This window comes from Oenanthe melanoleuca, chromosome 4 (assembly GCF_029582105.1).
Source record: "Oenanthe melanoleuca isolate GR-GAL-2019-014 chromosome 4, OMel1.0, whole genome shotgun sequence".
Taxonomy (NCBI): Eukaryota; Metazoa; Chordata; class Aves; order Passeriformes; family Muscicapidae; genus Oenanthe; species Oenanthe melanoleuca.
Window position 1 is genome coordinate 25678462 of NC_079337.1, and position 142773 is coordinate 25821234.

Genomic DNA, 142773 nt, shown 5'->3' on the forward strand with positions numbered 1-142773 from the left:
GTCAGCTCCATACCTAGCCTAGGACTAAACATTCTCTTGAACATGTAAATTTTCTGCATTGGTCCTTCCCACAATTTCTGATTTGTTCTTAATTATACCAAAGAAGGAAATAAACTCTGCATCCTTGCAAAATTTTCATGGCTCTTCTTATTTGGGGTGTTGCAGGGTGTAGCTAATGCTCTGAAAAGGCTTCGGGATTCCTGGATGAAAGGTGTGATGAAAGAAGTGTATTGTTATTGTTTTAGGGGAGGAATCATGCTACTGGGTAAGCCTCTGTCACTGAGACTTGCTGGACTTGTTTGTTCTGACTTGCCTATGACTCCTTTCTTTCTTAATTCAGGAGATAAAGCCTCAAGTCTATGCTGAGATGCTGCACAGTGTGTTGTGGTGTTTGGGACGGTGGATCTCCCAGAGACAAGAGCTTCTTGCTGACCTCTCAGAAGTACCCAGAGGTGAGTGCCACAAGTTTCTGGGCTGCTTCTTGGTATTTTGGGCAGCATGGCCACATCGTGTGTAGATTTATAGGGCAGTTTGAGCTTTGACCAAGGGTGTGGGGAGAATGGCACTAGTTCTGAGCTTGTTTGCAATTTGATCTACCTTTCGTGCATCAGTAATCCTTCTGATATTTCAGCCTTTCTCCTCACCCAAAATGCATGTTTTCTGAGAATTCTCCAGCTCATCTATAGCACAGTATGGCAGATCAAGGTGGCCTATATGGAGAGCAGGTGACAGTCATCTCACACTGCCCTGACTGACCTACTGTTCATGCTAATGCAGCTAGAATGTGTTCCAGACACAGCTGCTGAACTAGAGGATGAGTGGAGTACAGTTGGTAAAAGTAGCTTCTTGTGCTTTTGATTATTTTCATGGACTTTGTATGCAGCCAGTGAAGTGTTAATCTGTGCAGAATCAGCTTGGAAATGCACCAAATCTGGCACCTGACCATTTTGCCCGCCCTGCTTTGGAATGAAAATCAAACTGAAAACCTACAGAGACTATAACTGCTTGTGTGGTGTCTTGCTTTTGGAGTAGATTTCAAGAAATCAAAGAAGGACAAAAGGAGGCAGGCAGAGCTATTTTTGAGGGCTGGAAAGCAGAGATCTACTGCTATCATCTGTGACTGCCAAACTAAAAGAACAAGATACTTTTCTATGACCAACACAGCTGGAAGGGGAAATCTGAGAGATAAAGACGAGAGGTAAAAGTTACAGAAATTTACCCTAAACTGATTGCAGTCAGTGGCCATGTACTTAACATTTTCTTTACACTGAGATGGCCTCACAGTGTTCATGTAGACTGTAAGTCTTTATGTAGTGAGTAGTCCTCCTACTTCTGCTAAAACTTGTTTCAGAACATGAGAGTCTTTCTCAATACGTTGTCTGTGGCAGTCAACTGTAGAAAGACAAATAAGTGATAAAGGATATCTTAGTCCTTGGCATTACAGTTACTGCCCACAGACTGTTGTAGTGGTATGGGAGGCTACATCTATCCCAACAATTAAAGAGCTCAAAACTTCCAAACAGTCAAGTGCAAAATGGATGAGAGAGGAAGGAACAGCAAACCTTTTGTGCTGATTGCAGAGGTGATTGGATAACAAGGGAAGCCTGTATGAGCAGCACTTTGGCATCATGGATATAGTTGCTGTGAAGCTCTGAGTTAAGACATCCTGAAGACTGAATGCCACCCTTGAATCTTGAAGCAAATGACAAGAGCCGTGTTTGGAGTGGTTGTCTTTACTCAGCTGAAGTGTGCTATGGGGAAGCAGCAAGACCGTGGTAAAATTGGATGGTTAAGGGGAGGAGCTCAATTAGTAAGTGGCAAATACATTACTGATGCTTTATCTGACTGCAGAGGGGTGGCATGCAGCACCTACTGTTTTTGTGGGCTGTTCAAGGGTGTGGGGAGATCAAGCTGATTCAGTATGACGCATAGAAAAACGCGCACTTCGTTTCCCTTAGAAGATCCCTTCAATGTTTGGAAGTCTTTCATTGTATCAGAATGCTTTAGGAGATACCAAACACTGAGTAATTGAGGCTGGTAGGTAACTGACCTCAACCAAAGAAGGATCTGGCAGTACATAGGCAGGAATTAGCTTTTGCTTCAGTTCTCAAATTAGCAGAGGTTGTTGTCCCATTCTTTTAGAAGTGCATGTTCTGAGTATGCCACAAGAGCACAGGAGAAGTGCAGGTTGGTGTGGTTATTTGTGGTAAAGGTGGGAGTGAAATTAGCAAGTCTTGCTTGTGGTCCTGTGCTTTTTCCATAGGCCTCCTGGACTAAGCCAGATGTATCTCATTTGCTGACATTCCCAACCACCTTGCCAAGGTAGATAGCTCCAGGGACCTAGTCTGGATTTTCAAATCACACTCACCAGGCCAGCAGATTAGTCTGTTTAGTTGTCTTGTGAAAGGTCCTATTTCTAGGAAGAGTGGTTGTAGGCATGTACCTGAATCCATCAACTGGGAAAACTGGTCATAACTATAAATGTGGAGAGATTCTCCTCATCATGTGCCACTCAAACTCTGCCACTGGGTCTTCAGAGAATACTGGATTGTCAGTTGCCAGGAGTACAATAAATGCATAATAGGAAGACAGCAGCAGATCACATAGAAGAGGTTGCATGTTTTTTTTCTATATGGAACATGGCAAAGCACTTTCAGTAAAGAGCTGGCATGAAAAAACCTGATTTGGATTAATCTAAAAGCAAATCTAGTTTGGGATGCTATGAGGTCTTAGCTTAAGAAGTAAAAAAATACCAAGGCCAGATCTGTAAAGCAGAACAGGGTAGCTGTTCCCTGCTTATCTGGCATATCAGTGACCAGGGCCACATGATGAAGTTACACTTTCTTTTCTTGTCTGAACATATGTTTTCTGATCAGTTGGCTGGTATTTCTCTTGCTGAGGCTTTTGATAACATACAGCAACTCAGCCAAAAGAGATGGATAATCTCAATGTAGTGAATCAAACCCTGTCAGGCAGAGGTGAGAGCTGAACTTGCCTCACTTGCATAATGAACGAGTATAGTAACCTTTTAGGGAGTTTGGTACAGGATGAGAGAGGAAAAACAGCTTGTCACCTGTATATTTTGCTTGTCTATCGCTTCTGGGTAAATGTTCCAAATTCAAGGGTAAAGAATTCATTTGGGGCTGATCAGAAGTCCAACCTGAAATCCTATGTGCTTTCTCATTGGTTTCACAAGGAAGACCAATTTTAGCTCTGTAAAATTTCAGTACAACTCTTCTTCGTAATTTGCCAATAACTATTAATGTAGCTTTATTTCTTGCTGTATTTCACTTATTAAATATCTTGTATCAAGGTTTGATTTAATATATCTCTTTCTAAGCACAACTTTAGTGGATTTTAATTATATGAAAACATATCTATTTTCAAAATAATTTGTTTGGATTTTTTTTTTTTTCAGTGCAGAATAACTTTTTAGTGGTCACAGTCTTTGTCTCAGAGACAAGGTGTATAAACTAGGAGATTTCATAGTTTGTGCTTCCCAACCCAAATTAGCTGTGATATTGACTGGATAAATGCTGCTTTCTCCATGGCTTATCTTGGGCCCCTTAGGGCCCCAATGCATATTTTAAATGAGAACACGGATTGCTGGAGGAAGTTTAATGTTCACCAGTAGTATTGCTAAGATAAACAGGTCTGTACTGAACTAAAGGATTTTGGGTTTGAAACTTCTCACCAGTTCACTGCAAACTGAAAGCTGCCAGATATAGACCATGAGGACGTGGTTTTAAGAGCAGAGAGGACTTGGCCTTTGAGATCTCCCAGTGGAGTCTGGGTTTGATCTCTTGTTAGGGTTTGCTACTGTGAAATTTGAGTTATCGAGGTTGAATGCATTGGAGTTATCTGAATTCTCCTGTCAGCCCCGCTAAGAGTTAATTTGCAGCTTGCTGGAGTTTGGGCAGTAAAAAAAGCCAAAGCCTGTGATATAAGGAAGCAAGAAATGTGAGGCTGTACAAAACACCAGACTCTAGAAAGCATCACACAGACAGCTGTGGTGTTCAAGGTCTTCTGAGGAGAATGCCAGCGTCTCTTTGCCACAGGAGGAAAGAAAGGATGCATCCATGTTGGAAGGCTTTCATCAGCACTGCAGAGGATCAGTGTTTCTCTGGCCACTGAGCATTGCTGGGTGGAGCAGAATTGGGTTACTGGAGTGCAGAGAAGACCATGTCTAATTCCTAAACAGGGGGATCCACCTGCCACTAAATTATATAACTATGGAGCTGTATGTCCCAAGGACAGGAATCTCTGTCAAGGTGGTTATTCAGTCCTGCCTTCTGGGGCACCACAGCAAAAAAGGCTAGGGGAGTGAAGAGCTGGTTGTAGATATAATGTGTACTCAAAATGAAATAATTGAGTGGATATAACCTGAACTGTCTTTCAGTAACCATCCTAGCCTCTGTCTCAGCAGAGCTTGGCATACCTAGTTGTGAGATAAAATAGAGATAAAATGGGGAAAAAAAACCCCAAATCAACAAAATTTTGGGGCTACTGAGCTGGGTCCCACACACAGACATTACAGTTGAAGGATGTTGGTAACTGTACACAGATGAGTCTTGGTCCTTCCATTGCAAAAGTTTTGAGGTTTTTTTTTCCTATTTTTTACTTAGCAAGATGGAAGTCAAAAACATCCTGCTAAAGGGAGGAAACTGTTTTGGTTTTGAAGAGATATTTCCACTTTAATTTGTATATCCTATTACAAATTAATTACCTGCATGTGGATGTTGGTGGACACCTTGGGGGTGTTGGTGGATAAGAAGCTGAGCATGACCCAGCAATGTGCATTCACAGCCCAGACCTGGGCTGCATCAAAAGAATTGTGGCCAGCAGTTTGAGGAGGGGGATTCTACTCTGCTCTTGCACAGTACTGGAGTACTCATCCAGCTGTGGATAGCCCAGCATAAGAAGGACATGGACCTTTTGGAGCATGGCCAGAGAAGGGTTGTGAAGATAATCAGAGTGCTGGAACAACTCTCCTGTGAAGACAGACTGAGAGAATTATGCTGTTCAGCCTGGAGAAGAGGAAGCTCCTGGGAGACACTATGAACAATTCTTCACTGTGAAGGTGGTGAGGCACCTGAACAGGTTTCCCAGAAAAGTTGTGGATGCCCCATCCCTGGCTGGAAGTGTTCAGGGCCACACTGGGTGGGGCTCTGAGCAACCTCGTCAAGTGCAAGGTGTCCCTGCCTATGGCAAGGATGTTTGAATTAGATGATTTTTAAGATCATTCCAACCCAAACCATTCCATGATATGAATGCTTTAAACCTTTTTCTTAAAAAAAATGTTGAGTGAAATCAGTATCAAAAGTGGCATAAGGTTTTATTCCTTATCTCCCACATTTCCATTTCCCTTGGCACTACAGCACTTCCTAAGGTTTCTGTTTCCCTTTTCAAGTCTGTGTGACTTGTGGAGAATGAGCAGTTCTGAAGTGTTGGAGGAGAAGGGGGTCTGTGCTGCCAGTGTTTGTGGCTGTAGCTGGTATTTGCACTGAAAGGAAATAGAGATATGGCTGGAAGGACAGTGCTGCCTGTGAGAGCATGAGTCTCACTGGCAAGGAGATGCTCAGTTTTTTTAATCTTAAACTTTGTGGCTTTAGCATAAGGCCATGTTTTGAGGAAATCTGTCTGGATACAGTTCACAAAATGCAGCAGTTATGATCCAAGAGTACAGTTGCCTCAATATCTGCAGAGTCAGCCACAGACTTCCAGGGCTGTGCTGCGTGTTCTCTGTGCAGAGACAGTGGACAGATGGTGCTCCAATTGCCATTCAGTGGAGGCCCTTTGGAGTGGGGACAGCTGCAAGACAGGGAGCCTGTCTGATTGAGATGGATGGGAGGGGCTCACTCAGGCTGGAAGCAAAATCTCTCTAGTGAGGAGAGCAAAGTGAGATGCAAAAGCTGCCTCTTTCAAGTATGAAATGTGACTATTAAGGAGGGGCAGAGGCTTGTTGCCATAGTGGACTGTTCAGATTAGCCAAGAGGCTTGCCCTCAAGGGTAATAATTGACTGCCCATGAGGTATGTTGCAATTCCCAGGGACTGGGGAAGGTTGTGAGATGGGTATGGGAGTGTTCCATGAAAGACTGCAGCGTATTGAAGAAACTGAGGCAGAACTCGTTTTAGGTTTTTATCTGAATCCCCTTTTCTGCTAAACCCTTAGAACTGATAGATAGTGTATACAGGTCTAGATGGTGAGAATTCAAGGCCTTAGTGGAGCCAGTTGAGTTCTAGTGGGTGTTATTTATGTGCTTATTGCAACTTGCAGTTTACAAAGAAGTGATCTTGGCCAGCCTGGATTTTGAGACTCCTATCCTTGACATCAGGAAACTGAGCCAGTCTGGTGGGGGAAAACTTAGGCTGTGCAGTGCGAGAGCAGAACTTGCCCTAGTAAAGTAGGAACAACAGAAGGAGAGGTGCTGGGTTCCTCCTAGCATGTGACTCTGAAGCAGAAGACTTGATCTTTGTCACCTGTCCCATATATTTTGGTAACACTAACCTGCTGCTTGTGACTACCTGCAGTTGTGATGCTGGCTGAAGCTCCTCTATATTAACATTTTCTTTCCAGTATGCCACCTGTTTGAATGGGTAAAAAGTTTGCCCATTTGGCTAGCACTCTCACTAGCCAAAACCAAGATTTTATATGAGGAGATTAAACTTTAAGTTCCTTCCTGCTTCCCTGTCTCTTGCTGAATACACCCTTGCTGTCTGCAGATCTCTTTTTCTGCTTCCTCTATAGTGCTGTTTGTTTGTTTGGTTTTCCAGTTTGTCATTTCTTGCTTGTGGTTGGTTTTCTTCCCATCAGAGCAGAGGGTATAACACCAACTCCCTCTCTCAGCACTTCATTGTCTTTTGCTGTCTTGGATTTGTGCATCAGACCCTCACCTTTACAGCCTCTGCTGGTAACCTGTTTTCTGCTTTCACTGTGTTTTCCTCTTTTCTACCTTGCAGTCAAAAAACCTACAAACACTTATTCTCCCTGCTTGCCTTTCTTCCTCTTCCTGCCTGCATCTTCTTAGATTTTGCTCAGATGGCTGTGCCATAGGCCTGAAAAGTGGTAAACAGCATTTAGTATGTCTGGCTCACAGCAATACAAGCATGGATCAGAGAGCATTAAGCAGCATGGTGAGTAGCCAGCCAGTCCTCCTTCTGGGGGCTGGCTGCTGCCATTTGTCACTCCAGGATATCTGAGAGATTATCTCAGATGTTTTTCTGATACCTTGTACTAATGCAAACTATGTTGCAGAGACTCAGTATGTGGCATGACAATTACCACATGGTGTGCTGTGGAATTACTGGGCATCTTTAATAATTGTGCTTAAGGTTTTGAAAAATGAGCAAAATTAGTAGTTTTCCTAATGTTCTGTTCTTAATGCTGCACTGGAGGATGTAAATGGAGGGAATAATCTTCTGTGCCTTTGTCCATGTGTGAGTCAAGTTCTCAACCATTTTACTCAACCACTTGCTCTTGGCTTTCAGAGAGTTACTACTGGATCTTGTTGCCATGTCACATTTACACACAAGTACCTCTTGTCTGTAGATTGTCTGGCAGGAGACAGGATGTGGTTGCTTTCAATATATGGGTGGCTTTGGAGCAGTAAGCCCCAAACTCTGTAGGGACTCAATAAATATTACTACTCATACCAATTAAATATAACCAAAGCTCTGTATCAAAGCTCTGTACTATGTGGCATCTCTGGTTGCCCAGAGTATCCTTGGGACAGAGGTTATTTCATCAGTCATAATTATTACATTTATATTCAATTTGAGTGCCTGTGTGGGCAGTCAGCTGCACCTGAAATCTGTGTAATATTTCTTGAAGTGAAATTATCTCTACTAGCAGTACCTGCACAACTCTTTCTCTGGGTGTATGTGAGGCAACAGAGGCAAGTTAGAACACAAGAAATTCTGACTAAATATAAAGGAAAAACTTTTGCCATGAGGATGGGCAGTGACTGGACCAGAGATCTTGAGAGGCTGAATTATCTTTCTACTTGGAGATACTAAAAACGTGACTGGACAAGGCCTGAAGTAGCCTGCTTTAATGGGGCTTAGTTTAAACAGTCAGACCCTTGGAGTCCAGAGGTCCTTCCCAACCTACCTCATTCTGTGGGGTTTTTCAGCTGAGCTAAGCTGTGCCAGATATGATTAGACTTTGGATGAACTATTGTCTTTTTACTGGAGTTGAATTTCTCCATATTGTTTTCTTCAACACAGGCAGTGATCCAGATGGGCAGAGCAATAAGGCGCATAGAGCCATGGAAGATTGCAGTCATTGTCGTGTCAGTGATAGTAGGCTTAGCCCTCATTATTGGCTTGATTACATTTCTTTTGTGCCACGGTAAGTGCCCTCCTATTTTGTTCCTACAAAAAAAGCTTTCAGGAATCTGTTGTGTTTCACTTGCTACTGTGGTCCTGCCTGATGATTCAGGCATGCAATTCACCCCGGTATAAAATTCACATCAGAACTTTCTAAATGCTATATGAGAGCTAGATTGATCTGAAAACCTGTAAGAATACTTGTAATGTGCTTGAAGCAGGGATTTCTAACCCTTTTTTGTTTCTTGCCCTGGTGTTTCCACTGGTATCCAGTGTCTCCACTGTCTGAGCAAAGGATAACAGTCTTATCTGTAAGCCAGAGGTGTGTCTAATACTCAGGCTATGCATAGTAAGCTTAGTCTTGAATGGGGTTTTTGCAGAAACTCAATCTGCCCCCTCTAGATGAGAATATTCCAGAAAGAGAGAGAGCAAAGCTTTAGGCTTTTCAGAGCTCAGGACTCAGTTCTGGTTGCCAAGAGCCCAGTTTCAGTAGCAGATCATAGAACCATTGAAGTTGGAAAATATCTTTAAGATCACGAAGTCCAACCATCTTGGCTTATGACTTGAAGACAATTAATTCCATTGCCTCATGAATGAAGCTGAGTCATTCCATTCTCAGTCTCGGAGATACCAGTGTGAGTTTTTTGAAATACTTTCCTGCTGGAATGGAATTAATCATGTGGCCATCTCAGCTCACCAGGAGTCGATGAGGCTGTGGTTTGCACTAGGCCACCAGAGGAGCAGTGGCAGAGCTACAGCTCGCTTTGGTTTTTGCCAGCTCTGTGTTACAGGGCTCCTCTCTCCCGTGCACTCAAGAATCAGATTTTAAAATTAACCTGACCACTGAACGGATGCAAACAGTTCTGCCCAATGTACCAGAGTGCAGCTGGAGAGGAGTGGATGTGTCTGAGTTAGAAGGGCTCCTTTGTCTCAAGCTGTGCTCACCTCAGGCTGACAAGAAGATGAACCTCAGGGAAATGTTGTAGTGGGTGTAATTTGGAGCTCCTTGGGATGGTCGTCAAAGCAGAAATGAGCCCCTAGATGGTCCATGGAGCAACAGGATGGTCCAGAACCTCCTTTTCCCAAAGTGCTACTGAAGCTGTAAGTTCATAGTTGACAGGATCACTGCCAGGGCTAGGGACCCTTGCTGGTGCCATGTCTTGTGAGATACTGTGCATCTTTGAATTGTACTAAAGATGATCAGCTACCTTTCCTTCTTTTTCTCCTCTGCAGATCAAGACAGATATTACAATGCGTCTTTCCTAATCACCAATGTAGACTACAATCCTCAGTATGAAAGGCAGACTACAGATGAGTTCAGAAACCTAAGTGAAGATATTGAAACCATGGTAAATCAGCCAACTTAGCTGTTTATTTTGTGTCTGTGTTCTCTTATGAAATTTAGTGGTAGCTTTGTTGTAGAGGTGGAGATCTATAGGCATTTTCACATGTTTCAGAGGCTCATGAGACTGTTATATTGTAAAAGCATGTACTTACTGCAGGTGTATTTTAACATACTCTTTTCTTTTAACAGATATCTGAAATATTCAGAGGTTCCTTTCTAAGTAAAAGATACATCAGGTCCCATGTGGTCAGTCTAAGGTAAGTAATGTGAAGGCCAGGAATAAGCAGGGATGTGCTAAATACCTTTTCTTCCTACCTGTTGACCATATGGAGCATTCCTGATTGCTTATGCTTGGGTTACACCAGCAGGGTGACTAAGCCTTGTCTGGTTGTTGCTGTCATCTAGTGCTCACAACACTGAGGACTCAGTTACCCTTGGAGGGCAGCAAGGAAGAGAAGTTTGGCCTTATACTTTTGCAGATTGATTACCAGTGCACCTGTTGTTTGTGGCTGAGATACAGTAACTGGATTATTGGGTGATCCCCATCTTCACTATCAGTTAACAGCCTGAGATATGCAGAATAAGCTTTTTTTTCACACTTATTTCTTCCTGTGTAAGCTCAAGCTGTTGTTTACCCCTCTGCAAGACGTATGGTCGTGATGCCTGGAGGTGACTATTCTCCCTCTGTGAAAAGGCCTGAAGCAATAAATGTGAGATACATGGATATAGATGAAGGAACATAGACATGGGTATAGTAGAGGGTCCTGTGTGAGATTTAACTCTTTCCCCTGCAGTAATTATGTATCATTCTCAGTGATAAAAGCTATTGCTTCCCTCTCTTCCATATTACTTAATTTTGGAATTGTACTTCTATAAGGCTCAATTCTGCTGTGGAATATTTTTCCCTAGATAGCAAAATTGCCAGACTTCCCACAAATGTCCTTCACAGCACTTCTGGGATTTTTTTGCCTTTACCTGTCTCCAGGTGGAATGAGTAATTTCTTAAACTCTTCTATATAATTTCCCCTTGCTGGTTTCTTTCACAAGCCTCCCATAGTGTACATCAAGAGAAATTTCAGAGCTTGGGAGCTAAGTCCAAGTGACTTCTTTACACCTTTTAGGTTGATCTCTTCCAAACCCTTTTTCATTTCAGATACTTTGTAAAGCTAGGAACTGGGGCAGCTTAGCTGCATCTCTGCTCTCTTTCCCTCAAAGCTTCAGTTGGTTTTCCATTAGATAGTTAGTTTAAGATATTGGGCCAAATATTTTATAATGTCAGTAAGTGACCTCAAACTATTGAGAATGTTGTATCTAAACATGAAGGATCTGACTGGTCAATAAATGGACAAGTGACTTAAATGGAAAGAAATGCCAAAAGATCTTTTTAACTTCTGTTGTAACTGGGTCTTTTGAACGGCTGTTAGGAACGGCCTGTTGGATGTCTGTTGAAAGGTTTTAATTTGCTGTAGTGTTCCCTCTGTCATTTGTGTCCTACTGATAAGGACCTGTGTGGAGGCCAAAGGGAGCGATCCCTTCTTTGCTTCTCAGCCCTACTGCTTATAACTGTTCCCAGAAAATTCCCTCTGATCACTGTCATAGCAAGAAGTTTTTGCTGCCTGCTGACATGTCATCATCTTCCTTTATTTGGGCACAGCCATGCTCTTTGTCCTGGACATCTGTGCAGACCAGACCTGTTCTCATATAAAGAAGGCAGTCCATACAAAGCAGAACCAGGAGCATTAGTAGGCAGAGAGAACGACACCATTTGTTTTTGTTGGTTTGTAGCCCAGATCCTGTTGGAGTGCTTGCATCTGTTGTTCTGGTATTTAAATTTCCCTCTGCTGACAGTGAAGCAACGACCTGGGGTCAAGTCAACCGTGTGTTACTCAGAAGGCTGAAAGCAACCTCGACATACCTGAACGTTGACCAGTCTACCATTAGACTCACAGGCAAGTGCCTTAGGTTTGTCTTTTCGACTTGGAATTTGTTCCTCAGACTTTGCTGTTCTTAGTGCAATGAGTTTCACCTTAGTATGCAAATATGGGCTATTCTTGTTTTCTTTTTTGCCTTCTCAAAATTGCCTGTTAGGCTGACAGCCTGGGAAGTTGGAAGATGGAGCATGGAAAGAATGAAAACATTATGGAACTGATTTCTGAGTGTGAGCTCTTCTCCATGCATCAGAGGCTTTCCCTGTGTGACTAGTTGTGTTGAATAAGATAGTCCTCTTCAATTCATCAAAAAAGGCCATAGGTTCACAAACTACTTTAAGACACACAGTAAACTGAGCAAAGACCTTTGTCACCAGGCACTGAAATACAGAGTCCTAAAGCTATTAAAAAAATGCAGGGCTGAGTTGGTTCCTTTCTCTACCCTCTGTTATTTCCTTTGTTATTTGACAGATTGCTATAGCAAGTGTCCGTAACAAGATCCTGAGGATCCCTAGGCAGTAATCCTCTCCCATGAATCTGTTGTGGATTGCCATCAGACTGACAGAGGGTTTTTGTAGGAAAGAAATTAGAAATGTTGCATTTACCTTCAGTCAGTCCCAACACTGAAGATTTGTGAAGACTCATTTGACTACCTTTGCAGATTAAACCTGAACAAAGGCCTGTAGACATTTGCTGGTGGCTGAACAAGTTGTACATGTAGATGTAACTTGGGCTCACTTGCAGTCATCTGCTGCTCTTGTTAGCTCTGAGCTAAGGCAGGAAAGGTGCATTCTGTGGCCTTTCAGTGAGGAACAGAGGCTTAACTGAACTTCTCCAACAGAGCAAATTACTACATCTTGTAGTGTCACTCCAGGCAGCAATGTAAGCCATTTAATTTGTGTTTCCTGGGTGTGGGGAGAGAGTCTGGGCTAGATCATGTATGATGAGATAAATTTACTGTGGTCTTTGCTTTTCATTCCAGAGTTGAACAAGGAAAAGGGAGATAACCTTTTAAATAACTGTAAGTACAAATGCTTTATAGTAAAGGTCCAGAGACATAGTGCTGGAGGTTCTGTTCTTACATAATCCTTCTACTTTTATGATACAAGTTAAAAAATAGAATTTGTTGCATATATTAGAGCAGTAGACAGTGCATGAGCCAGGGAAGACTTCAGCTCATTTCCTTGCAGTCTTGCTGGCTCTACACATTTGTAGAATGGAGCATTCTGGCTTGGTGGTGGGAAGCACTTACTTTAATGTTGGTTCTTGGAAGTAGGGGCATGTAGCAAGCTGCTGTTAGCAAGTTTGCAGAAGGACTACAGTTTTGCTGTGGGCCATGCTTCTTGCTGGAATCCTTCAGAAAACATTTTCTCTCCTTCCCCCTCCTCCCTGAAGAAAGGTTTGGTGATAGCAGTCTGTCAGATTTGAGCTAAAATTAAGGAAAGGCCAGAGGGTGGGAGAGGGAGAAGAGCTGTCCCCACTCAGAACAAGGCACTGCCCTGGAGAGTGGCAGGTTCTCACTCCTGTTGTGCTCCCCCTTGAGGTCTTAAGAGTTCCTCTGGAAACTGGGAGACAGCACAAGTATCCTCCCAGGACACTCTATCAGTTCACTGCATGCTCTTGAAGACTTTGCATGTTAGCTTTCCATCTTCAAATGGCCTCTGAGAGTTAACTGGTTTGAATCTAACTTGTTTCAGCTGAGCAATACCTGATTGTTGGCACAGTGGCTGTAAGTAAATTGATGGGAAGAGGACACTATTTTTTTGTTTGCTGCTGCCAAGGCTAATCTGGAGGTGACCTGACAAAATCCCTTTTCTTTTCAGTGTCTCAGGTGCCTTCAGGTGCCATGTTCATATGGGCTTGTGTGCCTGAAAACTGGCTTAATGAAGAAGTACTGGCACCTCTACCAAACTACTTTGTTTCCCCTGCATCTATCCTGAGACATGGCACATGTGACCATGGCACTTGGTTTCTCTGCTTTATAAGAACGTTCTTAATGGAGACTCCTCCGTGTTACACCTCTGCCTGCAGCCATGAGGGCATTCAATCAGCTAAAGCAGAGCTGCCTTTTCTTTGACAGGCTGTGGAATACGAAGACAGGCATTCTCCTTCACAGGAGTGGAAAGAATTACTGGTGGGCAGCGTGCCCGGGAGGGAGAATGGCCATGGCAGGCCAGTATTCAGCTCGATGGGACCCATCGCTGTGGTGCATCAATCATCAGTAACACCTGGCTGGTGACTGCAGCCCACTGCTTTAGAGGGTAAGTCATCAGCAACTCTCTGATCCTACAGCCTTAGGACTCTGACCTTTTGTGGCCCTCTAATATCTCTATCCACTGAAAGATAAGTTTTACTCTTCCCCTTTGGCAAATCTGGTCACATTGCTTTTTGGTGCTTAAATGGAGACCTAAATTCTCTTAGGGATGTTGTTTTGTGTGGCTCTGGCATAACCTCAAACATCTTATAGAGTAAGAGATCCTCGGAGGTGGACTGCCAGCTTTGGAATTCTGCTGAGACCTCCAAAACAGAAAAAATTTGTCCGGAGAATTATTGTTCACGAGAGATATGGTGACTTTCTCCTTGATCATGAGTATGATGTGGCTGTTGTGGAACTTGCCTCTGCTATTGAGTTCACAAGTGATGTGCACAGTGTCTGCCTTCCTGAAGCATCTCACATTTTCCCAGACAACACTTCCTGTTTTGTCACTGGCTGGGGAGCTTTGGAGAATGATGGTGAGTGTCTCTTGCCTCCATGTGCCCTGTCACACATGTGCCTGAGAAGACTGATGTTAGTTTTTTTGTTTTTTTGTCTATTTTGAGCACCTTGGACTTGGTGTTTAATAGGCACATGCCCAAATGAGATACCTTTGGACTTAGCTTGCTGATTTTTTTTTTTGGCTTGGTTAGTGGATTGGAAATGATGGGAAGACCCTGAAGGTTAGTCTTACAGGATTTAAGAGCAGCTTTTCTTAGTTGCTGCACACACAGCACTAGTTGAATACATTATGTTCTCCAGTTCCTCTGGGTGTAGCTCTGGCATGAGTTCTTTTACTATTCAGATTTTTTATAGATGCACCATGACAATTTTCATTAGTTATTCTCTCTTTGGTCATAAATGAGCCCTCATCCAGTGATTTGAGTGAGCTGCTTTCAAATCAACCTGTGACATTGAGGTTATAAATCTGCTTGTGAGATCCACTGAACTGTATAGGTTGTATATCATGGGAGACCCTTGGGATTGTGTAGTGATTGCCCAAAACTATGCTGCATTTAACCAAATGGATCTTTTCAGTGATAGCAAGGACACACCATGTAGTCTACAGTTGAATGCAGCGTTGAAATATGTACAAAAATCCATTTGTCTATTATGCTAAAGAGCATCTGGTGATGATGAAAGATGTATAGGAGTTATACCTGGGAACAAGCAAAGGACTTTGGTGGTAGGGGGACCTTCCTTTATCCTGTGACATCTTCTGGGTAGCTCCCTTAATTGCCTGTGATGGCAGAAAAGTGGCAGGAAAATTTGGCTACTCCTAATCTCTGAGTTTTTTATGTTGCTTACCCTGTCTGCAAATTCTAATGCCACTTCTCCTTCTAGGTTATAGTGTTAATCAGCTTCGACAAGCAGAAGTGAGAATTATAAGTACTGACATTTGTAACAGGAGACAAGTGTATGGTGGAGCGATAACACCTGGAATGTTGTGTGCTGGATACTTGGAGGGGCAGGTGGATGCTTGCCAGGTAAGTCTCTCTATTGGAAGTAGTAAAAAGGAAATAGATGGGGTAAAAGTTGATGTTTTCTAGAAATAAAATATACTTTGGACAATCTTAAGTTTATGAGTTTCAAAATCTTGATAGGTGCAAATTGAAGAGCTTTAAGGCTCATGCGTTTGAGTTTGCCCTTCAGTTTTCATGAGGTTTATATACAATGCACAAGTGAGAGGATGCAGATGTGAGGGTGTGGACTGGCAGAGACTGAATTAGACATAGGCTGTGAGCTTCTGTCTTGTCAGTAAACTGTGTTAAACTTGAATTATAGCTGAGGTCTACAGAAAAATACCTGTCAAATGTAACAAGAGAATTTGAGTTCATGGGTGAGTTCATGATTCCCTAAATGAACACGATTTACATTTTTTGTCTGTTGACATTTTTCTCCTTAGGGTGACTCTGGTGGGCCACTGGTGCATGCGAATTCCAGAGGAATCTGGTATCTTGTGGGAATAGTGAGCTGGGGAGATGAATGTGGCAAGCCAAATAAACCAGGAGTATACACACGAGTGACTTACTATCGAAACTGGATCCACTCCAAAACGGGCATCTGAAACCTGGAGCAAGTCAAGTTTTGTGGGCTGCGTACAGCTATTCCTCTGACACATCCTGCTCTGTGGTCACCTTCTAGGCAGCTTCTGGCTTAGCTTGTGGTCATGTATAAAGTACCTGTAAGCTTGGAGCAGTCTAGGACTTGAAATTAGTTTGGCCTACAGCCAGCCAGGGATGGACTTTATCCATGTGATATTTGTTTGTTCAGGAAGTAGTCTGTCAGAGGGACAACTGCCTTTGTCTATATGCAATATCTTGACCCTTTTTTCTCCATGGCCACATGTCTTGGCCCCAGCTTTTATACCCAAGCAAAGTGCTTGAGCCCAAACAATTATCTACCAGTGTCCAAGACAAGATATAACTGAAACCTGGCTCATCCATTTGCTGTGTGCTCACAAGGCACTGTCTATCCATAGTCAAGCTAATGTCCAGACCATGACTCCAAGGTTGCTGTACTTCTGAATTCTTGCGCTTCTCCTGCGTAATTTCAGAGAGTGTAATGAAGAATGGAAGATGTCTTAGAGAAGTCCTGGTTCCCAATACCACATTGAACTGTTACTTAAGTGAATAGAGAACTTTTCCTTGCCTGAAGAAGAAATTAGTGGAAAACACCAGCTTGTGTCCACCTTCTTTTAACAAGTGAACCTATGCCTGCTCATCGTTTCATATGAACAGTCTCTACCACAGCATTTGCCAGGGGAGTGATTGTTGGACTTAAGACCAAAAACTGCTTTATGTTCATACCAGTCTGTTGTCATAGGGAATATTTGGCTGACTTAATTTCCATTTTTTATCTTCCCAGACTGTATTTTTCTGAATAAAAGTCCTTTTCCTTTTGTGCAGGATGACCAAGTGTAACGATCTTAGTATGACCATCATCAGAAAAAAACTTCTCAAACTTCTTATTCTTGTGAATACTGTTCTCAAGTCTTTATAATTTTATATGTGCATCTTTAGCTGTATCCTGTTAAAAAAAAAAAAACCAAAAAAAACCCCAAACAACCTTTTGCATTACAGTGGAAATACCCCTCTCTTTCAGAGCAGGGCAGTACTTCTGACAGACTCAGAACATATCTCTCTCTTCTCACAGGAAGTATGAATTGTCTGTGTTGCATTGCCAGACTGTAGCTGACTCATATGATCTCAGTCACACAAACCTCATATTCTCTGTAGCTTCAAGTTTTCAGGACCCCATGTTTCTGTCAGCCAGGTAGATATCCAATGCTTTCTAGAACCCAGCAGCAGAACACACCTATTCTTGGTAGGGATGCTCTCTTTGGTGTGTCTGCAAGCTTGCCAACACTTCATGTGGATCCTGATCCCAACAACAGCAAGTAATGTGGACTTAATTGCTGGATAATGAGCTGCTCAAATGCTATCTTCTCCGTCTGTGGTCAGAAGAGAAAGAACTCAGGAGAAAAGATACTGTCCCCACTGCCAAGACTCAGAGCTGGTCCAGCATGGCAAGCAAGAACCTTCTGCCAGGCTAGAAAAGGCCAACAGCAGGATTTCAGTACGATCTTAGTTGGAAGGGCTGGGGGAAACAGGCCCTCAGTGGTTATAGTCTCAGGATCAGGGTGTTGTTCAAGATAAGCACCAGTCAGCTGGCAAAGTCAATGGCAGTTCAGGGATCCCCTCTGGACTGTGCAGCTTGCTGCCAGTGCTGCCAAACAGAGCAGTGATCCTTCCAGAGCAGTGATAACAGAAGTATTTTGATGACATGGACTGTGATCTGTTTGTCAGTCCAGAGAACAATGCTTTTCTAGAGCCTCACTGGAGGTACTGGAATAGTTGGAAGCCCACAGAAAGTCTGGACCTGTTGTGTATTCTATACTTGTGTATACCTGGCACTTGATTTTTTTTTTCCCTCTAGGAGCTTTTCTTGTGGAAAACAAACTTTTCTTCAGAAACAAACTTGGTGGTTTAATTTCTACATAGGGAATAAACACTGTCAGACTGGTTCCATAGGTCTGAGCCCAACAAATTTCATTTCAGCATCTTCAGACGAACATGTCTTTGACATATATTGCTTGTTAGAGGAAGCTTAAAACTGATAAATGACAAATATATATCAAATTTTTTTCTTGGTTGTAGCAATTGTCTTTCCAGGATGGTGAATAAAATTTTATATTTTTCTTCACAAATATAATTTAAAAATACTATGGATTTTCAGTTCTCAAAGCACTTTAGGCTTGGGTTTTAAAAGGGCATAATGGTTTCCCCATCTGCTGGATTTCATTGTAACTTCCACACTTCACATTTTTAGCGTTGCAAATACCAACTTTCTCACTGATTCCCCGAAACAGATAAGTAGATGCAAAAAAAAAAAAAAAAAATTTGAATCTGTGAACTTTCCAATTTGCTTATTTTGGGCACTATATCAGAAAGCCTTAAGCATTTAGCTCAGTCTCAAGGGCTGGAGTAAACCTCATTCTCCAAAGTGGTGCAAACAAAAAATCAACTTGTCATTTGCTTAAGGAACTGCCGTTTCTGAGGGTCTACATGTAAGGATACAGAACCTGATCTCCCTTATTGCCGAGTGTAGCCAGGAGGAGTGGGGAAGAAGAGGACCTGGCATCTACTTCGTGTATGTTCTGGAAGCCTTTATTTTGGACTGCCTTGTGGAGATTCTCCTTACAGCACCTGAAAACTTCTGTTCATGTTTTTTCTTGGAAGTAATGTAGTTCAGATGCTCTGAGGCCTCTTGGTGATGCTAAGCACCAAATGGTGACTATCAACAAGAGCATTTGAAAAAACAGATTTCATCCAAGGGAGTATTGCTGTAGCTGGACCTGATGGGCCTTGATCCCTTACTTGTGGCAAAACTGCCAATGTCAACCTTGTCTGGCTTTCCATGAGGGAAATTCAGGAAACCTGAAGCCAAAACTCTTTATTTGGTTTAGGTGGTCTAGCAGACTTGTATTTATTTTAAGCTGCATTTTCACCTATTTATGAAGCTACAAGCTGCAGTTTGTCTCATCTGTGTTTTTAGAGGAATTAACATCTTCACTCAAGGCAGAATGGGATATGTCTAACTGTAAATCATGCATGACAGACAAAAATGTAATTTATATGTAAATTTAATAAAAGTCGTTAAATTTACCTTCTTTTAAATTTACCTTCTGTTTCACGTACTTACTAATTTCCTGCATCACAGTAAGCAACTGTAAGCTGGGGACTCCTCTGTTTTAGAACGTTACACTAATCCTATTCCATGGATTTATGTGCTGGCTTTTATGTTCTCTTAATCATCTGGCTTTTTTGATTGTTAGAAGCTGTTAGATGAGCAAAATGTCATCGAGACTAGGATGGAATTTACCCACCTGACCAGCTGTTATCTGAATTTACGTGCAGGTAAACAGGTCCTGTGTCATCCACTAGGGGGTGGATTGCATTGTACAAGAGCCTTACGCCCTTGGCAGCTGCTGGTGCTCTGCTTCAATTCACTAGAGAGGAGCTGGAGGACAAAAGGCACTGTGCTCCTGCTGCCTCAAAGATGCAGAGATGCTTGCTACACAGTTTGCTTGCAAAATCTGGGGAGGCTGTAGCTGCTTAAAGCTGGAGGCTTTAAGCACAGGACTCCGTAGCACTGTGTGAGTTTCAGGCTTCTCCCATCAGAAAGCTTGGCATCCCTCTTTCCTTTCTAAGTATGTTAAATACAGTAGACTATGGCTGTGAGAGCAAGTACTGAACAGATTTTGTCTGCTTATCTGCATCAACAAAGCCAGACCTTTGTCCTGTGAAAGAGTAGACTGGAAAGGCACATGGTCAGGTATTTTTTGGCACCATGGGTCAGTTTTCTGAATTTGTCAGCCTTCTTGCAAACAAGATAGCAGCAGTAATTTTGAGAACTTGATAGGATAGAGAGGTTTGCAGTGGCATGCTTTGGTCTGCCATATAGACAATTCTTGATAAGTTTTGTAGATTGAAGACACTGATCAGATTTCTTCTTTTCCCTTTCCTGTCATAATGGGAAATTATATAAATTGTACCATATTCTGAGCTGGAAGGGTAAGCTTTTGTTGAATGAAACATGCTGGAATTCATTGATCCTGGTCTATAATACCTAACAGCCAGCAGGATGAACTTGGAATTTGAGGTTATTTAAGAGAAAAAAATGGAATGCAACAGCTTTATTGCAATATTACTGGACATGCCATGTTGGCTGTAGATGAGAAGGTGGCTATTTGAAAAAAGAGTAGCTCTTTTGTCACATTTTACTGGGTTCAGTGCAAGCCAAGGAGTGTTAGACTTCTTAAAGGACATAATTTTAGCAAAATTTTTTAGCTTAGAAAACAGCTTTGTGCTGATTTTCTGTTAGTGCCTGTGTTGTGCATGTAACACTTAAAGCATTATTGAGCATTCAGTTACATTGGTAACTGTGTCATAACCCAAAGATATACTCAGCTGGTGTGGTTGTATTTGGCTGTGTGGCTAGAATTTCTGTCAAAGGGCTTGAAGTGACGAACTGAAGGGAAGAATAATTCTTATGATCTTTTGTATCTGTGGCTAAACAGCATCCTTCTATAAAACAAAGCTGTCAGACCCAGCGGGTGTCTGATCTATTACTGCTGAAAAGAAAACTTTTCAAAACTCATCTGGTTAGAAGACTTTAGAAACAAATAGAGCATCTGGCAGTTAATCTGCTTTAATTTTATTTCTAATTGAACCCTTTCTTAAATCACACTTCCTTTGAAGAATATTTTGTTTGCCATTCATTGTTTGTGGCTTTTTCTCAGGTGCAAAAATTTTTGTTTCAATTAAGAAAGAAAGAGTTGCATTTTTTGATGACAAAAATTTCTTTTTCTCTGAGAAATACATAGCATATCTCCAATTCACTTGATTAGCTATTGAATTCCTTCCTCCCTGCAGTAAACCGGAGCTGTGCTTGCTATGTGATATTTGTCCCTTCTGTGCCTATGCTTTCCACCTTCCAGTTGTGCCACTGGGCTCTTCCTTACTTGAGGAAGGACTTGCCATCAGCCTGGCAGCCAGAGCCCATTTTAACCACAGATCATTCTTTGCAAATCAGTACAAACAAACAGCAATTGTTAGACATCTCTGACCTTCACCAGGCTCTTGGGATCACCTACAGCCTTTGGAGCTGTGACTTAGACATAGTCTGGCACTGTTCTCCAGACTAGCAGATGACCTGCATACCAAAGGGAGCTTTTAATGGCAACATTCCTTCCCCAGTGGACAGACCAGATGGAGGAACTGTGCTAGGAAATAGTCTTCTATGCTAGAGCATGATGAAAACATAAGAAAAAACTTCTTTACTGTGAGAGTACTTGAACTTTGAACGAGGTTGTCAGGAGAAGTTATGGAGTCTTCATCCTTGGAGATACTCAAAACACAATTGGACATGATCCTCAGCACTCTCATCCAGCTCTGCCTGTTTTGAGCAGAGATTTTGGGCTAGATGATCTCCAGAGTTCCCTTTCTGTCTCAGCTGCTCTGTGATTTTGTTCTGTCCAAGTGCCTTAGAAGCTTCAGGGAAAGGCACATGGCCATGGCTAAGGGATGGGTACTGTCTCAGGTGAGCTGACTGCACCCCTCAGCTGTGTCTGACAGCCCAGTACTTTGGTAGCCAGCCTGAAGAAGCCTGACACCAGGTCCTTCTCATGATTGACCCTTAGATGCCACAACAGTGCTGTTGTCCCAGACTTGCCTGGCACTGTTGCCTTTGAATAATCAATGGAAACAGCAGGGCATGGAAGGGAAAACTATCCATTCTGTGCCACCTAAGTAGAAAGCAAGTTACCTGAGAGAGAGCTCGGACAGGTCTCACAGGAAGGCGGCGAACCAAGTGGGACCCTCATTTGGTACTCTGCATGTTTCTATCAGAGTGACTGATCTCCTGAGCTGTGGCTGAAAATACAGGTAGAGACAAAACAGCTGCAGAATGGAGGTTTTGGACTTGATTTTCATTATGTCAAGTTGGGTCTATGAAGCCTTGAAGGTTAATGCAGTGTATGACAAATCAGGTGACCACTGACAAAAATGCCATGTAGGATCTTGGATGTTGCTACAGAGTAAACTGGAACAGGTAATATCTGCGGCAGAAAGCAAGTCAAACTCTGTTTGGCTTCCACCAGGCAACTTAGCTGCTAACAAATAATGTGAGATCAAATCCAAGCTGCTTGTTTTCTGGGGATGTAGAGATGTAGAAAAAGCCTTGTTTTGCATGTGCTGCCACCTGCAGAGCTCTGTCCAAATGCTCCCAGTAAGTCCCTCTAGCACTTTAGATGTGTGAAACAATGCTGCTCTTCCTTTGTCCAATTGGAGCTGTGCCTGTAAAAGATTTATTTGTATTTTAAAATGCTGTGTTTCTTTATAGGCCTGGTCTAAGTCGTGTGAAGATCTCCTGTCTCTTTGGAGATGCTGTGTGCCTTAACAGGGAGAGGAGGATAAATGCACTGGATGTAGAGAGCGGCTTGTTAGCCTGACAGAAGAAAATGCAAGCTGGCCTGTTTCACTGCACCAAGCAGCAGTTCTGTCTGAGCAGCTGCAGAGGACAGGCACACGTGTGCCACCTTTTTGCCTCAAACAGGGTGACAGGCTATGAGTTCTTTTTTAATGACTCTGGCACTGGGGGCCTTCTGCTCTTGAAGGGCGTTGCTGGTATTCTGGGCTGGCCTCCCTGGCTGCAACTCAGACGGGTGTAGCAGTTTCTGTTTCAAAGGCATGGAAAGAGGGACTGCTGGAAACCAGCCAGGGCAGGATCTAGCATACTTCAGAGCTCGAGGCCATTGCTGTAGCATCCCAGAGTCTCCACGCATTCAGTATCTCAGAGCTGCATGGGCATGTAATGAAAAGTTACATCCCCAAGTGACTTTTCAAGGCTCAAGATAAAGGCCCTGGTCTCTTTCCCAGCCTTCACATTGGCTCTGGAAAATAATTCTATTTTTAATGGATTTTCTGCTTTTGTTTTTCTAGTTACCAGTTATTAACGGCCATCACTTATTAAAAGCCATGGCTGGCCTTTCATGTAGCATAGGAAAGCATGGGATAATAAACTGGTGACCTTTTTCAGTCGAAAGAGTAGTATGTCCACAGCTGAAATTAAAAAGTGTAATGAAATGCAGCTCATTTAGAGCTTCTGCTGATTTTTGAAGGCCAAATGCAAGATGTTTTTGTGTTTTTCAGGAGGGGGAGGCCTGAACCCATAACTGAGTTGTCCAGGTGCACTGATGGAAAAAGGAGTGGACTTGTCCAAGGGAAGGATTTCCTCGCAGTGTACCAGTTTGGTCTCGTAAGATGCTCACAGAGAATCACAGAGTAATTTAGATTGCCAGGGGTGTACAGAGGTCATGTTGTCAAACCCCCTGCTCAGAGCAGCTCTAATTAATTCAGGTTGTTTAACATTCAGGCAGTTTAACAGAGTTTCTGTCAATTCTGTTAAACATCACTGACAGGAACACTCACTTCTCAGTTTAAAAGTGATGATTGATTGCTGTCTTTGGTCTGAAATTCATGGCCTGGCTTGTGTAACTGGTAGACAGTTATGCAAAACATTTTTGATTGTGAATTCCAAAGATGTTATTACTACAGGACTGGCCAGTGGTCTTCTCTAAAGGTGTTCTTTGTCTCTAGAGCCTGTGAGCCTGTGTAAATATGCAAACACAAACCCAGGTAATCTGTTATTACCATTCTTAGGCAAGCAGTCTGTCTGACCGGCTGGGCTGACTTTGCAGGGTTAAACAGAGAGAATACTCATTACACCTTTTTGCACTTTCATTCACAAAATCCTGTGCACCCACATTCTTGGATTTCCACCCCACGCTTTGATAGCTAGTTTCCGTACTGCTTCCCTAGTATTAACCAAAAAAGGTTACTAATTGCCCAGCTTACTGAATGACACCCTAATGCCAAGCAATTTACAACTTGATTATTTATTGTGAGGAAAATTATTTGTTAATTATTGTCTTTTCTTGGCCTGTCTGTACCATTGTTTCTGGGGCACAGGTATGTGTAAATTCATTTTGCATCATCTGAAAGAAGTAAGTGTATTTCCTTATTTCACACTGTTTTGCTGGACAGTTCATTTTAATGTTTAATTAACTTACAAAGGCAACAAATTTCAAGTTTAATTAGGCAGGTTGCAAAATATTATTGATTGTAAGAAAATGAAATAATTTTTTAGGAATATCTTTGTTATTCATACTCTGGAGTAACAACAGGAATAGTCTGTCCCTAGTGTGATCTGATAGTTACCAGAAGTTCATTCATCAATTGTTGGCCAACTCCTTTTCTCTGGCACTTTTTCCGGAGAACATTTGCAATTCTAATGAAAGTTTTTCATTCTTGTTTCAGGGCTCAAGATTTCAGGTAAATGATGTCTCAATATCTAGCTGTTTGCTAAAACCTACTTCTCCTGTAATACATTTTTTACCTGATCCAAGTGGTCAGAGTTTGCCACTGAACTTCTGCACACATCAGGGAGAATTTTCCACATCTCACAGGGTGTGCACTTCAAGGGCCACTTTTTCTCAGCATAAAAAAGAAAACAAAAACAAAACCAACAAACCAACAGACAGAAAACCAGGGGGAAAAAAAAGAGGAAAAAACCCCCACAAGAAAATCTAAGGTATTTTCTTGACTCTGGCATTGAATTGGTTTGTAATCAATCTCCATCACTCCATCAAGAGCTTGAGTTCCTGTGGGAATGTGTGCATTTCTGGGTGGAGCAGGGAATCCTTTGTGCACAATCTTTTTTTGAGTTTTACTTATTTGAAAAAGAAAATAACAGGGTGGGTGGTGGGGAATGGAAAGTACAGCCCAGGGAGGATATTAGTATTGGTAAGGCAGGCAACTGTGCCAATGCAGTTTCCACAGGGAGTACAGAGAAACAAAAAAAACCCCCAAATTATTTGATCAAAGCAAATGAAGAAATCAGTGTTACAGAAACAGCAGATGCTGTTCAGCAGTGATCACCTTTTCCCATTGTCCTCAAAATAGTCTGCCCCGACACTCCTACAATTGCATTGAAATGCCTGTGAATGGATAACTTTGGGGAAAGATGGAGAACTATGTGGTATGTTTAGGTAAAATTTTCCTCAAATTTTCCTCTTGTCTTTTTTTTTTTCCTCCCCTCCCTTTATGCTGAGGCTGTTTCTGGAAGATAGTGAATATTCCAACAAAAATGACTGAAATCTTGAGACTTCATGGGAAAACCAAATGCTTCAAGCTTTTTGGCACAAATGCCAGTGCATCAAACAGCAAAAACCAGATTTGCTTTCTTGTAATTTTACATTTTGTTTTGTGATTTTCGATGTAAGTGCACATTTTTTCACTGGTGAATCTCCATTTTTCCCCTTTTCAGCTGGCTCTGAAGAATCACGTTTGTGCTGGGAGAAGGGAATTCCAAGAAGATTGGTGGCCCTTTTCACAGAGTAAGCATTTTCCACAGGCGGGGTTATGCCAACCATTAAATGACTAACATGTAATTAGGAGGCTAGATACTTATAGTTGTCTTGTCCCTGATGCCAAGGGAGTCCAGGATAGCTGTGGATGAGTGAGCACCAAGGTAGATCAGGCTTGGCTGACCAAGCCATTTATGTCCATATTTGTTTTTGTGTTGGCTCTCTCAGAAGACAAGTGACTTAGCGTTGTGGACAGTGTGGTGCCTCTCCACAGTGAGTTTTACAGTGAGCATGTGGTAGAAGGTGCAACCACTCAGGACAAGGCCTGCCATAGGGATAAAAGCTGGATAGAAAGGGAGTGCTGGAAAAGGGAAATCTCACGCACTTCCTGTTTCGCTGTAGTGAAGAACAAGTCTTCTTGCTTGGGCCGGTTTATCTGCTCACTCCATCTCTGCCTGGGGAGCACTTTGATGCGGAGCTGATCGGAAGGTTACCGTCTCCTTATCAACTCCATGCTTACCTCTGTTTGTTTTTATTCTGAAGTTCGTTCCCTCATTTTGCAATAACCCACAGGGTGCTGGGTGTTGCGCCAGCCGTGCCTCAATGAAGGATCTTCATTCAACAGCTTTCCCTTCCCGTCACGCCAGTCAATGCGACTCCTGCGTTTTCCAGCACCATTCTCTGCGCAGTCCAGACTTTAGCCAAGCCTTCATTGGTGGGCAGAAAGGCTACCAGGCCTACCGGGACCTGCCATGGGATCTGCAAAAGTAGGTGGCATGTTTTAACCTGGCAAGTTTAAATTGGAGGTGTATTGGTGGTAAAGGGTACTGTCTATGGGAAAGCTTTAAGGCTTCAAGGACATAGATCCAGAGGAGAAATGTGTTTTTTCTCCTACCTTTGGTGCTCAATGCTCTTTTTGCCTCTTTCATCCTTTTAGACTGGGGTCTAAACATCATGGACTTGTTTGAAATGTGCAGCTTGAAAAGGGATGATAAACAGAGGGTAAGCTGAACAGGAAATTGCTGGATGAAAGGGTGATTTTGGAGGTTGTTGTCTGGATGAAAAGAGTAACATGGCTGAAGTGAGAAATGCAGAAAGAAATCCTTCTCTAGCACAGCCAGAAGCACAATGATTTGCTGTTTGTTTAGAAAGATGATATCAGGTTGACTTATCTTTTCTTCCTTCTGATCATCTTATTCTGCCTGCAGCAGGCTTTTAGTGCAGCAGTGCAGAAACCAAGAAGCTCTTTTGTGTCACAATCAAGTGCTAGTAATATGATTTTTAAAAAACATGGGGTTTGGTCAGCTGTAGTCGCAATATTATTTCCCCCAAATCCTGCAAAAAATCCTGGTTAAATAAGTGGTGTCATCATGACTATGTAAGGGGAACACTATAAGTGTTCATCATTCTGGTTTTAACCCTTGTATTATAACAAAGAAGCCAGGATTTTCTAGGGAGTAATGAGTAGGCAGCTTGCTTCAGAAAGTATTTCATGCAGTCAGAGATGCTGGATATCTTTAATTTTGTTTTACCATAGCAATATTTCAGACATCACTGGAAAGTTCAGAGTACTTTTACAAAAAGAAGTCTTCCAGCTGCAACACTCTACTATTATATCTTGGGTCAGAACAGAAACTGGGTTCTAGATGTACAGGAAACGTCTTGGAATTCGTAATTTCTGTTTAACTCACTGGATTCTGGATTCATGTGGCAATAGGGGGATGCTCAGTCTCCCATGAGTTTGTTTTTTGTTGTTGTCGCAGTAGTTGATGAAGCTTAAAAGTATGGCCTCAGGAACAAAATTCAAAAGAAATTGAATTATTTTTTACATCCTAATGGTTTGGCTGTATGGTTGAATTTTTGTGTATGATTGTTAAAGATTTCAACATAATCTTCTTTCTGTGTTGCTTTAGGCAAATGACTGTGGATGATTGCAAGACACTACTTATTTTTTACATCCTCAGTATTTTTAAAAACTGGGTTTTTAAAATAATTTCAGGGACATGCTGAAATAGAAACATTGTTTCTGGATGGACAAAACTTATTCCTTCTGCCCACTGAACTGTTCTCATTTTGTGGAGACAATGTCATTTTAGTCAGCAGTCCTGACTTTGCCAGGAGAGGATGGAATTCATCTTTGTGTTCTGTGCTGCTTAGTAGTACCCTGCTCAATACCCAAAGATTTTCTGCCCTGTTTAATAACTTAAAAGATTTTCTACTCTAAATGTCAGCTATAGAAGAAATTCCCATCACTTGTGATTACCAGTTTGTGTTTGTTACATAAACAGGGAAAACTCTCTCTACCTAACAGAATTGAAAAGCCCTTTTTTTTCTTGTTAGATCTACTTGCCATGTCCTTGTGATATCAACAGTGGTGTAAATAATTTTAATGAGTATGCTAGAGGGTAGTTAAATAACCTTTGAGTACAGTTTGTTTGCTTCCTACTTAGGAAAGGATTTAATTGTTTAAATGGTTGTTTAAATTATTATAAAATCTAAAGTACATTAGGGGAAGTCTGTGTTGGATAGCTAAATATTTACATGTTTGGGAAGGGATGGAAACTGCCTAGTCTTAATCAAAGCCCCTGTGTTTCCTGCTAGATGTCCAGAGTTCTTTGCTGGGCAGGGATGTGGAGCTGAGTGTGGAGCTGTAAGCTTTGCTGTTTGAGCTCATCCTCCTCCACCTTAGTCCCTTGTTAAGAGTGGAGTTTCACTATTCACTTTATCCAGTTCCAAGAGGCCTTTTTTCAAAGCATTTCAAGCTAAGTTGGAACGTGTGCCCTGTAAAATCCTTCAGGAAGCAAACCTGCTGAGGAAAACTGGGTGGAGTAGACACCTTGCAGGTCTTGTCCTGCTGTTGTGCTGTGTCCTGCACTCTGGGAAGCAGGTGCAGTGTCCTATCTGCAGCTTCCTTGTGAAGATCTCGTGCCCTGGCAGGGTGAGGTACAGAGCAGCTGGTGTTGTATATGGCAGTCTAGAAGTGAATATGTAGGTGGAAATGCAGTGCCACTTGCACCAATTTGTCATGCAGTAGGTGGGCAAAATGAATGCAAATTACAGACTGCTGAGGTGTAGCAGGAAATAGATACCAGCTCTGGTGCAAGGACACTCATGCGCTACTGGCATTAGTGGGAGTTTTTTGATTATTGCAGGAGGCAGATGTGGTTCCTGCATGGTGCTGAAGAGAAACCTATTCTGTCCCAGAACAGATCCTGAATTCCAAGTGAAATACTTTTGCTTCTGGTACATACCACACTTGATTTGACTAAGATGGAATTGGAACCATTGATGTTTCCTCGCAGATTTCCCTCAGTTTCTGGCCATTTTAGACAGGAAAACTAGAATGAGACAAGACCTCCTCCTGAGCCTTAAAGTCTTGTCATCTTCATTCCCTAAGAAAGCCCCGGTGTAATCCCAGCAGCTTTTCTGGCCTCTGCTGTTCCTTTTAGAGGGTATTTCAGAAGTGTTTCCCTTTATTGTTTTTTTCTGCCATGCAGTTTTATGATTGGGCATTTTGGGTCAGCACAAACTTTGCAAACCAAGGCATTCTGCTTCCACCACATACTCCTTCCATGTTTGTGTTTTTTATTATATACAGATCATCCTTTTGAACGAAGCCAAACTAACACAAAGCTTTGATGGCTTACTTTGACATGCTTCTGACAGAAGACAATCTGAAAGCTTCATGTAGTCTGTAGACAGATTTGGTAATAACAGGGGGACAGATTTTATACAGAAGTGAACAATTTTCCACAGAATTGAAATTAGCCAATTTCTCTGCCACTGGAGAGTTGTCTGGGGTTTCAGTATCAGCTCTTTAGGGAGCTTTCTCTAATTTCAGCAGCATTTTTCCCATGTAGAAATTTGTCCATCGCTGTTCAGTGAAAATACATTGCTAGATTACAGCATTTCACTGTTTATCTACCCAGCCTAGCAACTGTTTAGTATATATTGTGGTTTAACCTCAAACAGCAGCTGAGTGCCATGCAGCCACTCACACCCCACACATATCACCCCTCTTCTTAGTGGGATTGGGAGGTTATTTAGGGAAAAAGGTAAAAGCCAAGAGGCTAAGATAAGAGCAGTCTAATAATAATAATAATAATAATAATAATAGTAATAGTAATAGTAATAGTAATAGTAATAGTAATAGTAATAGTAATAAAGAGGCAGGGAAAAAAATCCCAAGAAGGAGAACTGATGTGCAGTACATTTGGTCACCCACTGACCAGTGCTAGAACAGGGAATGGCCCCTTCCAGCCAACTTTCCCCCTACCCTTTATAGACTGAGCATGATGCTCTGTGGTATGGAATATCCCCGTGGCCATTTCAGGTCAGCTGTCCTGGCCATGCTCCATCTCAGCTCCTTTTGCATCTACTCACTGCCAGAGTGTGGGAAACTGAAAAGTCCTTGACTGATAGTGAGCACTAGTGAGCAACAGCTAAATCATCACTGTGTTACCCACATTATTCTCACACTAAGCCTAAAGCACAGCTCTGTACCATCTACTGAGAAGAAAACTAGCTGTATCCCAGTCAAAACCAGGACATAAAATATAAAGCACAGAAATATATATTGTTATCCAGAAATATAAGCCTTTAAACTACAGAAGAAGGTAGATGCTTTGGGTCAGATTCTGAGTTGACATAAGCTGCTGTCACAGATGCACACCAGCAGAAGAGCTGTATCAGATTTGCAGAACTCTTTGGGAGTGATGGTAAGTATAGTTTTCATGTACCAGTAAAGAGATATATTACAGCAAGCAAACTGAAGCACATCACTGTCCTACTATTTGTGTATTTGTTATATTACATTACATTGTAATGTAATATTACAACTACTGCTATAGTTATTTTTATATGTTTTTTTTCTCAAATACTGTATGTATCCTAAAACAGTAGAGAAATGTTGTCAATCTAAGCATGCCTCTCTTGTGGGAAGGACTAAAAGCAAAGGACATGTAATAGCCCAGAAGACATCATCTCTAGGTGACTCTTTTGGGTTTGGCTTTTCATCAGGCTCTCGTGTCAGCACCTTTCTTGAGCAGCCACTGCCAGTGGGTGCGTGCCAGAGCAGAGTCTGTGCTCTCTTTCCTGGTGCCAAAGCAGAGTCTGTGCTCTCTTTCCTGGTGCATGCTGACTTAGCTGGACACTGCCTCTGGTATGAAACTCCCTGCAGGTAATGGAGGTCTTTCAGTGTGTCTGAGCGTGCTTCCAGCCCTCGTGAGGAAAACCTCTGAGGCTTTTCCTCTGAAGCAGACAATTTGACTCATGGATGGATGGCAGTTTTAATTCTGCTTCTTTGCAAGAAGTGAATCTAAATTTCAGTAGGTAAAAGGCACTAATTTCTTCTATAAACTGAGAGTTTCAGGCTGCAGTGAAGCAAGTGCATTTATGATTTATTTTATGCAATGTTTATAATTTGTTTGTTAACCACCCTTAAAAACCCAAGTTAGGATAGTAGGCAATATTTTTAATTTTCCTTTGAGACTAACATTTTTCTTTTGATACTTGTCTGTTACTAAAAGTTGGATGTAATTAACTGGGTCCTTCTTATGTCTTCTAAAATGCATAGTGGGAGGGACCCCTCTGGCTCTGTATTCATTGGTATGAGCTCCTTGTTGAGGAAAAGGTTCCTGAAAGGCTTCTTTGTGGATGATGTGAAGGAGCCCAAGTATGGAATGCAGGGCTCCAAATCACAAAGCACTGTTCAGGAAAGGTCTCCGTGGGTATTTCTGGGAAAATGTTAGCTGAATGTCAGTTGAAAAAGCTGAGATAATGTTGGAAATTACTAGAAAACCAAGACAGGACAAAGAAGTAAAATTGTTATGTCAGTGTAAATAATTCTATGTCAGTTTTTGTTGTTTCTCTTTGCCAGCAAGTATTTCACTACTCTTCCTCATTGGAAAAATCTTAATCTGAGACTTGGCAGTCTTCTGTCAAGGGATGAAATCCAGTCCTTGTTTGCAGTGCATTTCAGATTAGTGCACAGGCACGGTTCCCTGGGAAAGAGCAGTTTCTGGGTAAGAGGGAAGGGCAACTTAAGCTGGAAGAAGGGACCTTTTCAGAAAGCCCTCTGAAGCTGGTAGGGAGCTTTCACCTTCAGGTATTTGGTTCAGGCATAAAATTTCAGCTTCTACTCTGGAGGACTTCAGTGACCTTCTCAGCTGGAGTGTTTTTAATCTTAGCGTGCATTTCTAGGCTTCAGGCCCTGTTCCTTTGTGCTTTGAGCACATAGCTCCCATGGAGTAAGCAAAGACTGCTTGACTCTTGGTCTGAGGAAAATAAATGCACAGCATTGAACTTCTATCATCTCTCTCCAGAGTGTTCAAGCCCTGACAGGTCATCACATGCATATCAGTTGTTTCAGTTCTGACATAGTTATTTCTCTGTGTGTACTGAATCTCTGTAAGTACTGTTCAAGTTTACACAGTGGGATAAAATAATTATGATAAAATTTATGAACCTTAGAAGGTACAGTAAAGCAGTAATAAAGTTCAAAGTTAATGGGAGTTAAAAAAATCAGTTCAGTAATTTTTGTGGATTTGTCTCACAGATATCTTTGAAAACCTGGATTAGAAATCCTCTTAGTCTGCACTGTATCTATTCAAGATGTTTATCCAGATGGTACAGCTGAATCAAGGATATTTTGCTCAAAAATACCTTTTGTTTTGAAAACCAATTGTAATTTTTAAATTAAATTTGAAGTGGAGGATAAAATTTTCCAGCTGTTTCTTGTTTATATATATAAAAGGGTGAAAGTTTAAGATAAATCTAGAAAAAAGACATCCAAGGCCCAAACAGCACCTCCTTCCCCCATTAAGTGACTTTCTAAGATGAATTTGTCAAACAGCATCTTGTTTGAGGAAATTCAGTTTAGAAGCTGGTGCTGAGACCCCTCTGCACCTCTTTCAAATGATGTTCTCAAACAGATTTCATGAGTTAGGTGAAAGACATGTGAGAGTAGAATTACACTTGAGTAACTGTTGTAGACTTTGGCTTCTGTTTGTTAATGATAAAATGGAACTTGAAATAGAAGAAACAAAGAGTAAGAGTTACAAAAAATTTTACACTGTATACAAGGGAATGATGAAAAGGTTTCAAATTTATAGTACTCTGTGTCCCAGCCATATCTGAAACTGCTTTTTCACTGATATGATAGGCAGTAATTTCTTCAGGCTCATCTGCTGTGGTGCAGAGGTGGCATTCAGCCTTTCAAATGGGCTTCTCCAACCCAGCATTTTGGTTTGAGGTTATGCCAGGATCATTATAGCTGAAAGACCTTTCAAGTGTTTTCCTTCTGTGCAGCCTAATCAAGACAACTGCTTTTTTAATGAGAGCATCTGCAAGAAGACAAGGGCGTGTTGCCTTAAGTTAAATGCATTTTTGTGTTTGTTTTGTTGGCCTTTCTTGTAACTCAGTCTCGTTTCTAACATGATAGGCACATTTGCAAAGCATATAAGCCATGCAAAAGTCTATTACCTGGAGTAAGGGAAAAAACCCCCAACAAACCATAAAACAACAAATGAATGTCAAAAACATTCTTGTTAGTGAGGTAGAGTCCGCACTATTTATACTTCCATGCTTTTCATTTCTCTAGTGGAAGTTTTAAGGCAATTTTCATACAATAGTCTCAGAAATAATTTTGGAGTTGCTAATCTCTGAACTGTTAACAGCACAATTTAATTTCACTCTTTGTTTTTTGGGGGTCTTTTTGATGGTTGGTTAGTTGGTTCTTTTGTTTGTTTGTTTGTTTGTTTGCTTGTTTGGGGGTGGATTTTTTTCCTATAGAGTCACAAATTAGTTTTGACAAAAACTTGATGAGAGGTCAATGGCTGTTATACAGCATAGCAGGAGGGAAGGAAGCACTAAATAGAACATGCAGAACAAGTCAGAACAGATCCAAGTGACAAATTATTACTCCCATTTTCATTCAATCACATATCATGATATTTGGCTTGAGTCAGTTGTTTTCCAAGCCAAAGTAATAAGATTGTAATTGTAAGGCATCATAATGGAATTAGAATAAAATATCATGATCTACTTTGGTATTCATGAACCATACACAGTTTCTTGCTGTCCCTTTCCTGCACACAGCTGCAGGGGTCACTTGCAATTATTTCAACTTATTTGAATGTAGTTAAACTTCTAACTCATGGGGTGTGTGTTTTGGGAGTGAGCTGTGTGTACTTTGTATGTAGGAACTCACTGAGGCACCTCACACCCTCGGAGAAGATCCTCACAGCCTGCTTTTCTGGGGTAGGCCGTACCCCAACCCGCAGGTGTGAATGTCTGCATGAGTGAGGTGCCTGAAATAGAATGAAGGACTCTTTACCAAAAATAGTGACTTCTTGTTCTATGTTTTGTAATGGCTGATAATGTGATAGAAATATGGCTTTAAGGTTCTTAAGGAGTTTTTATAGACAAAGACAGAATTTGCTGTAACCAACTTTTTTTTCGGTGAGTTTTTAAAGTAATACTGACTGTCCATTGACTTCCCATTACCTATTTTGGATGTATTTAAGAGCACAGCAGAGAGAAGCATCTGGTGAGGTTCCTACTCATGTCCTTGCCATTCCCTGTCATTCTGTCACTTCAGCAAATACTACTTAAAGCAGTACTTGCCTTTGTGTTTAGATTCAGTTTGAATAAGACATGAAACACAAGCTGGGCCTCTGCTATCTCTTTTGTTCTTCTCCATTTTGAAGGCTGAAATGGACTGAGCAGCTGAAGTAATGTATTATATGAAGCATGCTTTTTACCAATTTTACTGCACAAAGCAGTTTTGGAAGCAAAGGTGCCAGTGTGTCTGATAACTGATTTGCTTAACCAATTGAAAGCTGTATACATTGCTGTGTGAAAGTTCACTTAGCTGAAAAATAAGTTTTATTCTTGAAAATTTCTAGTCTGGAATCACACAAGAATCTTAGTGGGACTGCTATTTGATTTGGCCCTAATAATACTTAAAACCTTCAAACCTGTCTGTTCTTTGACTTCCAGCACATCCCAGCACCTATTTCAGAACAGTCTTGTGTCATGGTTTCATTTTCAAGCGTGTTGGGTAAGAAGTCAATTAGAATTGCTGGGAAGAATCAACTAATGTTGAGCGAGAAAACTTTAGCCTAATATTTTGGGGGGGAGATGGGAGCCATAAATATGAAAGGATACCTTAAAAATCTCCTTTTATTCATATTTTTCCCCAGAATTCATCAGTCAGCCATCAAAATAAGACATCTTGAGCCCTGGAAAATCACTGTAATTGTTATTGGAACAGCGTTGGCAGTAGCTATCACCATTGGTCTCCTAGTTTATTTTCTGGCATATGGTAAGTTTTGCATAATGTATCACTGTTCCTATGCTTAGTGAATTTCCTCTGTTCCTGTTGTGCCAGATGATGCTGGGAGTTTTCACCAGTCTGTCTAAAGCTTATTTGGGGAAAAAACACTGGCTTCTCTAGAGCTCTCTTTCCTTCCTCATTTAGCATCTTTGCAGATCTAGGAACTTTTCCTGCTGCACAGGATGATTTAGGGCTGTGGTTTCTGTTGGTTTGCATTTACTTTCACTCGTTTCACAGTGTCTGGTCTCCCTTACATGAGTGGCAAAAAGAGCCTTCTGCATGTCTCTCTGGGATGTTTCTCTGTTCCCTTTCCCTGACCACTAGCAGCTTCCTGCCAGGGCTTAGTGTTGAGTGGACAGGCCAAGAAGGAAGGTAACTGAGCAGCAAGGTGTAGCTTGTCATTCTGTGTGAACCCCAAGTGCTGTTGGTTGACCAGAAATGTAACTGCTGGGAAAACTTGGATTAGGTCACCTAACTGAATCGAGTGCTTGCTCCTAGCTTTTGGGAGCTGTATTTGAATGGGTTGGATTCAGGTGAAGGCTCATCCACTCCCTAGATGTCAGGATACCAGTCAGCGCCAGGTGTTTCTCTAAAGTTCATTCATCTTGGTACTTTGAGTATTGCCTGTTCTTCTTCTTTCCCTTACAGATCAGAAGCTGTTCTATTACAGTGCCAATGTAAAAATCACCAACATCCGGTACAATAATGAGTTTTCCAGACAGTCCTCAGGAAGGTTTAGAGACCTGAGCGAGAGGGTTGAGAGACTGGTAAGTTTGGATCATTGTGCCTTTCCATTAAGGACTGTGTGATAATACAGGAGTCATTAATGTGAACAGCACACTCGAAGACCACAGGGTCTGGTGAACTCTCAGTCCCCCGGTGGAGGGACCTGGGAAATGGAAAGCAGGAGAGGCATGATCATACCTGTCAGACCAGGCACGTGCTACTTGGCATCTTCTAGCCTGTCACTTCTGCAGTGGTGAAGTAGATATTTAAAATAATCTCAGCTTCCTCCTATATCACTGATCATAGAATCATAGAATAATCTCATCTGAAAAGATCTCACATGGACCACCAACTCCAGTTCTTAAGTGAAATGCCCATGCAATGATTGAACCCACAACCTTGGTGTTTTTAGCATCATGCTCTAATCAGATAAGCTAATCTCATCATTTGTGTGTGTTCTCTTTCCATGCCCTGAGCCTGGCTTTGTGATTTATGTCCCATTGTCTCTAAGGAAAGCATTCTTTTACACCCTCTCCTTTACAGGGTGGGGAGCTCTACCTGTTGGGCTGTTACTGTGTTGAGAAAACAACACACAAGCCCTTTTCCTGTGCCTTTGGTATGTTTTGTTGGGAAACCTTTCTACGAATAGCAGAGGTTGCTGAGTGGCTCCCAGTCATACAGTAGCTATGGAAATAAATAGACACATTGCAATTTCCTTTCTTGTTTTCTCTTTGAGACACTACCCCAGAGATGCTAATTACAGAGTTCATCTCTATACAACAATAAGCATGTGATTGTCCTTGTATCTTTTTGTGTTTCATTCATCAGAATCCGATGCATATCTTGTACCTCCTGTTTGGCAACCATGCACAGATACCCAGTTAATAGGACAATGCTTTGCTCCCCACTGTAATTTAATTTAGGGCAATGTTCACTTGTCTACAACAAATATGAGTTGTGGTGGACATTGCTCTGGAGAAGTACGGTGCTGTGTAGGGACTTGGCAGTGCTAGCATCTCTTCACAGCTTCACTGCTGAGGGCTTCAGTGATCTTAGCCAAGCTGTCCTCTTCTCTGTGTGTCTTCTCTTTCCACCCTCTTTGGCTACTGGGACCCATACCAGATTTCCCATGCTTCTGGTGCATATCTGTATGTACAGAGTCTTACAGGAACTGCATTTGCTTAGGTGCTACCAATTTACAACTGTGACCTAATAATTGCAGGCCTTTCACCTTGATATAGGACCTTGGAGGGGGAATGTTCTCCCTGACCAAGAAAACACTGTGTGTTGCCGAGGGGGAAGGAAGGTAAGGACTGAGAAGAGTCTGAGGAATAACACTTCACTGAGTACAGTTGTATCCTTTCCTCCCACTCCATTCCTCTTTAATTTTTTTTTTAAACATGTGCCTCCTTTGGCAAGGAAACACTTATTTTAGCTAAGGAGTTTTTTTAGATAGTGTCCAATGCAGTCAGATTTCCTCTGAGCATGGCTATCAATTTAGATACTTGAATAGAAGCCAAGGCTTTAGAAACCCCATCTCCTCTTTGGGTGTTGAGCAGTTCTGACAGTAGTGACAGTAAATACCAGTGCAGGTTGAGCAGTGAGAACCATAATATCAGGGCATGTTAATTGTACCTGATAAGTAATACCATAACAAACATACACGGAACTATGTTGTCTTTCCTTTATTCCTGTAATTTTTCTTCAGACCTATCCTTAATCCAGCCATTAAACTCTATGTTCCTCTTTCAAATTTTATGAATACTTTGCTTATATAAATGGTCTCTGCTGTAAGTTTGACTTTTTATGGTTTTAGTTCCAGGTGTTTCATTTAACAAGGATGTATGAGATTGAGAATTGTCCGTAGCCTTTTTGAAAGCAACTCCATACAGTAATAAAATAATGTGTTCCTTGTAAGTCTGATTTTATAATAGCAAAACCCATCTTGTGGTGATTAAAATCAAAGCAATCTTTCCAGACACACATATCCTCTTGATATCTTGACAGATAGCTGTCTCAGAACATTTGCATTTTTATTCTCAGCATCTTCACAGCAACTCTATGATAAGAGGAGAAGAAAGTTGAGTTTTTATCACATTTTCTAATTTGTCTGGATTTACCAAAACCCTTTGCAGTCTTTTCCTGGCTGGTGTCAGGGTTTGGATGTCCAAGCCTTCCCATTGTCATAGTAGTAACGATACCTTAAGCTCCAGTTATGAAACAGTGAGTCAATGCAGATAAATGCAATGTCTTTCTCAACACTTGGTGCAAAGTGAACAGAAGTGAATCATCTCAGATAATCAGAAGCATTCAAATTACCGGAGTTAATGCAACTCCCTGCCAAGTGTTCCCTTCTCTGACTCCTTCCTGATGAAGCCCTCTTTCATTTGTGTCCAGAAAGACTCAGAAAGGAGCTCTTTCCAGAGCTGGTGTTTCACCAGGAAAAATGTTTTTGCTTTATATGGAAGTCATATAGTGACTTCCTTGGGACCTGCAGCAAATGCCTGATGTTTGCTTTGGTTTTCAGATTTGAATAGTAACACCCATTGTGTGAACAACATTCCTGACTCTTATCTCATTGAAGGTGGGAGGGAATGCAGCCAGATCATGCCAGAGAGCTGATGAAGCTGGTGCACCAGTCAACATCTCAGGGCTGACTGGAAAGTCTGGAAAATGTCTTTTGGGGTGGAGCTGGGGGACCTGAGGAACAGATGATGAAAGGTCTTTGCTCCTTGGCTGGCTTCTTGTAAGTGTCTGTGAGTGTTCCCTTTGTGCTCTTTTGAAAAATCAGACTTGACTGAATGCCACTAGGGAAAGAGACTCCAGCTCACCAGAGCCTCCTTGTTTTTCTAGTTGGACCAGTCCCTCTTCCCTTGCCAAGCTAAAATGCTCTGTGCCAGACTGTCCCCTCTTGCACTGGATAAAAAGGGTACAGTCACAGCCTTATGGCTCTTTCTCCACTATTTTATAGTGGGTTCACTAATTGTGTGGCTCATCTGCACAACTTTTACCCACTATTTTTCTCCAACTCCTTCACCAGACTTGGTTGTGTCAATTATTTCAGATTTCCCAAGAATGCCTTGGAGATGCTAACTACCCTCTTACTAACAGTATGCTGGGAAAGACTTCCAAGGCCCACCTTTAAGCTTTGCTTCTTCAGCCTCTCTAGTGTGCCAAAGAGTGAAGGGAGCGGTGACAATGAGACCTCAGTGACTGGGATGATCCCAGTTTCCTACTCTGGGCAGCTGCAGTATCTGCCCTGTGTGCAGGAAGAAGGGTAGAGGGGTATTGCATCTTGTGTAGAAAGTCATCTTTGACACCAAGGGAAGGGGATTTGCAGTCAGGAGAGCTTGAAATTAATATCTCAGTCTCAGTGGAAGTTGTCTCAGCTGAGGGCTGGCAAGTTTCTAGCTGTGAGAGAGGTGGATATCAAGCAGCCACAGCAGGTGACCTCTTCAGTACATGGCTGGTTGCTCAACAGAAACAGACATCAGCCTTTACTCTGCTCACCAGGGGTTTGTAAAATGTACCTGTTGGCTCTTTTTTGCCACAACAATAAATTTCTGATACTTCCTCCTAGAAGTGGTGGGCTTTCTCCTCTTTGAGGAGAGCCTATGCAACGTTTCTCCTTTATCAGGCACTTTATCTCCCTGTCTCCTCCTCCGGCCAGAGCTCTTCCCAGCCCTGCTGTGTGGCTGCTTCTCCCTCTCCGAGTCCATGTGTGGAACCTTGTGCTGGACACCGTGTCCTTCCCCAGCTTCTGGGGCTTTGTCCTCTCATTCCCTACTCACTCCTGCTTCCATGTGCTGGTAAGCCAGGCTGTGAGCTGGGTGGATGGACATTCTTCAGGTATGAGGGTAGAACAGCTCCCTCCTTGGCTGGTTGGGTGGCTGGGGGAGAGTTGAGGTGTCTGTTTTCCCTCCTGGAGTGCCTTGAGCCATGGAATGGACTGACATGACTTTCCCCTCTTGTCTCATGATCCAGAAGGTGCCTGGGTTACCCCCTTGTCCTTCCACCATCTGAAACCAGCATAGAATTTATTGGCTGGATCTGGGCAGAGGGGTTGGGGATTATATTAAAACAACACCTGGACACTTCCCCTGTAAAACTACTGCCTATTCAAATATTTCTCTTGAATTAATGGAATTTCATCAAGTAATTTTCAGCTCAGAACTCAGCACTATGTCAGGACATCTCTTGTAGAAACAGATGTCTTGCTTCAGCTACTTCAAGTGACAAGAGAATCTTCTATATCCTTAAGTACAAGTTTTGGGGAAAAGTTTTTAATTAATACAGCTCTTGAAGTTTGTCCTGTCTGATAGAGCTGTGTGGGTTTACTTTAATGTCTCTACCAGGTATTGCAGAGGCACTTGAGATTCCACAGGAAAATGCTGCACAACAGTTCTGATAATGGTGCCTATTCTCACTACGTTGAAGGGCTCACTGCTGAGTCCCTGTACTGGAACTGGTGAGGAAGGAGGCAGTTTTTCTCCCTTGGCAGATGATGATTTTAGAGGTTATTAAGACTCATCTCTCACTATGAATTGAATGGAGAATAGAGGAGCAGCCAGGTGTTTTGCACCTCCTGCCCTCCCCCCAGCTCTGACACCTGATAACTCTATTTTGTGGAAGGCTTAGCCTTCAACAGGATGCTTGTAACTGAAAGGCTTTCTGCTTTATACCCAGGGATAAGGTGAGCAGATGAGGCTGCTGTTTTACAGCACTTGGCCTTTTAGGGTCACACCTGACTCAAGTCTTCCTGGGGAGCAGAAGTGTGTATATTTGGGAGAGAGAGGGTGGTGAAATACAAATCCCTTCAGAGCACATAGCTGCAAAGGCAGGTGAAACTGTGCATGAGGTGTGTTTGTCACACCTTCCACGTGGGTGTTTAGATAAAGCCCAAAAGTCTGTGGCTTGCTCCATCAGTGCCTTATGATCCTTGGGTTGGGAGGTTAGTTCAGTAGGAGTAGATCCCCAAGGCAGCAGGTTTTTGAAACACTCCTAAAGAATATTTGTTCTGGGAGACCAGACTGTGAAGATCCTTTTAGAGATGATAAGTAAACATGCCCCAAGAAAAGGGAGTATGCTGAAGTTCAAGGGAGTCTGACATGACTCTCATTTTTACAGCAAATGGAAAGTGCAGGTATCTACAAGTATTATGTAGCTTAATTTACTGTGTGTGCAAAACCTGCACTTATTTCCCCCTCTTAGCCCTTAAAAAAAGAGAAAATTTAATATAAATTAGCCAAATCAGAAATTATGGTATCTGCAGCAGCCAGATCTTTCCAAGGACTTTTCAGTCTTGCAGCACCCAGACCAAACTGAGTAAGAATGTTCTGGCTATAATAAATTTCAGAAGAGATTTGGTAATGTTTATGGATAAAAATCCCCAAATCTAAAAGTCTCTTTGTAAGCTCAAGCATTCCTAGGCTTTATACGTGCTCCCTCAAGTAATTATATGGTACCAATATGAGGTGAGAAGAGCAGAACTTCTATTGAAAAATTTTCTTGTTCATCACTAAAGTGAATTTTATTTACAAATCTATCTATAGTACAAAAGCCTCTTAAAGCTTTTTAAATTTAGTTTTTTAGAGACTTTTAAAATAATAGTCTCCTCTTTTTTTCTTCTCAAAAACAGTATTGTGAAACTGGGAAATAATATTTTATCTATGCAAAAAAAGTTATTTAAGGAATATTTTGAGAAGAAAAATACCAAAATAAATTTATGGGATTTGATAACTTCCGCTTTATAAGCTTAATTTTAAGGGAATGATTCTCACAGATAAGAAGCATTGCCCTTGGAGTAGCGTGGTACAATCGGGGTGCCCTCTATGGGTGGCTGGGGCTAGAAACAAAGCAGAAGGGATTTTCTACAGTCATTCAGCCAAGAGGGAAATAGCAATGGATCAGTGGCCAAGATGACAGCCTGGCAATATATTTATTTAGCTCTGGAATTAGAGGTTGACAGCACACTTGACTGTCAGTATGTATATATACAGGTGTGGCCCTAAAGAGATAGGTGAAATGTACTCTGAGAGAGGAAATAACTCAAAGAAAACACCTGCATCTCACTTGTGATGCTGTTTTTAGAAGTTCCTATTGAAATTAAAAGAAGAAAAAGACCATTGGCATGGGTATATATTGCATAGATTTAAAAACTGGCATGCTTTTTTGCTTTTAAATTTTGTTTCCAGTTTTTTCCCTGTTTCCATGGATCACATGGAAAGAATTAAAATGAGCACAGGAAAAAGTAGCACAGGAAACTAAATATTGAAGGGAATACAAAACACTTTTAAATGCTGGTATGAGTTGATGCAGTGTGGCACATGAAGCTTTTGCTTAGTGCTTTTGATCACCTCCAAGAGCTCAAACTTTCAGAGAGCTTTACCTAAATTTCATGAATTTTCAGGGTGAAATCATTAGTTATCAGAAATATGCCTAATATCCAACTTTTTCCCCATGTAAATTCAGTGATCCTTCAATTTGTCTCATTCTTTGGTTTACTAATGCAATACAATTTTCTCAAGTAATAGGCATGCAAGTTGATTTTTCTTTTTCATTTTTTTTCTTGGTTCATCAAAGCAGAAGTTGTAATATGCATGTACAAATCCAGAAAAATTATAAGGCACCTCTACCCAATAAACAAGTGACTCTAATACTGATCCAGTGTGCATCATGAAAAGCTCTAAAATGTGCACAAAAAGAATGGATGTGAACCTGAAGCGGAAAAGGGAATTAAAAATTAAGTAAAGCACAGCTATCAATAGTGTTTGTGATTAAGGGTAGAATCTTACCTTAATTATAGACTCACAATCCAGAATTACTGCATTGTTTGCAAGTAATTATATCAATGAAGTGATTCAAGATGCAAACCAGTGATCAAAATCTGGCTGGTCAAGAGAGTGTCAGCTTAGATCCTGGTGTTGTCCAAAGGGAGAATCCAAATTCAATACTGAAGTTGTGTTTTTGGTGGTATTTGGGCACTTGTAAGCTAAATACATAATTAACAGTCTTGCTTAGATTTCACAAAACTGTTATTTTCCTAAGAGGTATTTGCTCTTGTATTTCAGCTCCTTACCTCTAAGTATTGTTTAAAAAAACCAGAATGTGCACAGTAATTTTCCTGGGGAAAGTGTGTTATTTTGGGAAGAAGAAAAACCCCAACCAAAAAGCCCTTCTCTGGATATTGAGATGCTTTTCTCACCAAACCTGATTTTCTCCCCAGAAGTTGGAAAGTTCCCCCCCTAAGTAGACAAAATTTTAATAGCAGTGTGAAAGTTTTAGTAAGCTAATTATGGATAATTGAAAGCAGGGAGTAGGAATGAGAATACTTAGGTGACCTTAATTCCAGCTGTCACTAATACACATAACTATAATGAAACACTCATGTCATTACATGCTTTTGAAATTGGTTGCACCAAGCATAAGCATGGTACTTTAAATCCTGACATTATCCCATGTATTAGTCCTCTTAATTTCATTTATCCGAAAGACCAATCTTTTTAGGAACTGCTGTACAAGGGCAATTATTCCTCTTTTGCAGATATGGCCTCCGGGAACCATCCAACTGAGCTCCTTATTTTAGTGCAGTCAGGCAGTGCTTACTCACCCCTCAGCTGTAGCAGCCCTGTTAGCTTAAACTCCATGAGGAGTTTGTGATGCCATTTGCTGGTGTTTGGGATCACCCAGCTCTTGCCCGCGGTGAGACCTGCTGTCTTTGTGTATGTGGTTTCTGATGGGAAGGTTTCTGATCCTCTTGTTTGCTGGAGGCATGGGGACCATTTCACTTGCTCTCCTTCAGATTCGTTTTCTTCACCTTGGGCAAGGACTGTGGCTATAGGGCTGTGGTAGTAATTGGAATGCCTGTTTCCAAGGAGAGTGTCATGTCCACCTCCTGGTTTGGAACAGTGCCACATTCTTTTTTTTGCTGTCCCTGTCAGTCTTTCTCCTTGTGTCCTCTCTCAACTCCTTAGTTGAAATCATGGCAGCAAAAATGTCAGGTTCTCAAAGGAGCAGCTACTGGATTTGAATTATGGTCAGTTCTAGGGGCCTTAGCATGTTGAGCTGTAAATTGGGGAGAGTCACTGAATCAAGTGGTATGTTGCAATTAATATTTGTGGTCAAAAAGCTTTAAAAATCACTAATAATAGGCTTTACATCCTTAGCAGCTACTGAGGTAAGGGGAAGAATATAGTATGAGGATAGCTGCCAGCAGGCAGAAAAGCAGTACTTTTGAGCAACAAGAGGCTTTGTGCTCCCAAGCCTACTGAATGCTTTTGAACATGCCATGCAAGTAACTCAGTGTGTTCAGCAAATATTCCTGAGGAGAGTTCTGTCAAAGGAGATTTAAGATAACTTTTGGATAAACCTTGTGACCCAATGTGTGGTGGCAGAGCAGTGTGTGGTGGGATAAAGTGAGGGCTTGACACAGGCAGCCTTGCTGAGTCACTTCCAGACTCAGCCACACATCTGGGCAAGCCCAGATGTCAGTTCCATACCACCCTGTCATGATCTATTTCCAGAGTTTGGGTGTTTTTGGGTCTCAGGGAGGAAGGACATATTGTGCGACTCTGAAATCACAAAGATTTTTACAAAAAGAATCACAAAGATTTCAGTATGTTGCTCATGGGCCTTAGAAGGTAAAGCATGGTGCCACACAAGAAAAAGAATATGATGATGAGATCTGGCATTTTTTTGAAACAGAATAGGAAAAGAAGTCTTGTTCATCAATGTATAAAACAACTTCTGGCTACAAGGAACAAGAAAGAATTTCCTTTTTGACTGGGTTTATACAGGTGGGAATGTTTTGCTCTCTTACTTCATCTTTGGTGCTAGCCACTATTAGTTACTGTATTGGATGGACCAGCACTCAGGAACAAAGTCCAGTTTGTCTAAAAAAATTGTGCTGCACAGAGAGAAGTGTAGTAAAAAGTATAGAGAATATGAAATTAAACTGAGGAAATTAGAAATGTCGTTAAGCCAAGCTAGCCAGCAAACATGAGCTAAAAGAAAATCTTGTTTAGACAAATGCTAAAACAAAGACTGTCAGGAAAATGCTTGTCATTTTGAAGGAGCAGAACTTTGTGCTTAGTTCAGAATGCTCATAGACCTTGCCTGCAGGAACAGCTGTCATAGTTGAGCTATTGCTAGACAAGGGCCAGGAAAAACAGTGAGATGCACTTAAACAGTGGCAAATTTAAGTGATCTGATCATGACAGTGTCACTTTTGAGAGGCTGTAATCAAAGCAAAACATTTAAAATTAGTGTAAATGTTTCTCCCAAGCAGATCCAGGTCACAGCTAGTCACTGGACAAAATCCTAGTTGCTTTTGCTCCCATGGTTGTGACTCAAGCTGAAAGAAAAGCTATAAGCAGGCTGGAGATAAATGTTTTGTGTTTGGTGTGTGAAAGGCTTCACCAAAAAAAGAACTGTAAAAATATAAGGCAGAACATTAATCTCTGAAAGTTTTTATCTGAAGGCATCTTCCTACACACTCTCGTCTTACATAAACTCTGTATGAATATAACGATTACTCATAAAAATTCAGGTTACCAAAATCATAGTTGAAGGAAAGAAGATATTTGAGTCATTTTTGCCAAATGAATTCATCAGCAGGTGAGCATTAGGCCACAGTGCAGAGGTTTGGCTATCCTTTCCTTCATGATAAAACACAGTAGATTGCAAAAGTAAAAAAATGTTAGCTCACATTTGAAGGTGCTAAAGGCCCTGCAAGGTTCACTGAAAACAAAGCCACCCTTCAGTTATTTTTTTTGCCTGTGGGTGATCTGGTGCTAGGGCAGCTTTTAAAGGTGGGAAAGTTAGTGACAGTGTAATGGGAAAAGTGTCTACTTTCTCATTCAGATATGAAAGTGTGAAAGAGAATAGAAGCAACACAAATTTGGTATAATTTTAAATTATATACTTCCTGTTCTCCCCATGAAAATAACTAACATGCCTTCTGGATTGAATGCTCTGAAAACAGTGGCTGTTGCTGATACCTTAGTTGCATTTGGATTCCATAGATTCTTTTTGCTAAAAGTACTGTGTGTAGTTGTGTTTTGTGAGACACCACTGGAAATCTGTCTGCTGCAGCACACGGTGTTCCTCATCAGACTGCATGGAACATCTTGGAAGTGGTCCAGGCTAAGGAGAAAAGGAGAAAGCTTTACATGTTGGGAGTGTAAAAAATACAGTCATACAAATTGCTTAGGCTGTAACAAAGATACACAAGAGAATGGGTGTAGAAATAAGGTTCCCTGTATTTGCTGCAGAACTAGAGGTGAAAAGTGTAGCAAAAACACTTGACATCTGAGACAATAAGGTATCTTGAAAACACAACTGTCAGGAGGAGATAAAGAATTTGGGAATGTCAAATGGACGCAACCCTCTCTTGCAAGGGATTGCAAATTCCTGCCCTCTTCACTCCCAAGCTGAAAGTCACTCTGCTTTCACTGTACTTGTGAGCAACACAGCAGCTTGAGGTGCATCTCAGCCCAGCTCAAGGCTCTCTTTTGATTGCAAAGCATTCCACAAAGAAGTCCCTGTCCCAAAGATCTCAAAAGTTCTCAAAGACAATGCAGCTGAAGATAGCACATGCCACTGCATGCCACAAAGCTGGCAGTGCTGCTTAGCCACATGCTTCTGCTTACACAATCAATGGTGAAGCAGTTAACACTGTGACAGAAACAATGAGCAAATGTTATAATTTTAAAAAGCAAAGCAAGACCTCCTCTTTGTCTAAGGGCAACTGCTTCCAATGACCAGGGGAGGTTGTGGTAGAACAGGATGCAGAACTATAGGACATAAAACTCTTTTTAATTGGATGCATCATAAAATGCAGCTGAAAATCTGCATTCTGCATATCTATAGTAGCTTGTTGCAGTTGAGATGTCTTTTTCCATAGAATTTTATCTGTTCCAAATGTCAAACTAATAGCAGATAACTGCTAGTAAGAGCAAGGCTAAACATAGCTAAATGCATGACCATTAAAAATGTTTCTTTTTTTCCTTACTAATATATGCTTAAAATCACCTTAAAATAATCATTGTACAGTATTCATATTGAAACTATTCTACTTCAATATCCCTGTGTAATGCCATAAAGCTTCATCTTGAGACAGCCAAGGCTGGAAAACAAGGGGGTTTGTGTTCCTTGGGAGGAATCACTCCCAGATTTCACGCTTGCATCCTTGTTTCTGTATCTGACATATTTCAACATACTAGTAGTTTGAGAACAATTATTTTTCCCTTTCATTTGGAAAACAGATCATCTTGAGACTTGGCTAAAATAGACTACCTTTAAGGGCTAAAAATCTAAAAAAGACAGCTTATATGATGCTATAAAGCATTTCTATGCAGTTTTTCCTGTCATGCATTTGATGTTTACAGGATATGTTCAATTTACTTGGTGTTATTGGTAGGAGGAGTTGCTGCATAACTCACCAGTGACTCTGCTATTTCTCAATCCTTCAGTGATCCTGAGCCTTTCCTGGCAGAATTTCATGCCATGTTGTATCATGCTGAGCTGTCTCAGACTGATCATGCAATCTTGAGATGACATCTTGACAGGATGTGGTTAAGCAGGAACAGTAAAGATGTTTTCTGGGGATCAATTCCTTAGGAGTCCTAGATTTCTAGTTTCTGATGAGAATTGCTTGAAAATTGTCCAAGTATGTGGAAAATCACAAGGATGATAGGGGAACATGATAATTGAATCATAATTTGAAATGATTGGTGGTTTTGCTATAGGCTAAGGGTAAATGCTTTGTCAGAAAGGACACCTAAAAGAAAGGCTGAGTGCACTGCAGAGCACAGCATACTGTATCTGCTCTGTGGGCAGTCTTTAGGAAGCTGTGCTTTGGAAGACTGCAGCAGTATGTTCCAAGGATGTTTATGTATTTCTCATTATATCAGGAGTTGATGAGACAGCACTGCAGTGGCACACTGATGCAGCCATAGGGCATTTAGAAAAAATGAGCTTGTTTTTTTATGATGTGCCTTAGGTCAAACAGGAAATAGTTAGAAAAGGTCTGTGACAAAATTATCTAGAGGCTGGGCTGCATTATGTTTTTTCGCTCTGTAAACTGTGAGTTTGTAACTGAATGCTCTTTTCTGAATGTTCCTTCCAGCAATATGTCTGCTTCCCTCCTTTTTGTTGTTATCTTATATTTTTCTTTTTTCAACAGATCGACAAGACCTTTTACAATTCCATTTTAAGGAAAAAATACATCAGTTCACGCTTAATCAGAGTGAGGTATGTGAGATTATAATAAATGCACGCAGCTGAGATAAAATTAAATGTACACCAAGCCCAGCTAGATCTAATTCAGTAAAGTGTATTTGTGTAAAACCAGAGCATAATTCCTAACTGAGCATAATCTGTTTCTGAACCCTGCTCTCTTTTGGATCTTAATGCGAAAGATACCCTTCAGTCAGTCCAAATTCCAACAAGTTTGTGTTCACATCTTGAACAAGCTTTAGTTATTAAAGCAGAGATAACTAAAGCTATCTAAAACCAAAAAGGATCTTCAGAACAATTTCTTAATGCAGATGTCATTTCTAGCATTGCTGTTGTGCTGGGCTTGTCAAGTAAAACCTAGCTGTGCTGGCTCAGAAAGTCCCACTTATCACTGTGGCTCTAAGAATGGGCATAAGTAGCCGCCCAGGGAACAGTAGCAGCACAACAGATGTGTAATAACTGCTTCTTGTCATGCTTCCTGCCTCCAGGTATTTATCACTCAGGAGTTCTTGAAGTGGTTGTGATTTGTTTAGCACCCCTTGGTGGTGTTATTTTCCAAGGACTTATCTATTGACTCCTGGACTCTTGAAATCTGTGCATCTCGGTACTTTAGGAAGGAGATATGTGTGAAGAATGACCTTCTTTGGATCACTCAGTGCTCTTGTGCTGAAAGAGATGATAAAAAGTTGATCACTACTCCTCCTCTCCATGCAATTACTGATGCTGGATCCTCCCAACATATCCCTTTTCTCTCTTGTATTCAATGAGATCCCCATTTTTCTTTTCAAATGCCAGTCTGCTCAGCATTCTTTGCATTCAAACTGTTTCTTATCATCCTGTTCCATACATCTCTCAGGTCTGCTATTCCTGCTTTTTTGATATGAAGGGGTCAGACCCATAGTTGAGATTATCATTGAACAATGTAGAGCTTTTTTTCTTCTTTTACTCTCTGTTCAACTGACAATAATACATAATGTTTGATTTTATTTTTTTTAACCATTGTTAAGTGCTGAAAATTATATTTTTCGCAAACTGTCTATTGTACTACTATGATCTTGTTTCTGAGTGACAGTGTCCATCACTTTGCAAATAAACCTTGAATGTCTTCATAATCATAGACTAAAGCTGCAAGACTAAGATCTAAAGATCTAATCCTTGTGAATATGTTTCTCCTTGTTCTTACATGGTTTGTGACATCTTGCCTCTTCCTCTATCTTAGGTTAATCCCCAGTTACACACAATTCATTATTGGAGTGTAGCTTTACAGATATTTTTTGATACTGACTAGAGTGTTGCAAGCATAGGCAGGGTGATTTAAGGATCTGAAAGGCCAATATGTAGGAATAAGTGGTGTTTTTCATTACTTCTTGTTCCCAAGGATAGACTGAGGTACTTGTGATCTTTGCTGTGTTGGATGCAAGATTTGTATGTGCCAAAGCTTGTTTGATTTTTCAGATACACACTTTTTATGTGTCTTCAAGGGCTCAGACTGCAAGTTCTTTTGAGCAGGGACATGATTGTGAATTTACTTGGATAGTGTGTGTCTTTTGGCTCAGTATAAGCAATGCATTAATAATAATGCCCTCTGCTCACTGAGAAAGACAATACTAATCTTGACTAGGTGTCCTTGGCTCTGGATCTCTGCTATATAATAAGTGAATCAAGGTGGGCAGTACTTACCTGAGGGTTTCGAGAGGCGTGGTATGCTTGCAAGAGTTGATATGGTAATTCCAGTGTGGCATAGAACAGGAAGAGGAGTGGGGGGAGCGGTGAGGGAACACCTCAGAAATGCAGAGCAACACCCACAGTTGGATCAGATAATATCTGGAAAAATAAATGAAGTGGCAATCACATTGAAGTTGGAACAAATGGAAAAAATAGTCTGTTGAGAAGGTCACATATGACTTCTCAGTCTCAATTATGAGATCCATGAGGCAGTGTGGAGTGTGTCTTTCTGCTCACCTACAAACCATTTGGCATGCCTTTGTGTGTTTAAAACACACAGCCTTTTCTTTCCTTTCACTGGTGATATCAGCCGTGTCTGTTTCAATTTGGTATATGTTCCTTTCAAAGATTAAAGCCTGATTGCATGAGTCCTGTATAAGCTGCCTGTCTTCTATTTTTCCTTTATATAATTACAAATTTCCAAGTCTGTGAGACATAACTAGGAGATCTTCTCTTTTCCTTTCCTATCTAAAGACAGAGCAACCTGGTTTCAGCTCTCCCCCTGTATGAAGTAACTGTGATTTCATCTGTTGTGGTTTGTATCTCACTGCTTCTTAGTTCAGGTGGGAGGAGGCACAAGAGAGAAGGTTCCTGGTGCAAGCTCTTACTTTTCCTTTGTGATGACCAGGGACAAGCCATCTGCAAGTACAGAGCAAGATTTACTATTCCAGATTAGTCAGTTTGATGTTTGTAGTCTATCATTCCATCTCTTGTGGTATCTGATGCCTTAAGGAAAAAGAAATACTACTACCAGGTGAATTCAACCTGTTACAAGACTTTTCTCCCTTTTCTTTCCTCTGATCTTACATTAAAGTTGTGGAATTGTGTGTCTCAATGTGTGTGCTGCTTGCACTTTCAAATGAGCTGTTAAAAGCCCTTTTTGTGATCCATCTCTTTGACTTTAATGAATAGATTGTGAGTATGCTGCCAAGTTTCATTTATTGTTGCTCAATATGAGGTTATTCAGGAACATTCTCCAAGAGATTGCTGCGGTGGAATTAGGTTGTGTGGTCTTGCTCCATCTCCCAAAAAGGCCCAAGTGCCTTTCTGATGATATTGTATATTGTAAATTTTTATTCTGTGTATGTACAGGGCCGTTGAAAGGTCTGTGTAGATATCATTACCTCATGTTTCTGAAGTGCTGTTTATCCAGCTTTTCATTGCAATTAAATCAGTTCATTCCTTCCTCTCTTCTGTCTCAAGCATGCACTGCTTTTCAGACTCTATTATAAAATTGGTCTGGCCATTTGTTCACAGAAAGCATCATGCTGCCTTCTAGCCTATGATGCATTTGACCATTCAGCATTCTTGCATTTCTTTTGGAAATTCTTTCTCACAAATGTTTTAAAATGTATCTAATCTTTTATGTTACATTGCCATTGCTAGAGGAGCTAAGATAAAAGCTAAGAAGTGCAGAAATGGGCTGAAGGTAACGAGACTCTTTCATTGGTTTGCAGCCCAGATACTGATGGTGTGATGGCAGAGGCTTTGCTCACATTCTGGTTCTCCTCTACGGATTCTAGAGAAGCATTGCGGGAAAGAGTTGGAAAGATCTTACGGAGGGGCCTGAAAAAATACACAGGACCTCTACGAATAAATGTCCAATCTTCAACCATCTCAAGTAAGTATATTATATTTCTTTTAAAAATAATTCTTTCCATTTCCTGATTGATGGGACTTGATTTTTCCCTTTCGATGACAGCTTTTGATGTTACTATGTCTGAATGAGTCTTTCATGCTCCTTAAGTTAGACTAAAATCAGTGGCAAACACTCCTAAATCTTTACAGCCTCAGCCTTCCTCCAAACTGCAGTACCAACTTTGTTACTGTCATGGAGACTGAAAGTGCAGGAAGTATACTTGGACAACAAAGGGAAAGAATCAATGCACTGAAAAAATAATATTTGGTGGGAGGATCAAAATCCTTGCAAACTGCCCAGAGAAAAGGGAAAGAAAGGCATAATGTTCTTATCTACCTGACTTCTCAGATAGGGATTCTATCCCTTTCTTCACAATGCAGACATGAATCTGAAGGATATGAGCATTCAACTGCACTATCTTCTGCATTTCAGTTCTGCTACAGAATTTTTGTGCAGGCTTAGAATCTTGTCTCTGTCTTGACTTCAGTTACATAAAGTCAGCAGTTTTTCTGGGTGTCAGACTTTTCAAGAATGGGTTGCTGGTTGACAGGGGCAGATTTGCTCCATTTGTTTTTGCAGAACTGCTTACTCCTAAGTGCAAGGGTGACAGTACAGTAATAGGGTGGGTGCTTGCTGCTTGCTATTCCATGCTAGATTACTTGAACCAGCAGAAATCTGCAGAGGTTAGACGACTGTACTTGGAGAACAAGAAACCTGGGCCAGATTCCAGGGTGGATGGATCCAGACTTCCTCCCACTCAGAAATGAGCAGAAGCAACTTCTTGTTCCTCCTCTTAGTGCTTGAATTGGGCACATATTTGCATTGTGGTAATGCAATGAAACTCAAATATGAGATGTCACACCCCCATTGTTTCTTGATGGGCTAACCAGCCCTTTCCCATTGGAATGGCTCAGGATGATAGGTGACATCCCTCTGGGCAAATAATCACCATTTTTATATGCCAGTAGTTCCTGTTCAACAAAGTGCATGTGTAAATTCTTCCAGATAAACACAGTGTGTGGGCATCAGAGAGATTCAAAGAGTTTTGGTTGTTGTTTACTGTGAAAAATGAGTTTTAGTTTCTTGGTAGATTTTTTAAAAAGTTTAATAAAAGACAATAAGGACAATAAAGCAAAAGGTTACAGTGACCGGCTGCTTGGCTTGCCGCCAAGAGCACACCTTAACTCAGAGAACACTTTGTTAAATGCATCAACTTGTTGCATATTCATAGATTTCATGCGTTATTCAAAATTACTCCCCCCTCCACCCCAAACCAGTAAATCAACATTTTTACCTTTTTTTTTTTTTTTTTTTTTTTTTTTTTCCCATTTGTGGCCCTTTCTTGTTAGTGCACTCCTTGATAATGGAGATCAATAAATCTTTTTCTTGGAGTTCTGGTGTTCATCACTCCTGTCTTTATCTAGATAGAATAATACAAGAATGTGAAGAATTTCCTGATTATCTTTTTACTATTCTCTGAGTTAGTTACATGAACAAAAGCTTTTTACATCACCATGTTATAATAAAAAATATATTTATCACACTACTATTTCTAAGTTTTGTTAATAGCAGAACTAAAAGAAGCTCTATTCATTTAGTCAAGTTTTTCAACATTATATATATAGCATTCATTTTAATATTTGCAAAAAGCCAATAATATAATATGTACTTAAACATTTACACAGTTGGGCCATGGGTTATTGAATTTTGAATCTTTAGTTCAATTTGATGCTTTACATAAAGAACAAAATTGTAAAGAGTACAAAAATTATTGTTAAAAAGGACTGTGATTAAGTCAAGCTGCTTTTATTCAGTCTGGTAAATGTGGGAAGCGACTCCAGACTGTTTTAGTTGACCTTGAACTGCACCAGGATTGTTACAGTAATGCACTAATACCTAATTAAAAAATTGGCTAATACAATTGAATTGCAATGTTTTCATTAAATAGTCTCACTAAGAGATGACATCTGTATTACTTTATCAAAGTTGTGTGACAGACTTTGTGTTGCTTTTCTTGGCTCTCCCAGCCTAACCATAAAACACTGACTACACAGGTCAGCCACTCATTACAGGACTAGCATTGTGCAAGTGCTGTGACTGACACAAAAGAACATAAACAATACCTTGGCATTTCTAAGACACTAAAAGGCTGTCCCAAAAAAATTTATTTGATCTTTCTTTGCTAATAGGATTTCAGCGGTGGTATGAAGCTTAGGCCAGCTCCTGGGGGTATCATTTCAGGTCGACTCAGGAGAAGAGTATAGAATGGAGATCTCCTGTGCTTTTAGAGGAGATGCTGGTCTCAATTTATAAAACTTATTCCTCACACCAGGGAAAAGTGACAATTTTCAACAGGTCCTAGAGGTCCAGAGAAGAATCTAGATTTTTCATTTTCTACTTTTCTCTCCTGAAATATCTTGTCCACCATTAGTATTTAAACCGGGGAAACCTAAGAAGCCCTAGATTTTGTCTATGCTCTGCAGGCAGCATTCTAAATCTTGCTTCATTGTACCTTTTTGCCAACTGGAATTCTTATTCATCCTGATGTATTTTTGAAATGACATTTTCATAATGGCTTGTAAAAAATCATTAACCTGTTCTTTGTAACCACCTTATCGAAACATTCTAATTTAGGGACCACAATATAGCTCAGTTTAGCTAAGCATAGCTCATTTGTTGAACAAATCCAGGTCAGGCACTTATTTATACGGCATGCTAGGGGAAGTCTGATAAAGGGAACCTCCTCAAATCTTCCTCCCCCGAAATAATCACCTTGTTGTTCAACACCATGTCTCAACCTGTGCTTCATTCACAAGTATTTGCCTTGAGAATCAGCTCCAACAGACTCCTCCAAATTGGGTGCTACACTTGGGACATTCAAGCTGCAGTTCAGGGCAGCACTACAACGCTAAGGAGTCTGCCAGACCAGGGGTAGAACTTGCTTTCTCTCTGCATTCCCGAGGACTGGGAAAAAAGAGTGGATAAAGTCTAAACTGACAGTATTTTCTCAGTTTTTTTTTTTTTTTTTTTTTTTTTTTTTTTTGTAAAACAGAGAGAATCTTGATTATACATATGTGAGAAAATAGAAAATGTGCAAAACTTCAAGAACAACAACATAATACTGTCTCTGGCTTGTCTGTCACTAAACTGTAGATGTTCTTTACAGAGGACTGCAAAAATACATTTTTGTCAGGGTACCTTCAAATGTATTATTACTGAAGCTCCTGCTTTCTTATTTATTCAGACTCCAGAGTCCCCTGGTCAAGGATGGTTTACATCTGGATGTTCCCTCTGATTCTGATAGAAAATAAGAACTGATAGAATTTTCTGCCCTTGTGTACAAACCCCACTAGAAGCCCAAATATTTTTCAGTGAGGATTTAAGCAAACTAATTCCTACCTTCCCTGAAGAGCAGTGCAAGGGCAATCAAAGTGAGATATCAAAGTGTCAGATGGCTTGGAAACACCCATGTTAGGACTTGCTCTTCCACTGGCACTGAAAGAAGGTGTTGCAGTTTACCTTCTGTATTGTTCTGGCAACAAAGGGTTCTCCTACAAGGCTGATGTATTTTCCTGAGGGTTTCTTGGTTAGAAGTAGAGTCACCTGACAGTCTGGATCTGAATTAAGTAAAGCATAGAGCAGCTTGCCAGACTATTTCCCTTTGTCAGGTAAGTTGGAAGTATCCCAAAATGTATTTTTGGGAATGTGCTTCTGACATCAGAAAGCAGCTGGTTGCAAGATCACTGGCACTGTTCAAAGTGAGTAGGAGGTATTCCCACCTGTTGCACAGCCAAAGGTTTTGACCATGAATAATGAGTCATGAATTGGTTTTGATCAACAAGCCAATTGTTATTGTTTCTATTTATCTGGAATCTGGGGCTTGCCAATGCTCCTAACAATTACAAAGTACAGAACCTGGCAGACAGATTCTTAATTCTTTATCGAGTTTTCTGTGGGAGTCATGCAGATGAGTGTCTGACAGGGTTGATGAGGAATGTTCCGTGTCAAATAATGTATGGAACAGTCTAGATATTTGCACTTTATAAGCCACAACAGCATCTCTGGGGAGTGGAACAGAACACGCATCTGTACATTGGGAAACAGTGGAGACCTGATATTCCTCCACTTTGAGGTCACTAGTTTGGCAAAAGGTAGTACATTTCAGTAAGAGTCTAGAAAGAATGATTGAAATGGGAGGAACTGAAATGTATTTTAAAATTAGTATTTTGAAAGGATATGCTTGTGATAAAGAAATTAAGTAGAAAGTCATCTTGACCTCACTTCTCATGACCCATATACATTAATTTAATTGATTTTTCTCACTCAAACCTTGATTTTTTTTCCTGCCTTGTCTACAGAGATTGAGAGTAATTTGGGCTGCCTTTACTGTAGTATGACATTGATTGCAGCCAGGGCATGAGTGTAGGTCAGGAAGAAAAGTAATGCTAAAAATCATGTCTGTTTGGATACCTGCTACAGAACTGGTACATAGCAGATTCCTCCTCAGGCTGCAGGACAACCAGATGGAGTTGGACGTACGCTATGAGGTATGGACCTATGTCTGCCTCATGGACAGGATTAAGATATTGATAGGGACAGTGGAGGGGGTCATAAATGTGAGGACAGGTAAAGTGAACATCAGCAGGAAGGGAACAGCTGGGTGACAGGCACAATTAGAGGCGCAAAGCAGTTGTGTCTCTATCAGGTTACTCTACTTTGTTGAAGGAATGAGAATTGCATCACCTGTACCTAAGCCATGTCTTGCTACTTCTACAAGGGTGCATAAATCTGGAAATGTAAGTTCTGTTGAGAGAGCAGTGAGAATATTGGAGGGTTAGTGGAGAGAAATTTTAGGATGTATGAACTATGTAACCGCACAAGAGCATGCCTTTCCTGCTGAACCCAAAGCTCATGTTTTGCCATCTTTCAGGTAATTCCTGCAGTTCCTTTTAGGTACAGTTTTTGGAACATGATGGAATCTGCTGCTCACTTTCCCATTTCCCCCAGAACTTCAGACCTCTGTGGTCTTTACCATAATAAAAGAGCATTAGAGTAGAGCTATTATCCCCATCTCTGTCTACACTGCAAGACATGCACTCTGTGACATTCCTCTCAGCTGCCCAGTTTGGTCACCTACTGAAACTCACCAGTGATCCTCTTCTTTTTGTCTGCATGTGCAGTTGTTACCCTACATAACACTGGGTGAGGCCCCTGTTTCTGATGTAGCTGAGAATTTTGTAATTCTCTCTCCTTTCAAGAAAGTTGTTTTTAAAATGTGGTGAAGGACAGTGGGAAAAATGCTTTTTCTGCTCCCTGGTGCATTTCCCAAAGCTATGCTTCAAATGCATTTCCAAGAATGTGTTACGGGCATTGAAGTTCATACTCTACCTTATTTTTGTTTACAATCTTTTCCTCCATTCATATCCCTTTTAAGATCATCTCTACCTTACCTTCTATGTGTGAAAAAACAGACAAGCAAGATGTGGCAACTTGATATAATAGAGTATGGAACATGCAGTTTGTTTTTGAGACTAGAAATTATGTTTTCACGTCTAGAGAATCTATGGGTGTAGAAACCTATGAAGAAAATCAAGTTTCTTTTACAAATCAACAACTGTGAAAAATTATGTAATTGGGTAAACTGCATCAGATTTTTAAAACATTTATTATCTTTAATTTTGCCATCTCTGGCTCTTTCCATGCTGAAAATGCATGATATCCCCTAATAATTCATTTGCTTGCCTTGCTTGCACTATGTCAATGTAATGTCTGATACACTTATGTCACAAAGTTCTGTCTGATTTTTTCCTTTTACTGTAAACACTGAACTCTGTGGATAAAATGAAATGAGGCAGCAGACATACAACTGATTCCTCTAACTGATTCCTCTGATGCAGTGACACTGACATTATTTAGAGATGTAGCAAAGTGAGCAACTTTTTTCACAGGAACCTCTGAACCCCTCACAGATAAGATGTCCCATTCACTCTGCAGTTAACTAAGAGCATTTCCTTCCATGTTTGCTCAAACACATATGTTGAAGAGTAAAAAGGTTCTTTACTGATAATTTATTAACTTTAAATAGTAAATGCAAGTTAATAAAAAATTAAGAATTTAAGTGTATCTTAGAGGTATTTTGTTTAATAAAAATGTTAAATAACTGTATTAACAAAATTCCTTGTCCAGAACAGAGCCCTCTTCTAAGAGATGGAATCCCCAAGCTGTATTTCAACAGATTGCTATAATTTTAATTTAAATATTCATTTTATTAAAGTTAAGCAAGCTTTAATTCATTAGCAAGCTCCATTTTACAGGTATTCAATGCAGGTTCAAGTAAAACTTGTTTACAGCCGAAGCTTGAACACTGTTCTCCTAAACAAACAACTACTTTTGCAGGCATATGCAGTTGGGGCAAGATATGACACTTTAATTTTTACTAAATTATGCTTTTTCTTGGTAATGCAAACAACTAGGGCAGCTAGTAAATGATCAGGGCAGTGACATTTTCTCTTTTGCCTTACAAGTGACTGCTTTAAGCAGGGCTTGCAACATGTTGGCTGGCACAGTATGAACATCTGTGCTCTTGAACAGGCCAAAATGGGAAGCTGGTGACAAAGGCAAGCCCGTAGCAAGGTAAACCAGTAAGCAGTCTGATTTTCAGAGGTATCATGTAACCCAAAGTGCTCCCTGCTTTTGATGCGATCTACTGTGGGCTCAGTTTATCTGAAAATAGGATCAGTTATTTCAGTTTTCCAAACACATGCATGTGCTCTGCATTTGGGACTCTACCCTAGTGAATGCAGCACTGAATTTGCTAACAGGATTTCACTGGCCTTTTTCCTTCAGGACTGGATGTGTAGGAGAGTATAGCAGTTGCATAGTAGTGATTTATTATAAGATATGCTGACATTCAAAGCTGTACAGATTGGCAGTGTGTGTGTGAAAGGCTTGTTTCTCCAATTACACAGAAGTTGATCCAAGTGGAAGCAATGGGTAAAATCTTGCCCATGTGAGGTTTGTACTTTTTCCTGAGTGCCTCATAAAAAGGCAAACACAGATATAGACAGGTGCTTTGCAGGGCACTTGTGACTCACAGCAAAATTGGATGCAGTGGGAACATGCCAATTGAATTGCTTCTGGCACTGCACTTGAACAAGCTGGTTGCTCCTTTTGTCTTCTCAATGAGCTTTGCAACATAATGTAAGTGATAATAATTGGCTGCAGGCTTTGTAATTATGAATTATGAGGTAAATGTTTCTCCACCCAGAGAAAAGCTAAAAAACATTGCAGTCAATATTGCACTTAAAGACCAAAGGTCCTCTTTCATTGTAAATTACATTTGTTGGTTTCTTACCAGTTTCCAGATATAAAATATTGGCATGACTCAAATGATGAACTAGTTCTGAAGGCTGTATGAATTTCTAGGAAAACACTGGATGCTTATCATAGTTGAAAGAAACAAGTAGGGCCAGATTCTTCAAAGCACTTCTGGCCAATATAAATATGCAGGAGAAGTGGCCAAATCTTTAGTACAGTTTAGCAAACAGTAATGAAATACTGAATCCCTCTGCTGACCTAGCTTTTGCTTTGTGGTATTATTCCATTTTTATGTAAGTGTTCTAGGAGACAGCCAACCATATTATCCATGGAAATTCACAGAATACAACTAGTGTTACTGAAATGCAAAAGTATGTGTACATTTAATATTTTCCTCCTTTTTGCATATGAATTGAGAAAGTACAGGTAAGCATTTTTATTTGAAAGAGGACCCTGGAAGTTTTCTCTTGCCCATCAGTGAAATGTAATTATCTTCATCATGTGAACAGTTCCTGTTTATAGTGAGTAAGACTTCAGTTTCTTCTATAGTGAATAGACTGTATTGCTATATAAATGTCCAATTTTAATTCATTTCCAATCCTTATAAAATAAAGCCGTGATTGCATGGACACATGGCAGCCTAGCACTATCTTTATCTATAACATTCCCTGAAGACAAGCTGTACATGTGCTGGAGTTCTGCTTGTTTCCTTTTTTTCTATTATAATCTGCTTACTGTCACATTAAGAAATGAGTGAGCACATGTCTGGTACTGGTAGATTGCAAACAGACAATTCACCCTGCATACCTTAGGGAGTGTCAAGCAAAACACCTGTGATACAGACCCAGCAGGTGACAAGTGTGAGCCAGAGCCCTCTGCATTCAAAAAAGTCCTCCTGACTCGGTGTGGGTTTGGCTCAAAATGAGGATATTATTCTGTGTAGCAGCAAAGAGAAGTGAAGGAAGTAGATAAGGATAGGGATCTGCTGAGAAAGCCTATCCAGACACAAAATATGAAGTTGTTGACACTAGTATAGAATCACTATAAAATTAAAAAACTGTGTTGAAATTGTGATTTAAAAAAACAAAAACTGTATTATTTTAAGAATTGTTTTGAATGCTGGAAGCTACAGTAAACATACAACAGGCATGTTAAAGGAGAGAAAGTATTGTTAGAACCTGCTGTGCCATGCAATAAGTTGCTATGGACTATCTATTTTAATATTAATAGTGTACCAATAAGATAGGAGAAAGGAGAGTAAGCCACTGCTATTGTAAGCTCCCATTGCTGCAGTGAAGTGAGTAGCTTCTGATCTTGATGAGGGCACAGAGAGAGTACAAGATCTTACTTGACTTACCCTGACTGTTTGTTTGTCTGTTTCAGATGTGGAGCCACTAAGAGCAGAAGCCATCTTCAATGACAGTAAGTGAGGCTTTTTGTAAACATTAGAAATCTCATCTCCAACTTTTAAAATTAGCGTTAAGAGTCCCTGCACACTTTTCCTGGTCCTTAAGAGCCTTTTCTCATCCTTTTGTCAAATGAATGTGACCTTGTACTCTCAGAAATTGTGACTATGTCATTTTCCTTAGCATGCATTGAAAGGAGAGAGGTACCACAGGGAAACGTATAGAAGTTACATCAGCCTGTGATTATAATCAAAATATTCTGGAATTTGGAATGGCTGACAGTATGAAATTGTTCCTCATGGAAATACACAGAAATGTGACTGGTCTTCTCAAGTCTCAACTGCTTAGGGGTTAGATAGAAATACCTAATTTTAGAGATGTTTTTTGAGTTTTCAGAGAAAGAAGTCAGCTTGCTTGGAGATAAAACAGTTATAAAACCATCTTTGCTTACAAGTTGTGTTTCTTTTAACCCTGAGAAGGTTTGATGAGTTCCTTAGCAATAAGCTGTCAAAAATGGAAGATTAAATTACATCACTTTTGGGTCTGATGTAGGTGCTGGTGTTCTGAGGCACGATGGAACTGAGTTTTTTCCCTGTGTTTTGAACACTGACTGCTCAGGTGATTGATAGGATTGTGCACTTTTAGGACCAGTTTCTGAGGATTACAAAGAGCCTTCAGGAGGAAAAACATTAGTTCAGACAGTCTTATGAACTATGGTATATTCTGAAGTTTGTCTTTTACACAAAACTTTTGGACAGCTAGATTTAGATATCACTGATTTCCTTAACTGTGGTTTTAAATTTCAGAAGAGGGCACACTCTGCACTGAGCCCATGAAATTCTCAGTGTGGCGTAACCTTCCTTTCTTCTAAATTTATGAACAACTTTTAGTCTGATGTGGTATTCCTGCTGCTTTTGGCCATGAAGTAGTGTTAACATAATGTTGTGCAGACACTAGCAGGAAAGGGATCAGATAACACTCTCTGTGGCTCCAGTTTTTCACTTCTGAGGACTTCAAGGGCCCTGGGGCTGGCAGCTCCTCAGTGATGAATTACTGGGTTCTGCTTTGGCCCCCTCCTGGGTCACTGTCTGGGAGACAAGCTGTGCAGCAACTGTTTGGATTGTGTGGTCACTATGCAAATATTTCGCATCTGTCTCTTTTTCAATGAATTTGATAGTCCTGTGTGTCAACTTTCCTAATGTCTAGCTGAAATTGGGATCTGGATGAAAACTAGTGAGTCTTAGTTCAGGCAGGATGGATTTGATGCTGTTTGGATGGGAGAAGATGGCTGAAGAAGGTCTGTTCATTGAGGAAGTTTCTAAAGCTATGCAGGAGCTCCAGCTGCTCCTGAGTTTAATAGCTGAATATCTCGAGTTTAAAAACTGAAACTATGGATATTTCAATTTCTCTCTGGGTTTGGAAAAAATGCTTATTTTGTGTCATTGATAGAGGTATCATACCACGCTGGAGGTACCCATGCCTTTTGTAATCTCTGGAGTAGTATGATGCTCTTTGCTGGAAATGCCTCTCCAGATCCACTTGCAGACTGCAGTGATCAGTTGCCTGTCTCCAGGTGACATCTTGCTGATGTAATCTTGCGTGCATGCGTGGTAAAATCCTACAACTTGGATCATTCCCATTTTATGTTCTGCCTTTTTCATATTTTATCCTATTGAGAAATTACCTGGGACATTAAAGAAGTTGGCAATGCCTCTGTCTGGGAATTGTCTTGAGTGTGTGGTGAAGGTTTTGATTCCTGAGTCAGGCTGCTCACACAGCTAAGCCTGAATGTTTGACCATCATGGCTTTCCATGATAGTCAGTTGTTCATTCAGGCTTCTAACACATGGGCTGTGCATGAGGAGCTCTGATTTGGAGGATGGTGGCAGGGGGTGAAGGGGGGCTGGTGGAAGGTGTGTTTTCTTGTTGATGCCAATACATTTTTACAGAACATATGGATGGTGTGTAATTTTATGTTTTCCACAGCCATTTGCAAGATTTACTAAACAGAAGAATAGCTAATACTCTCTTTGTCCTTTCTGTCAGTCTGTGGTTTGCGACAGAATAGATCAGTCAAGTCAATGGCAAAATCCTCATCACTGCGAATTGTTGGCGGATTGTCCTCTGCAGAGACCGGGGACTGGCCGTGGCAGGCCAGTTTGCAGTACAACAACATCCATCGCTGTGGTGCAACACTCATCAGCAACACATGGCTGGTGTCTGCAGCTCACTGCTTCAGAGAGTAAGTTCCCATCTTAGAATCCACAGCAGAATTTGCCCCTTCTGAATCAAGTTGTGTGGCTTTCCAGATTTGCACAACACCCCTGACTGTTTCCCAGACAAACAATTTTGGAAGAGAAAAATCAGGGTTAAGTAAGCCCATCAGCTGGATGTTTCAATGAGAAAAAGACTGGCCCTCGGGAGCAGAATTGGCAATTTTATGAGTGAAAGTCACTTGGTGTACTGACCAAAGTGCAGAAAAGGTAAGGTGAGTGAAATGGTGGAGTATTTGTTTCCTGTCATACTTCACATTTCTTAAACGTATGCCTTTGTGTTACAATGGGGTTGCTGCCACTGCAGATTGCTACCAGCAGTTACCATCCCATGTTCCTGCCCCTCTTTTCAGCCATGCAGTCCCAGCATTTTCTGTTTAAAGCATGGCAATTTTGAAGCTGCAAAGTATTTTAAGATGCAACAGTTGATTGAAGAGATTATCAATGTACAAAAAGAGTAAGGGAAATGAAGTGTTTGCAGCAGAAGAGCTTTTGGATTTGATGACACCCTATGGCCATACAATGATAGATCAGGAACAAGGAGCAGGGGAGGAGTACAAAACTGTGACTGAGGAGGAGTGCCCTCTTCTAGTAGCAGCCCACAGTTCTGTTATGGAAAGTAATGGATGCCATAACTATCTTGTAGGAAGCTGGCTTGAAGGAGTTTTGCAGTAAAGGTACTTTGCAATTTAAAGTCCCAAACACATATTTACAGTAAAATACTTACAGCACTCTTACCTTTTTCAGCATGACTCACCCTCAGAAGTGGACTGCTACTTTTGGAGCTCTTTTGAAGCCACCAAGCTTGAAGCGATCAGTCAAGACAATTATTATCCATGAGAAGTACCTCTACCCAGAACATGACTACGACATTGCACTTGTGCAGCTCTCCAAACGAGTTGAGTTCACGAGCAGCATACATCGTGTCTGTCTGCCAGAGCCATCTCAGACCTTTCCCTACAATATTTATGCTGTCATCACAGGCTGGGGAGCTCTCACCAATGATGGTGAGTCCCGAGTCTGCCAGGTGACCTGTATGGTCCATAAACAGCGGCTCTGAGTGAACTGATATCACTTCTGTAACCATATGTGATATGACAGCAAGCCTAATGTTTGCAATAGGTTTGTTTAGTTGTAGGCATCAGTTTCTTGTTCTAAAACTAGAATGGATAAAGATAGAACTACAGTCCACTGAAACAACAACAAAAAAAGACTGTTCTGTTTTCCCAGCCTTTCTATTTGATATTGGAAATTCTTAAGACAGGTAGTCAGCCATGCACGTGTTTATATAGCACCAAAAAATATATTTTGCTAGCACTAGAAGCAAGCTACAGATAACTCTCTGAGCTCTCAGGTTAATGTGCAGGGTGAGCTGTGAATTACCCAAGCTCCTACTCTTACCAGGCCACACTAAGAGTAGATTTAACAATGGTATCAAAATGTCTTCATTTTGTATCATCTGCTCAAATTGCTAGGTAATTTGTGTTCCATGTGATATGGAATTTGTGTTATATGGAACATGTGTAAAATATATGGCTTTACACATAAGGCACTATGTACCATGCAATCATTACTTCAGTCTTAATGGTACAGTTCCTAAGTGAGTCTGTTATTCTGTGTCCATTCTCCTTAAGGGCCTGACCTAGGCAGATCAACAAGCAAAACCTCCAAAATAAACCAAGTCAAGCTGATCCTCCACAAGAGGACATTAAACACTCTTCCTGTATATTAACTACTGCAAAGTAATTATGGTCATAAATGCCCAAATTGTGTTTTCTCTCAGGTCCAGCCCCAAATGCTCTTCAGGAGGCAACAGTGAAACTTATTGACTCAGACACTTGCAACAGAGAAGAAGTGTATGATGGGGACATAACACCCAGGATGTTGTGTGCAGGATACTTGGAAGGAGGAGTTGATGCTTGTCAGGTAATTGTAGCTGAAAATTAGAAAGGAAAACTATTTTAATGCTGACTGCAGTATCCGGTTGACCAAATATTAATGGACAATGTATTAGTCCTTTAAATAGGCTCCATTCAAACAGGAATTTAGTTGCAAAGTGAAATAGCACTTACTACACATCATTTAGCACTAAACACTGTTATACTAATTATGAGCTAAAAATGAAATGTCTCCAGTAGCTAGCACCAGACTTCTGTGGAGATGAGAAGGAAGAAGGTTAAGAATGTCAAGGTACCAGCAAAAATGCACTGTCACTCACTGAAAGTAAATTCTGGACATGATCATATCATAACAGATCTGTCACAATGTGATCTTTGGTACCAAATTTGGCTCAGTGAAAGAACTGTCTGAAACAGAGATAACTGTAAGGAAGGTGAGTGTAAAAGAATGGGAAGGAAACATGCATGCTGAAGGTTTGCAAATGTTGCAAGGAAATGCTTATGTTCAAACAAAAAGACTTCCATAGTGATAGCTTTAAAAAACATAATTTCTATTTACATTATTTTTAAAGATTGTACTCCTAAAGTGCTGGTTCAATACAGACTCTTCCCTTAATCCCAGTCCTACAGATTGTTGCCCAAAGACAAATTCCCTGCAGAATGAGCCTAGAAAGCTCATTCCTCTGTTCCTGGCTCAGCACTGAAAAGACCTAAGCAGAAGGGCGCAACTGCTGTTTAGTTCAGTAAATAATTTTAGTGAAAGTTGGAGAATTTGATCTGTTGTGCAAGGACTGCCTCTCAGTCTGTAATGATCGTGTCATGCTATTAACAGTATCAGAATTGGGCCTCAGAAAATGGATAATACCTTAAGGAGATATCATCTAACTAGAAGACCAAATTCTTATTGAAAGCTCCAAGCAAAAAGGAGCTCTAAGCTCCTTTTTTAAACATTATTGCTAAAACTGACTAAAATTATTTATTTTAAGAATAGCAGTTGCTATTCAAACCTGTTAAAAAAAGGTTCCTGCTGTCTTAGATTGCTGTCTATACTGGTGTTTTCATACTCTGTATGAGGAAGAAGACAAGACAGGTGGGAAGCAATGTATCACAAAACAGAACAGAATCTTTTTGTTAGGTCTTTTACCAAAACAGAGGTCAGGAGTTTCCCTGGCAAACAGGAAAACAGCACAGACTTCTGAACTCAAGTTTCAGAAAAACCCTGGATTCTGCACAAATGGTTGCTCTTGAAATACTGCTGGTTAACTTCTCTTATAGAACACACCCTCCTGTTTATAGAGAGAATTGTATTTTCTCTTCTGATCAACTAAATATTTTTCCCCCTCCTCTTTTTTTAGGGAGACTCTGGGGGACCACTGGTTACACCAGACTCTAGACTGATGTGGTACCTCGTGGGCATAGTGAGCTGGGGAGATGAATGTGCCAAGCCAAATAAACCTGGAGTTTATACACGAGTGACTTATTTCCGTGACTGGATTACCACAAAAACAGGCATCTAATTCCAAAGTAAAAAATGGATTTAATTACACAGACTACATGTAACTCATATTTGTCTTTAATTCTGAAAAGTTATTTTTTTAGTATATATATTCCTATGTAATTTTGGTTGAAGCGACCTTAATCCACAGCAAGCACTACCTTTGCTGTCAAAAATCCCTAATCCCTTCTAAATTCATGCTAAATGTATGAAATTGTCTGCCTCATCTTTGAGCTGTGAAACTTTCTCCCTTACCAGAAATTACGAACTGATATCATTAAAATTTTGTTTTAAAGCTCCCAATCTACCTGCTTTATAAATGCAAACATTTTCCAGGGGGAAAAAAAAAAGAAAACATTTTTTTCTTCAGCTATGGGCAAGGTCTGCACCTGAATCTTCCTCCTCCAGTGAAGCAAATGCTGTCACAGCTGTGTTTCTAGCAAAGTGGACCCTTGATGATTATTTTTGTTAGAGACTGACTCCACCTGAGAACCTGGATACTCACCTTGCTTTGTGGCCTTGGTAACTAAAAGTGGATCAGCAGGACTGGGGTTAGGTCCTAGCTAAGGAAAAGTAGGCTTTCTGTGCTTGCAGTATGTTGGAAGGGAAAAGAAAAAAGCTTGATGTTGTTATTGCAAAGTACATTTTAAAACAGGAATGTTTTTGTGGATGTGCAGTTCAAGTTGCTTGAAGTTGCTATTGTGGAAGTGCTTCATCACAAAATTGTGCTGCTACCTCTGTACCTGTTGTCTTCTAGATCTACTCTGTTCAACATATAGTATGCTTAAGATGCAGAAACACAAGCTCTATCCAAACTGTTTTTTTTAAAAAAAGTGTGCCCCCATGAACAATCTCCCTACAAAGAAATATGGCATTTAATTTTGTTCTAAAGGAAAAATAAATATTTGCCACAAATGAACTGGGAACTACCTTTTCTGGTCAAGAAACAGCACACTTTTCCACAACCAGCGGAAACCATCTCACTGCAAAGAAAGTGATTACTGATACTTCACTGATGGATTAATCTCTGCCATGAATGAATATGATCCTGAATATGAGGATGAAGAGTAATTTGTTATTAAAGAACAGTCCCAATAAGAACTTCAGAGTAAATGCAACCCTTACACATTGATTAAGCACTTTTCCTACCTCTGTGCACAACCTCTCATGGTTTGCTGGTGGAAAGGCCAAGGCTCTCAATACAGGGATCCAAAATGCCACTCTAGTACTGTCACTTGTAATCTTCGAATGGCCACTGGACTGCTTAGGCTCTGAATGCAGGACTCGCAGGAGTCTGTACAAGACATGAATGAAACTCCAAGTAAGTCCCACAGCTGCACCTACTACAGCTGAAAATTCTGCTGAACCATTCTGTCTCCCCCAGTGCTCACGACTGGATCTCTTGTCAGCCTTCCTACTGTGCAAGCTCTCCAATAATCAGCATCCCCGGGAATGAGATGTTTGGCATTTCTTGAAAACTCACATCCTGAATTACAAGTCTACATATGAATGGAAAAACATATGTTTAAGGCTTGGTAGTGTAGGAGGGGTTGTCTTGTTATTGGGTACTTCCAGTCATTCTGTATATCTTTTGAATTTTGGTAAAAGATAAGTTGCCTTATCTCGAAAGAAATCTACTGAAGATTTTAGATTAGCTTTAGTTTCAAAATAGTACCTTTATTCTGATTTTCCATGTCATTGTAAAAAGAAAAGGATCTTGGGACAGTTAGGAGGATAGTTAGATGCGGCAAGTCCATTTCTTTAATTTATTGATGAAGTTTGCAATTTATGCACTTTTGAGTTGCTGCTATTTTTCAATTAAGAATTTACTCCAGGCCGGGTTCAGTTACAAAACAGAAACTTAATGGAGCTTTGAATTACATAACCTGAACACAGTTTTCTTCAAGTGCTCAAGTCCCCTTTTTTCAAAGGCATCCTTTGGGAAAAAAAAAAAAAAAAAAGTTACATCTAGTTTTTTGTGCCTCTTACTGCTTTGAAGGTGAAAATCATAAGAAGTGTCCTTTATAATCAGTTGATGAATTGTGATTGAAAATAAACAGTAGTTCACTTTCATAGACAGCTAAGGTTTTGTTTTGCACTTAAATATACTTTTGCATAGCAAATGGAGGGGCAACAATAAGGAGGTGAGGCCCAGACACAGCCCCTAGAAACTGGTTCCTACCTCACACAGCAAATTACATATAAATGCAATACCTTTAAAATGAGAAAGGCAGTCTTTATTTCAGATTTTCTTGTGAGTGGCTAAATAGCCGAGAGGTGTGTGGGAGAATGTCTACCTTACTCAGGGAGTCCTGAGCCAGCCAGATGCACTTTTCATAAATGTTTTAACAAACTGTCTGGCCTGGGTTTGTCTTATATTCCATGTCAGTGTTTTATTTATGATGACTCTGTTTTCTGCCTTAGAGTGAAAAAATGAGGTTACTGTGTGATTAAAGAAAAGGTTTTTAAAAGCCTTTTATTACTGTTGATGTTAAGATTTAGGAAGGATTTAAACAAAATAAAGGCAATATGTTTCATAACATTAAATGTATTTTAAAACAACTGATTTTTTGTGTCCTTTTTCTTTGCATAATAATAATCAAGCTAAAATTTGAATATGATACAAAATAGACTAATCTTCCGTATTTTATACAGAAATATTCTAAAACTACAGCTTTCTGTTTATTCCCTGTCCTAGGAATCATTTTTTTATTAACAATGATTGAACTTTACAGGTGTTTCAGTGAAGACAAGGTAAAACATTTGCTTTTCTAAAATAGTCAAAGGTGAATTTCAGTTTAGATAGTGCTATGCAAATTTGAGCATGGATCTGAAGCTTCATTCAAGAATTGCTTCTGCCCTTGGGAAAAAAAAGCCTGTGTGACATTGCATCCCTGCAAACTGGCTATGGGGAGCTCTATGCAGCTAGTACCAATTCTCCTGAGATTTCCCAGGTATATTTAAAGCATCAAGAAATGTGTTCCAAACCGCTGGTTATTCAAATTGAGTTGTCCAGGGCTTTCCTAATGCTACTTTTCAGCTTGGAGCCAAAGTAGGAAAGAAAAAAGAGGCTGATTGCACAAGGCGTAATCATGTGAGGAGGTCTGGTTGAATGACATCAATCTGTCATCAGGATTCCTTATGTAAATAAAGCTTGTAGAAAATCCTGTTCTATATCTGCTATTCCTGTTAAATTATATTAGCTGAGAGCCAAAAGTCGTTATTTAACTCAATGAATGTTTATCTGGTAACTTGCAGCCTGTGCTGCAGATTCACAGGCATGGAAAAGCTGGCTCGTGCTTTTGGAAATGCATTCATACACATCTTAGTGTGAAATCAGCTTAGGTAATTGGTGTGCTTGTTTATCTGGATTTATCAAATTTATTAACATGGTTTCTAGGAAGATGCCACTTGCTAGAGCAGCTTTAAGTGGTAAGATCCTTCGGCCCACCCTGCTGGGAAGCTGTAGTCCTTTTAAATATGCCATCAAAATGCTCCTACCCTGCATGGGTTGCCAAAGAGAGAAGACAAAGCCTTGCCAGTCAGCACCTTGCTCCTGCAAGAGCTGAGTGCAAGCCATAGCCTATGGCAGGATGTTTGGAAGCCCACTGAAAGATGTCGATGTAGATTTACGGTAACTTCTGGACTGGCCTGTGTGTTAAACTGAATTGTGTTTGCCTTAGTGTTTTCAAATAACACAATTTTAGGGAAAAAAACTACAAGACTTCTGTCTGCTAATTTGCTTATTAACTAAATCAATCAGGGAAACAAATGTATGTCCCCAAATCTCCACTATGAAGTCCTCACTAAGAATGTGAAATTGCACCTTTAAATCAGGAAATTAAAGACTAAAAATACCCAAGTGGCTAGGATTTTCCCAGAAGGTGGAAAGGAGATTTACAGCTATTTCAGCTTCAGCTCCTTTTGAAAATACTGTCTCTGAAGATGTATTCAATACCTGGATACAAAATGAATCTACAGTGGTGCACAGAAACTGAAGTTGCAAGGATTTGGGACACAAATAGGCTCAAGTCTGGAGGTGGTGATGTTCTCCTGGCCACAGCCTCATCCCACTCATTGCTTCAGCAAGTCTGTAAACTGGCAGCTCTGCTTTCTACCTAAAAGCTGTAGATGGAGCTGGGATTTCCTTTAAAATTAATTTATTTAACCAAATTTACTAAGATTTTAATGTCATATGTAGTTTTTAAGAAGAAGACTGTGGGGAAAAAAGAAAGTCAAATTTTGCAGTCTTAGAAAGGCAGGGGAAAACCCATATGTTTTTTAATTTGGTACCATCAGCCTAGAGAGTTCCTGAGTATACCTGTTAATTGATGCATTTGGGAACTTGTTTCTTTGGCTTCTGGGGTCAATAGAAACTGTCCATTTCTTTGTGGCATTTTATCTTAGAAGGCCCATTGTTTCACTGATGGTTAGTGTTTGCCTGGTTACTGTTAAAGGGTTATGTGGGAATTAACTGGACGTTGCTGTTTCTCCACTTAGGCAAAAGGCTTGTCAGTATTTGCTGTGACTATCCAAAATCTGTTTCATGTGACATGACTGCTTCAAAGTGGACTCGGTCTTGAAAAATGTAGTGACCTGGACACAAAGACGGTAGGTAGCAGATTTTTAAAATTATTATTATTTTTCATAACACATTTGATTGGTTAAGTGCTTTAAAATAAGAATGGTTAGGTTAACCTTGAAAAAAAAAAGGGTCAATTTTTAAGGAAAGAAACCACAAATATAAGTAAAAAATCACCGACAAGACTAAAAATTATGCAGTAACAAAACCGAAGCTGACTTTTTTGGATGTCTTTAAACTCTTCTTCACACACCCCCCACCCCCGCCTTTGTCACTGAAAGTCCCGTTAATTCCGTTCATTAGATACATGAACTGCTCTTTGAAATTACTTTGTTGAAATAATGAAAGTAATTCTTCCACGTTCTGATTTTTATGTATTATGCGAAAAAGCTACAAAGCAAATACCAGCCTTAGCATCAATTCCTTTACTGGTAAGAGTTGCAGTCGACATCCCGAACGGCTTCCCCCGATTATCCCGTCCCTTGAGCTCGGCCTTTCAGACTTCTAGTGGCCTCTAGTGGTCCTCCGAAATTTGCCCACATCTTTTCCAGTTATTTCTGCGTGTGTAAACAGTAGTGTAGCGGACAAGAACCTTCACCCTGATCCTGCCAAAGTTTGAAAGAGTACAGTGTTGTCCAGCTGCTCTTCATCTTTGTTACTAATTAAGTACAAAGGCTGTATGCGTTCTTGTACTGAGGTGTAAATCTTGAGGGCTGTTAGAACGCTGTTAAAAGTAATGCCAAAATAATGCACCGGATGCTCACAAAAAGCATAAAACTTGGGTCTTCTTTCTTGCCCTTACAACAAGACACAAAAAGCTTGCCTTTTTTTTTTTCCCTCCTTGCCTACAGTAGGATGCAGGTAGTTGGTTGGTCTGTTTGGTGTTTTGTGGCTTTTTTTTTTTTTTTTTTTTTTTTAAGTTATAAATATTTTAAAACACAAGGAGACTATTCTATATTCACGGTATGCAAGGACACTTTTGAATGCTTGAATCCCTCCCATTATAGACAACATCTGCTAACGCTATCGAGGATGATTTAACTCGTCTCACCTACTCCAGTGACCAGGGTAACAAAAGGGGAAGGGAGATTAAAATGGATGATAGGAAGGTGGGCTGTGCTGGGATCTTAATCAGGAGTTTGGGAAATGGGAGAAAAAATATTGATAGGAGCAGATGTTGGTTTTACGGGGGTGGTGTGGAGTTGGAGGCAGTGCAGAGGCTGCCATGGCTTGCTATCTCCTGCTTAATCACCACCGGAACAACAAGAGAAAAGGTTTCCACAAACCCGTATACCACCCCGGCATGGGCTGTACTTTCCTTTTGATAACTCTTTGCCAAATCTCCTCTACAGACTTGGCTACTATCTAGTATTTCGCAGTCGGCTCCCTAGAGCCTTTAAATGAAATTCTGCTTGTTTGTGTGGTAGGTGACATCCTGCTGGTGCTCTCCTGCCAGATACAAGAGGCAGCTATCGCAGGAGCAGGGCCCGGGAGCGCTCTTCATTTTTTTTATATATATATATATATTTTGTTTTTTTTTTTGTTTTGTTTTTTTTTTTTTACAGCACAGTGTCTTACTTCTCAAGCACAAAACAGCGGGGATTTCAACAGCTCAGGCGGCTCCAGGTGGGCAGTGGCTGCGCAGCCCCTTCCGCTGCCCAGCGGCGGCGGGCCCGCCTCCTCAGGGCGGCACCGGCCGGGCCCGGCCCCTCATTCGGCGCAGGCGGGGAAGCGCCGCGGCACCGGCGCTGCCGCTTCCCACCCCTTTCCTGCCTCTTCCCCCGCCGCCGCCGGCTGCGCTCGGGCCTGGATCGCCGCGCCAAGGCCGCCGCGGGGTGAGGAGAGCGGGCGGGGCACGGCGAGCCCGGGGTGGCGCGGCCGGGCGGGCGGCGGTGCCCAGCGCCGCGGGAGCGCCCCGAGAGCGGCGAGCGGGGCTGCGGCCGCCAGGCTCTGCTGGTGTCGGGGTGGTTCCGAGGCAGCCCGTGGGCTCTGTCGGCGTTCCCCGCTGCATATCCGAGGTGCCGGTGTTTCCGCATTAGCCCGGCTGGGCAGCAACTGGGTCTGAGCCTCCTCTCCCCTCTCTCCCCGCCTACTGAACAGGGAGCCTGCATCCGCTGGGATCTGCCGCTGGAAGCTCCGGGTTGGTGGGATGAGTCCAGGCCTCCGTGCTTTCCCAGTGTACTGAGTGTAATAGTTAACACTGCTTCAGCCCGCGCTGACTCGGAGGTAAGAACACTGTGAAACCAGCACACCGCTACGGCTCCTGTGTCTGTGCTGCTCTTCACAGCATCTTAGTCCTTCTTGGTAACATGTAGCTTCTCGGTTTGTCCCTGGGTTATGTCATGCAAGCAGTTAAGGCTTTTAAAAATGAAGAAAATTACTTAAACAGTTAAATACAAGGCTGATATTAAAACTGATAGTGGTGGCTTTTAAAAAGAAACTGACAAGTGTAAAACGTTGAGCCTCTGGTAAGAACTAGGACATAATGTTAGAATGACTTTTTTACTTGCATTTCTTTGAAACAGATTCAATATCGTTGGAACAAAAATGAGAAATTTCCTGGATGCAGAAATACATTAACCAAGTTTGACCTACAGTCGCATCACCATAGTGTCATTAAATCCTCCTTAAGGGAGGAGGTATTTTTCTCTCCTTGGCAGGTGCACTCACAGCACCTCAGTGCTGTTACTATGACTGTAGGAGAAGAATGGGGAATTAAAAAGTGTATTGAAAGCGCCACTGTCAAGTGGGTCTGTGTGAAACAGGTGGCTGAGTTTCTCTTGCCAGTTGATCACACATCCTAGTTGTTTACAAAAGACAGCTGTTTGGGAGGGCATAAGAGATTGACATGATTGTCAGCAACCACAACGTTGGAAGCTGAGCATTTTTATCCAGGAGTGGATCTCCTTCCCCATCTTAGTACCACAATCCTTTTATGTTGTGTAGTCCCAGAGTGCTAGCGCTGTTTGTGCAGGGGGATTGTGGAGGAGCAGAACAGCTGTGGTCTGTTATGAGATGATGCTGCCTTGCTTTGAGGACAACTTCCAGTCTTGTGTCTCAGGCAGTGGCTGAATTGAAGCCCCTGATTTAAGCAGGGACTGAAGCCTGTGACTAAGATATGGTGTGTTGCACTTTGACTTGTGATCTGGCTCTAATAAAATGGTCATTGCTTGTCTTCAGCTCATGTGGTGTCAAGGGCTTTGGAAGTGCACTGAAGTGGCTGGTAGTGTGAACTGTGATGGAGCTGCCTCATGCTGAGTCCTAGCAGAAGTGCAGGAATTAATATCCACACTGTGGAAGAGCTTTGTGGGTGAGATTTGTGGCCTGTGTCCAATGTAACTCTGTCCCTTGCTGTGCTATTTCAGCACTTTCTAAAAACCAAAAGGACGAATTTTGGGTCAGAATGTTGCAGTTGCCACATTGTGACAGACTACCAGTGCCATAGCTCAGAAATGTTAAAATATTTGCCAACAGTGAATTGGAATTAGAATATGGGCAGGTTTGAAAGCTGTTTTAGGGTCTATCTGTGCTCTTCAAAAAGAAGTCCTCAGTATATCTGGACTCTTACTTTTCAGTCTCAGGAGAGAGAGGTTGTCAGCTATGTGTAGTTTCCAAGGCAGCTGTAGAAAGCTGAAATAAGATATGTGACCCAGAACATCAGTTTCTATCACTACTACAAAAGTACACATGGAGTCTATTTTGGTCATCCTGTGTTTGGTGGCAGTCACCTGCCAGGTTCAGGAAGCACCAGTTCCCAGTGTGCATTAGTAAGAAACAAGGTGCCCAGGGGCAGCTTGTTCCTAATCCTGGTGCTTAGTTATCACCAACTTAACAATGAAAACATCTTTGTTAATAGCCAAAGGCCTTAATAGCACAGATTATGTTTTTTCTTACAATCTTATCAAATTGTCTAACTGCAGTGTCTTAGTTAAATGTTGCAATAATTCAGATCTTTGGGTGTTGGTTTCTTCAGTTAGTTGAAACACTTGTTTCTAAAGGGTTTTCAATTAACAGAAATAATGCAGCATAAATGCTGATTTCTAGCTGTTCTTCTATCTTCTTTTCCAAGAAACCCACTGATCAACCCAAATTGATTAGCTTGGAGCTCTTCATATAGAATGAAGTTGCTCTTTCAGTAAATCTAATTCTGGCAAATATAAGAAGTAAGTCTTCCATTTCCTCAATGGGGAAATTAATATCTGTTTGTATTTTGAAAGCATTTATTGAAGATTTGGGGGGGGGGATTATTTTCTTCTGGCTGGTGTGTGTTTTCCTTACCCAGGTCCTATGGTATTCCACAGGCTTCTTAATGTTCAAAGTGATTCCTGTGTAGCATCACTTTTTTCTATTTCAATTCCTTTAATGAAGAACTGAGTGGGGCAGGGAGGGGATGCCAGCTGTGAAATTGCATCCGACATAACCAGCTCATTTCTTTTTGTAACCCTTCTAGTGTAAATAAATCACATTGAATCATGGCAGCAGACTCTATGGAAATTGATGATGCTTTATATAGGTAAGATTGCCTGATTTTTAAGTGTTACTCCTGACTTTTCAGGAACACTTATATTTACATGCAGTAATTTTATAATTTCATTCATCCCTCAGCCTTTGCTGTGCTTCTCAGTCCTCATCATCAATATCTCTGTTACCCTCCAGACTTCAAGGTGTTGGATTTTGAGAGTTTTTTGTAGATTTAAAAAAAATAAATTATTTCTTTTGGTTTAGTTTTGTTTTAATTTGTTAGCTGGGAGTGTCTTGAGATCATTTGGCATGGTAATAGTTCATAAAGTCTCTACTGGGATGTATCCCTGTAAAAGCATGGTGGGATGAAAAGCTTCTTTGTATATCAAAAAGTAAATAATTTTAAAAATGTTTGTATGAAGAACAAATAAGGCTTCTTTTTAATTTGGTGCAATACTTCTGGTGTTGTGTCACTTCACTTTTTGGCAGTAGCCCAGAAAAGTTGTTCTTTTCCTTGGTGAAAAAGGTGATGTTTAGAATGGTATAAGTTTAATTGTACACTTGGAAGTTAGGACTCTTCCAGATTTCAAGTTCTGACTACAAAAGCTGTGTCACCCTCTGTTTTGAAGATTTCTGATAAAAAAGAAATTATATTGCATGCTTGTGCCTTCAATAGGTAATTTCAAAACTTTGTTTATCCTGAAGTTTTGTAATGATTTAAAATTACAACTTTATTTATGTTCTCTAAAACCTGGCACTCACAACATCTGTACTAAATGCATTTTGCTGTATACGTTGTGAGTGCAAATCTTATGTTTGCTTGATAAACATTTGAATTTTTAAAAAGTTTTTTAATGACTGGGAATTCTTGACTTGCTTTAATATACTCTTGATTTTGTTTATATCTTGTTTTGATCTGAATTTGTCTTTGCTGTAGTCGCCAGAGGTATGTTCTTGGAGACACAGCAATGCAGAAGATGGCTCAGTCCCATGTGTTCCTGAGTGGCATAGGTGGCCTTGGTGTGGAGATTGGTAAGTTAGGTAACATTTATTTAGGAAGACACAAGTGTGTGTAAACATACTGTCCCAAAGTACTTGTAAGCCTTAAATTTAAATATAATAAGCATGTCTTAACTATCAGAGTGCATTTATGTGTGCATGATGCATATTACTAACATTGCAGATGCAGGAAAGATCTTGGACTTAAGTTCTAATTTTACTAGACCAACATTTCAGATTTTACTTTAAAATGTGCTTCCATGTGAGCCAGATTGCTTTACCCAAATCTTGTGTCCTGTATGAAGATTCATAAGTAGGTAATCCAAGTTACTCCTTTAGGCATGAGTATCAATGAATGCATTATAGGAATAGCTATAACCCAAATTTTTCACATGTGTGAAATGGGAGGATGTGTAGGAGAAGGTACTTACTTGTTGAAAATGCATAACTGCCCTGATACAAGAGACTCCTTAATAATTTCCCTTACTCCTCATGAGCTCCTCATTGTTTTGGCTGATTTGTGCCTATTACTCCTTCAGTTGGCTCTAGTGGTTCTCTGCACCAGACACCAGAATAGAGTCATGGGGTTTTGCAGTTTATTGTCATCACTATCACTATCACAATTGTGGAACGAACAGCTGACAAATGACAAATATAGAGAATCTTTTTAGCCTTTCTTATGTTACTTTGTTCTCAGGGGTGATGTAAAATGCTTGAGCCAAATGTAAAAGAGAAAACCCTTAAGCTTTGAAGTTCTTCACAATGAAATATTGTTATTGTCCACCTGAATAACTATCCAGTTACAGATTTGCAAGTAATCTGCAATAGTCCCTTTCTCTGTTTTTGCTTTGTTTTTGTTTTTTCAGCCAAAAACATCATTCTGGCCGGCGTAAAGGTATGTAAAACAATTCTGTTGTTGAGCATTCTTGAGTAAGCATGAGAAAAAGGCAAAACACTACTGGCTAATTAATGTAAAATTTCTGAATCGGTTTTTTAGTAGATGGGTTGCAAAGCATTTGAGAACCTAGGAGTGAAAACTTTGAATAATCTGGATGTTCTAGTGGTACAGTCAGAATCTCACGTTAATGTCCACTGCACTGTGAAATAGCTCATAAAATATTTTAGCCAGCTGCTGATTAGGTACTGAATTCTTTTGTACAAAGTGGCTTCTTCTAAATGGAGTAGTCCATACTACTCAAAATATGTCATCTTACTTTGTCATCCTTTTGTGTAGGCATTAAAATAGTTGGTATTTTTTTCCAACAACTGCTTTTGTGCTGCTGGGATTAATTTAATTAGCAAGAAGCCTTTTAAAACTCTTCTTTCCAATAGAAAAAAATCAAATAAGTCCATTAATTTTCAGATCACAATTGCCCCTGTATCAAAGTCTGACAAAAATCATCCTTGATATTTAAATGCTGTCTGTTATCACTGCGTGCTGGGAGGAAAATGCTAAATGAAGTGCATGTTGCAGATGTGTTTTGCTCTCTCAAACAGTAAGAGTTTTCTTGGGAAAGAGTTGGAAGAGCTTGTTCTTATATGTGCTACAGCTAAATCTTCTGCAGTGTTAGTCCTCCAATATTTTATGTGGGGCTTAGTCCACATTTTTGGGTGCTGTGACCTTGTCTATTTCTTTCAGCAAATGCTTTTTGACAACCTTTCTTAGGCTCTTACAGTTCATGACACCAAGCACTGCACAAAATGGGATTTGGGGATCAACTTCTTCATCCATGAAGATGATGTTACCAGTCAAAGGAACAGGTTAGTGAAGTCTTTGGTGTGAGGGAGGACTGAGTCTCATCGGCATCAAAAACAGCAGTTTGCTGGTAGTACGTATCAAATATCTGTTAAACCCTTTCTCTGGAGTTGCTGGCTGTGAGTACAGTGCTCAGGTATATATTAGAGGAAGTCTAGACTGGGACTGAGGCTCTGAGTCACAAGTGTCACTGCTTGTAATGCAAGTTTAATAGTAGGGGCCAGCATACATTTCTTCCTTGGGCTTTCTCAGCCACCTGTACAAGACTGGACAACAGCCATGACAGAGACCATCCATGAGTCCTGTGGGATATTGGACACAGCAGTTGTTCTCAGACTTGCTAGGAATTAAAATGTTTATAAATGAGTTGTTTTTTGCCATGAGACATTGTGAGAGTCTCTTGCAGGACATGTGTAGTATGAAATTCTGTTTTGAAAATACAATTTTGTAGATATGTGAAAAATTGAAAATAGCTTTTCTTTCAGGGCTGAGGCCACACTTCCTCGTATTGCAGAACTCAATCCATATGTCCATGTAGCAGCATCAACTGTGCCGCTAGATGAAACAACAGATCTGTCTTTCCTAAAGCACTACCAGGTATGTCATGTTAAAGCAGTTGAGCATACAGCTTGGATATTTTATGTAAGTAAATAGAATGAAGAACTTTTGAAGTGTGTTTTGAGATGATGTAAAGAAAGCAATAGATCTTGTATTTGGACTGATGAAGTGCTTCTTTTTTTCAAGACTGAAACAGTGACTTTATGTTCCCACCACTTTCTTAGTACACTTACTATGGAATTTGCTATGACAATAAACAGCTAAGTGGAGTCGCTGCAGAAATTTTTTTCTTTGAAGATGAAACCATGACCTTTCTTAGCAGCTATATAGCACAGGTGTTCTCCATACATTCTGTGTGCTATATTCCAGGCAGCAGAAGCTTAGGCTATATAATTAGATCATTCATGTATGTATGTATGTGGTGAAATACAACTGTGGTGTAGTGAGGGCACTTTCAGTTGTTCAGTCAGCTGTCTCCTGCCTGTGTGCATGTCTCGGTGTGACTGGGGAACCTTTACTGTGGGGCTTACATACACTCACACCAAGTTTCTGAATGTCCCAGCTACAGCAGGCCTTATGTAACTGAATGGGTTGCAGTGCATGTGCCTTGAAACCCATTATTGTCCTAGTCATTAAAGGAAAGTGCGTAGAAATTCTGTGTATGCAATTTATGACCACAAGTACTGGAAGCCTGTGCAGATTTCTTGGTGTGTGCTGATGAATATTATTTGTTTGCTAGCTTTAATCCTAAAATTCAAATTCTACATTTTTGCTGAGATTGTCCATAACTGTTTAGGTAAATATTCTAACTTGGTTTTGAGTTTCACAGCTGCAATTGAAATAAAAAAACAACCAAACAAACAAAAACCTGAGAATTTGCGGTTACTCATTTTTTTTCCAGAACTTGTGGGGTGGTAACTATTCTGCTTTAATGAGAAAACTTACTCAAGACACTTTCTCTTAAGTGTGGAGGATAGGAGTCAGGACACCTAAGTAACTTACTCTAGGTACTAAGTTTTCCCATAACCTGAAGATACTGATTACTTTCGGTGTCTTAGAAGTATCTCTGTTCTTTTTCACAGTGTGTCATATTGACTGAAGTAAGTCTATTGCTGCAGAAGAAGATTAATGACTTCTGTCATGCTCAGCAGCCACCTATTAAGGTAATAAAAAAATGCAATACATGAATAATCTGTACAGTGGGCATTCTGGACCTTCAGGGTGTTCTTTCCAAAAACGAAGAAAGCTGGTTATGAGGTATATAATTCAATGCAGATGGCATGTTGACGGAGCAGCAGGAGTTTTGGGAGTACAGTGCTGCTACTGGTATTATCTGGATACCAGCACAAGTAACCACAGCTTGGTCCTTAATTAAAAAGCAGTTGTGCTAAAGAAATAGTTTTCACCGTTAACTCAAAATGGTTCTCAAAATGGAAAGAATGTGCTGAGACTGAAGGACATGCTGAGGCTGAATGTAAGAGAAGTAGAAATGGCAACATTTCACTGTGTTAGTGATGTTACTCCTGTGTTGTGAATGGGCTCATAAAAGCTCCTGCAGGTTTAAGGTCTGTTGTCAGTGCTGTGCTGCATAGTCAGTGGCCTGAGTACACAACAGGTTTCCACTATAGAATTAAACCTGCTGGTGTTCAACAAGGTCCAATGTGAGGCACCATATCTTTGGCTTGTGCTGTTTTAGGGATACTCATGATTTTTACTTTCTCTTGTAGTTCATCAGTGCAGATGTATATGGAGTATGTTCACGTTTGTTTTGTGACTTTGGTGATGAATTTGAAGTGCTGGATACAACAGGAGAGGAGCCAAAGGAGATCTTCATTTCAAATATAACACAAGTAAGGGATAGAAGTCATTGTGTTGCTTTAACTGTTTCTAAAAGGACTCTTTGAAAAGGAGAGTGCAGGTGTGCTTCACTTGAGCGGCCTGCTCAAGCAATTTTTAATTGCTAAGCAATTTAAAATTGGCACTATAAAACAACCAAAGTTACTTTGTTCTTGTCTCCTGGTTATTACTTACTGTAACACCAAAATTACTTACTTACTGTGTAACACACAATACGGATTTTTTTTTTAATGGGAGAGAGAGGGTGAGACAGAAATGAGGGGATGTAGAAAGAAGAGGTTGTAACTTTGGTAAGTCTTCTAAGGAAGCCTGAAAATAGGTGTGAAAAGAGCCCTTTTTAGAAGAAACTGCAGCACTTACAGGTGGGCTACTGGAATAATCAAGGAGATTGAGAGGATATTTTGCAAAGAAATTTAAAGATTTGTTTTAACCTACCAAAGCAAAGAAAATGAGAAGGGAATATTATTGCTGGTATTTCCAGTGCAGAATGTTAGCATGTCCATTTAATCTTGTATTATTGCTTTATAAAGAGAAATTACTTTAGGTCCTTTTTTCTGTTCTGGAAGTCCAGACAGTAAGCTCACTCATCCAGCAGCAAGTCTTTTGTCCTATCTCCAGTCTAGATATAATAATAACCAATCTAGGAGGGGTTGTACAGCAAGTTGGGTTTGGTCTGGATATGCTGATTTGGGTAGCCTATTCCTTAGTGCCTTTAAAAGGGAATGGATGACTTGATTGTTCTCATTAATTACATAAGGAGTATATAGCTGAGTTTCATGGCTTGTGCTGATTAACTGCCAAGTCAAGGAATGAAGATATATTTGTAAATATGTTCTATGTTTAATAATCTGATACTTAAATTTAGTTCTATCTTCTTCTACTCTGAAGTGTAAAACTGACGAGAATTAAAACTCAGTGCCATCAAGTGGCTGTTCTTGTCCTGTAGACAGGGTGAAGGTGGCACTGTGTCCCTAAATCAGAGCAGAATTTTCTCCAGTCAACCCCTTTGCTGTTGTTCATTGTCTACAGAGAATGTGATCCACCCTAATTAAGTTCTATGCCACTTAGCTGAAATCTTTCTTATACTGGGAACTCGGGAAGGGATGAGAGAAGACTTTGCAGGCCAGACATGCTTGCAAATCCACCAAGTTACAACCTGAGGTGCAGCACAAGGTCTTGATGAACTGTGTTCAGACTGCAGTGAGGTCTCTGTGTGCATGGCAGGTTTGGCATCACATCCTGTAACAGGATGTCTGAGATTCCTGCAAGTGTAAGCTTGTCTGTGACAAGTGTAAGCTGCGTGTCTCCTGTATGCTGTCCAGCTTTTTAAGCTTCCAAACTTGCAAGAATGATTTTGGATGTCCTTTCTAAGGATCACACAGGAAGGAAGCATGGAGTAATAAGGACCATACACAAGACTATTTTTTAATGCCTCTGAAAATTTCTTTGCACATGGGGACTATTTTTATTTTGGAAAAATGGGATAAATCTGCTACTATTTCACAACATAACAATGGATTTGATTGCTGAGATCTAGCAGATGCAGTTTGCTAACATACTGAGAACTAGAAACAATGAAAATGAGAAAGTTTGTGTTGTAGAAACAGTGTTAAATTGAAAATTGTAGGACTGAAAAAGTTGTCATAGGTAACTCTCTTGCTGTGACAGAAATGAGATGTTAAAAGTATTAAAGACTGCAGTTTCAGCAGACAAAAAGCTATGTGTCTGCAATACAACGTGATCCCTTTGCACGAGACACTTTCCTCCTTGCTGACTGCCATTTTTTGTTTCAGTCAAATCCTGGTATTGTCACTTGCCTTGAAAATCATCCACACAGGCTTGAAACAGGACAGTTCTTAACCTTTCGGGAAGTTAATGGAATGTCATGCTTGAATGGATCCACACACCAAATAACAGGTAAACTGTTGCTGACTCATTTGCAAGGTACTTATTTTCTGGCCTGATTTAACCATTGCAGTGTTAGTTTTCGTAGTCAGAGGAGTGCTGGGTTGTGCAGACCTCCAGTGAGCTTGCACAAAAAAATTCCTTTTTGGTGCAAAGGTCTTCCTGGTGTTGTTTTGATGGCATTTCCATTTAGTAAAGTCTACATGAACTCATATTGCTGCTTAAGGAGCCAGTGGCATTGCTCAGCTCAAAATGTGGAATCTAGTTGGCAGCCTCTGAGCGGCCATCATTCTGCTGATGAAACTGGTTTGGTATTTGGAGGGTCCCATAATGCCTGTTCTTCTGTCATAGTTTTGGATGCCACTTGGTGTGTCACTGTTGGCTTTGTAGCTTTTTTGGGTGACAATTTAAGTGTACAGGGATGCATTGACATAGTTCTAAAAATGCTTTTGAAATTATTTTCATGATTTATATCTACCCTGCTTTATTCTACTTCATGCATGTCACAAGGCATTCTACTTAGTTCCTTTTTGGATGCTGGGGAATTTTCCAATTCCCAGATCTGAATGTCTGTTTGTTTGGAGCAGAAGAGAGGGCAAGTGGGTGGCCATGATTTGTTTGTTTTTAACTGTTTGTGGTCTGAGACAAAAACCAGTACCCTTAAAACATGTGCTTGAATCTGTTTCCTCTGGGCCCTTGCATTTTGCTAGAACTGATCCTGCAGTCATTGCCTTCCTCCTGTTCATGGCTTAGCTTTTGGTTTTTTTGGTTTTCCATGAATTAAGAATTTCTGTCTTTTTGCCTTGCCTGAATGATGCTTCCCGTGTATGAGGGGCAAGATGTGACAAAGTGCTCCAGCTGCCTTTTTTTGTTTGCCTGTAGTTCTCATCACAGGGCTAAAATCCTACTCAGAGCAGTTAATACTGGACACTGCTGTGCACAGTGTAAAGAAAATTAAACGTGATTTCATTTTTGTTACAGAGCTGTGGTCATCGGAATTCTTGTTATATCTGCTGCCACTTAAAAAAGCTCATTTCATAACAGATCATGTGAAACTAATACTTTGTCCCTCTGCCAGTTTCTGTTAATCCTGTTAGGAGGATCAGATTTGCTTATGCTTTCAAAACAAGGTTGCCTGCTGCAAAATTGCAGCACAAAAAGCACTGGCAAGCCACCACTTCCTTGAATACAGAACTGTAGCATCCAATGATACTTTGAATTATCTGTTGCTGTTTATTCTCTTCTCTTTTCAGTTGTGTCACCTTATTCCTTCAGCATTGGTGATACATCAGGGATGGAGCCTTACCTGCATGGAGGAATAGCCGTGCAAGTGAAGACGCCCAAGATATGCTACTTTGTAAGTGTGCACTTGACAGAGCTGGGCTCTCAGGCGTTAATGCTCTGAGCACTGGAAGCAGAGTTCAGCATGTACGTGTTTCCTAGAATTATAGAATGTCCTTGTTTGGAAGAAGCTCACAAGGATCATGGACTCCAGCTTTTGGGACTCTGCACAGGACAGCCCCAAAAATCACACCCATTTAAAGATGAATCTTGCCATTAGAATGTTGAAACATCTTTCTAACCATTTTTGATAGAACTTGCAGTAGTTAATTATTTTTAGCATCTAGTGTGGTATGAATAATGAAGAGAGCAATGGCAATGCTAGTCAGAAAGGACATTTATTTCTTAATCTCTATAGGAAGAGTATTGCTTTGTCAGGTAGCAGTGGCTGTTGTGCTCTTAAGTAGTGTGTTGTTGTCATTCTGTTTTTCCAGGAACAGCTGGAGAAGCAGATAACAAATCCATTATGCGTTGTTGCAGATTTTAGCAAGCCTGAGGTAATTAGCATGTGGGGATTTGGGCATAATAGTAAAAATACATGAATTGTAATCTGTTGCTTTATGTTTAGAATGATATAACTTCTACTTTTTTGCCCTTAATGCTAGGCTTTGTTATTGATGTTTGGCAAAATTCAATGCATTATAATGTCTAGTTAAGAGAAGATTACCACACTTTCCAATTTCAGCTCTAAATTCTTTTGGGGACTGTTCATTTGGACTTAGTTGAAGTGGATGCTGAATGTATGCATAAGGCATTGCATTACTGAGCAATACTTTTTTAAAAACATTAATAAAGGGTATTTCAAATTCACTTTTTAATGTTATTTTAAAACTTTTTTGAGTGTTGTACTTAAGAGACAAGAAATGAAATGAAGAAGAAGAAATGAATGACAAGAAATTAAACAGAAGAGTTCAGATAGTTGTTTTTGTGTACTGTGTTTCTCTCTAGTTCATAACTGATCAATAGCTGTTGCTGTCTCAACAGGCACCTTTGCAGATCCATGTTGCCATGCTTGCCTTGAACCACTTCCAGGAGAACTTTGGTCGTGGACCAAACATTGGGTAAAGCAGCAGTTCTGTGTTTGCCAAGCCTTGAATCAGATCCCTCCTTTTTGTGTAGTTAGTGGCTGGCTATGCAGCATGGTACCTTCCCTGTCTGGTATCTGATAGACCACGTAAAAATGGAAAGATGAAAAATGTTACCTGATGTGTGTCTGGGTGTGTAACAAGGTTTTCCCAATATAGCAATGACACTTTCTGGGCCCAGACAGGCAGAAGATACTTCTGGAGGAAGGCCTTCTCTATTCCAGTTTCTTCACATCAATCCCAATGTGGGATTGATATGGAAAAGTTGTTTCAGTGGTCCTGAATTATCTTGTAGGTCATGGATTTTTAAAAAATTATCGGAATGATTTGGGTTTAATTTTCAGTATTTTTAATTCAGCTGTAGTTCTTGATGTGTGTAATTGTAAATGAGACAAAACTACTTAAAAAGTATAAATCTTAAGACTGTGCTTGCACATGGGCTATTCCACTGAGACTCCTGTTCTTGAGCTAACTCTAACATTTAGAAATACATCTTGAATGCTCACTGTTAAGGATAATGTGAGATTCCAAACTTCCTACTGTATCCATTGCTTTTTTCTTCCATTGGTTATGTTTCTAGAAGAACTCTGGAATGTTTAAGTCATCATTATTGTTTCTGCCCTGGTGTCTAGATGCCTTCAAGATGCTGACGAAATGCTGAAAATAGCCATGTCTATAAGTGAAACACTGGAAAACAAAGTGAGTAAGGAATCATTGTCATTATGAGTCACTTTTTTATGTGCTCATTTACTTGCCTAAAGGTCATGCTTTAGTTGTTGGTTCTTGTTCTGGCCTTTGAATCCATCTTTAGATGGATCAGCTGGCTGTCTGAAGGCCATATGAGGAAACAGAATGGGATTTCCGCATGGGTTCAACTGAGTGTTGACCTGACATGAAGGCTGATCCTGTGGCAATGTGAATCCAGCTTTTAGACAAATGCATATGACAAGTACAGGGTATATGGTGGATCTGTCTTGGCTGGAAACTCTTTTGCTAGTCAGAGTGAAATAATCTGTCTTCTACTGAAGAATAATGGTCTGTGAAACTATCAAACACTGACTTGTTCACTGAGGGGGTAAACCTGTTCCTGTGTCTTTCCAGCCTCAGGTGAATGGAGATGTGGTGAAATGGCTGTCTAGGACTGCTCAGGGATTTCTACCTCCTTTGGCTGCAGCAGTGGGTGGTGTTGCTAGCCAGGAAGTCCTGAAAGCAGTAACAGGAAAATTTTCTCCATTGCAGCAGTGGGTAAGGCTTCTTGGTTTTTGGATGGTTATTTTGACATCTTATGAATGGACAGTTGTGTGTAAATGCTGTATGATCAGAGTAACCTGAACAATTTCTGTAACATGGAACAAAAAAAAAAAAAAATTGAGAACTGTATTTAGAAAAAGTAGTGTTTTTATGTGTACAGTAAAAGTACAGCCAGTTTTAGTTAAAATTTTTGTATTTGGGGTTCAGACAGCACCTTGTTTTTCCACACAAGCAAAAAGAGCATTGGCTTGTGACTGCATGGATGCAAAGGTGTGCAGATACCAGCTTAAGCTACTGTACATAAGAGCAGGGCTTTCAGACTCTCAGAATAAATGTCAGAGTACAGTAACCTATGGAGGGGTAACATGCCTGTCTGAAGTCAAAAACTTGCACCTTACTTTTTTGGGTGAATGTTTTTTCCCCTCTGTCCAAGTGCTTTTTCCTGTCCACTAAAATTGTGAAGTGAACTGTAGGGTACCAAATGCTGTGTAGTCTTTCACTGACAATCAAAACTTAGTGCTTCTAAATTTCTAGACTCTTGTTCACACAAAGTAATTAGTTTTAAAATTAAAATAACATGAATGTTTTTCACAGGTTTTTATTGGATTTTTTTCTTCTTTTTTTCTTTTTTTTTTTTTTTTGCAGCTGTATATAGATGCATTAGAAATTGTAACACCTCTAGAGAAGGTGGGCTCTGAGGAGTTTCTCCCACGGTAAATATAACTACAATCTGCTGGCTTATATACTATTCACATCTGAGTCTTTAGCAGGCACAAATGTCTTTTAAAGTTAATTCAGTACTGTTTGCTGGAGGGACAGGTTTAGGGTTAAGAATGTGTGTCCTACTTCAGCATGGGATGAAGGGGAATTATAGACTGTCTGACTTACTTAGTTCACGTCAAAGTGTAGCTTGGCGTCAATGGTACTATCATGATAAATAGCAGTTTGAAGTCTCCTGTTTTTGTCTCCTGTGCCTGCATAGGGGAGATAGATATGATGCCTTGAGGGCTTGTATTGGAGATTCTCTCTGCCAGAAGCTCCGTGATTTGAATGTTTTCTTGGTGAGTATGACTGACACACTGTTTGCAAATGCTTTGTTGGTACGGCTAATGCCTACTGTCCTCAAAAGGCATGGGGCAGCTCTGATACGTGCCACTGTAGAATAAAAGGTCCAGAATTGCAGTGGGACTTGCCTTTGTGTTTCCACTTACATTTCTGATTCTACAAATGTAATGTTCTTTAGGTGGGCTGTGGAGCAATAGGCTGTGAAATGCTGAAAAACTTTGCACTTCTTGGTGTTGGTACTGGGCAAGACAAAGGATTGGTAAGTTATCTGTTAACCTTACTTCTCATTAGAAGTAATGTGACAGGGAAGAATTAAATAATTAAACCACTAAAATTGTTGAAAGCCTAAGTCTTATTTCATGTTGATCTCTGTGCAGAGGATACAGTGGCCTTGGCATTGATAGGTGTGCACTTAGAAACACTTGGAGCAGTCTTGCTGTATTTTGATTTTAAAACAAAATTTAGTCAGTATAAGCAGAACTTTGACCACAGTGGACGCCAATAGCAGTGTTTTGTTGTGACAAGTGTCTACAGAAGTTTTATCAAGATCATTGCTCAGTATTACACTTAAATTGTAACTTCAGCTGTTGATTTTGCCCTTTCTGACTTAGGTTACAATTACAGATCCAGATTTGATAGAGAAATCCAACCTGAACAGGCAGTTTCTTTTTCGACCTCATCACATACAGGTAGGCTTTCTTATTCAGTAAATTTTCTGGACTATTGTGTTTCCCTGTCCTGTGTCCTGATAGGGAGCTGAACTTGTGAGTGTCTGTCCTTCTGTCCAGAAAATGCTTAAAAGGCTGTTAATGATATCTAGGGGTTTTTTTAAACAGTGCCTAGAACTCCAGTGGCATCCAACTCATCATTAGTATCAGTTGAGTAGAATTGCCTTGTCTAATCTTAATTTTTACTGGTGCTTTTCACTAATGGAAATCTCTCAAATTTGACAGTGGGATGAGTGCTGTATTGCTAAGAGCCTGCCATGAGTTTCTGTGTCAGAAATGCACTACTATGCCGTTGAAATTTGGGGAAAATAAAAGAACAAAAAATAGACAGTGCTCGCAGAAATGTTCTTAATAGAGCGCAGTAGTGCTGCTGCTGATGGCACTTGACCAAAGTTGGTGTCTTCTGACTTAATTCAGTTTTCACTAAGCTGGTAAATAGTTTTGAAAAAGCCCGACATGTACATTCAGTAAATGCATAACACAGAGCTGTTAGTTCTTTAGAAGCAGAGAGAACATCCGCGTACTTGCAAACAGAGCACAAAATAAAGAAGGTGGCTTAGCTCTTGACAGCAGTGTGGAAAACGGTTTCCCCTGCCCAAAACCCAACAGTTGAATTTTCTGTCTCCTGTTTATGTGTAGTAAATCTGGGAACACATTGCACTTTGGAGGGATAGATAAATGGAAAGCGAACCCTGCAGTCTTTTAGAAGCCACAGGCTTGAGTGCTGATCCCTAGATAACTGTGGTATGGCTAGAAGTGTTGGGTAGAAAGAACTCTATTTCAGTTTAGCTTCTGAAATTGATTTTGTGGAAAATACCTTGTAGTAATGTAGTAATTCACAGGTGCTTGATGTCTGTGCTGCATAGACACAGAGTTACTGATGGGTTTATCGTCAGACAGTCATGAGTTCCCTTCTTTTGAAAAAATTCTTATGAGAGGCAGCACATGGCCTCAGTTTCAGTTACTTGATAAACCATTTCAGCACTTTAAAATAAAAAAATAAAACTAGATTAATAAGATATTTATCAGTGAGGGAAGCATATGATTAAAAATGTCATTTATTTTGTGTTTTGCATAGTAACATTTGTCAGTGAATTTTGTCTGATCAGTAAATGAAGTCAGTATTTCTGGGTCCCTGACGTTCTTTTTCTGCATATTGCTGATCTCAGTATTTATGCTTTCAGAAACCTAAGAGCTACACTGCAGCAGAAGCAACTCTGAACATCAATCCTTACATAAAGATTGATTCGGATATCAATAAGGTTTGTCCAGCCACTGAGAACACTTACAGTGATGAATTCTACACCAAGCAAGACGTGATTGTGACTGCTTTGGACAATGTTGAAGCCAGGAGATACATTGATAGGTAGGAGATGGAAGGGAAGTAAGGGCAACTCTTAATTTTTGATGAGGATGAGAATACTCTGGCAGTTTTAAGGTTGAATTATTTAAGCATAAAAATATGCATTTAAATTTAAAAAGTAGAGATACTGACATTTACAAATAATTTCTAATGCTCATAATCCACACATGCTGAGGTGTATGTTCTAACCTGATGGAACCTGAATAATTCGTATTAATCCCTTTTTTTCCTGAGTTTGGTGTAAGCTTTCCACTCTTCTGAAAATGCCTGGAGACAACTCTGGTTGCACTCCAGTAATGTTTGCAAGGCAAGAATGTAAAGATTGTTCTGTGCTCTGATAGTCTGTGTCTTTCCATGTCAGTCGTTGTGTAGCAAACCTGCGTCCTCTTATAGACTCTGGAACTATGGGAACAAAAGGACACACAGAAGTTATTGTGCCCCATCTGACAGAGTCATACAATAGTCATGTAAGTCTTTCAAGACTATCACTCACCTTCTTTAGCTTGTCCCATGATGTCCTCTGATTCTGTAATCATTTTTATGTGTCTTTCTAAAACGTGGCCTATTTGAGCTGCTGAAGAACAGTACGGTTAGGAAATAATTACTTCCTTTGTTTCTGAAGAAAAACTCACAGGAAATAAAATTTGAGCACTTCTTTACAAGCATGCATAACAGTTCTGTTTGAATGGGAAAGGGGAAAATGAACCTTCAGGCTCTATTGCTGATAGACACTACCTGCACTGTTCCTCTGTTTTAAGTACTTGTGGAGAAATTCACTGCTTGAGAACACCATGAAATAGTGCCATTTGGACACAGAGAGGATTTTGAGCATCTTAGTAGTCTTGTTAGGATCCATAAAGAAGTCTTTCTGGCCTTGAGTGACAGGGCATGTTTCATGTTGAAAGTGTATGTGAATGCCAGCTGCACATCTTGGAAAAGCTGGCTGGCAATTTCACCTGTTGTTTATGTTTCACAGTTCAGTTTTGCTTTTCAGTGTTGAGTTTAGACTATTCCTTGTAAAGAGCAATTGACACTTACAGCCAGTGTTCATAAAAAGATTCCTAAGCATAAAAAACCACTTTGTATTTTATAACTGCAGAGTTTGTAGCTTATGTAGTGTACAAGTTCTTGGTGCTATTATTAGCAATTAACCTGGGTAAGCCTGCACTGACATGCAACCCTCCTTAATTACAGCGGGATCCACCAGAGGAAGAAATACCTTTTTGCACCTTGAAATCTTTCCCAGCTGCTATTGAGCATACAATACAGTGGGCAAGAGATAAGGTAATGGATTAACCTTTCTGGCATTCAGCACAACTCCCTGTGTGTTTGGAAAAATGGGCGTCTGATATACTTCTTGCATAATGCCACATTTGTTATTTTTATTTTACAGTTTGAAAGTTCATTTTCTCACAAGCCTTCATTATTTAACAAGTTCTGGCAAACCTATCCATCAGCAGAAGAAGTTTTACAGGTAGGGGAAAAATAGAGGGCTTAAACTGCTTTATGGATTTTGTTTCTATTTAAGGCCAGTGAGATTAGGGTTAGTTGCTGATTTTTTTCAGAAAACCTGAAGACTTACTTGGCCAAGCCATTAGTTGATCACATGAACAGTATTTCTGGTGTGTCTTGTAATTAAAAGCTTCTCCAGCTCATAGGCTCTGTACACGATGTAGAAATACCAGAAAGACTGAGACACTGCTAGTGTGATCAGCACTAGTGTGCTAGTGTATGTCACACTGACGTGTAACTTGCTGGGGAAAATGAAAGTAAGATTGAGTTTGAAGTGAGTTCAAATAGTAATAAATTAGATTGAAATTGTTTACTACACTTTTTCTTGTGAGTCTGTAATAGCCTGTGGTCCATAGGGCTGGTGGAAGTAAATGGGGAAAAAAACCCCAGTGGAGAGGAGCATATAGAGGATAATTCATTAAGTGAACGTCTGTTTCCTCTTGCCTGTGGATTAATAAAAATGTATTTACTGTTTGACTGAATTAGAAGAATTCTTGTCTGTTTTAACATTTTCATGTTTCTTTATCTAGAGAATAAAATCAGGAGAGAGCTTGGAAGGCTGTTTTCATGTTATTAAAACTCTCAGTAGAAGACCCCGAAGTTGGACTCAATGTGTAGAACTAGCAAGAGTAAAATTTGAAAAGTATTTTAGCCATAAGGTAGGTAAAACCTGTAAATGAGGTAGCAGTAGACTGATGAGGATTTTAGAAAACTTGGTGGCCCTAATAACAAGGTGTCCAAGTCTTTGCATTCGCTTCCATCTCTTCATAAATAACAAACTATATTTGAAGCCTAAAAATGCTGCATCCCTTTCTACTGCAGCACTTCCAGGTCTGGTTTATTAACTTACTCTTAGCACTCTGTTCAGTAGTATCCATGCAGTTTTCTTGGCATTTTTCCAGTGTTTTCAAAAGTATCAGAATTATCAGATGTCTTTTATTAGGCAGTGATTTTTTTTGTTTTCCACGCTAAACTCCCATTACTGAACTCACCTTTGTAACCCAAATTTTCTCAAAGATTCTTCTGAAATAAGAGCCAGTCATTCTGATAGTCTGGTCCACAGTGCCATTTAAAGTACCTGTGTAATTTTGTAGGAAAGATGGGATTGGGTTGTTGTGGATTGATGAACATTCCCGTGCACACAGAATCCCTGGTGGTAGTTGTCACATTGAGAAAATACTGCATTCCAACTTGTGAATACATATGCAGAAATCCTGAAGTAACAATAAGGTCGGGGCGAATGCTTTGCTTCTTGGATTAAATTCCTTGCTTGAGCTTTGTACAAATGAGGTGACATTGTCATGTCTGTTCTGTGAATGAAATGGGCAAGCACTCTGTCTAGTAGTACTTGTCTTTAAGCTGTCCATCTTGACAAAGGTGTCTCATGATTTTCTTAACTGTTTAAATTACTTCAGGCTTGATTTAGTGTAGCCATGTCAATCTATGTGACAAATTACTAAAGCCACTCTGGCTTTTCCTCTAGGCTCTTCAGCTCCTTCATTCATTTCCTCTTGATACACGATTAAAAGATGGAAGTAAGTAAATGCCCCTTTATGCCTGTGGAAAATTCATGGCATATGTCATGTTGTTGCTGCTCCTGGCTCCTTAGGATTTCATCTAAAGTCTGTTTTCCTACCAGGTTTGTTTTGGCAATCACCAAAGAGGCCTCCTTTCCCTGTGAAGTTTGAATTTAATGATCCTTTGTAAGTATGGTACTGTCCCAGATGCATTATGTAGCATCCTATAAAATTCACAGCAAGAAGTGCAAGGCAGTGGTTTTATAGCCCTGGAAGTTGGACTGGAATCAATAGGTGTTAGTGCACAGTCTTATCCTGTGGCAGATTCAGTGACCTGTCAAATGCTTTCACTGCAGATAATTTTACTTTTACTGACGTGGGATTGGAGGGTGCTGTTTGGACATCTAATGTGAAATGGCTTAGAACAACCCATTTCATGTCTTATATGGCTGCAGAATTACTGAGTTGTTGCTGTCACACCTCCCTGTCCCCACTATCTGAATCATAAAATGCAGGATGTGCCAAATGACCTAGTGAAGGGACTATTTTTCTTGTTCATCACAGTTTGGGTCTGATCTAGATGGCTTGGGTATTACAGATAATTTTAAAAATTGATGTGGTTGATGGATTAAAAAGCTTTTATCTACTGTACATCTACAATGCTTTGAGTAACTGGATCACCATTTTTAGTTTGAGTGAAAACTGACGTCAAGGTAAATATTGAAGTAATTCTGAGATTAAGCTTTTTAATGTATTGATGTCATGTGAGCATTTTTAATTGTTTGATTGACTACAGAGGTTAAGGGGATTTCATTAAATAACTCTTGAACATGATTGCAAACCTTTGGGCAGCTAAAATAGAAAAAACAACCAACCAAAAATAATGCTTTTTTCTTTAGGCACTATGGTTTCATCACGAGCATGGCAAAACTCTTTGCAACAGTGTACTGTGTTCCTTTCACTGAAAAGGTAATCCAGACTAACAGTGTTCCCTTAACTTGGTCTTCAGTTTTGGCCAGTTCTGCCAGTTCTTTCAGTTCAGCTGATTAAAGTGTTTCTTAGAGTAATCTGTGCTTCAACACTGGCTGTTTGGCAGCTGCTTACATTTATTTTCTTTATTTAAATCCCTAACCAAAGAAGAAATGAGTAGAGTATTGGATATTTTCAGTAAGCAGTGAACCTTAGGAATTATTATTTTCATGCAATATAACTACTGAACTGAAAGAAAATCTTTTTAATGCTTTTTAAAAAATAAAGTGTCTTAGCTGTGCTATAGGGTTTGTTTTGTTTTTACTGCTTACAGCCTCTGCATTACTTAACCTTTATTTTTTCTTGTTTGTTTTCTAATTGGACCTTCCTGTAAGTCAGGTTTCCACTTCTGTTCAGTTTTCAAGTAGGCACTTCACACTGCTCTGGTTTGCTGTGGAAAATGAATTGTCACTTGGTGTTTTAGTAATGATGTTTGGCTGAAACATCATTGAATATCTGTGAGACTTTTTGGGTCTAGTAGTCTTTGAAATCCTGTTGTATTACAATCATTTTATGGAGGTTTTTTTGAGTTGATGTGAATTTAAATTGTTTTTCTTCAAAACCATAACAGGACTTGTCAGAGGAAACCATTCTGGGGATTCTTTCATCTGTGAAGGTACCAGAGTTTAGACCTTCAAACAAAGTAAGTATGATATTTAATTTAAAGAAAAAAATAAAATATTCCACAAGCAGTGTCCCACATCTCCAACTACTGCATTGATGCTATTGAGAAACAAACACAAATTATAATGTATTTTAGTGAAATAAGAGTGTGTTAAGCTTAGAGGGCATCCCTGAAGACCACCTAGTTCAATCCTCTTGCTTAAGCAGGGGCAGCTAGAGCAGGTCAAGGACTGTGTCCCATTGGGTTAAGAATATCTCTGAGACTAGAATCTTCACAGCATCTCCCTGCTAATTGTGCCAGTGTTCAACCCTCCTCACAGTTTTGTCTGGGATGTTCTTGTTTTTGTTTGTTTCTTTTTCTTTGAAGTATTTTTGTGTGTTTCTTAGGGAATTTTATGTGCTTCAGTTTGTGCCCTTGTGCTGTCACTGGGCACAGTGAAAAGAGTTTGGCTGTGCTCTCTGTACTTTCCCCGTGAGATGCTTGTACACGTTGATAAGATCCCACTGACCTTTGTCTTTTCCACTCTGAGCCACCACAGCTCTCTCAGCTTCTCCTTGTATGAGAGATGATCCTGTCCTTTAATGTTCTTAGAGCTCGTGGCTTGACTTGATCCAGTAAATCCATGTTTCTCTTGAGCTGGGGAGGAAAGCCTGCAAGGAAGACAGGAAATTTAGTACACTTGACACTTGTGCTGTATGAAGTTTACGTATTTTATTACTCAAGCACTGCACACACTTGCAGGTTGTACAGACTGATGAAACTGCAAGAAAACCGGACCATATTCCCGTCAGCAGTGAGGATGAAAGAAATGCTATTTTCCAGCTGGAGAAGTCTATACTATCCAACGAGGCTCTGGAAAGTGAGTAGTGCAAACCAGCTTCATAGTTTAGTAATATCCTGCGTTTGCATTTCCCACTAGTGACATTCAGGTCTTTGGGTGAAGCAGTTCTGGAATTCTGCAAGAAGTAGAGCTAATACCGATGTATCAGCTGGCACCTCTGAAGTTCCATGCAGATACCTGTCCTATTGCTTGACATTCCCCTGTATTTCTGAGATCCCTGGAAGTTTTAGGGCTTTCTGTTGCACTTGCTTGTAATTACAACACTGATGACAATAAGCGGGCAGCAGCAGGGAATTGAACTCTGAAGGAGGGGAAGGGTGCTGGCTGGATTCTAGATGGACTGCAAGTGATTCTGGCATGAGAAGGCTGAGAGTCATTACTTAGAGCTCTCAATTTGAAATGATGCTAAATTGTAAAGACCGTTAAGAGTCATTCTCAGCATCTTCTAGATTTAAAATGAGGATGGTCACATCCCATTTTTTTGCCTGGCCACAAGAAGAAGTCACTGGGCAACAACTGCATGCCAGCTTTTTTAGCCCATGAATCCAAGAAAAAGATTAGCCTATCCCTAACTTACCTCATGAAGTGTCAACACAAAACTCTGACTCCCAATGCTACTGAGTCCATATTTTGAATTTTTTGCAGATAAACAAAGGTTTAAAATGGAATTCTCACAATATGGAGCTTTAGTGAGGTGGGGTGTATGAGAAACATCCATAGGAATGTTCAAAATCTATTCTTGGTGGTGCAAGGAAAATAAAATTACAGAGCTCTGTTGATGTTTATTTCATTATTCACTTTAAGCAAGTGGTATTTCCTAGCATAGGAAAGCAGGAAAGGCACCAAGCTCCAGTATGTGAATTTTTTAATTTGTTAAGGTTCTACTTCCTTTAAATTATGATTATGACATCTTCAGTTTTCTAATAATAATTTTTGCTCTTTTTTTTTTTCTCTCTTTATGAGCAGCTGACTTGCAAATGAAGCCCATCTCCTTTGAGAAAGATGATGATAGTAATGGGCACATAGATTTCATAACAGCAGCATCAAACCTGAGAGCCAAGATGTACAACATCGAACCAGCAGATCGGTTCAAAACAAAGCGCATTGCTGGGAAGATTATTCCTGCCATTGCAACAGCAACTGCTGCAGTATCAGGGCTGGTGAGATTGATTTTTTTAAAATGCGTATTTCTTTCTCTTACTGTTTCTTGCCTAAAACTGCTGTTGTCTGGGTGTTGATTACTGCTACCCTGACAGAAGCTCATTTAAAGAAATGGATTTATTTCTTATGTGCCAGTAGCAAAGGTCATGCTTGGTTCTAGATGTTTGTTGAGGAATATAGTGCAGGTAGCTCAGTGTGGAGCTGCAGTGCCAGCTCAAGATTGAGCTCTGGGTGGGAGCCTCAGGCAAGAGGTCGTGAACTGATGCTGACCCTTTGCACAATAACGGGCACAGGGACCTGTGGCCAGGTGATCAGATGCTCAGAGACACAGCAGGAGCCGAGGACTGAGCTGGAAGACCCTGGACTGTCGAGCACACAGACTGTGAGGGTACAAAAGCCCAGGTAGTCCTTTGCTCAGGGCCCCTACTCCAAGGCACTAGCTTGAGTTGTTATTCTGTTGCTACCATGATAAAATTCTTTAAAGAAACCAGAAGTCTGAGATTCTGCTAAGTGAAACTCAGGGTCCAGCCAGCAAGGAAACCTTTTCTTGCTGTGAGAGTGGGATGAATAGTGAAGCCGTGATTGAGAAGCCACCCACTGTGAAGGAGATTCAGTCCCAGCAGTGAAAGTCTTTGGTTGTGTGAGTGTAGCTGCTGGAGTAGCTGCTGAATGGTCAAAAAGGGAAGTTTACTTAACATGGTGAGCCTTTGGTGCTTTTATTTTTGATTTGCAGCACAAGATGGGTTGGAATTCATCATTTTGGTGTGTTTTTAGCCATTAATACTACTGACTTCATCAGAATGGCACTGCCAAGAGTAGAAAGGATTTGTTTGGTAGTAGTTCACGTTCATGTATCTCAACAGAACCTCATGCTATGTGGAGATTGTTCCTAATGTAGTACTCTTCCAAAATTTGGTTTATGCAGTTTTGAATGTTTTAAGTATTTCCCTTGGCTGCAACAGAATTTATTTCTTTGGCATAGTGGGTTGCATTTCGATGTTACTTACTCTGCTGATTGAACAAAGGCTGATCTCATTAACAACTTCCTTGGTAACTGCTGGCCTCTAAACTACACTAGAGTTGATAACAAAACCTATTTGCTAATAAGTAAATTCTAATTTACTGCAGGTTGCACTGGAACTCATCAAAGTTGTGGGTGGCTACGCAGCTGATGCATACAAGAACTGTTTTCTGAACCTAGCCATCCCCATAATGGTCTTTACAGAAACTGCTGAAGTAAGAAGAACAGAAATCAGGTAGGAAGAACAACGGCAGAAGGGCAAAGACAATATTTGGAAAATCTACTAATTAATGCGTAGAACTTACTGAACCATTCCAACAAGTGTGAAGTTTGAATAGTTATTAAATCCAGAAATCCATATTAAAGCCTTATGTGCTCACATAGCAAAGTTATGATGGAACCACAGCTTGTGGCCATACTCCAGTTAAGCATTCTAGATATTCAGGGGTATTTTTTTCTTGTTTAAACTTGGAAGATGATGAATTGCTTCATCCTTGTGATCAAATTCTGCTATCCACTTACTGTGTAGTGCTAGAAGTGTTAGTGATCTGTGTAATACTGCCAAGGGTGTCCCATAATGTGTTGCCCAAGAATTTCCTGTTTGAAAAATGCAGTCCATATTAATTTGTCCTAATTTTTAAAATAGTGGGTTTAAAGGCTTAGTTTGGTTTTCAGTGGAAGCTGCTACTTGTGAGACTTTAAAAATCTAGAGAAGGTAGATGTGTGGCATAGTTATTTGGAAGCATCCCGGACGTGCTTTTGCATATTGTTCAATACAAGAGCTATTTTTCAGTAGGACTGAAAACTCAGTAACTTCACTGTCAGATACCACGTTTACTTAGAGGTCTTACTGTGTCTTATGCTTAGCAAGGTCAGAGGGCTGGAGAAATGCCAGCAGAGAGGGAACAGATTTTTGCTCAAGATCAAACATCACATCACCAAGGAGATATGGCAGTTCGTCAGTACGCTTTTAAAGAGAATGACTGAGCTCACATTCTAAAGTAACAATCTTTCTCTTTTTAAAACAGAAATGGGATATCATTTACCATTTGGGACAGGTGGACAATTTATGGGAAAGAGGATTTTACTCTGTTGGACTTCATAAATGCTGTCAGAGTAAGTTACCTACTGTCCTGGGTTGATACAAGACAAGAGGAAAGGAGTTTCTTATTTTGGATTGTTTAACTGTGTTTTGTTTTCTTTGTTATTTCCATCAAGTTACTGTTCAAACTAGAATAATTTTAGTAATAACTAATTTCGGTTGGAATGTCTCTAAATAAAGGCATCCAAGCCTGTTTTCAAATTCATTGTTAATTCAGTTGGCCTAAATGTATCTTAATAAAACTTCCTGTCATCATCCATGCATTAGCAGATTTTCTGGTTTGGATTCTATGGATTTGAGTAATTAGCTATAGTATTAGCAGCAGTAGTATCTGCTGGTTTGGGCAGCTGTTCTAGTCTTAAACAAGTTTTAATTTGTGAATTTCAGGAGAAATATGGAATTGAACCAACTATGGTTGTACAAGGAGTCAAAATGCTCTATGTTCCTGTGATGCCAGGCCATATTAAAAGACTAAAGTTGACGTAAGTATAACTGGAAAATGGATTTCAGGATGCAAGTGCACATACAAATTATGTTCATTGATTGTATCAAAAGGACATGTAATACATGCATAACAGCATGCACGACAGCAGTATTTTCTCTCAAAGTGGTTTCTAGCTATTAATACTTTGGAAAAAAAGATACTGGAAAGAAAAAAGATAATTTCTTACTTTTTGTAAAAAAAAAAAAACAACAAAACAAGAGAGACAGTAAATTAACTTTCGTGATGAGGAAAGAACTTGCAAAATGCTGTTTTAACTGTTGAATACCAGAAAGAGAAAGATAAAGAATTCTGACAGTAATTTTTAGGGGGTGGAAAGAATGAACAAGACTGCTAGAACCTTTTGAAACTGGCTTAAAACTAATGCTGATATTTTGCACCTTAGCTCTGAAGGAATAATGTATTGCTTGCATAAGATTTCTGGAAGTCTGTAATTATAGTAATTATTTGAGATTCTACATCACTTTAGCCCTTTTAAAAATGGCATTTACAAAGGCTTTGTAATGCTGCTTACAGACAGGAAGTTAAGATATTTCACACTGACAGTTTGGCAGGATGGAAAGGCAGGGGCATTGGGTTTTGACTGCAGGCCTTTGCAAAATAACAGCCAGATCTCACCCAGGTTTAGTTCTGCCTCACCCCTGTGGGTTGAACTACTTTAGCACAAAATCTGTTCCTTACAGTTCCTGTGAAGTGTGTGCTCACAGATTTTGTCAAAGCAAGTGCATGCACTGATCAGAACTGTTCTGAAGGCCTGCCAGTAGGTATCAGGCAAAGAAGTATGAGCAAGCTACTTCAAACTCCCGGGGAGAGAAGAGCCGCTAAACTGTAGAGTGCCTGGCATGCTAAGATGAGAATTTGCAGCCCATCTCCAGAAACGTTGCTTATATGCTTTCTCTTACAGCTGTATAAATAATTTTGAATGAGTGGGATATGTAGTGAAGTCAAAGTCATGGTATGAAGCTGTCTTCATGAGAATATCAGGATTTTTTACTACTCTAAGACTTTTATGGGCTGTGTCTGTCAGGAAAATGGAGTATGATTTGCTGAAGCTCAGGTGGAAGAACAGCTGGAGGAACGGCTTTTGTTTGCAATTGAGAGGTCCCTTATTCTCTATTTTAATTTGGTCTGTAGTATGCTGGGCCAATACATATTGCTGACAGTGAAACTCCTTCTAGTCTGGCTTTGAATTCCTACTGCCAATCCTCCTGGTACTAGAAGAAAATTTATGAATTGTTCTTCATTTCTTTACAGGATGCAAAAGCTTGTGAAACCATCAGCTGATAAGAAGTATGTGGATTTGACAGTATCATTTGCTCCAGAGACTGATGGAGAGGAAGACTTGCCAGGGCCACCAGTGAGATACTACTTTGTTCAGGAAGACAATTGATGGTAGAGACACAAAAGTCACTCATGGACAATTTATTCTGAAAGGAGTGTGCTAATTTTCAGCTATTAAAGATGGTACTATATATTTCTTTTTGGTGAAGCCTTAATTAAATTGTGAAAATCAGTGGCTTTGCACTGAAGACAAACTGGATTTGTTTCTTCTGCTTCTGTATTCTTCAAGCCTGTTTGCTAAAAGGAGGATTGGTCACTCCATGAGATGGAATGTCCAGTACAGTTACCTTAATGGCAAGATTTGTATTGAGGAAAGCAAGAAGAATGGTGAACCTAAGAAATGGTCCCCTTGTGCAAATTAGGCAATTTGCATTTGCTTAGGGAAGAGTGCAAAAAAATTAGGAAAAGCGCCATTTTATGGTACTTCTAAGAACATCTCAAATTCATTTCATATGCTACTTCGTTCTCAAGCAAGAATTTCATTCTTGCTATCTAGATGTGATAATTAATCCATCTGAAAGGCTTAAACTCTGACTTAAAAGCAGAGGAACTGCATTCTCGTTTGGCTGGTGAACGGTGCTGTCCTCAGTGCAGTTATTTTGTGTCTGTCTCCACACAGAAACATAGGGAGGGGGTGTAAATTGTCAAAACTCCCCAATGTCCAGAGAGCTGGAATTGTTGATTATCTGCACTAAGTCTGTTCTTTGTGGGATACTGTAGTACGGGAAAAGTGAAACTCTATTGGAGAGCCAAATTAGCACTTTCAACAATAAAACTTGGTCTTCAGCAAAGAGAAGATGTGGTTGAGCCTTTCTGCCCTGTCCAAATTAAAGTCACTATAGCACTTGATGATGTTAAAGGGAGAAAAAGACAATTACCTCTGGATGTTTGTCACAGCAAAGTGTTACCTCAACTGCTCCTTTTGGTACCATTTCTCTATAGCAAATTGTTGTGTTGTACACCTCTCCTTAGAACAAGTCTGAGCTGCACTGAACATTGAGGATTTTACCCTCTGGTCAGTTATTGAGATATCTAATTATAAAATTTCTGCTTAATTGGAAATCATTATGGACTAGTTTTGTGATGAGACAGAGATGTGTTACACAAACACCATCCTTTAACTCATTTAAAGACTAGATACTTGAGGTAGTAATTATGGTTTTTTTCTCCCCATCATAGTAGAGCAAGGCACAGTTAGAATAAAAACTTATAAACAAATACATTCACAGGTGTTTCAGGTTTAGAGATTGTTATTGAATATTATGTCCTGCAGAAAAAATGTCCTGTTGCAAAAGCTCTTAACAACTTAGCTGTTTATCCTCAATCATAATTTATTAAGCTTTAGGGATGTCTTCACATTTAATTTAATGATGTCACTAATTAGTGCTAAGAATCACTTAAAGGCTTAGGTCAAGTTGAAAACACTGTCACCTCTCAGAGTTGGAGGCTGGGAAACAAATGAAACTTTGAGTAAGTATACACTTACATTAGTGTTGTAACATCATGCTTATGCTTTTAAAATAAGCAGCATTTAAAAATACTAAAGTCTCAGCACTATTCTAGAATGCCATATGACTGTTCTCAGGGTTTAAAGTAAACTGTCAGATATAATTCTTGCAATGGCTTTTACTAATGCCAACATGTACACCTTGGAGAGCCATGTAAAAAGTCAGGTCAAGGCTGGCAGGGATCGCAGCCAGAATTTACAGATATGGCTGTATCTTTATGCTTCTCTTATTGTATATGTCTGTTGGACAGATGGATGCTCTGTGCATGGGCTCTGATCAGTTAAAAAGTCACACAATGGCTCTAGATATTTATTAGCACACCTTTAAATATTTGGATATAAATTAATCTAGGCAAAATCTCACAACTAGTAACTTCGAGAGGACTTTCTGTAGAAGAACTCGGTATGTCAAGTGGCTCGTTAGGACTGTTGGTGCTTTAAACCCTTTTGAATTGCTGAGACAGAGAGTGAAGGTGTTTATATGGAAGATCTGATTCAGTGTGAATTTGTGTTTCTCAGTCTGTTCCTGCTTTTTATCAAAAGTCTCTGCAGGTGCTCAGCATGATCACACTAAAAAGGCTCTGTCAAACTGGGCAAGTGAATTTTCAGATGCTGATCTTCCAAATCTCCAATGTTGTCACAGTGCTACCAAGGTAGAGGCTTGTACTGTTACCTGGAATTGGAGAACTGCTTTTTCTCTTTTCTGTATTTTTTTTTTTTTTTTTTTTTTTATTCATTGCAGTGAAAGCTTGTGTTTGTCTAGGAGTGTTTGATGCACAATTCCTGTGGAGCAGCTAAAGCTTGCTGTCTTCCTGCAACAATGAAGAACTGTCTTTCCACTAGAGCACTTTAGAATAGCTTTCTTTTAAAATGTTTTTCTTTTAGAGAGCAGTTGTCTTGCAGAAATTTAGTTTTATATCAGTAATGAAGATCCTTCTCACTCAAATGCTTTCTTGGAGAGTTTGCTCATATTTACACCAGCTTTTTCTGATTTTCTACCACTCTTAATAGATGCAGTTAATTAATTTGTGCATGAAAAGCATTAAGTAGCCAGATCAACTTTTCTCTGGTTAGTCAATGTTTCTTTAATGTTAGGAGTAGTGAGGATTTTGTGTGAGGGTCTCAATACTATTAATAAGACTGCTTTGATGGATCAGGTGAATTTAAGCTTTTATTATCTATACCACAGGTGAAAAGTAGGTGCTTCCATATTATTTTCCCACCCTTTTCCTATGTATGCTAACATGTGACTGCTTATTAAAAAGATAAAGCTATTCAAGAATAGTGGTATATAGGAAGAACAGCTCTGGCACCAGTTGGGCTGTCACCTCTTCATGGTTTCTCACAGTCTGAAATAATATGGGTTTGAGCTAGGCAGAGAGCTCATACATCTGTCAGACTTGTCATCAAAGTAAAGATTTTGGGTAACTTTACAATCTTCATGTTTGGAATTTTTCTTTGTGTCTTTGAAACAATGTGGATGTAGGCCAGTTGTTTTAAGAAAGGAACTGAATTTCAGCCAAAAGCTGAGAAAGTTTATCAATCCCTGTGCAATTCCAGAAAGCAAATGTGCAGCAATCTAAACCTTTGTCCAAAGTTTGATAAATTTGACCAGAGACCTTTTGATTGTTTTCTTTAGTGTGTGGTTGATGAAATAGCTGGTGCAGGTGCTTATCCATGGTCCACAAAGCTTACTGTAGCTCAAGCTTAAAGGTGCCATAAGTTCCATTAGCATAAGCATTCCGTAAGCATTGCTAACAGCAGAACTGTCTTGCTGAAGAGTATCCTTTTGTGTGGCACAGCTGAGAAGCAGAGATGAAGTGTTGAGTTACTACTTCTACCAGCAGCATACAAGTTTCGATTTCATAGGGGAAAAGCTGCAACTCTGATCTTATACACACTGAGCAGCACCCTTTTCACAGAGTCATCTGAACTATTTTCATGGAAAGAAAGTGCTAGCTTCTTACATTATGATGAACTTTTAAAATATAATGGGGCCTTCCCTTTAGTGGTCAGAAAGAATAGGAATAAGGAGACCTGGTGTTCTGGTCATAAAGTGTGTGATAAAAATCATCACTTAAAGCTATATTTTTGTGTTTTGCCAGCACTGTAAAGTAATGAGGTCTTATGTTCTCAAGCAGTTGTTTTTTGCTCATTGTTGAGTTCTTCAGTAGAATTTTAAAGAAAAAATTGCAACGCCCCATGGTGATAAGGGATGTTTTGTAGCGTTTGGAAACCCGAGGATTTGAACTCGCGTTTTTCCCGCGGGGGAAATAAAAAGCCGAGAAGCTTCTCCCCATTGTCCCCTCAGACACGTGGGCAGAAAAGGCGGGAAGGGGGACAGGGTAGCCGCTGCTTCTGCGCAGGCGCAACAGCCGCGCACGTTTAAATCAGATACGCTGCCCTACCCGGCCTGGCGCGCGGCGGCCGCCGACCAATGAGACGGGGCCGGGGAGGCGTGGCCGGGGTGCTGCCGGCCGTTCGTGCGCGCTCGGCGGGAAAGGCGCGCGAGGTTCAGCGGCGGCGGGCGCTGGGCGCATCGGCTCCGATCCGAGATGGCGGAGGCCTTGGTGAGACAGCGGCCGGTCTGCGTGTGTCCGTGCGTGTGTCCGTGCGTGTGTCCGTGCGTGTGTCCGTGTCTGCCTGCTTGGTTTGTTGTGAGCGGCGGCCGGGCTCGTCCCTAGCGCAGAGGCGCGCTCCTGAGGGGAGGGATGGGGCCGGTCTTTCACTTTCCCCGGAGGAAAGCGAGGCTGGATTTGGGGTTCCACACTCACTCCGGGTCCGGGATGTTGGCGCAGATATTTGTGTTCTGAGGGCTGGTCTGTCGGGAGCCCCGTTCCCCTCAGCGCGCAAGTGTTTGCGTCAGATCCCGTTCCCCTCAGGCTGCCGCTGGAGACTTCCATGGGCGACTGAGCACATCGAAAACGGGACACTGTGCAGGCACGATAGAAACGTGCTTAAGTTTTAAAATTCTTCATGTGTAGCGCGACACGACCGCAGTAATAAATGAACTGTTAAAGGCTCTTTTAGGTCCGTGACAGGAATTTTTGATTTCTTTAATGCGGCAGTGCATTATGCTGCACTCCTGCGAGCGGAAGGCAGTTTAGGGTCGAGTGCCGGACTGGCTGGGCCGGATTGACCGCGAACTGCGGCTCTGTATGGTTTCTGAAGTGGTCGCTTTTGGTCAGTCGTTTTGCCGTTTCACCTGTAAACTGCTTCTGCCACTTTAAACCGATGTTAAAAATTTGAAGTGAAATCAATCCATATGGAGTTTTATTTTTTGACACCAGAAGTAATATCCAAAGGGGAACCACAAAGTGCAAAGTACTGCCGGTATGGCAAACTTCAGAAAAACGTGCTGAATTCTCTTGTGTTAGGATTACATAATCTCCACACTGCATATACTCTTTAAATTTAAACGAATTAGGAAGAAGTTGTAGTTGTTTTCCAGCTAAACATTTACATTTGTTGAGATGTTTTCCTGTCACATTTGTGAAGAGCTGCACTCTGCTTTGCTGTTGAATTTTTCTTGCACTTTTTTCCGATTTTATCCTCTACAACCATTGCTAATTCTCAGGTCAGTGACTTTATTTGATTACACTTGAATTATTACTGCTCTAGTTGTGGTAAATGACTGGATTCCTGTCTGCTGTTTGAATGACTTTGGTTATACTTGGGTTTCAAGGGTATGAAGAGGCACTGTAGCATTCTAAGAAAAAACAATGCTGCAATAACTCCCACTTTCCCACTGCTTCAAGATGTCTTGAGAATCCTTGAGCTGCTTACTTGTTTTTCTGTCATCATGCTTAGTAAAAATTGATTTTTATTTCTTCACAGAATGATTTAAAAAAAGACTACAGACCAAGATTCTGCCATGGAGGAGGGTAACTTGCATTTAAACACCTATTCTTAGATTCTGGAAAATTTATGATGATTTTTATCTGTATGTAATGTACCTTATTAAACATGATGTTCCCCAAATTTCTTTTATTTCTTAGTGGTAAGAGGAGCAAGGTTCCTCTTGTTCTGCCAGGGCAACAAAGCTCCAAGGGTTTCCTTTGTATTCCTTTCCTGATGCAGCAGATCATGGTGTAGCTGTACATGAGGTACCGCTAACTGGGCTGCCTGAGTGGGGAAGCAGTTAACCTATGCAAGCATGTTGCCTTTCAAGGAGTACAGAATTGAAGCCAACGCAGAGTTCCAGCATGTTTGGATCTTGCTGGTAAATGTTAGAGATGAGATTGAGCATTTGTGATGCTGTGATGTTCTTTACATGCGTATTAGAAGTCTGTGAAGGTTTTGTTACTGAAATCCATTTTTGGGTGTGAGTTTCATAAACTTACCAAATCTACTGAATTAGCTGTTTTCAAAGGTATATTATGATCAGTATGGGAGTAATACTTCACAGCTTTTCCAGTGTTATTTTGGTTCTGTCAACACTATCTGGCTGGTAAATCAGTCATTTCTTCCCTTTTCATTTGTGCTGGTTTGAAAGAATAATCCAATGAGCTGAGCTGTTAACATGCTTATGGATTGGACACCTCAAGCCAGTCCTTGCTGCTGAAACTTTTGTATAAGCACAGAAATAACTTGTTTTACAGGGTGACTCCCTGTATGGAGGGATAGATGTGCAGTAGCACATTTCATTTCTAGGTCTGCTGTGACTGCATCACTATGCGAGGAATGTAACTTGAGGTCAGATTTATAAAAAAATTACTTATTTCAAGTGAGACTCTAGTCAGCCTAAAGCTCATTTACCTCAGGGCTGTTGCAGTAGTTGCATGTTTTGTTTTATGTAGAGAGAATTCTTCATTCTTATTATAATATGTGGCAGTGAGGCTTTTTTGTCCTGGTATTCTTAATTAGACAAATTTCTTTGCGGATATCTATGCATGGAAATGGTAGGTAAAATATATATTGAAGTTGGAACTAGGGGAAAGAATAAATTAAATATTAAGAAGTAAAACTTTGCTATTTTAATATTTGGGATAAGAGCATTTGGCATTTTTGATTGAAAATATTTTTTTCCCTCTTGTTTCTAGAAATAAGATTGATCTACGCCAAAGTCAAAACTTAGTGAAACTCATACGGGATTGTTTTGAAAGTAAGCTCTTATTTGGTGTTTTGGTTGATTTGCTGATAAAACAAAAAAAGTAAATTCTTCCTTGTGTTATATTTAGTGGTAAGTAGATCGAAATAAAAAATAGGGATAAAATGGATAAAAATAGTATTTTTCAGGGTTTTTGAAAACAGCCCCTTCCCAGCTTCTTTAAAACAGTGTCTTAGCTGTCTTATAATCTCTCAAGCAGCTGATTGCTTTCTTTTTTGGATTTACATGACCTTAATAAGCCTTAACTTGTTAAAATAAATGAAACCTGGACAATTCCAAGATTCCCATATTTACAGTTTTTTTGGTTTTTTTTTCATTTAGGTTACCGCAAAGATGTTGCAATGAACTCTCCAAGTTGCTCAACCTGTATTTTGGAAAATGAGGAGAGGACTTCAATGCAGAGCCAAAGGGTAAGTTATGTCAGTGTCATGGTGTAGCACTGGGTACAGGTTCATGTGGGTACAAGTTAAACTCTATAGCATTTGGTTCTGTATGAGCACTTGTAAAAGTATTTAGGCTATACTTTTAATGATCTGAAATAGTTGTTGAAAATATGGATTTTTTCTTAGTTTGTTGTGCTCTAATAGTAAATATTCTGGAAGTAGAATTATTTAATAATTTTTTTTTCTTGGGTTTTTACAGTCCAAGCTAACTAGTGAAAGATTCTTCAGCTTTTTGTCCAGGATAGTTAAATTTCTCATGGTCTCAGGCTGAGGGATGCTGCCTTATTACTAGTGGTGGGTATGGCTGTCTTGGACTCCATTGGAGTTGATTGTGGTCACTTTGCCAGATATGTGGACACAGTTCCTAGCTATCAGATGGACAGTAAAATTTAAAGGTGATTCATGTAGAAAAGCAGCTGGTTAAGTTCTGATAGTTATCTGTACAATAACTTGAAATATCTGTGAGTTTGTTGAAGACTGGAAACAAGTTGAAGGCCTTGCTAGTGTGCTGCTTGGGAGGATGATGCCAACAATCTAGTTTGTATATTTAATTGTAGTATTTTGATTTTACTTTTTTTCTTTTAAGCAGGATATTCTGTTAATGGTGGGATCTAGAACAGGCGACTTTATAATGGTGTTTGTTTACTTTAGTCTGATGTTAGAATAGACTATAATCTGAAAGCAATTCTTGCTGAGCCTCAATCTGTCTTAATAAAGATTAATAATTATATACTTTAGACTTATTCATTCTAACGACAGTAATAGTTTACCTCAAGATTAGCAGGATGTCTGTTTAAAGCTGCATATAGATTTTTACTGTACACACTGTTTCATCTGCTGTTTGAAATTTACAGTTATTTTTAGAAAGTTTTACACAGTAGACAGTTGAAGTGTTTAGGTAAAATAGAACTGTGATTCGAATGAGTATGAATTAATGGAAGGAGATTGTATAATGCTCTGTAGAAATGTATTTTCCTGTTAAAGTACTGTTGCTTTATCAAATATTTTACTTCATCTCATCATATGTTACCAATTATGACAGCCCAAGCCAGTGTTGGCCAGCTCTGTGAAAAGAACCAGTAAGTCTCCAGATACTTCACCTGTGTCACCGCTAAATCCTGTCAGCAGCAGAGGTTGGTCACACTATTGCTGAATTAAGGTCTTTAGAGCAACTATTTCTTGGGATTTTGTAAGGTTTTAAATAAAAGAATTAAACCTGTTCTGTATATGTGGCAGGACAGGCTTGTGAATCACACGTGAAGTCTGCAACAGATTATGTAGCTACTGCTGAAAAAACAGAGTCTTCTGCATCTAAAAGTGAAGAAAAGAGTACAGTAAAAGATGTTGAAGCACGGTGCCGGTGTCGGGATGTGCTTTTGGGCTCTAAGGATAATCGTGGATCTGCTAGATCACCTCCTCCTGTGGAGGAAGTGAAACGTTCTCCTGTCGTTAAGTAAGTGGAGCTGAACATGGTTGTGGTGTCATATTCCATGTGTGCCCCCTACTACAGGGTAAATCAAGTTTGGATTGTGAACTCAAAAAATAATTTCATGCTTTTTAGAAAATTTCCATATATGGGTTTAGAACAGGTAGAATTATTTTTTATATGTTTTTTCTGGTAATAAGTGCAGTACCCAAATGAAAGAAGCCTGTCAGAACAGATTTAAACTCTCTTTTCCAAGAAAGTGCACCAAAGTATAAGCTTCTCAGATTGTCTAGACTTCTTTGGTGAATCCTATTAAGAGTGTTGACTTTAAAAGTTAACAAGAATTTGTTAAAGCAGAAATGAGGTTCTTCTCGCTCTGAATATACAAATATTTTATACAAAGTAAAGCAGCTTCAGTGGTGATTATTATCTCCTCACTGAAAGATTTGAAGCTGAGTTGCAGCAATGGCCAGTGTCTTGGCCATACTTCTGCTTTCCTAAAGGGTAGAATCTCAGGTAGGTCATAAAGATGGACTGACACTGATCCCATTGATGGAATGAGATTGGAAAGGCAGTGCACCTACAGTCTAGGAAAACTGACCATTTCTGAAGCACATTCTCGTAGGATTAGGAATTTGTCATGTTGAGGAACCTTTACTTTGATCAAGAGTCACATGCTGACTCCATGTTGCCTGTGGACACTTGCTGGAAAGTACTACTGCTGACCTGTATTCCAGTAAGTTTCCAAAAGGAAGCTTATTCATAAGAAGTGAGATGCTGTCAACAGGAGCATCTGTTCATCCTCAAAATACCTTATTGTACACTCAGGATTTATAGCAACATGTTTGAATGCTGTTTCTCATTCATAGATTGTGTTTTGATAACTGGGGAACGCCAGCTGCAGCAGAGAGCCATGGAGAAGTTAAAAATTTGGAAGGGCCTCAGCCTGGGAGAGATGAGCAGGTTCTTCCTGTGCAAGGAACAGAACGTGTTACTGCATCATCTGCCAGGACTGAGAAGCCTTTCTCTTCAGCTGTCTTAGCAGCTGTAGCAACAAGAACACTTGGACAGAGGTTTGTTTGGAGGCTTAATATGGAATGTATGATGGATGAACATTCCAAAGAATGTTCTGTACTGTGTCACGGTCTTGGGAGTTACCACTAGATTTGGAAAACTGAAAGTCAATCCCCTCCCCCCCCCACTCCCTGAATGATATGAATGTTTTTTTCCCTCCATTCTTTAGATATTCAACCTCTGTATCACCTCCATCACCTTGTCCTATGAAACATCAAGATACAGAAATAGAAGATGAATGTGAATTTTTAATTGATGAATCAAGTGATGCATCTTCTACATCTTGGATTTCAATACCCACTAAGAAGAAAAAATCAAAAAGTGGTGGCTCTGCAGCTCCCATTTCTAAATCTCAGCCCTCTGAAAAGGAGAAGACTCAGAATAAGAAAGTCAAGGACAGAAAAGTACAGGTTAAAGCACTTACTAAACAGAAACTGGATCATCTGGATGTTGGAACTTCTGACTTGAAAGAAATGCCAGAGTCAGATCCAATCCCTAATAGTGAAGAAAATGTCCTTACATCTCAAAGCCGAAAGAGTACTCATACAGGTAAATTATTTAACAGCTCTTCACACCTTTTCTTCCAGATCACATTACTGGATTCTTTTCTGGTGGTTTATAAGGAAATTATAATAAAGTAGGTGATAGACATCAATGGATTTCTTTTTGGTGTTTGAGTTGCATACTTAAGTTTTGGATGATACATATGGGTTTTTTCACCATACCCTTTGCCTTCCTGTTAGGACATTAAGAATTAAAAAAGGCAGTGTTGCTTTTTTTTATGAAGATGCATAGAAGGTAGGTACCCAACAAGCTTTTGTTCTGTGCTTTGAACAGAAAGGGGATTTAGTTTTGGAAATTATTTGTGAAGAGTTTTGTAGCACAAAACACTGTAAACTGGAAATGTAACATTACTGCCCCATTTTTAATTAGGAAATGCTGGAAGGACACCAAAGTTTAGTTTTTGTTTTTTATGGTTTTTTTTAGTTTAGTGTTTTAGTTTTTAGTGAAAGCCTTCTTTTAGCCAGCAGTGATAAAACTGGTTTAGTTATAACCTTTTGTTTTTCCTTTTCCTTCCCCATTTTGATTCTCTGGTTTGTTTTTGTATACTCAGATGTCAACATGTATCTTCAGGTTTAATGGGAAAAGGTATTAATGTTCAAATATTTTGTGTATTGACAGGAAAGACTAAAAAGGATGCACTTAGACAAATCTCTCCAAACCAGAAAAAGAACACATCCTGGAGATCAAAAGCTGAAGAACTGATGTTGTCATGGTCTGGATTGGAAACAAAACCATCTGATGAAGAGCAGCATAAAACAAGGATGCTGCTAAGTGAGGATTTGCCTATGCCCTCAACTAGGCATCAGGAAGAGCAGACTGTGTCACAAAAAAAGTCTCTCAGGTCTTCCAAGAATCTACAGTTGACTTCTGAAACTTCTCAGGATTTAGGTAAGAAGAAACAAACTGCTGAGCAGAAACTTCCAAAAGTCGAAGAAGCTAAGAGAGGGACAGTAAATCCAAGGAAGACTAGGAAATATGTCCAGCAAAGTAATAGTAAAAAGCCTCAGTTAGAAAGAGAGGAGAGTTCTGACAGTGAATCTGATGAAGAAGAGCTTGAAAGAGAGCCTGTAGAATTGAATGAAGTGTGCACCACATCCTTGACTCAGAAGTTGACTAGGTCTTCTGTTAAGAAGAAACAGACTGTCGAGCAGGAACCTCCAAAAGTCAAAGAAGCTAAGAGAGGGACAGTAAATCCAAGGAAGAATCCTAGGAAGTCAGTCCAGCAAAGTAGTAGTAAAAAGCCTCAGTTAGAAAGAGAGGAGAGTTCTGACAGTGAATCTGATGAAGAAGAGCTTGAAAGAGAGCCTGTAGAATTGAATGAAGTGTTCACCACATCCTTGACTCAGAAGTTGACTAAGTCTTCTGTTAAGAAGAAACAGACTGCCAAGCAGGAACCTCCAAAAGTCAAAGAAGCTAAGAGAGGGACAGGAAATCCAAGAAAGAATCCTAGGAAGTCAGTCCAGCAAAGTAGTAGTAAAAAGCCTCAGTTACAAAGAGAGGAGAGTTCTGAAAGTGAATCTGATGACGAAGAGCTTGAAAGAGAGCCTGTAGAATTGAATGAAGTGTGCACCACATCCTTGAATCAGAAGTTGACTAAGTCTTCCGTTAAGAAAAAGCAGACTGCCAAGCAGGAACTTCCAAGAGTCAAAGAAGCTAAGAGAGGGACAGTAAATCCAAGGAAGAATCGTAGGAAATCTGTCCAGCAAAGTAGTAGTAAAAAGCCTCAGTTAGAAAGAGAGGAAAGTTCTGACAGTGAATCTGATGAAGAAGAGCTTGAAAGAGAGCCTGTAGAATTGAATGAAGTGTGCACCACATCCTTGACTCAGAAGTTGACTAAGTCTTCCGTTAAGAAGAAACAGGCTGCCGAGCAGGAACTTCCAAGAGTCAAAGAAGCTAAGAGAGGGACAGTAAATCCAAGGAAGAATCCTAGGAAGTCTGTCCAGCAAAGTAGTAGTAAAAAGCCTCAGTTAGAAAGAGAGGAGAGTTCTGACAGTGAATCTGATGAAGAAGAGCTTGAAAGAGAGCCTGTAGAATTGAATGAAGTGTGCACCACATCCTTGAATCAGAAATTAGAGACTCCTGTGACTCAGAAATTGACTAAATCTAAAAAGCCTAGAAATGTATTACACACACCAGAATCACCTGGTTGTGCAAATAACAGAACTGCTTTAAAAGCCCTCCAGTATCAAATGGAGAGAGTGAAGAATTCTGAAAAGAAACGGTTGTCTGCCAAGTCCTCAGGGAAGATACCCAATAAAATTCCACGTAGAGCCATTAAAGCTCTTTCCTCAAGCTCTGAAGATACTGAGTCTCAAACAGATTCTGACAGCTCTTCTGTACCGGATGTGGCAAGGAAAAGACCTAAGTTACCAGATGTGAAAATAAAAAGTAACAAAAGAAAACGTGACATGCAGCATGGACCACAGTAAGCTTTTTGTGTGATTCCTTACAAATGTGGTATATAACTTTGTAGATAATTAAACATATCTTGTCAAATTTTAATCAGTGATGGCCCAATTGAAGGATGTGATGGTTTGAGGCTGATTGAATAGTTAATAGAGAAACCAAGCAGTTTAATCAACATTATTTTCTCAAAGCTGGGTGCTGTATTTATTGTCTGCTACATGAGGAAACTTGTTCTAGTTAGTGTTCTTCTGAGACTTGCACAGCAGATCCAGTTTAACACAACCCCACCACCCTTGGAATAACTTCACTGTCAAGTTTGTTCCTTTTAAAAAATAATTTTAGAAAACACGGCATTTAATTCTTCAGCTATATTTTTTTTTGTCAGTCTAAAGACTAAGTTCAAGTGATCTAAAACCTGGTTTATAATCATTGGTATTTGCATTGCTTTTTAATTGTTTTTAATGTATTTTTATAGTTTTGTTCAGTATGTAAAATTATTGACATACAGGTTCCTTTCATTAAGTTTACTTAACACCAAATATAATAAGATTTTTTTTTTTATTTTCTAGGGATTCCTGTGTACCTGCAAAGATTTTGAATTGCGAGAGGTAATTTCCTGAGTTGTTTGAAAAATATTAGTTTAATCCTAATTCTACCCCACTGAGGCCCCCTGAGTGAGACTGGGCAGCTGGTGCAGCTACTGTGTTCTGTGCCCTGCTGGTGAAACACAGAGTATAACAGAATTGCGATTTGTGCTTGAGGGCTTTAAATACTGTGCTAATTCAGTTAATAAAGTAATGCAGTTTTTCTTCCTGTCATGAATAAGGGGTCATAATAAGCTTCTTGCCTTTGGAGATTTCTTTCCTTTGAGGCTTGCTTCCACATTAGTTTACTTTTAATCAGTGTACTTTTTGAACAGAAAGACCAGAACTAATGACAGCTGCTCTAATAAAATTTATGTCAAGTAGGGTATAGAACTCTTGTCTGCAATCCAAATTTTGTGCATGTACATAGGCATGTATCTTCCCCTTTCATGAGGTGGGGTCTTAATAACAAAACAAACAGGAGTAGCATTCTGTGAATTTATTAAATTCTTATGCAGTCATTGTACTGAAAATGTTGATGGCTTTAATTCTAACGAAACCTACTGTAGACTGACTTGGACAAATTTGTAGTGTAAGTTTGCTAACCTCGGTAATTGAAATGCATCTTTTGGAGTTGAGGTGGATAATGGCTGAACTTCCCTGGCACAGTAAAAGCAGCGAAGCACAGCCTCAGGTGGTGGAAAAAGGAAGGTCAAGAGTAGTGATGCTAAGGCTGTAGAAGTTTTGTTAAAAATGGCTTGATTGCTAGAGAATCTCTTTCAGAGTTATATGTGTAAATGGCTGCCATTTTATGGGGAGATTTCATGACAGACTACATATTAAAAGCTGTTTTACTGTCCTTTTCTTTAAGTATGCAAAACAACTCTTTAAAGCACTTCTATTATTATGGTATATGGAAAATTGGTATATATGGCAAAAGGTAATGCTGCAGAGGTGAGGAGAATGTTCTGGAATGGAGAAAAAAGTAGTTTAGGAAGTCTCTTTAGAGAGGAGGTGTGAACATTAATTGTCTGCCTGATGACTTAGTAGAGGAGTACTTAATGAACTTCTGATCTGTGATTTTTAAGGAGTGGTCATTTGCTTCAGTTTCTAATTGGTATAGACTTGTTTAAAAGCAAAATAAAACCCAGCCCACATGATCTGAAAAAACTTGAATTCGCTATTCTTGGTAGTGCTATAATGTTGCTTTGACACTTAACATGTTCAAGCAGGTATATTTTTTTTTTTTTTCCTTTGTAGTGGGCCTGTTCTAGAAGACTCTGATCTATTTACATCCAGCACTAAGTCTTCTGAACAGGATGATACATATTCAGGTAATGTTTAAACTTAGTATTTCCTTGCATTTTATATATAAGCTTTTTATAAACTGTAATGACAGTTCAGTAATTTATGTTGTATTCAGTTTGTCCAGAGCAAAAAATGCAGATTTTATTGATTGTGGTTACATTTCTATCCAAGTGTTCGGTGCAGCATGCCAGCTTTATGTTGTTAGCTTTGGGACAACACAGCTCTCCATGGGTTGGCATCATGCCTACCAGGATAAAGTTTTTCTTTTCAAAATATTTTGAACAAAATTTTCAGGCTCAGTTTGTACCAGTTTGATGTCTTGCTATGTTGATGGTCCGGTATGCAGTCACTTTAGGCAAACCTGAGCCAAATTACAGCATGAATTTGGCATGTTTTCCAAGAGTACTTGGGTTTGGTGGTTGGTTTTTTTTTGGAGGGGGGAGGGTGGTATGTTTGGGGGTTTTTTTGTTTGCTTTTGTTGTGTTAGGGTTTGGGGTTTTTTTTTGTTAGTTGTTTGGTTTGGTTTTGTGTTTGGGGGTTTTTGTGTGGGGAGGGTTATTATTATTTGTTTGGTTTCAGTTTTAAATTTCACTACACTAGTTCCACATGTTGTCATAATGAACTTGAGCCCTGGAGATCCAAAGTCTTTTCATTAGTGTTTCAGGCGTGAATGTTACTAGTCCATGCAATGCTTTCTTCAGATACCTAGTTTTGTATGTTCTGGTAAAAAATTTGTTCTAAAATTAGGTTTGAGTGATATAAATCTGAATGAGCTTGCACTTTGATCAATAAAATTATGTGTATAATTTATAATTTGTCAATGTTCACTTTATCAAGAGGGATATGTCTAAGGTGTATTTACTTGATTATATAGTTTTCAAGTAATTTTCAAGTTTACTTTGTTTAAAGCTAATTACAGATACTGTTTATCTGTACTGGATTTCATATATGTTTATAGCAAAAGGTGTTAGTGGAAGCACTATCCTCGGAACTTCTATTTGTGTGAATTTTGCTTGTTTCTAGTCAGTATATTGAATAGAAGTCAGGAATAATATATGCCTTTGGGATTTTTGAATGTGTTTTCAGATAGTTCTGAAGAGATGAATTACAAATTAAGACGTCTGTTGGCAGATGAAGTAGCAAGGCATAAAATAGGTAAGAGTATTTAAAAATGTAGTGTGTGTAAATGCAAATGCATTTTCAACTTGATGTAAACATTGCTGAAGGAGAGACAGGCAAACCTTGAAATGAGTTCATCTGTTCATAAGTATTTACAGATAGGTTTTGTTATTTCTTCAAGTATAGCCCTTTTCTTAATTTTAAAGTTATTTTTTAAAACTTCTAGTGTTTCTTTTTTTTATTGCTCTATTCAACAATTATCTTTTTAACTGCCACATTTCCATTTTTCATGATATTGTGTTAAGGAAACTTTCAGGTCTGACCATCCAGGAGCCACTCTGGCAGTCACACTCCCACCACCATCACAGACTTCACGTCCTAGGACTGAGAAGGATGCAGTTTCTGTTACTGTCCCCTTCCCATAACTGAGGCAGTGCCTTTTCATGGTTGCTGGTGAAATCCCCCAGATTCAGGCAGGGTTCTTAGTGAACCACTAACATTAGGAGCTCAAGGACAGCAAACATGGTACATCTGTGAAGACAAAGCTCTTGACAAAGACTAAGATAGATAGAATTAAATGTAATGTCAAGTCAGGGTGATGATTGTTTAAGAAAAAGAAGGGTGAAATACTGATGTATGCAGAGGAAGGCATTCAGCAATGTCCTATTTTCTTAAATCCTACTTTCTTATCATGGTAGCAGTGTGATAAAAATATCAGCTGGGAAGTGCTAACCCTCTTGTGGTACAGAATGAAAGGAAAGAATACTTAATATTTTTTGTCTCTGAATTTTTCTTTCATACTTAATGCAAATGACTTCATACTTTAAATCAGTTATGCCTTCCAATACACCTAATGTTCGTCGGACTAAAAGGATACGGCTGAGACCTCTGGAATACTGGAGAGGAGAACGCGTAAATTATACTATGGATCCTTCAGGTATTAACTCCAAAATACCTATTTGCTTCATTTGGATAGAGCAGAAAAGAAATCTGTGAGTTGGTCTTGCGCTGTGCAAGCTTTGAGATGCTTACTATTGGGTAACATTTTAAAAAAAGATTATTTGTGGTCTCCAGTTACTTAGTCATCTCTCCATGCAGTTTTCTTCTCTTCTGACACCCCTGTGTCAGCTGGAAACAATATCAGCAGAGCATGTTAAATACTTTTGCCTTCACTGTTGAGGGAAGAACAGAAGAGTTTCTCTCTACTACTGGGTTTTTTATGTCAGAGATTTTTGTATCGTACTGGAAAAGAGACAATCTACTGGATCATTCATTGGAGCATTTCTTCTCGTGTGAGAATTGTTTTTCAGAGCAGATACTATAACATTTTATAGTCTCAGTGTTAAATACCCTAGGTGAGAAAATAGATCTTGTTCTCAGGAATTTTTTTACTGACAATTCAGGCTATTTTAGTCCTTTCCTAATTAATTAGTTTAGTCAAAAATAGTATTTTTTTTTTTTGTGTCCCAAAAAGTGGTGTTTTGTCTTAAAATTATTTTCATGCCATGGCTTTCTGAAATGTTCTTTGACTGGAATTTTACCAAATCATTTTCAAAATGTCTCAAATTGCATTGCACTCCAAAGTACTAATGTTGAAAAACTTCTTTGTTTGTATTGTCTTTCTAAAGCTATCTGAAAAATTCAGCATCAAGGAAATGTATTCTCAATTGAAAGGCTGTTCGGTTGTGCAAGTTTGCATTCTTTTAAATTTACTATGAGTTAGTGGACTTTGTTTAACTTCCTTTTGTTTTAGGAGGGCTTGTGGTTAGTGGAGTAGTGCATCCGGAAACAGAATCTCTCACGAAGAGTAAAAAGAGGAAGAAGGATCATTCCAAGGAGAAGACAGATACAAGTAGGAACACAGACTTTTTTCCTTTGGATACTGTTAAAAGTCTCTTAAATCAAATGCTCTACTGCTCTAAGATTTTCGTCCCATAAACAGTCAATTCTCTCTCTGGATGAAAATAATTTTAAATCATAATTTATTAATATGATCTGATGAGGAAAAACATGTTCCTACTGGATATATAGCAATGCTGTACATTCTTGTTGTCAATTCACTTCTCAGTGTAAGAAAGGGAGAAAAGCTGGACATACCCAGAAGTGTTGTTTAAAGCAGGGGCTGAAGAGACTAAACTGTACTTATTTTGTGTTCAGATCATGATGCTAGTATGCACAGTTAAGGTATAAAAACTTGTAGCCGTTTTGCTGGTACCTGTAATAACACACCTAAAAACGCAGCGGAGAGTGTTAGTGGGGCTTCAAGCTGTTGTAGTTCTAATACAAAACCACAACATGGTAGGTGAAGAGAGCTTTAAGAACAGTGCATAAAGTGGTTAAAAGTGGGCAATAAATCTGTGTTTAAACAAACAGAGACTGTCTGGCCAGGAGATAATAAATATGTAAGTAATGCTCAGAAAAGAGGATCGAAGTCCAAAACCAAATTATTTTTGCTGTGCTCTCCGGAATTTGTTTTAATACTAAAGAGCCTTTCTTTATGGGGAATATCTAGAGCCTTTGTTTGAAGCTGAAACATTTCTCTGTGAAGTTATAGAACTAATAAAATAAATGCTAACAAAGATGGAAAATGCCATATGGTTCTAGCACTAAACTAATCAGGACTTGACATAATCATCAGAGAAATAAGGAAGAAAGCAATCACTGTTGTACCAATTTCTGATTTTACATATGTTTCACGTAAGTTTTATTCCTTACCTCTAAAAGAAAGTGGAAGGACTAGAGAAGTTTTAGGGAAAGCTCATCAAAAACCTAATAGGACTTCTACAGTTAAGACTTCTCAGCCCTGAAGAGAATGCTATGGTGGGAATGCTATGGCCTCTAAGGAAGAGGCCTAAAAACACCTCTGATATCATGAGTGACATGGAGAAGGGAAATAGAAGTAAATTGTCTTGTTGGGGTTTTTTGCTTGTTTTTTTAAACACAAGAACTAGAAGGTGTGGAAGGAAGACAGTGAGAGCTGGGTTATTCAGCAAAATAAGGTGGTCATTCTCACTGTGTTCTTCTTGCCCAGAATATTGTGCATAAAAATATTTATGTAGTTTCAAGGCAAGAATCAGATACATTAACAGGAGACTTAACAGGAGAGTTAATGGCTCTAAATAAAGACCTCCAGGTTAGAGGTGGAAAGTATTCCCTTTAAGTGTCAGTATATGATTATGGCATTTTGGGGAATGGAAGGAATTCCTGCTTTGGGCAACTGATGGGAGACAGGACCCTGGTCTAGATCAGTATTTGATCAAAGTACATTTTAGATTGTAATATAAATCATTTGCAGCCCATGAGAACCAGAACTGGTGGTGACTGTTCATACTGTAGCTTACAAGAACTATGGGTTGCTTCAAATGCCTTTGAACTGTTTTCCAGCGATTGATTTCCTCTTTAACATTCATCCTCAGAGATGGTCTTTCACTCACATCCTTGAGTCTTAGTGATGCACATAAGGCCTGTCAGCCAAGTAAAATTTCTAGCACAAATTCTTAAATGTTATTGATACAATAAAGATTCTGTTTTTATATCTATAGAGTTATACCTGTCGATGCTTCTTTTTATAGAGAGATGGTTATGTTGGAACAAAGCTGTTCGAGCTTCCTCCCGATTGTCTTGCTGTAAGACTATTTAAGCTGCCATGTGTGCCCACAAAGTGCTATAGCTTGCCTTTTGCATGTTTCTTTGTCTGTGTTTTAAAGAAATTTCTTGTGCACTGTAGAGCTAAAATTGTCTCCTTAAAAGAATTCTGCAAGAGGCTTTGGGATGTTTATTGTGCCATGAACATTCTAAAGCATCTCTTTTCTATTTAAAAAGCATAGTGTTGTCATCAATTCTTAGGATATTTCTTTCTCTGCAAAAATCCTTTTTATTAGAGCAGTAGTTCTCAGAATTGCAACTTACAGTGAGATTCCTGTAGTGTTATTTCTTGAGAAAATGAAAATTGGACACATGCTTGCTTATCTTTTGAACGCTTTCTCTCTTAAGTCTCCTGATGCCTATCAACAATAGGTTGAGCAAAAACACTTGTTCCTTGCACTTCATCATGTATTTCATATTCTCTCAGCATCTGTTGGTAGAAAAACACTTCTCTCAAAACAGAGTTGAATTTTGAGTAAATGCTGTTGTTAATAGCATAGGATAAGTAGTTGGCATTTCCCTAGGAAATTCCTTAGAATTTAGACAGTGTTCGTCTATTACACACAGAAATTATTTCGATGAGAGAGACACTTTCAAAGAATTGTTGATGGTTTCAAAGCATTCAGCCTATTTAGTCACTTATTAAAGGAAATATAAGCACTTAATGTGTGACATTAGAATTGTGGAAAAGTTGTGGCTGAATGATTAACCTTTTAAAATCTATATTGACTTCTTTTCTGGTTTTGTTTTGGTTTCTTTGTGTCCTCAGATAGAGGAGAGGTGCCTGTAATTTTGAACCACAGTGTAACTGGTGGGTCTGAACCAATCATTGTACGTGATCCAGTAACAAATGAGGAAGTGCTGCTAGGTGAGTTGAATGGATGTGACCAAGGGATTTACTGAATTATGTAGACTTATTAAAAAAAAAAAAAAATTCATGCCACATTGGGCATTAAAAGGTGAGGTTTTGAAATATTCGTTGTTCTTCTGGAGAAAGGTCTGAGGGAGACACAATAAGTGTCCTGATTTTTCAGGTAAATATTAAGTCTAGATTTTGGAATTGTTGCACTGAAACTATGTGTTGCCCTGAGCATGTAACAAGACTAATTATGTGGTAGCATTAATGTTAATCTCCTGGACATTTTTTGTAGATTGTATAAGAACCGCAAACTGTGTTTCTTGCCATCGAAAGGATGAAGCAGCAGAAGTATACAAAGATTTGAGTACGTCTCATTTTGCAACTGGTGTATTGATTCTGAAACCATTGAGAGTAAAAGGGCGCCAGTTTGTCTACAAAAATACAATAGTAAGTGTGCTTTTTAAAATTTTTATAAAATGGGCTTGGTAAACAGGAAATCTGTTGCGGCGATTGGAAATAACATATGAAGTTGAGAGGTCCCTCCACCTGCCAAAACAAATAAACATTAATTAAATGTTTGCTGAAGGTACTTTGCATTCACATTGCTTTGCTTTGTATTAAATTTGTGTGTCCATGTGCTCCCACTTCTGGATCTTGCAGGCAAGATAGAAATAGCAAAAAAATAAAACTGGACCCCATCCCCTTTTGAGTTGTGCATCTTATATTTCATCAGTATGGGGAAAAAAGTATTGCAGCTCTGCTGGCTGATTTGGGGTTTTATCTTTGTTTTGTGTATCCAAGTGTTTTCTTGGATATCTTTCTTAAATGTTGCTAACCTTCGAACCCTTTGGTTTCCATTAAGGTTTTCCGCATTCTCCGTGGCGAAGTTATTGCAACAATACATAAGGCATCATACTATCTGTCTACAGGGGACTGCTTCTATGTTCCAGCAGGTGAGTGCATGTGTCTGAAACCTGTTTGTTGGGAGGTGCAGGAGACTAAATTAGCATGCTAGGAATCAAAACCAAACAGAATGATTGAATAAAGAATGGGCCAGTACAGGCTGATGAAGAATGGAATGTGACAAAACACTGGACATGCGTTGGTGATCTAAGGGTTGAATGCAGGGATACACATAATACTTGTTTATGTGAGTTTGCCTCAAAGTTTAAAAGACACCACCAAGTTCTAAGAGTAAATTTGTCTTGATATTCTGGTTCTGTCACTAGCTGTAATGTTGAGGAAACATCACAGGCAGCCTAATTTTACTAGTAATTAATATAATTATTTCTGCCACTGTATACTTGCTGCTTTTCTCCTATGTAAAGTTATGAAAATCCATTTCGATCAGTTTACCATATTTTGTGCTTGTCTATAGAAGGTTCAGACTATCTTGTTGAATAAGTTGTAACTTCCTATGTTTTCTTGAGAATTTCAAGGCCTGATTTTGTCCTTCTGATATAAAAGTGGCATGAATTCCATATGAGAGGCTGTTCATCAGTGGGTTAAGACACTAGTCCAGAGATTTCGTAGCAGTGTTAAAGCATGCTGTTCATGAAGCTGTAGAGAGCTTTTGTACAGCTTTCCTGTGAAGAGGCCTATCTTTAGAAAATGAGGAATTAGCCCTTTTTTTCCCCGTTAACTTTTCAGCACAGTGTCCTGACTGAACAGTTGTTGCTCAGTTAGTACTTGGTGCTTTGAAGCTGTTTTTTGGTGTTTCAGTCTTAAAGGTCTAGTGGGTCTGCAGAGACAGTTTTGTCACTTGCTTTTTGGGAAAGCAGATTATACAAAATTCTGAGAGTTTTGCATGACCATAAGGATGCACACCTCATTCTTCCCTGCTTCCTGATGGCCCCTCTCAGTGTGACTGGAGGGACAATGCAGTGTTTGTGGCAGGTGATTCATTGTATCACTGTAGGTGAGAGTGAGGATGTTGCTCATTCCCAGTGTTCAGGGCCTCCTATTTGATAATTCTATTTTGTGGTCATGTTAGTGTGCAAATATCAAGTGAAGATCCGCAGATAAGTTTCCATTTTTATTGATAGTTTCTGTAGGAATAAATTAAATTCAGGCACCCTAAAGATTTATTGTGGATTTTGAGAGCTGAGAGCTCATGCCTGTTACATTCTTCTCAGTAAAAGTCGTCTAAGCAAAGATCAAAGTAAATGGCACTAGCTGTATTCCTTACCATCTCTTTGAAATTCACTGATCTGCCTGTAAGAGTGGCATCCTAGATTAAGAGCTAATACTCCTTCTGATAAACATGTATAAAATAAAACTATACTTGACTGTAGACAGGAGAGGACTTCAAAAATTGCCAGTGTCTCCTAAGGAAAACTTACTCTGTTTTCCTTTGCAGGGAATGAATATGACCTATATAATCCTCGGAATGAGCCAAGTGTTTTTGTCTTCACACAATTCAAACAGAGATGAAGAACTTTCTGCAAAGAAGTTTTCTTAAGCATTTGGCAAGGTTTTGTATGTTCTGAAGTTCTTTTTACATACAAAAATGTTTGAGCGGGCCCACCCTAAGTTTACAAATAAATACATAGTACCTGAAATCAACATAAGAAGAGTTGAGGAATAAAACCCAGAAGAAAGTTGGTAGTTTGCTGTCAAACTGAAATGACATAATTAAAGGGCCTTTGTTTTCTTCAGTTACTGTTCTTAAGCCGTTGACAGAACATGTAAGTTTGAAGTGTGTGGGTATATTTGTTGTTCCAAGTTGTATCAATATGCTTAATCTCCCTAAAGGTGCTTAGCACTTGAACAAACTCTGGCATCTTCAGCTAATATCTGATACGTAGTCCTAAGGACTGCCTGGTAGAATCTGCTTAGAGTAATCACTGGTTAAATGACAAACCTGCTGTTTGCATTCCAGTAATTGTCTAGGAGATGGGCTGCTGTAAGGCAGCTGTGCTGTCGCAGATGGTACATATAGCATTTGTCTCCCAAGCTCTTCAATATTCCTTCCGGCTGAAGATAAGGTTAAACTACAGCTATTCTCGTATGCTGCTTTCTCTGGTCTTTGCTATCCTTGAAGAGAAGGAGAAATGGAAAATTGAATTGGAATTGTGAACTTCTAAGGACTTGAGAATTGAACACTAACTTTGTAACCAGTCTTGGCCATGATCTTTATGCTAAATATGGAGTATACATTAAAGGAGGAAAGAGGAATTGGCTTTCAGCTGTCAGCTAACTTCCTATGCCTATGAAAGGGCTTGGACACCAAGATTACCATGCCATTGTGAAATATCATTTGGATTGGGAAATTTAAACTAATACTCAAATACTGTTATTCTCTTTCAAGCAGTAGTTCCTATGGTTAGTACATATATAGACTGACAGTGGAAGTACTTCACAGAAGTTGTGTGCTCTCTTTTCATTCATGGTGGAAAGTTCTTTTTTCCCCACCTCAACTTTTGTAAGCAGTTTAAAAGTTAAAAAAACAAGAGAGTCATTTAGTTACTAGATATAAATTTGATGTTGGCAGCTTTTCTAAATTTTGGCCTTGGGTTGGTCTCTTCAAAGTGAGCAAGATTCAAATAATGTCCCTCCTGTGCTGGAGCCATACCAGTTACCAGATGGGCACATTTGTTGTCTCACTGCTTGAGGGAATCCCACCCACTAAAATGTTTAGTTTTTAAGTCTTTGAACTCGTTAGGCCTACAGAGATGTGGAACTTTGTCACTTGGAAAAAGCACAGGTATAGGATTAAAACCAAAGACTGCTTCTAACCCAAGCAGGTCTCCCAGCAGTCAGGCCATGGATGAGATGGTCTCTCCCAGCAGCAAGTTGGTTCCAGTTGAAAATCAGAACAAGAAAACTTTTCAGGGAGTTCTGAACAAAAATACCCTGCACATTCTTTTCCGTGTTACCTGTCTGCAAATTGGATAGCAGAAGGATGGATAGGATACTTAAGGGGTTAGCGTAGGGACTTTATGTGAATGGACCACAGGACTCATGGTCCTAAAGGAGAGTGTGGGTGGATGCTGTGGCAGAGCTCAGCAGGCTGCTGCTTGCCAGGAATGTGTTTTCATTTGGTGGGCTGGGATGAGAAGTGATGACATCACCCATGTCATATCAGGCACTGATGTGTCTTTGCCCATTGCAACTTGGCAGCAAGGTCGTGAGGCAGTTTTCTTTTGAGTCAAGAGAACTAAGTCCTTCAGGATGCTTTCTTAAGAAGATTAATGTGTGCAGACCTTTTCCTGACACAGGCTGGAAAGTGCAGATGTTCAAGTGCAGGTTTCAGGTCAGCATACTTGTTTGTGTTTTCCTAGTTCTGTGGCTGGGAGTTTCAGAAGAACAGGGCAGATTTAGTAAAATATGTCACTTTTTAGGCTGGATAGTTTTGTTGCTCTCTGGCTGGTTGGTTTCTTGACAGAAATGTCCTGTGTAGTTTGCAGGCAACTTTTTTTTTTTTTTTTTTTTTTTTTTTTAAGAAGCACTATCAGGTTTGCCGAGGGATGTTCTCTGGAATATTGCTCTGGTTTAACAGCAATTCTATTATTTGTCTGTAGATGGGGCTTCAAGCACAGCCCTTAGTCCTTTGCAGGCCTCTGTCTGGTTTTTGAAAGGCAGGAAGAAAAGTCTGTTAGAGATGAAGATAAATTCAGTTGAATTATCTTGCAAGGAGATGTAAATCAGTTGCCCTTCACAGTAGAACTTAACTACTGAACGTTGCTAAGTTCATTCAGTTACATGGACGTTGTACTTGTTGCATTCACTTGCACAAAATTGTTCTTTAAAACATCAGTGCACTGCAGGACCTGGGTTGTTTACTGTTAGTCTGGATTGCATTGCAAATGTTTTTCTTCAACTTGGCACTTGTTAGAAATTTGCTGCTGTGTCATTAGCCTAAATGCAGAGGAGAAGCAGGAGAATGTTCTGAGTGCCAGGACTCCTGTGGCTGCTGAGTTGTGCAGTGTGCCAGTCAATAATCAGTTGTTACTCAGAAGCAGCAGCTGATGTTTCACCTCTGCCTGGTCTTGTTTTGGTTCCTACTTCCTACATTTTTGTATACAGCAGGCCAAATAGGATATTGCAAGGAAATAAGCCGTTTCTGAAATGTGACAAGTTAGTGTTTTTCCTGCGTATGTGTGATTCTTTTTGCCAGCCTATTTTTCACTGTGCTCAGTAATCTCACTTCCACTGGCTACTGTGGATTAGCCAGGTGGTTGTGGAGCTGGGCTAAAGTTGGTTAACCAGTGTTACCTGTTGTAAAGTTGGAATCTTTGTCTTCAAAGAGACATGGCATTTTCTGTTGTCTTTGACATGCACTTACTGTTCGTGGAAGATACATATTAATATCCTAGTGGATAGCCCTGTTTCTGTGTTTTAATTAATTGCTTTTTATCAACATTAATTCAGAGAGCTGGAAACAAAAGCCAAGTAACATATTTCAGTTTAACATTAATAGGTTCATGTGTTCTATAGCAGGTACAATGGTGGTATCCAGGGGCTTGTTTTAAGAGGCTTAACTGAGAAGTTATGTCACAATTAAAAGTCAGAGTTTTGAAGGCTTTGCCTCCCTTCAAAAAATTACAGGTTAGGAAGTTCTTTTGCAAATCTATCTTTTTGTAGTTTCATTTGGTTAGAAAACTGTTCCTGTTTTGCTAAACAAAGCTTTTTGAAGCTTAAATTAGCAGAAGAATGATTGCAGAACAGTCAGATGTGTTTGCACATCCATATTTGTACAACTCTGTAAACATAAAGTAGAAGATTGGGAGCTGAGTAATTACAGACAAAATAAACAGGACCAATAAAACAAACTGTTGAGGCTTAGATACAGCTGCTATTTTTCAAGTGCACAACTAAATTGGTCATCTGCAGATGATTTAAAATCAACATTTGGGGAATGCAATAAACCTAAAAAACTATTTCCTCATTTCATAACAGCTTAAAAGGCATTTCACCATGAAGGAATATTTCTTGTATATCTACTGCTGTATGGACTTTGCATGATGTCTCTTATAATCAGGATTTACTTTAAGTGATGATTGATTGCAGGTGATACATCTAACTGAAGAGCATGAACCATGCTTCTTTCATTGACAGCTGTTGCAACTGAACATCTTAGTTTTTCCAAGCTAGCACATCTCTTTGGCCTGATCCTATCATATCACAGATGTTCACAAATACAGTCAGAACAGATCTCAAAGGCAAACTTTTTGGGTTGCATGGATGAGCTTCAGTTAGGATTTGACAGGCAAAGTGAGTCCTATAGTCCAGTTGTAAGATGAAAACATCAGTCAGAACAGTAGGCTGCAGAGTATTAGGAAACAAATATGTTAAAAGGTTTACCTGCAGAGCTGCTCTGTGTTTTTAAGCCCACTCATGAAGTTCCTGTTCTGATCTGCTTTATTTGACCTTCTGTGCCCAAGTAAAGGTACAACACAAAAGTTTGTAAAACCATAGGTACTTGGCACTCCTGCAGCAACAAGAGCAGCAGTGATTGAAACAAGGAGCTGGAAGGAACAAAGTGTTTACTTTGTAGTTTATTAAATGGTTATGATTACTGTTAACACACATTTGTTCATTTACCTTATTAAAAGTTTTCACTGTTCAAAGATGTGTTCAAAGATGCCTTTTTTTCCTGTGTTTTCAAAAGCAGTATCTGAAATGAGAATTGATCAATATCGATGGTAAGAAGATGCATGGTAATGATGTGAGGATGTCTTCTGGATTCAACATGTCATAAAGAGGGAGGGGAAAGGAGTGATATGAGAGGTATAAACATGTTGAAGAGCTCTATGTTAGTGCTCCAAGATGTTACAGACTGACTGGTCTAGGTTATGTAAAGCATTTTCAATGAAGCTCAATAACTTTGAAAATATTGATATGGGAGAGGTTTTCTGGTGTTGGTGCCACAAGGACACGCTGTCTCTGCTGGTAACTCATGCTCCTGGGATTCTAGTAGTGATCTGATCACTTGCATTTAAGAGCATTATGTCACCTAAAACTACAGGGCTCAGCTAATGAGCATGATGTATAATCCACTGAAGAAGAGGCCTGAATTTAATGAATTTAACCTTTTCTTAATGTTAGCAACACTTTCATGTTGTAGTACAGTGGTGGTAATTACAAGAATTGAAAGTTAATTACAAAAAAGCTTTTTCAACCACTATCTGAACTTGAAATTTTATTGCTGACAAAGAGGGGACTCCCCTAGGATGCAGTAGCCTATACACTGAAGAAACTGGGCACTTCTCCTATATTTCAGTTAGTGCCAAGTGAGCTCTGAGGCTAATTAATCAAAACAAATTCACAATTAAGCCCAGGAAGGAAGACTAATTAAATTGACAGTTAAGAAAAGTGCTGAAGAAGGGAAGCAACCTTAAGGGGTAAGTATGAGACTCCCAATACTGGCCCGTGAAGGACAATTAAGTGATAATTGCAGAGGCCTTTTTGCATCCAGCAAATGCTGTCTGCCTTTTATTATGGCTGATTTTCTTAGTAGGAGTAGACATTTGCTTGATGAGCAACCAAGCTTTACTGCATACTCTTAAGGTAATTCACAGAAAAGCAGAGAGGTTGCTAGAGCTATAAATTAGAACACAGCTTCCAGACTTGAACAGTATTTTAGATAATGAAAAAGCCCCCCATTGTGTTTTAAAGACTAACTTTAAATGTTTGCTTTATTTCCCTTTTCATTTTATGGCATATTGAGTCCATGTTAGCATCCTGTTTAACCTTTCAAACAAATTACACTGAGTGAACTGTCAGAATTTAGAATAGCTTCATTTTGTTCAATTGCTCACCTCACTGAAGTTTCAGAATCATTACCTTGTCATGAAATATCTTCTGCTGCTTACGTCCTTACATGGGGTTTGTATGGCCATGATTTGATAGTGATGGGGAGTGGTTACTGGGACGCCAGTAGTTGCCTCCCTGTGTCTGACAGAGCCAATGCCAGACAGCTCCTGTGCCAACGTGCCACTGGCCAAGGCTCCGCCCACTGAAGGTGATGACTTCCTTATAACATTACGAATGAAAAAATGTTACTGTGCAGAAGTCATTATTCCCAGAGACAAGAGGAGTGAGGATGTGCGAGAGAAGCAGCTCTGCCCAAACCCAGCCCAGTGCAGAAGGAGCAGGGGCTAGGTCCTGCAGGCACTGGAGCTGAGATGCCCCTGCAGCCTGCGATGGTAATGGGTGAATGATCTCTCCCTGTCCTCTTCTCAACCAGGAGCTTTTCCTTATATTTCCTCTCATACATTTACTCTCCTGTACAGCTGAGCAAGGAGAGTGATAGAGCGGCTTTGGTGGGCTCCAGGTATCCAGCCAGGGTAAGCCCACAGCCCTGCACTCATGCTGCATGATATATTGGTGGGTTTTGTTGGAAAAAAAAGGAGGAACCTACAACACTAGTATTGTTTTTACTGAAAATATTTTAAGTTTGCTTCTGAAGAACTTTTTAAGTTAGCAAAGCTTACCTCTGATGAGATGCTCAGGCTTTTGGATGAGGTGCAAGCCCCAGATTTCCTGCCTCCCTCATTGCTCATTTCTATTGAACTGTGATGCTAATGAAATACAAAACCTCTCTTAATTTATTTGACTTAGCATGGGCTAAAAATTTGCTTAAGTGTTTCCTGTTTTTTCCCCCCTCATATCTGGAACTTGAATTATTGCAGAAATTAAAGTGGAGAGGTCTCCTCAAGTATTTATTGAAATGTTCATGGTAATTTCCTTCATTCAATTCCATGTGAACATTATGCCACTGTGATGTACTGTGTCTTTATATGCAAATTGTCAGTTGTCTTCTTGAAATATCTGCCCAAGGTGCACTTTTGTATTTTTTTTTTTTTTTGCAGGATGAGGCATTCATCTGCTGTTGTTTCAGCTCAGCTGTTCCATCAAGTTTCAGTCTGCTCCTTCATTTTTTGTCTTGCTGCCTAAACTGATTTCCTGCCCTATTTGGATGCATTTTCCTTACCAAAAGTTTTTGGTTATTTTTGCCACATGGAAGGATTGAATAATTTTTTAGCTTAGTTCCAGGTGTTTGAATTATTTCAGAGGTATTCTTGTGCCTGAAGGTTCCTTTGCTACCTCTCCTGCAAGTTTTGTATAGGGCTTGGCGTAGCTCCCAGTTTTCACCCTCAGAGAAGTGATGCAAAGCTTTCTTTGGCCTCTGTTCTTTGGAAAAATTTGTGTAGTTTTAATCCCAAGAAGGTTGGCTTAGGATGTCACTGGCAAGGTGTTTGTTATTGCCATCATTGCCATTTTCCTGGCTGCAGAAGCAGAACTGAGACTGCTTCAGGCCCACTTGGTTGCCCTTGAACCTCATCCATCTGTTGAGGCTGGCTCTGCAGTGCTGGAAGAATCCATCCTAGCACCATTCCTTGTGGCTAGACTTACCCTGGAGCTCTGTAGCTTTGTGATTTTTGCTCCTCTTAGAGCACTAATTCAGTGTGCTGGTGACTCCCTTGGCACAATCTTATATGTGTCTGCCATCACATAGGCACCATGCCATACCCTGATTTTGTATTGGCAGGCTAGTCCAGGCATTCACCTGCTCTTACATCTTCATTCCTCTTGCCAGTGGGAATGCTGCCTGGCACCAGCTGGTTTTGGCACAGAGGTGTGCCCACTGTTGCACATGTGGGTGTGGATCTCTCATGTGCACCCTCACGCCCTGTTGCTGCTTGATTTTTCTGATAAATTCCAGGAGAAAGTAATCTTCCTGGTTTTTAGTGTTTCTGTGGTGTCTAAGGAGTCTAGAATGAAAGAGCTATGAAGGTTGGGTGGCCCCTCAGGATCAGCTTCATACATTTCTCTTGGAGATGGAGCTGAGACCTGGCCAAGCATGTGACATGTTCCATGTGGAACAGTTCTGTCCACAGTTTCAGATCCTGTCATCTCCATTTTACCATTCTTAGAGCCATGGGTGGGAGCGTTTAATTGCAAAGCACATCAGAGTGTTGGTGTACACACTTGGCATCCTCATTCTTATTGCTGTGGTTACTGCAGAGAGGTCAAGAGGTACAGAAGAGATCAGGAAACAGAAGCCTGTATGAGGGGAAAGAGCTTATCTGAATCCAGGACAGTGGCTCTTGGTGGTTGTGCTTGAGCAGAAGTGTTGGATCAAATGACTTCCAGAATTCCCCTCTGACCTCAGGCATTCTGTGAAGTTGCAACCTGTGCTATGGAAGCTGATTTTCTATGACTTTAATTCATGCTTTTGTTGGGAAGACCCTTATTTCTGTACCCCTCAAGTGGAGAGCAGTCTTCTCCATATCACACAGCAGCCCACCAGTATTGCAGGTGTGTGGGATATGCCTGAGCCCCAGCCACTGCCATCTGTTTCTCCACAGTAAAGGACAAAATGTGCATGTTAGAGAGTCACAAGTGTCAGCTTTAACTTTGCCTTTCTGGTCTTGGCTCTGAGGAGTCTCTAGGGCAGACACATACCTGGGTTTGATGAAAAGCCCACTGCTCAGTTTGGGCAAATTACCTAAAGATTTTCTGCACATACACCCCAAAACATTTTACTGTGTTTGGATAGTGGTTTACTATTTTCACCTGCAAGTCTTAACAGCAGTCTTTATTCTGCACATGGACTTTAAACTAGTTGAAATGTGAAGTCCAGGCTATCAAGTGTCTGCTTTTCCCATATAACTACATATGGAGTAGCAGTCCTCAGCTGTCAGTTGATGTGGGGAATTGCATCAGATATTATTTTCTCAGCACCTGGTTATTTTCCCTACTGTCAGCAGCTTTTTGTGACCTTTGGAACTGTGGACCAGAGATTGTAAACCTGAGTTAAAGAGAATTAAAATGTACGTGAGATCTTTATAAAAGTAACATGAAACTCACATGCATCTTAATTACTGATGTCTCTGGGTCCTTCACAAGATACGTTTCATGTTCAAAATAGCTTAAGAAAATATCTGGAGAGTAAGTGTAAGTGTCAGTGCCACAACCAGGTGTGGCTTTGACAGCTCCAGATTTTGCACAAATGAACACATTTGTCAGAGACCACTATTAGTTAAATTAAATTAGGCTAATGTGCTCTGGGTATAATTGAAATGATACTAATGTTTTTATTGACTGGCCACTGGAGTAGGTGAATGCTCTGATGTCCTTGCTGTTGTGAGTACAATTTGCAGTTAATCCACTTTACTGTCTAGTAACTCCCCAGTATTATGGCATAGATAGGCCTATTTTTAATGGTGTTAATTTAAACTAATTGCTGGGGGTTTTTTTATGATTTAGAACAAAAGCAAGAAATGTGTCGTTGTATACCTCTTCCCCAAACTTTACCAGCAAATCGAAGGTCACCTAATGCAGAGGAGTTCTAAAGAGTGCTGAACATTTTCATCTGACACCACAGTTTTAAGGGTGTGTTGTTTCATTGGTCTTAAAAGGTCTTTCGTCAGTGTAAATGGTAAATACATGGTTGTGAATTATCTTTTCTTTTGTATCAAAAAATATTAAGTAATGCAAATCAGTTTTGATTTCTTTGATTTTAAATAATTTTAGAATCAGTTTTTTAGCATTCCATGTGGTTTTGAAAATGCAAGTAATTGCATGAGTTGGACTTGTAAATATTTATGAATAAATATGTGAGTTATCTTGAGTGGCTTCAACGATGTCATGAACTGAAATGTTTCACAGTTTCTTTGGAGTCGTTGAAACATTCAAAGGGAGCTTAAAAATAAAATAGTTATCAAAGAATAGAGTCGGAATCATTAAGGTTGGAAAAGATCTTTAAGACCTTCCAGTTCAGCCACTAACCCGGCCCTGCCAAGTCCATCACTAAACCATGTCCCTAAGTGCCATGTCGTTTAAATACTTCTAGGGACAGTGATACCACTTCCCTGGGCAGCCTGTTTCTGTGCCTGGCCAGCCTTTCAGTGAAGAAACTTTTCCTCATACCCAGTATAAACCTCTCCTGGGGTAACTTGAGGTCATTTGCTCTCATCCTGTTACTTGGGAGAAGAGACTAGCCCTTACCTGGCTACAGCCTCCTTCCAAGTGGTTGTACAGAGAGAGAAGATCACCTATGAGCACTTGGCCTTCTTGAAGTTCAGATGCCAATGGAGGTGAGATTTGAAAAACAGTTCCTAGTTGACCGTGGCTTTGGTTGCAGTTTGAATCCCTGGTGTTCCTGCCAAACTTACACAGTAACTTCTGGTTGGAATGGTGCAGAATTCTTTTGGTTTTAAAGTAAATCATAATGAGAGCTACATTCTGCTGCAGCATGTGATTATTCAGGGCTCTTCATATTTGGTATGTGATGATTTATGCTCTCCTCCACATTTTGTACAAAATTTTCAAGGTGTTTCCATTTAGCTGGAGATGGTGCTCCCTGAGAACAAATCTTGCCTAGTCATCAGAGTGAAATAAAATAACACCTCCCATCCCTTCAAGGAAAATACGGTCCATTAGTTTTTCATTTGCCAGGAGCATCAGTTTTTAATGTTTTTCCATTTCCCTTTATCTCCTGGGAATATCAATCTGCGTAGATCTATTATTAATTCCACAGCAACGAGCTCATTTTCTCAAAAACCTTTACAGTGGGTAGTAAAAGTAGGTCTCCTCAGGAATTGTTTATTATCCAAATTGAATTCAAGTGTCCTATGCATAATGCTGGGTGGCTGTTGTTTGGTTTCTTTTTAGTAGTGGTGATTGGTTGTGTTTTCCTAGAGCATCTTTGCATCATCTGAAGTCACTTTCCTATAAGCAAGTGTTGTAGGGTTGTCCAGCATTTAAAACGTGGGAGTCTGCATGAGTATTAAAAATAATTCTGGAACCAAAACAACTTTTGGAGGTGAAAGGGAGAGGAAAAATCCTCTTGAACAGCAGTATACTGTGCTATAAATGGTAGTGTTGTATAAGCATTGCAGAGAAGGGAGCAAGATTTTCCACTCTTGAAAGATTCTGGAAGCTCTGATTATAATGTTCATTTCCATCAGCCATGCCCCAGGAGCACTAGTGAGCATTTTGTTGGCAAGAGCCTTGCTGGAGGGCAGCATTTCTACCTGCAGTTCTCATGGTTCTTGAAGCCCTGTCTCATTTCCAGTAAGTGTTTACAGAGAACCTGGCTCTACAGCTCAGCCTCCTGTGGCCTCTTCTGTGCACCTGGGTAAGCCTACATCCATCCACAGTGTGTCCCTGGGCTGGGCAGGTGGGGAAGGGGAGGGTGGTGCTGGTGTTTTCCAGAGAGCCCAGACCTCGTGCAGCCTGAGCGCTGCTCTGCTCAGCAACTGTATTTGTCACTCTAGGATCCCTCCAGGGCAGGACCTGGATCTGGAGTCTTTCCTCATCTTGACTCACTCAGGGCTGTTTTGCTCTTGGTCAGGAATGGGAAATGGTTACTGTTTATCTTCTTTGCAGTGTTTAGGAGATGCTTTCATTCAGAGCAATCCCACAGTTTCTTGCTAATTGGCACAAACCAGTGCATTGAACAGAAATAGCAGTAACCACATAGATCACATGCTGTACTTTGATAGTCAAGAAGATTGTCTTTTACCTGCCCTAATCTGGAAGAATCAGAACATTTGCCCTTCCTATGCCAGTTAGATTCAATCATAATTCCACTGAAGGAGGGCAGTTCCGGTAAAACCTGCACAGTTTTTTCCAATATTAACTTTTCGAAAGCAAGAAGCTTCTTTGTCTGTTACATGGTTGTATTGTTTGGAGTTTGTCATGTCCCTGGAAGGTTACAGTTTGAGGAGCTATAAGAAGTGATAAACAAGTGAGGTGCACAGGTCATGGGGGCACATTAGAATATGAGGCAGATTTTTTTTTTTTTGCATATGAAAGACTTCAACTTAAATTTTTTTAGGGGATAGAAAGCAAAATGAGGGTCTTAAAAGTTACTCAAGTCAGGAAGAGGTAGGATATCCTGTGGCTCATACCAAGCAAAGGTGCTGGTGCATAGTAGCCTATATAGTAGCCTTTATATAGTAACCTAGTTTTGGGCATGGCATGTGCCACAAGCTACAGAGTCATTGCTTGTGGATTGCCAAGCCAGTTCTGAGTTCATGTGTTTACTTGTGCTGTGACACATGGTGGGCATAAAAGCACATACTCGTACTTGGGACTTGGGAGCAGCCATGGAAGCTTCACGTTGTTCAGTGGTGGTGGAAGAGATTATTAAAAGTCACATTTATTACACGTCTTTGGCAGCTCAATGCTGGTTTTACCATTCGAGTATCTTGTTGTGTTGGTTTTGCATGAAAAGTCACCTGAGAGGAGGAGCACAGAGTACAGACACGCACAGGGGCTGTTTCTTCTATGAGAACTTTCTCTGTGGGTTACAGGGACCAATTGGAAAGCTGGTTTAATAACTGACAGCCTGGGTAACTAATTAAAAGTTATTTCGCCTCCATGAGCCACATTGGTAAAGTAAAATTTCTCAGTGTTTGAGAAAAAAGATCCTTTGCCCCAAGGGAATGGGGGTCTCTGTTCTGGAGACTGGAAAGATGAACAGAGACATTTGATGAAAAAAGAGATGAAAGAGAACTTTTGCTTTTTGAACAGCTTGCCCTTAAAAGTAATACCCCAGGAGTTCTTTTGACATTACCCATAACACAGCTCTAGAAAGACTGTGAAGATGGGAGGAGTTTCACGATTTGCAGATTTTCCTGGGCGGATGCAAATTGTAAAAGTGAAGACAAACCCTATGGTTAGATCAAGAAGGAGCTTCTCTCTCTAGAGTAAACTGAAATAATTATTTAAGTGAATGACTGACTGAAGTGTCTCTGTATGTTGTTGAAAAATGTGGAAGGTGGCAGGGAGGAGGGAGTGATCCGGAAATCTTATTCCGAATTCCTTATTTTCTTTGTGTTATTAATAAATTTCTTCTTTATACCCTTTTAAGTTTTAGGCCTGCCTTGTTTTTACTCCTAAATTCTATCTCCAAGAAAAAGTGAGTATATTAAAATTGGCAAACCCAAATCAAACCAAGACACTTGTGTATTTTCAGTATCTTGAATTAAACAGTTTCTTTCCTGTAGGAAGCCACTTGGTCATGCTGGTATGTGGTCTGCTGGTGCACATCTGTGACTGCTTTCTCATGAGATTCAGCTGTTACTAAAAAAAGATTTTCATTCCTCTGAAGATAAGCAGATTTAATTTGTCTGTTAGGGATAGCATGATTTTTATTTTTATTTTTTCTTCTTTTCTGTTTTCAGCTGAGTGTTATCCATACGCATGCTTAACTGAAAGACCGTGTATCAAACCAGTGCCAAATGTTTTGCAGCCTAAAGAATTAAGATGCAAGTGAGTGAGGTGCAAACAGCCCTCCTGACTACCTCTCTTCACACTGAGGGGAGCTTTCCTGTGCCACAATAGCCTTGCTTTCCTTCAGGCACTGCCCCAGCCTGGTAAAGCCCTTCCACACACCAGTCCTGCTGCCATCGTGTCTGCCTTCTGCTCTGAGATCCCAGTCTGTGCAAGAGGCAGAGAGAAGCCTATTTCCAGCTCAGGCTGATTGCATTTAATTTTTTTTTCTTTATTTTTTCTTTCCTCATGAAGGAACTAATCTGCAGAATTTACAACTGGGAGTTCAGCCAGCCCTGAGGATTCATGGTCTTGAAGTCCTGTGCTTGATTATTTTATATTTATGCCATTAAAATCAGGCTGCTTTGGGTTACTCTGGTAAATGTTGTAGAAAAAAAGGACCAGCACTGAGCCAAGGATACTTGCATTTTTCCCTCACAGGCACACAAAGTAGTGGGTGTGAACACTTCTGAACTCACAAAAAGTACTGAAGTAGTGGTGTTTGGATGTTGGTCTTTTCCCTTCTCTCCTTGAAAGGAATGCAGCCAATTTGACCAAAACAAATAAGTCAGAAGATTGCATGTGGCTTTCAAAAATGTTGGGTTTTTTTTTTTTATGTAGCTCACATCACCTTGCTCTGAATGGATGAATGCTGTGTTTTTTTGGCATGGGGTTTGTTTGCACTTTTTTTGGCAGTTCAGCCTCCAAAGAAACTTCTAATAGCAACCCCCTGTAACATTGGCGAGCACAGAAACCAAACACTAAAATGAATGCAGGAGCAAGCAGACACAAAACCCAGTCAAAATACACTGAAAGTAAGTTTTGAAGAAGCTTTTTCTCATGTTTGAGAATGCCTGCTGCTCTTTTCCTTTTTCCTGTATGCCGCAGCTCCCATGGGCCAAGCGCCTGCAGAGGATTGAAGACACGTCCTGGGAGGGTGGAGGTTCCATCTGCTTTCCAGCATCTCCACTCTGCTGTTTCCTAGGAAGCAAATCCTGCTGGGTTGCCCTGGGCTCCAGAAGGCAGGCATTGGAGGAGGGAGGAAATCAAGCTAAGCTTATAGAGCTAGTGGAGGGATGCAGAGGCATTGTACTCACCCAGAGGAGGATGGCACCTGCTGGCACAAGCACCCCTGCCCTGCTCAGGAGGTATCTGCTCATTGCTGGTGTTCACAGTTCTGCTGGGGGCACTGTTTGCTTTTTCAGCTGGCCTGATTTTGGGGTTTCTGCACTGCCCAATAAGATGTCTTGCTCCTGTCTGTTATCCAGTGGCTCTGCACTGAGCCTTCTGCCCTACATTCGCTCATCTTCTCAGAGATTTACTCCTGTGATCCTGCACAGTGCATTTTTTGGTTATTGTTTGTATTTTTAATAAGTTGAGGAGAGGGGTCATCTTGTTTATATCCATGGAAACTTGAGCCATGACTTCTGAGTCATTAAATTTATACCTAGGCAGGATGGCTGTTGCAGTCACTGGCTGCTGCATACAGGCATATATTTTCATTTTGAGAGCCTGTGTTTACAGAAGACAGCAACTGAAATCTTGGTTTAGATTGTTCTTTTCAGCCAAACTGCTGTGGTCTGAATGCTGCAAGAGCTAACTTTCAGTGGAGCACATACAGTGGAATCAAGTTTCTAGCCCAAATGCAATAAACTTACTGCCTCTGCAGGTGAAATTTTATTTCTTTTATGGCAGACAACTTAGGAGCTCACTAGAATGGGAACGTGCAGGAAAAAACTAACATTTAACTCAATCTCTTCCCTGAATGATAGCAAAACCAAGACTCTGTATGAACCTGATGCAGAATAGTCATCCTTTTTCATCAGGTGCCTTGCATTCCTTCACCAGGTATGTATTCAAGCTCTGTGTGGGCAGTGGTGTATTTGTCTGTGCTTTGCAAATGAAGTTTTGCCATCACTGTTTTCCACTAGAGGCCAATGAAGTGCAGGACAAGACTGCTGCCAGGCTTTCAGGGAAAACCCCATCTTTTTATCCCTTCCAGACCTGGTGCTGAACAGTGGTATCTCCATCTTGATGATTATTTATTCTTTTAGAAATAGTTCTTCCTCTAATGAAGTGGAATTCAGTTGCTGTCTTCCTCCCAGCATTTTGTTCCAAAAACGTTCCTAAAGTTAAAGAATTGGCATCTTAATTTGCTTATGTGGTTCCTCCTATGTTTCCAATTTCTAGCTGTTAACTATGTAGCAGCCTCGACGGAATAAAGGGCACATCACAAAAGCAGTGGAAACAGTGAGTAATGCCAGTGCCTGCGACTTTTAAGAGTTTCAGGAAATGGCACATCTTGAGCTATTATGTTTTACTGGGGAGCTTCCTAAATTTTATGCTTACAAGTGACTGAGCCAATGACATCCCATTCCAGTTAAGGCACAGGGGTCCTGTCCCTGCTCTGACATCATTCTGCCCAAATGCCTTTGTCTCCTGACTCCTCAGGTCATATCTCGGTCCTAAGTAGTAACACTGGTCTTTTACAAAATTTTTAAGAGGTCCAGAACAGCAAAAGTCCTAAAATATTAGGGTGGTGGTGCCAGGTCTGTGTCACAGACAGAAGCAGCTGTCTGGGATAATGTTTCTTTGCCTGGGAACTACCCCACGTGTTCTGTCTCAAGTAAGTGAAGAATAATGCTGCCTAATGTGTTGGTTAAGCCAGAAATATTTACAGTAAGACAAAGGCAATGCTTGGGCCATTAGCTTGGAAGATGGTCTATGATTTTGTTGCTGCTTGGCAGGGGTGTCATGTGGGTGGTGCATATTTGTGAGCCCCTCTGGATGCCACACTGCTGGACCTGGTTAGAGCACTGTGCTTTGGCTGCTGATCCCAAACCCGTGGAATTTCTCTGGGGGTTGTAGGAAACCTGACTTAAGCTGGAACTGGGCTTCTCCTTTGGAAGGATATACTGCTATGGAATATGCTGCTGTGGTGGGAAGCAAAACTAAAGTGGGGCTGCAGCTCAGAGGGTTGCCTGAGCCAGCTCTAATCACATGGTGGCATGACTTAATGTAGCCCTTTGAGCTAGGGCACACCCATGGCCCCCCAAGATTTATCAGCATCTGCAAGCCCCTGACCCAGCCTATGAGCCAGAAGGACTCTGCTGCAGCCTTTCTGTGATTAGAGAGGGGAGGTCAAATGCTCCAGGCAAATGCTGCATGAGACAGGCTATAACCCACGAGCTGTCTCCAACTTCCTTCATCTGCTGCCTGCAAAGGATTTCCTAATGTGGCAGGATGGGCTGCTCTGAAGTTTATACCACAGAATATGGTAGCTGGCTCTTCCAGAATATTTATTCTGTTTGCAGTATTGCACTGTTTGCTAGGCAAGGGCCTCTGGAAACTGCCTCTGAGTTACCAGTGGCTTCAGTGAATATTGAACACCTTACTGTCAACTGCAGAAAGCTGATTTATTACTATTATTTACTCCTCATTAGCACTGATGTAACACAGCAGGGAATGGAGAGCAGCAGCAGCTTGCTGCCTGTTATCTGATGCTGCTGATGGCCGTGTGTGTGTGCTGTGCTACTTCTGTGCAGGACCTGAGATCGGGGGGAGGTAACAGCTCACAAAAATGGGGGGGGAAAGAAGAGAAAGGAATCTAGCTGAGCTTTATTTATTCTCTGGTGCAAGTAGTGTCAGCAACACTCATGTGGTACATCACATAAATTGAAAAATAAGTAGGAAGTGAGACTGACACATCAGCTTTCAGTCTGCAAGTGTCTATAGCTATTTTTGGAAAATGAGCAGTTTTGTGTGTTACTGGTCACACATGCTGTTTAATTTCCCTTGTTTTCCTGCTGTGCATCTTCTCTTTCTCTCATAGGTGGATGTCAAAGTGTCACTGGGAATAAATGTTAAATTCTCAGTATCTATTTTAGAATAGAATTACAGAATCAATAAGTTTGGAAAAGGCCTCCAAAATTATTGATGATCATAGACCTATCAAACAGAGCACCTGTCCAGACCATGACTAGCTAGGAGAATGCTGTGGGCAGCAGTGTCCAAGGTTTTACTTGAAGTCCAGGTAGACAACATCCACAGCTTTTCCCTCATCCACTGGTCAGATTGCTTGGTCACAAAAGGAGACCTGGTCAAGCAGGACCTGTCTCTCATAACCCTGTGCTGGCTGGGCCAGATGCCCTGGTTGTCCTGTCTGTGCTGCATGATGGCACTCAAGGTGATGTCCCTGGCCCAGCACTGAGGCCAGGCTGAGTGACCTGTACTTCCTGGAATCTTCCTTCTTGTAGCTTGGTGTCTTATTTGTTCACCTCCTGTCAGCTGGGGTCTCCCTGATTAACCAGGACAGCAGGTAACTGATGGGAAGTGGCTTGGTGAGCCACTCTGTGTTCAGATGTACTTGAAAGATTAGGACCTTATGATACAAGGTGCTGAGCAAACAAAACCCCCAGAATCTCTGTTCTACTGTGTTTATATTCTAATTGACAAGAGGAAAATAATTATAAGTGTAATTTTCCTGGTGTTTGTACACTTCTTAAAACAGTGCAGCCACCCTTAGAAACAAAGTTAATATTAATAATTCTTCATTTTCTAAAGAATGATGTTATAGGGTGACTGCCTTGCTGTATCTGAAGCATTGTAAACCAGGTGTGTAGACAAAAATGTGAGCCCCCAGTTTCTTGGTGGAGTTTCCAGACAAGCATATCTCCCTGCTGAGGTTTGCCACAACAGAAATGTTCAAATGAGAAAAGGTGCTTGGGCTGTTTTCCTGGCATTAACTTCAGGGTGCTATTTCCCTTGGCAATCCACAATAACTTCCTGCCCAGCTGTTTCACTCTCATGTAAAATGGGCAATTTGGAAACTTGCACTTTAGCAGCAGTGGAGGAAGGGACTTGGGTAAGTACAAGTCTGACAGATCCTGAGCAGAGGCAGTGACTCTTGCATCATTTTGATGCACAAATGGGAGATATTTTCTCCTGCTTCTTAATATGTTAAATTAGAGGAATGTTCAGCCCTGTTTTCTTGGTGTAGGTATTAATGTTACAGGCTGATTATGTCCAGGGAATAAGTTCCTGCTCCTAACAGCACAAGCTGCCTTTGGGTGGAGCTGGCAGCCCACCCAAAGCTGTGCTCAGGCTGTGGCACACGGGCACAGATGCTGGCATTGATCCTTAGCTGCCATTCAACTCAAGCCAACAATGCATCAGGGTGCACTTCAAGCTGCTCTGACTGGGAAAAGTACTATTAGATCAGTGCATGTAGTATTTTATACTAAGCCTTTTATGCCATCCCCAATGTCATAAGTCAGCAGGATGCTTGTGAATGAGCAGGAATGTTTGATGTGGGCCTGTAATTTTGTTAACCGTTTCTCCTTTTATTAATTTACATTTGGGTGATTCTGTGAGAAACTATAGCAGAATTTATTAACACTGATATTAAAAAACCAATATCAGGTTTGCATATTTCAATCTGATTAGTAGCTTTTCTCTTGATTAAATTATGCATTTTTAATGCAAGCCCTTCATTTGTCTGCAATAACATGGCACCATTACCCTCTGTGTAAAGGGAGCACAATTCAGTGCCCTTTTTGCTCCTGCTGATCCTGGATGCAGACTTCCTTGTTTCTCAGTAATCTTTTCTCTGCATCCATCATAGTGCCTGCTATTGCTTGCCTAGAATAAAAGGTCATTGTAAATCCTGATTACTCTTGAAAGTTGCTCACACATTTATTTCCTAGACTTGATATATTTAATACTCTTGCATGTTGGAAATAGATTTAATAAAAAATGAGAATTTGTCTGAGAGAAACAGTTAATGATTCTTTTCCTTTGTGTGTTTTTTTTCCTCACCATGTAAAATGGTTTTGATAAATACACAACCACCCCTCCCTGAATTTTTCATTTTAGTTTGGAGAGCTGACATAAAAGAGTTATTATTTTTCAAAATCTTTACTTTTTCTTTTTTTTTTTTTTCTTTTTTTTCTTTTTTTTTTTTTTTTTTTTGTTTTTTTTTTTGTTTTTTTTTCCCTCCAGGGGATATAGAGAAGAATTCACTCTTTACCTCACTGTAACATTTCAGTGATTCTCCAAAGTCAACCCCACCAAAGTGTGGTTAAAATGATAACAAGAGTGCTCAGGATTGCATTGCAGTCAAGAGCAAAAGAAGCGTTGGGTTCAGTGACACCAGGACATCATGCTGCTGGGGTTATTTAGTAAGGACTTCTTGTTCCTGATGCTCTCAAGGTTTATTTGGTATATATTTTTTGTATATGTTTTTGTGTGAGGTTGATTGCAAGTTTTGCTTTTTCCATGTAATGAAACAAAGATGGCACCTTCACCCAGTTCACCTCTTTGTGGCTATCTCATCAAAACCTTGTATTGATCTGGAGAGCTGTGAAAAAGGGACACCTGGGGCCTCAGAACCAACATGACTTGCTTTTTTCAAAATTTTTAAGCAATCTTATAATTATTTTCTTTAATTTTGCTACCTGCTAGGAGGCTACAGTCCTGTAAACACATCATCTATTTTTTGCTCTCCTGTGTTTGCACAGGAATAAGCCAGCATGATGAGCATCAGCTACCATTTTTGTTTTAAAAAACGAATAAGATAATGCTATTCTCACAATGTAGTCTAACTATAATTTTCCAAACACCAGGCAAAGTGCTGGGCCATGAACTTAAACCCAAAGAGAGAGAGAGAAAAAAAAAAAAGAAAAATGTTTCACCAGAAGATTCACAGCCAGCTTTAGTGTTATAATAATTTGATATCCTTTTTACCACGGATCCGTGATTTATTTACTTTTCCAAGCAGGACTGTTTCCCCACCTCTTTTCCCTTATATTCTCTCATATTCATGTTTATCAGTTGCACACAGAAATAAAAATGTTTTATGGTGAATACCCTCATTTATGTGCTTTAAACACTGTTGACTTTAAAATGATCCACTCCAAAGCTCCAAAGGCATTTTCAAGATTAAAAGTATCGTTCCCCTTTTAGCACAAACAATGTGAAGGCACCAGGTAGAAGGCAGAGATAGGAGAAAACCATTTCCAAAGCTGAAAGGGATTCAGGAGATTTAGCTGTAGCCTATCCGGCTTAAAATAAAGTTGCAGCGCTGTCCTTTGCTGTGGCTCGTGTCTCTGACAGCAAACGTCATTAAAGCCGTGGAGAGAGGCACTGCTGCTTGTTCCAAATCGCTGAAACTCAGTGACCAAGAACATAATGCCAGCTAATGCATCCCCTCCGGGGCCCAGGCCTTTAGTGGATTTTTTATTTATTTATTTTTTTGCCTCCATTTGGGCAGGGAATACTGTGAAGGCGAAGCTGTGCATCAAGAGGAGATGTCTCTGAATACTGGATATAAGTCTTGTCAAAATTTAGACCTTGCCCTCTCTCTGAGGATTCAGGTAGTTTTCGTGCCATTTAAGCTTTCAGAGGTTTTAAATCAACTTCCCAACATGTACCAGCATGGTCTCTTACTTCATTCACCTGCAATGAGCCTTAAACCTAATTCTGCACATGAACTATCTTGGCTTTCATGTTCAGTTTTCCACTTACTAAAAAAACAAAAAGGCAAATTATTCATTTTGATGTCAGACCACATTCGAGGACTTCCCAGGTTTAGTGCATAGAAGTCTCCCTTCTTTTTGTGTTTGCAGAGGAACTTGGCTCATGGTCCTTTCTGCAAGCCAGAGCTCCAGGCTCCAAAAACTCACCTCTGCTTCTCTACAGCTGGAATTCAGGTGCCCACCAAAGCTGTTCTATCACTTCTCTCCTCAGCAGGATAGGGGAGAAGAAACATATCAAAAGCCTGATAAGTTGAGACGAGGACAGTGAGGTATCCACTCAGCAATTACCATCACAAAAACAAATGTAACTTGGAGAAAAATTTAACATTATCAATCAAATCAGAGCTGGGTAATGAAAATAAAAACTAAATCTTGAAAAACCTTCCCCCATCTTTTATCCTTCCTGGGCTCAACTTTACCCCCAAGTTTTCTACCTCCAACCATGCAGAGGGATGGGGCTGTGGTCAGGTTATCACATTCTCTCTGCTGCTCCTTACTCTTCATGGGAGGAGTCTTCCCCTGCTCCAGAATGGGGTTCTTCCTACAGGAGACAATCTTTCATGATCTTTTGGCAGCATGAGTCTTTCCCATGGGCTGGAGTTCTTCACAAACTACTCCAATATAGGTCCCTTCCATGGGGTGCAGTCCCTCAGACACAGGATGCTCCAGTGTGGGTTCCCTGTGGGAAAAGTCCTGCCAGAAAACCTGCTCCAATGTGTGCTCCTCTCTCCACAGGGCCACAGGTCCTGCCAGGAGCCTGCTCCAGTGAGCTTCCCACAGAGTCAGTCTCCTTTGTGCATTCACCTGCTTAGGCATGGAGAGCTTCATGGGATCACTTCTCACTCATGAGCCTCCCATGGGCTTCAAGGATGCAGCTGCCTCACCATGGGCTGCAAGGTAATCTCAGCTCTGGTGCCTGGGACACTTCCTGCCCTTCCTTCTGCACTGATCTGGGTATCTGCAGGGCTGCCACTCTTTGGTCGCAGTTGCTCTTGAGGTAATTTTTGCCCCTTTTTAAATC

General features: G+C 40.1%; 4 protein-coding genes across 5 annotated transcripts; all 4 read left to right on the plus strand.

Moving 5' to 3' along the window:
• The first annotated feature begins 359 nt into the window (after positions 1-359).
• On the plus strand, positions 360-15924 carry TMPRSS11E (transmembrane serine protease 11E). The gene is made up of 10 exons (XM_056489951.1): positions 360-456; positions 8232-8351; positions 9563-9678; positions 9864-9931; positions 11460-11623; positions 12585-12623; positions 13683-13863; positions 14070-14335; positions 15201-15343; positions 15763-15924. The coding sequence occupies exons 1-10, from the start codon at positions 360-362 to the stop codon at positions 15922-15924; spliced, it is 1356 nt and encodes a 451-aa protein (XP_056345926.1).
• Positions 15925-25890: 9966 nt separating this feature from the next.
• Positions 25891-65361, plus strand: LOC130252381 (transmembrane protease serine 11E-like). The gene is made up of 10 exons (XM_056489874.1): positions 25891-26054; positions 34491-34612; positions 35273-35391; positions 47535-47602; positions 50770-50933; positions 59652-59690; positions 61720-61915; positions 62694-62953; positions 63730-63872; positions 65200-65361. Exons 1-10 carry the CDS (start codon positions 25891-25893, stop codon positions 65359-65361), a joined length of 1437 nt encoding a protein of 478 aa, XP_056345849.1.
• A 6269-nt stretch (positions 65362-71630) lies between these two features.
• Positions 71631-99113, plus strand: UBA6 (ubiquitin like modifier activating enzyme 6). 2 transcript variants are annotated; one of them, XM_056489877.1, is made up of 34 exons: positions 71631-71756; positions 72022-72147; positions 74372-74434; positions 75320-75414; positions 76248-76276; positions 77048-77142; positions 77623-77734; positions 78778-78858; positions 79423-79545; positions 81346-81469; positions 82711-82814; positions 83233-83295; positions 83783-83859; positions 84516-84582; positions 84985-85128; positions 85780-85847; positions 86117-86195; positions 86378-86458; positions 86811-86888; positions 88112-88293; positions 88652-88757; positions 89485-89574; positions 89684-89764; positions 90333-90461; positions 91286-91337; positions 91442-91505; positions 92219-92288; positions 92920-92991; positions 93715-93832; positions 94781-94974; positions 96104-96231; positions 97025-97112; positions 97486-97580; positions 98855-99113. In XM_056489877.1, the coding sequence occupies exons 3-34, from the start codon at positions 74394-74396 to the stop codon at positions 98988-98990; spliced, it is 3066 nt and encodes a 1021-aa protein (XP_056345852.1). In that variant the 5' UTR covers positions 71631-71756; positions 72022-72147; positions 74372-74393; the 3' UTR covers positions 98991-99113. The 2 variants fall into 2 exon arrangements, with proteins under 2 accessions (XP_056345852.1, XP_056345851.1); XM_056489876.1 differs by having other exon boundaries at positions 71651-71756; positions 94778-94974.
• A 3801-nt stretch (positions 99114-102914) lies between these two features.
• CENPC (centromere protein C) lies at positions 102915-124344 on the plus strand. The gene is made up of 18 exons (XM_056490129.1): positions 102915-103018; positions 104286-104332; positions 105491-105552; positions 105880-105968; positions 107044-107134; positions 107238-107454; positions 108297-108500; positions 108671-109050; positions 109684-111490; positions 112041-112079; positions 113316-113389; positions 114450-114518; positions 115315-115419; positions 116236-116334; positions 118897-118995; positions 119279-119433; positions 119849-119939; positions 121346-124344. The coding sequence occupies exons 1-18, from the start codon at positions 103004-103006 to the stop codon at positions 121417-121419; spliced, it is 3717 nt and encodes a 1238-aa protein (XP_056346104.1). The 5' UTR covers positions 102915-103003; the 3' UTR covers positions 121420-124344.
• The last annotated feature ends 18429 nt before the right edge of the window (positions 124345-142773 follow it).

Excerpts from the sequence above, each read along its gene's own strand:
- TMPRSS11E (XM_056489951.1), top strand. The coding sequence starts at position 360 with ATGCTGAGATGCTGCACAGTGTGTTGTGGTGTTTGGGACGGTGGATCT. Across the intron at positions 457-8,231 it reads TCAGAAGTACCCAGAGGTGA|TGATCCAGATGGGCAGAGCA; the intron begins GTGCCACAAGTT and ends CAACACAGGCAG. Across the intron at positions 15,344-15,762 it reads GGCAGGTGGATGCTTGCCAG|GGTGACTCTGGTGGGCCACT; the intron begins GTAAGTCTCTCT and ends TTTTCTCCTTAG.
- LOC130252381 (XM_056489874.1), top strand. The coding sequence starts at position 25,891 with ATGAAGGATCTTCATTCAACAGCTTTCCCTTCCCGTCACGCCAGTCAA. Across the intron at positions 34,613-35,272 it reads AGTTTATTTTCTGGCATATG|ATCAGAAGCTGTTCTATTAC; the intron begins GTAAGTTTTGCA and ends TTTCCCTTACAG. Across the intron at positions 59,691-61,719 it reads AGAAGCCATCTTCAATGACA|TCTGTGGTTTGCGACAGAAT; the intron begins GTAAGTGAGGCT and ends CCTTTCTGTCAG.
- UBA6 (XM_056489876.1), top strand. The coding sequence starts at position 74,394 with ATGGCAGCAGACTCTATGGAAATTGATGATGCTTTATATAG. Across the intron at positions 77,735-78,777 it reads CTTTCCTAAAGCACTACCAG|TGTGTCATATTGACTGAAGT; the intron begins GTATGTCATGTT and ends TCTTTTTCACAG. Across the intron at positions 89,765-90,332 it reads CAGCAGAAGAAGTTTTACAG|AGAATAAAATCAGGAGAGAG; the intron begins GTAGGGGAAAAA and ends TTCTTTATCTAG.
- CENPC (XM_056490129.1), top strand. Across the intron at positions 105,553-105,879 it reads CATACGGGATTGTTTTGAAA|GTTACCGCAAAGATGTTGCA; the intron begins GTAAGCTCTTAT and ends TTTTTCATTTAG. Across the intron at positions 105,969-107,043 it reads CTTCAATGCAGAGCCAAAGG|CCCAAGCCAGTGTTGGCCAG; the intron begins GTAAGTTATGTC and ends CAATTATGACAG.